The sequence below is a fragment of the Ictidomys tridecemlineatus genome, chromosome 10 (genome assembly GCF_052094955.1).
Source record: "Ictidomys tridecemlineatus isolate mIctTri1 chromosome 10, mIctTri1.hap1, whole genome shotgun sequence".
Classification (NCBI taxonomy): Eukaryota; Metazoa; Chordata; class Mammalia; order Rodentia; family Sciuridae; genus Ictidomys; species Ictidomys tridecemlineatus.
The window spans coordinates 51350639-51459351 of record NC_135486.1 but is presented as its reverse complement, the minus strand read 5'-3'; the positions used below and the strand labels follow the sequence as shown (position 1 = coordinate 51459351).

Sequence of the window (108713 nt, the reverse complement as noted above, 5' to 3'; positions counted from 1 at the left end):
GGCTGGTGCTAGAATCAGGGACAGGGAGGTTAGGAGGATATTTTTATCATTACAGAACAAGATGAAAGCCCAGAAATGGAAGAGAGGTCAGAGAACCTGCAAAGCCTTGTACATTGGGGAGTGCAAAACAGTTCAGGATGCTGAGATCGTGCTGCAAAGGACCCGAGAGCAGGCTTTAAGTTCAACAGCCTTACTTCGCAGATACGGAAATCAGACCTGAGAAGAGGGACACTTGGCTGCGGCCGGCGAGCCGTCCTAGCCACACCACCTTGCCCACCTCGCACGTGTCCTGCCCTCGGAGAGCTCGCAGACCAGTTGCAGAGGTCACTGACTCCCTGGAAACACCCGGTTTCCCCGCCAGGAGACGCCTAGAGCTCAGCGAGCTGCGGAGGGGTTGGCGCCCCAGAGAGCCCTGGCAGGGGCTGTACCGGGCTTAGCCTCGGAAAGGGCTGAAAATGCTGCGACCTCCACTTGGGTTCGAACGGAGACCCATCTGAACTCTCATGGCCTTTTGTAGAGGGGCTCTGTGTAGCCGCAGGCTGCCTGGAGTTGGGGGGCAGGCTCAGGCTGAGCTCCGCGAACTCCCACCCCACCCCACTCCACCCCCACTTCCCTGGGCGGGCCTAAGAGCTCGAGGGGGGAACCCCAAGCAACACCCGGCCGCACACGAACGTCTGCAGATGCTCTCCGCGCGCCACGACCACCCTGTGTTCTGCCCAGTTCCCCACAAAGTGTCCGGGCAGAGGCGACGTCCAGCGCGACTGAAGAAAGTCGGGTGGAGCCCTCCTTGGCCCCTAGGACCTGCAAGCAGGCCAGGGCTGCGAGGGCTGAACAGCGACAGGTGGCCCAGGCTGCGGCGGAGGACAGAGGAGGGGCGCAGAGCCTAGGGCGCAGTTGGTGGCATTGTGGCCCGCGCCGGCGCAGGCGAAAACTCCAAATTGGGCAACCCGTAGACGCAGCTCTGCGCATGTGCAGGAAGCGCCAGAGTTTCACTTTGTAACTTTTAAGTGGTCCGGACGTCGCCCCGCCCGGCCAGGTGGAGCCAGACCACTCCCTCAGGCCGCGTCAGCAGCGCCGCCGTCGCAGGTAAAGTGGGAAGGGGGCTTTGAGGAGGGCGAGGGGGCCCTCCGTGGTTATTGGGACTGCGCGACCGAGGGTCTACACTGAGGTGCCACGCCAACTGTCCACTTCCCGGGCGCGGTTCCCAGTTTCTGCGGCTCCCACCCCCTAGCAGGGGGGCCGATAGCGGGGTGGGTGGGAGAAGAGGATCGGTCTGGGGGACCCTACGACTCATTCCAGCCTGGAATTCCTCCGGACTGCCTGACAGCTTTACCAGACCTCCCTCTCCCGGCTCCAGCTGTTCACCCAGTGGCGGATCCTTTCCTCCTTTCTACCTTTCTCTTTGCAATTTGTTGGCAGCGGGAGCTCTCTCGGATTAATGAGGAGGGCTTTTCTTCATTTCTTTGAGGCAAGCCTGGGAAAGGGCCAGGTGTCCAAGAAATCAGCCCCAAGTGATCACTCCCTGCTGCCCTGGTGGCATCCTGATGAGAGAGGCTAGGGACTTGGGGGGGGGGCGCAAGGAGGGTGGCCAGAGCAAAGAAACCAAATCCTCCAAGGTTCTAGTACCTGATAAGACTGGCTACCTGAGACCCTGGGGTGGCCTCTGTCTTTCAGCCCCAGGTTGTGTCCTCAAAGGCAGGGGCCAAGAGCTTGATGGAGTCAATGGCCTCTCAGCTTCCTTCTAGCCCTAAAGCTTTTTCTCTGACCCACTCCCACTCTGTTGAGGGTTTGGGATTCAGCCATTGGATGGTGGTCACCAATACAAGCCCTGTGGGATCAAAGGCGATGTAGGAGGCATCCTGGGGCTTTTTTGTTGTTAGCTCTGGCAGAGTTGGAGACCACCGCTGACTGGGGATAATGGAAGACAGGTCATCCCTTAGTGGAGAAACACTCCTGCCTCCATTGTCTTCCTCCCTACTTCCTTCCTCTGCCACCTGCCAGATGTCCTCAAATCTTCTGTGCCCTCAAAACAGAAGCTGAGGCCTCCTTTGCTCAGTGTTGGGACAAAAGTCTCTCCTAGCTGTTCATCTGGCTCTAACAGGGAAGACAGGTGGAGACCTGCCACTATGTTTTGCATTCTTTGGAAAGTGACTTAAAATGAAACAAACAGCTTTTGAGTGGTCACTAGGGCCAGGCTCTGGGCTGAGTGCTTTTCAGGCATTGGCTCATGTGTGTGCCTCCCAGCAGCCCTATGAGAGAAACAGCATCACTGCCCGTATTTTAACCAAGGCACAGAGTGGCTAAACATCTAATCTCCATGGTGTTAGGACCCCAGCTCTGGAGACTTCTCATATTTCAGAGGCTGAAATCCTCTTTGTGCTCCAGGGCTGATGTCTGTAGAGGTAAACAGTTGTCCAGGTCCCTGGGCCCTGTTTGGTGGGGCCATAAGAAGTTTGTGTTTGGCCAGGTGAGGTGGTGCTTGCCTGTAATCCCAGCAGCTAGGGAGGCTAAGATAGGAGGATGGCCTGTTCAAAGCCAGCCTCAGCAAAAGGGAGGCCCTAAGCAACTTGGTGAGACCTTGTGTCTAAATAAAAATAGGGCTGGGGAGGTGGCTCAGTGGTCAAGTGCCCCTGAGTTCAATCCTCAGTACCAAAAAAAAAAAAAAAAAAAAAATTTGTGTTTGTATGATTTTGTCTGCACCTGGAAGATCCAAGTTAGCTAATGATAAACTGAAGAGCTAAAGTCATTTGAAGTCTTGCTATCATAACAATATTTAAAGATTTAGTGATGATATAAGGGCTCTGAATTTGCATCCTCTTTGCTTGCAAGAACCAACAATGTTCACACACTTTCTGGGGCCTTCTGCTGGATGAGGAGAGAGGAATAGGGCAGTACACTGGAGTGCTGGCACATGGGGCCCCAATTCTGGGAGGCCTAGTATTCTTCAAAGTTCTGCTACAGGAGGAGGCTGGTCCTTGCTACAAACTCAAGTGGGCAGTGGGTTAGTATTGTGGTTAACTTTGGCAATTTTGAGACCACCTGTTGGACTAAGCCATGTTCACTGACCACAACCAGACTTTTTGGGTGTTTGTGGGCTTAACTTGTCACATGTAGCTCACCTGGATTCTGGGTCTTATCAGTAATTTTTGCCTTTCATAATCTTAGGTGTTGGATAGGAATGAGAGAATAAATGAAGACCTTTCTCAAAGTCATGGATAAGTGCCAAGCATTTGTCTATATGTGTATAACAAATATGAGATGACCAAATACTGTCAGAAGTATGCAGCCAGTTCCAGTTGCTGAGATTTTGTTTGTTTGTGTGTATGTGTTGTGTGTTTCTGGCACTGGGGATTAAACCCTGGAGTCTTCTCGCACCAAGCTACATCCCCAGTTCTCTTTTTATTTTTGATAGCAACTAAGTTGCTGAGGCTGGCCTCAAATTTGTGATCCTCCTGAGTAGTGAACTGATTTTATTTTATTTTTTATGGTGCTGAGGATGGAACCCAGGGCCCCATACCCCCAACCCCACTTTGCTGGGTTGGCTTCCTCCCCATAACTGCCAGCTGTCCTTCCACACCCTTCACAACCTTCTCTTCAGCTGGCAGGAATACCTCGTGATGGGTGTGTTCCCTAGCTGTCCTCTCCGAGCAAGCCTATTTGGGAAAACACAGAGGGGCCTGGCCCACTAAAAGTCAGAGATGGGAGATGTTTCATCAGGGTCTGACTCATGGGTCTAATGGGCAGAGACAGTCTGTGATTGGACTGGAAGCTATGCCCTCACCTTGTTCCTCACCTGGAGCCGGTAGGACAGGACACCTGGATGAGAGAGTCCTGACATCTGGCCTGTCCTGCAGATTACCAGGTTGGCTTACTTGCAGGCTGATCTTCCTCAGGTTTTTTTTTTTTTTTTTTTTGTATCAGGAATTGATTGAACCCAGGGTGCTTAACCATTGAACTACATCCTCAGTGCTTTTTTATTTTGAGGCAGGGTCTTAGGTTGCTTAGGGCCTCGCTAAATTACGGAGGCTGGCTTTGAACTTGTGATCCTCCTTTTTGTCTCAGCCTCCTGAGCAGCTGGGATTACAGACATCCACCACCATGCTTGGCAGTTCTTCAAACTTTGTAATCACTTGAGGTCCTTGTATGGCAAGAGCAAAATGACTTGAAGATGTGACTGGGGCTGTAGGGGAAGAGGAGTCACAGGGACCCTCCTTCCTCTGTTTCTCTAAAGCAGCACTGGCAAGGGTCCCCCACCCCCACCCCCATGCAGCACCACCATAGCAGCCTCCTCTTTCTAGGGTCAATGGTTCCTCTGTGAACATTTTATGAGGAATTTTTCCCTTTCTACTTCACTTTCCAAGCCTTTCTTTTTTATTCTCCTGTGTTCCCTTTTCCTGATTTTAGCACTCTGGGGAACTTGGGGTACAGTACAGCCCTTAAGTTCCCTCATAAGACCCTCATCTTGGGGTCCTACCTTAAGCTGACAGCTACAGTGCTTCTGTGGGGAGAGGACCATTCCGCTGGCCTGGTCACTGCCTCAAGACATTGGACAAGAGGGGAGACGTTGGAGCCACAGGTGCTGCTGGGTGAGAAGAGAGGAATAGGGCAGTGCACTGGAGTGCTGGCACATGGGGCCCCAATTCTGGGAGTTTAGGGGAAATCCAGAGCAGGAGGGCAGAACCAGAAGCTCCAAATGGGTTCAGAGACATCTGAGCAGATATGTGTTTAGGGGAAAAATGGTGAAAGGTTTCTGTCTAGAATTCCTAAACTGGGCCAGGTGTGGTGGCTCACGCCTGTAATCCCAGCAACTCTGGAGGAGGAGACAGGAAGATGGTGAGTTCAAAGCCAGCCTCAGCAACGGCAAGGTGCTAAGCAACTCAGTGAGACCCTGTCTTTAAATTAAAAAATACAAAATAGGGCATGTGGCTCAGTGGTTGAGTGCCCCTGAGTTCAATCTCCAGTACAATAACAACAAAAACTCCCCAAAATAGAACCCCTAAACTGGAAGAGGGCAGCTCTCCTGTGGTACTGTGGTCTTCATTGCTGCAGGAGAGTCTATAAAGGCCCGTGCCCAGGTCTCCCAGGGCGGGCCTCGGGGCGGGTCTTGTGGTCAGGAAAGCCTGGCAGGAAGGGAGTGGCAGGCCCAGGCCTGGTCCACCTGCAGTTTGGGTTGTGTGTATGGGGATGGGGGCTGCCTTTCCCCTGTCTGGAGACAATTTCAGCTGAGAACTCTCTAACAATCCCCCACCTTGGTGTCTGGTAAGTGCGGAGACAGGAAAGAGGGGTGAACATTGGCCTTCAGTGTCCACTGGGGTGTTCTGTTGGGGTAGTGCCCATGGGTGTGGTTCAAAGGAGAGAAGTCAAAAATATTTGCTCCTGGACATAGCTTTTTGTGAGTCTGTTCAGAGCCACAAATTCATGGGTGTGACATGAAAACATCTAATACCTCCAGCCATTGCCAAGTCTCTTACCAGGGTGAGAAAATGACGTGGCTTTCCAGACAATCCCCCCCTTGTCTGGGGCCTGCCATCCACCCATCCTTCCCGCACTTCTAGGGCTGGGGGGGAATGGGTGTGTGTGTGCATGTGTGAGTATGTATGAGAGAGAGAGAGAGTGAGAGAGGGAGGGAGGGAGGGAAGGAGAGAGAGATTGATTATCCCTATCATGGCAATCCCAGGAGTTTGAACTGAGAATCATCCCCCACCACACACCCCACCATGAACACCACAAATACTCCCAGGTAGTCTGAACATGTGGTTTGGGTTCTCCATGCCTTTTTTTTTCTTGTCTCCAAGAGTTTTTTCTTTCTAGCAGGTAGAAAGGCTAGATGTCCTGTGAGAATTCTAACTTAGCTAGATGTGGGGGTGGGAGAAACTCAAGGAAGGGAGGGATGAGCATTTCTTGTTCTTTAGCCACAGGCAGTATGAGCAGGCCAGAACTTGGGTACCAAATACTTGGTCTTTGGTGCCAGGGGACAGACACTGAAGCTTTCCATTCGCTTCACCAGGAATGCCAGGAACCCAGCCTAGAGTGGTATTTGTTTTGGAAAGGCCGAGGCCTCTGTGAGGCCTAGGAGACATGGCCGAGAGGACAGAGCTGAGGGGTCTTTGGAGGTCCTGAGACACTTCCCCCACACACACCCACTAGATCACCCCCTTTGCCTTCCCCCTCTGGCTGCCCTTCCTGCCTTCTGTCTCTCAGTGGATTAACCTGTGGTAGTGTGGCCTAGACAAAAAGAGCTGGTCCCAGTGGCTCAGGAAGCTGAGGCACAAGGATCATGAGTTCAAAGAGAGGCCCTAAGTAACTCAGTGAGACCCTGTCTCTAAGATTAAAAAAAAAGGGGGGGGGCTGGGGATGTGGCTCAGTGATTAAGTGCCTCTGTTTTCAATCCCTGGAACAATCAATCAATTAAAAAAAAAAGAGCTGGGGAGTCAGGAGACTGCGTCAGCCAGCTTCCTAGTCTCAGGGCAGGCCTTCAAATCTTCTGTGCCTCTACTTCCAAGTGTGTCACCTGGGCCCGTCTCTGAGGTGCCAGCTCTGACATTCTGAGAATAGTGGGACTGAAGTCTCATTTGTGGCTCAGATGGGTAGACTGGGGTGTGTCCTTGGCTCTTCCCTTCTTCCCCGTTTGCCTGTCTTTGTACTTTCTTCTTCTCTGCCTTTGTGTCCCTTTCTCCTCTCCCTTGCCTGGATCTCCCGGAGACTCCATAGGAATTATTTTCCCAGCAGTTGTACTTGAAGCTAGTACCTCTTTAGCCACCAGCCACAATAAATTCTGTCCCTCCTTTCTCCCCAGCCCCCCTCCTCTGGGGCATCACCCCGCCAAGTTCCTGGATGAGCTGTCCACTGGGACCATCTGACCCTCCAGGGCTGTTTCTACAATGGGGCTATTCTCTGCAGACTCTGCCAGGCACCAGAGGGCCCAGTGTCCAGCTATCCCTGATTCCTGTTGGCTCCCTGTGCCCCACCAGCCCTGGGAAGCACCCATCTCTGGCTCTGCTAGCATTGCCTGGGAGAACTGTGGGAGAGTCTGCACCCTCACCGCCTGTCTTGTCCTGTTCCCCAGGGACGGCAAGTGCGATGACCACCTCCCCATTCCTGGAGCTGTGGCAGTCCAAGACTGTGTCCATCCGAGAGCAACTGGGCCTTGGGGACCAGCCCAATGACTCCTACTGCTACAACTCAGCCAAAAACAGCACCGTGCTCCAGGGGGTCACTTTTGGAGGCATCCCTACTGTCCTACTCATAGACGTCAGCTGCTTCCTGGTGAGATCCCTCATGAACATGTCCCCTCTCAGTTCCATGTTTAACTAATCCCCCCAGAGCCTTCAGAGAGACTCGGATGAAGTTTCAGATCCTGGTTTGAATCCCAGTTTTCTACTTACCATTACCAGCTCTGTGAGCTTGAGCATGTGACATAGTTTGTCTGGGCCTCAGGTTTCTGATCTGGAATAATTCTTCCCTCAGAGAATTTTGGAGAAGATTGGACGAGGGCATGCACATGTAGAGCACACAGAGCTGCTGTTTTCTTCTGACCCTGATTGTAGAGCTAGGAGCCTAATTTGTCTTCATGGCGCTTGGGAAGGGCGAGTCTCAGGAGGGATGAGAGATGAGAAGAGAAGGTGTGAACTAGAGTAGAGTAGGTGCAATTCCAAGTTCATTAGGGTCACCTGCTGTCCCCTTCTGGGATTCTTCTTTTTCTTTTTTCTTTTTTTTTTCCAATTTTTGATACCAGGGATTAAACTCAGGGGCACTAACCACTGAGCCACATGCATCCTTAGCCCTACTATTTTTGGTACCAAGGATTGAATTCAGGGGTACTAAACCACTGAGCCACATCCCCAACCCTATTTTATATTTTATTTAGAGACAGGGTCTCACTGAGTTGCTTAGTGCTTCATCATTGCTGAGGCTGGCTTTGAACTTGCAATCCTCCTGTCTCAGCCTCCAGAGCGGCTGGGATTATAGGTGTGTGCCATTGCACCTCATTCCTTGTGGGATTCTTATGGCTTTAGAGGATCATAAAGTGATTCTCAGAATCAATCCTCAGCACGAGGCCTTTTTTTTTTTTTGCAGTGCTGGGGATGGAACCCAGGGTCTACCACATGTTAAGCAAGTACTCTACCACTGAGCCAGGCCCCCAGGCCAGCTAGTTAAAATTCATTTGGTTTATCATGCACCTTCTTTTTACAAATGCACGTGGGATACTGGGCCCCTCCTGATGTCATCTCCTAATATCTAACCGAGCCCATTTAGGTGAATGGGGACAGATTGACTAGATACCCTTGGACCACCTAGGCCTGGAAGATAGGTTTGAGGGAGAAAGCTGAGAGGAGAGTTAGGGTATTTAGCGGGCCCCAGTCCCTGGTGGAAGGGGCCCTGAATGGTGGGAGGTGAGGGAAACTTGGTATAAAATATGTTCACTGGAAGGAGAGAGGGACTTCCTCTCTTCCTCTTTTTTTTTTTTTTTTTTTTGTTGTTGTTGATCCTAGGATCAAGGTCTACATTGTTGCACAAGAGGTTTGCTACATTACTTGGTCCTCTTGGCTTTCATGAAAAAGGGCTCTCTAAGTAACAAGTAACCATTTCTTTCTATTTATTTATTTATTTATTTGGTACTGGGGATTGAACCCAGAGCCACTGATACCACCGAGTCACATCCTAAGCCCTTTATTTTTTATTTTGAGACAGGATCTTGCTAAGTTACTTAGGGCCTCACCAAGTTGCTGAGGCTGACCTGGAACTTGTGATCTTCCTCCCTCAGCCTCCTGAGTCACTGGGATTATAGGCATGCACCACCATGTCAGGCCCAAGTAACCGTTTCTTAGAGCTAGGACCCATTTGTAGGTGGAAAGCACTGTCATGCCTACTAGCCTTGGTTGGGAGGGAGGGATAGACAGTTGATGGAGAGCCTGTGGGATTAATGGAAGCAGGTGGCCCTGGATCTTCAGGGTGGGAAGTTTGCCTGAGGTGAGGATTCTGGAGCCTGGGCAGCGGCCCCAATCAGTCTGGGTAGCTTATTGGGAAGAAAGATATTCTATTGGAGCATATTGGGCGGGGTAGTGGTGATGGTGGTGATGGTGATGGTATAGATTTTGTTATTGTTTTAAGACAGAGTCTCACTATGTTGCCCAAGTGATCTTGAACTCCTGAGTAACTGGGTTATAGGCATATGCCACCGTGCCTGGCCTTATGGGAGTGAATTTGTTTGGTGCTGGGAATTGATCAGGGCTTCACATATGCTAAGCACATGCTCTACCACTGAGCCTTATCTCCAGCCCACTCTGGGGGTGAGTTTTTATTGTAGGAAGTTATACAGTGAATGGGGACATATAAGAGTCAGAGGGCCCTGGAAAACATGGATATGTGGGAGATGTCTGTACCATACATACCAAGGTAGAAACAGCTGCAGATAGAGGGCAGGCGCTTGCTGAGTGACTTTCATGTTACAGCATGACTCTCTCATCTTTGGAAGTATATCCCTAACTTCGTGATTCACCTTGAGAAAACACCACAGGAACTCGGGGTTTCTGGGGTTCATTCAGGCCCTTTGGAAAACCTGCCTTTAAAATCTGATCTGGGCTGGGGGTGTGTAGCTCAAAGTAGAATGCTTCCCTAGCAAGTTCAAGGCCTTGGGGTTCGTCCCTGGCACCATCTATACATAAAATAACAATAAAAGAAACAAAAACCCAATTTCTGATTAGCAATAGTGTGCTAATTGACTTGTATCTGCCCACCTCTATGAATCTTGAAGGGAGGGAGCCTGCCTAGGGAAAGTCAGGGACCCATCAAAGACCCTGCCAGGTTCTCTGTACACGTAGGGCGTAAGGAGGTCTAGAATTCTTAGCTGTCTAGAGCCAGCAAAAGTCAAGAGAGTCCTTCAGCAGTCCTCAGTCCTCTCCTTATGCTGCTGTGGGACACATAGGCCTGTTGATTGTCCCAGCTCACTGAGGCTGAGCGTACCCAGAGCTCCAGGGCCTTGTTGGGTTTCTGTCTATGCATTTTCTGTGCCAGTTTCCACATAGATTGCTTTCAGGAGAACCAAACTCCAAGTAGAAACCTGACCATCTCTGGCTCAGCCTGGGGTGGCTTCGTTGCTATGGTTCTGTAATTTTTTTTTTGTACTGGGGATGGAACCCCCGCCCCCACCCCAGGGGCGCTTTATCACTGAGCTACATCCCTAATATTTTATTTTTTATTTTGAGACAGGGTCTCCCTAAGTTGCTTAGAGCCTCACTAAATTGCTCAGGCTGGCCTTGAACCTGCCATCCTCCTACCTCAGCCTCCTGAATTGCTGGGACTGTAGGTATATTCCACTGTGCTCAGCTTGTGGTTCTATAATTTAAAATGAAGCTCTAAATCTGGGCAAGGTGTCATTTGTGCCCCAGCTACTCAGGGGGCTGAGGCAGGATAATTGTTTCAGCCAAGGAATAATCAAGGTCAACCTGGGTGATGTAGGGAGAGCCTATCTCAAAAAATAAATTAAAAAACAAACAAATAAACAAACAAAAAAAGAAGTTCTATGTAAAGTTAGGAAGGAAGCGGGTTCCCAGGGCTGCTGCAAGGCCAGACCTTGTTGTTGAAGCCACTGAAGCAGATCCTGGCTGAGATCAGAGCCTTGTGGCATTAGTACTACCTTGAAGGCAAAGGTTAGGACTGGTGTTCTTGACTGGAAGGGCTCCAGGCTATGTTTGGCATCGGTCTGACAGCCTGGGTGACCTGGGCACAGGTGATGGGAGCTAGTGAAGAAGGCAAACAGAGCATTGGGACACTGAGCTGTGTGACATTGGGGAGCTCTATGCCATCTCTGGGCCAAGATGATTTTCTTCTTATCTTGCTGAGTCTGAGAGGGTGGGCTTTGCTCCTGAATCCATCCAATGTACTTTTACATGGTGTCTTTTCTATTTTAGTGTTTAATATTGGTGTTCTCCATTATAAGAAGAAGATTCTGGGATTATGGCCGCATTGCCCTGGTGTCAGAAACAGACAGGTAAAAAAAGATACATCACCTAGAATATGACCTTGTGTGTATGTGTGTGTGTGTGTGTGTGTGTGTGTGTGTGTGTGTGTGTGTGAGAGAGAGAGAGAGAGAGAGAGAGAGAGAGAGAGAGACTGGAATGGGGCAGGGGGCAGGGCCTACCAGTGATGTTGGTATTAGATTGTGTTCATTGGGCTTATCTGCCAGGCCTGTACAATAAGCTGGGTTCTCTCTACTCATCACCACAGACCCATGAGATCAGCCTTTTGTTACACAATAACTGTGTTCAAGAGAAAATCAAGGGCTGGGGATGTGGCTCAAGCGGTAGCGCGCTTGCCTGGTTCGATCCTCAGCACCACATACCAACAAAGATGTTGTGTCCGCCGAGAACTAAAAAAATAAATATTAAAATTCTTTCTCTCCTCTCTCTCTCTCTCTCTCTTTAAAAAAAAAAAAAAAAGAGAGAAAATCAAGTCCCAGACACCCACTTTATTTTGGGACTTCTTGCTGGGCCATGGCCATGAGCCCTGTTGGCTTCTGCCTATGGAAGAAACCCCAATACTTTTTTTTAAAAGACATTTATTCAGCATCATGATCAGACTATGACATTTAGCAATCAACAGCATGGGGGCCAAAAAATTTTTTTAAAAATCTACATGAAAACCCCGTGTTGGCATGCTCGACACTTTCCATAGAACAGAAACTAAAATAACCTGTGTACGCTCAGTCACAACATAGACCTCAAGGCTCTTTGCCCATACCCATGAATATTGTCTGAACCATGTCTTCTTTGTAGCAGTGAGGGCCTGCCACCATGGTGCTTGGCTGAGTTCACAATCCATCCCTGTCACTTCTTCGGCTCTCCTCTCCTGCTAAGCTTTGTTTCCTGGCCGTATTAAAACCTTCTGCCTCTGCCATAGCTACCTCTGCTGCTGGAACTGCCTTGGCCACCTGGGAAACCCTGATACTTTTAAGGCTTTTGCTGTCCGTGGAGCAAGATGCCTGCTTTCTTTTGTCTTTGAATATTTTTAATGTGCCATCTTCATTATTAGCTTAGGCCCTGGGCTGACCAAGGTGGATCAAAAAGGGCAACAGGGTTGCCAGGGATCTCTGGTCCTCTTTCTGGGTCAGCACTGACTTTGGAGGAGCTCATTAGAAAGCACAGGCTCAGGCTGGGGTTGTGGCTCAGAGAAAGAGCACTTGCCTAGCATGTGTCAAGCACTGGGTTCAAATCTCAGCACTGCATGTAAATAAATAAAAATAAAGGTCCATTGACAACTTAAAAAAATATTGAAACAAACAAACAAACACAGCTCCCCCCACTCAGACCTCAGGCCCCTCCAGTTCCAGCCGGGGCTCTGATGGCTCTTCCATTTAACATGAGGGGTGGTGATGAGTTCTCAGCGGTACACCTGGGTTTCCCAACTCCATCTGGGCTTTGCACATCCCTGAATCTTGGGTAAGATGTGGCAACCAGAAGGGAGTGGGAACTCAGGGACCCACCAGCCACCTGCCCAGAGCCTCTCTTCTGGGCAGCCCCTCTACTCCGCAGCCCCTCTTGACATGTGGTCTTTTGTGTGTGTGTGTGTGGCAGGGGGAGGTCCTCTGGGCTAGGAAGAGGAGTCTCTGTAAATGCATCTTCCTGACAAGAAGATTGTCTCTCCTCTGGCCTTCGTGAAAGCAAGGTGAAGAATTTTGGGGGGCATCTGATACCTTCCAGGCACATTAAGCCCTGAGTGTGGCTGCGCTCTACAGTAGAAGAGAGTGCGAGGGATCAGGAGGCGCTGCCACTTCCAGAGCTGTGTGAGCCTGGTCCAGGCTAATCAAGGTCTCCTTGTGCCTTCTCTTCCCCATGGTGTGGAGGTCAATTGAGACTATCTGTGTCAATGGTTTGAAAATTAAGTTTCATCGTGTTTTAGGCTCTTAAAAGTGGGACAGTGGTCCGGGAGTGGGAGAAAAGCAAAAATTCACCTACTGCTGACACCTCCAATTCACTATGAATGTGGGGTACTCAAAACAAAGGATCTGACTAAAATGCACAATATAAAATAACAGTCCATCTACCTAGAACACACATTTTGACGTTTTCTCAAGTCTGAAATTGAGATGTGTCTTATCAATGATGGTCACAGTTTGATTGGCAACATTGTTTCTTTTTTAGTGGTTCATGAAATAATTATGCAACTGACAACCAGTGATATTTTAGATTTCATAAAATATAGTATTTATTTATTCATTCATTTATTTTTGGGACTAAACCTACTGACTCTCAATGGCTGTAAAAAAAAAAAAAAGACAGGGCAATACCCATTTCACTCTGAAAAATGAAGACAAAGGCAGTACCCATTCCTAGGTATGGAATGAAACTTGTGTTATATGAAATTAATAGCATGGCTCCATGACATAGCTAGGCTTTTTTTGAGGGTGTAGGGGTTGGGGTTCTGGGGGTTGAACTCAGGGATGCTTTGCCACAGAGCCACATCCCCAGTTCTTTTTATTTTTTATTTCAATTGCTTAGGGCCTCACTAAGTTGCTGAGGCTGGCCTTGAACTTGCAATCCTTCTGCTTCAGCCTCCCAAGTTGTTGGCCTTACAGGTGTGCACTGCACCCAGCTCCCTAGCCCCCCCCCCTTTTTTTTTTTTTTTGAAGCAGGGTCTAGCTGAGTTGACCAAGCTAGCCTCCAACTTGTGGTCCTTCTGCCTCAGCCTCTGGAGTCACTGGGATTATAGGTCTATGTCCCTGTGCCTGGCTCTGTAGTTCTTATTTTTCCTCCTCTTCCTCCTGCTCCCCCCCTTTCCTTCCCCCTTCTTCTCTTTCCCATCCCCTTCTCCTCTGCTTCCTCTTCTCCCTCCCCCTCACTCCAGTTACAGGGCCCTGAAAGGTCCTGCATTTCTCCTTTCTGGTATTACCTCCCTGGGTAGAGTGTGCAGTCTGCTGCCTTCTGTGGAGTGTCTGTTTCTCAGGTCCCCTCTCCAGAGTTGAACTCTGATTCTCTGCCATTCTAGGTCACCAGGGTAGGACCAAAGACAGTATTTATTCCCAATTTTATTTGATATTTTAGGAGGTGTCTTACAAACAGGTGGCACTTTAAAGTCCCTTTAGGTGGATGAGTCCTGTGCTGAGCTTGGAGGTTGTGAGCACACAGGGATGGTCTATTGATGCCCTGACCCCATGTTATTAATTTCACATAACAAAGTTTTATGCTGTACCTGGGAATGGGTATTATCCTTGACTGCGTTTTTCAGAGTGAAATGGGAATTATCTTTTCTTTATTTTTCACAACCAGTGAGGGATAGTAGTTTTGGCTTATGGCTTGGCATTACAGTTAATTATTAATTTATCTGCTAGATTGTGAGGGATAGATCTTTAAGATTGGGCAGCAAAATCCTGGATATAATTTTTTTTTTTTACTTTTTATTTTTTAGAATCATATATTTCTCTTTTCCTTTTGTGTCTCTAGTGACTCCAGATTCCAGAGATTGTCATCGACGTCCTCTTCAGGGCAACATGACTTTGAAAATGAGCTGGTTGGTATCCAAAGGATGTTTGGAGTGTGGCTAGGGGTAGGGACCTGCAGTAATGCTTAGTGGGGTGGGGGCAGTTGTAATCCTGGTTCAGTGGCTAACTTCCTATTATGGTTCCTGAGTGGCTGGTGCTGGAGAAAGCTCTTCTCTACATCAACCAAGGCACCTGAATTTGGAAGTACCACAGGGAAGATGGCAGCTGGATGGAGACCTGGCATTGTGAGACTTGATCAACTCTCAGGCAGAAAGGGCAATGGAATCCTCTGGGTTGTCCCAGCACTTCTCTCTCTCTCTCTCTCTCTCTCTCTCTCTCTCTCTCTCTCTCTCTCTTTCTCTCTCTCTCTGGTATTGGGTATTGAATCCAGGGGCACTTAACCAGTGAGCCACATCCCCCAGCATCCCTTTTTTTTTTATATTTTACTTAGAGACAGGGTCTCACTGAGTTGCTTAGCGCCTCACCTTTGCTGAGGCTGGTTTTGAACTCACGATCCTCCTGCCTTAGCCTCCTGAGCCACTGGGATCACAGGTGTGTGCCACTGTGCCCCGCCCAGTACTTGTCTCTTATACTTATGACTTAGTATAACAGTTAATTATTGACTTATCTGCTAGATTGTGAGCCAGATGTAGGTAGGAACCCTGCCTTATTTGTCCTTGTTCCCCTGCACCGGGTACCTGGGAGGTGCTCAGTCATTGTTGAATAAATGGTGAACAAATATTTGTCTTTTCCAGCTGGATAATAGTCCAGTTTTAGGGGGTGTTAAGTTTAAAAGATGTGAAGGACAGTAAAACACACACACACACCCTTTTCTCTCTCTAAATCTCACTCCAGGGGATTGTTCAATTTATTAGGCTTGTTTCCTCTCATTGTCCTACCTCATTAGATCACTCTGAAACGGTCTAATGGAAGCCCATATCACTTTCTCTGCGTCTGCCCTGAGCTTTCATTAGCACTTCTTGTTTTTTTTTTTTTTTCTTTTTCTTTTTTAAAGACAAGGTCTTGCTAAGTTTCCCCAACCTCATACTCTATCCTCCTGCTTCCGCCTCCTGAGAAGCTGGGATTATAGTCCTGAACCACTCTGCCTGTCATTATTGCTCTTGATCCATGTTTTGTTATGTGACCCTGGAGCTTATATGATAACACTAATTGTCAAAATTTGATAGACTTCAGCAAGAATTCCAGGCATGGGGAACATCTTGCAAAGAACATAATCTCAAGGATAATGATTACATCTACCTCCCCCAAGACACAGATGTTGGATGCCAATCCCTGTTCTCTCTGTTTCCAGGGATGCTGCCCCTGGCTGACTGCGATCTTCCGCCTGCAGTGAGTACACTAGAGGGCAGCTGCTGGGGGCAGGTGGCTTTGTTTGGGCTTCTTTGTTCAGGTGTTTGATCAATCAGGAGGAAAAAGCCAAAATGCTTGATCCTGAGAGGTGATCTCTTAGATACTTTTCAGTTCAGGTCCAAAGCAATATGTGGGGACTAAAAATAAAGGTGGCCCTTGAGGCTCCTGAATCAGGGTCACAGGGAGGCCTGTAGTATACAGTTCTGTTGGAGGTACACCGTTCAGGGTTTCCAAACTGCAGTTGGACCCCAAAATTTATTTCTTTATTTATTTTAGTTTTAGGTGAACACAATATCTTTATTTTATTTTTATGTGGTGCTAAGCAGCAAATCCAGTGTCTCATGCATGCTAGGCGAGCACTCTACTACTGAGTCACAACCCCAGCCTCCCCAAGGTTTCTTAAAGTAGCGATGAACTTTTTTTTTTTCCCCCCCAGAATAATCCATGGAATTTCAAAATATTCTAAATAAACCACCTCTCCTCCTGATGCAGGCCAGAGTTCACTGGCATCACATGGCTCTGTCTCCTGCCAGTTTCTCTGGGAACAACTCCCACCAAAGTCAACAATTTATCTCTCATGTGTTAGTCCATTTGAATTGGGCTAGACCTGTGTCATATCGAAAGCCCAGAGAGAGGAACTTACTCAATGCTCTGCAGCCACTATATTTCATCAATTCTATGATGTCCTTTTCTTTCATGTTGCTACATAGCTAACGTTATTTTTTTTCCCCTTAAGCAGGAATTATTCTACTTAATATTTAACATTGTCTAGATGTGGGTAAAAGCTTTGTTAGGCAGGTGTACATATTTTTGAATGAGTGAAAAGTGGAGAAGTAAAATACATTTGGCTCATTTGTTTAAAAGTTTTCTGTTTTAAAAAACTTGGAGCCCATGGAGAGAAATCTAAAGAGAGGTTCTTGGTGATCAAGAACTGGTTTATCACCTCTCATGGAAAAGGAGCTGGGATTACAGGGGCTGGAGAAATCTTTGCTCTGCCACTTGAGTCTAAGAAGCCATCATTGGAAGCTATATATTATTCTGCATAACACTAAAAGCAAGAAAATGCTGCCATTTAAGCTACCATCAACTATAACTGTAGGGCACACCCCATTTCAGTGATGTTAAAATATAGAGGAGGGGTGGCTTATTTAGAAGTGAGAGCATGTAATCATTGCCAAGCTTTGTCCTGGAGATGGAGAGGAAGCAGAAGTCACATTCACATGCATATTTCTAAGTATCCTCTGGTGCTCAGTTGCAGCATTTGGTGATCACTGTCTTTTTGAATCTTACTAGGCTGATGAAGTAGGTAGTGGACAGTTTCCTGTTCTGGGCGGAGGTTCAGGTAGGCCGTAGGATCTGCTCTCAGACAGAGGTGGCTGAACTGGATTTTTTTTTTTTTTTTGTACGGAGAATTGAACTGGGAGTCACTGAACCACTGAGCCACAACCCTAGCCCTATTTTGCATTTTATTTAGAGACAGGGTCTCAATGAGTTGCTTAGTGCCTGGGTGGTTGCTGAGGCTGGCTTTGAACTTGCGATCCTCCTGCCTCAGCCTTTAAGCCACTGGGATTACAGGCGTGCACCACTTCGCCTAGCTTGAACTGGATTTCTGACGGCAAAGCCCACACTGACACCTTTCAGACTGGTTCTTTTATGCTATACTTGCTTCTCTGAGCTCTTCCAGTGCATTGCTTTCCAGGCCTTCTGGAAGGGAGGGTCTTGGGATCCCTTCCTGTCAGGAGAGTGAGAACAAGTGGAGCACCTGCCCCCTTTCCCTCTGCAGCAAGGAATTCTGGCTGTCTGAGCCTAGAATTTTCCAGTTTCCCAGCTGACCCAGAACTTCTTAATGCGGCACTTCAGAGGGTGGAAAATGGTGGAGCAGACTACCACCTCCCTGTCTCTGGGGCCATGGCCAGGGACACAGGGAGGTGGCAGGTGCAGTTGGATGAACATTGGCTCACCTTCTCTGTCACAGGGGAGACAGGAGAAAGGGTGGGACCATGGGCCTGGGCACACTCCAAATCCAAATGTGACCTCCAGCAGCAGAAAGGGTCTGTATGTTCTACATACCTCACACTTGCAAACACAGATGTTTCTGGCACTATGAAGTGGGGCAGCAGCAGTACCTTTGTCCCACTAGTAAGAGAGTAGGTCCTGAAAATTATGACGTAGTTCTACTGTTACAAACTGTGTAGGCCTGAAAGCTATGCAATTTTCTGTACCTTTGTATTCACCTATATTAAAAAAAAAAAGGAGGAATAATAGCAGAGTATCTCACAGGATTGTCATAAGGATTAGATAAGCCAATCCATGCCGGGGCCCAGCTGTTATCACTACTTATTAAGATTCCTTGTGTGTCTTGGCCAGTGATGACCAGATCCTGGAGTGGTGTGGGGAGGATGCCATCCACTACCTGTCTTTCCAGAGGCACATCATCTTCCTGCTGGTGGTGGTCAGCTTCTTGTCCCTGTGTGTCATCCTGCCTGTCAACCTCTCAGGAGACTTGCTAGGTAACACCTCTTCTCATCCTCGTCTGTGTTGGGATGGTGCAGAGGAGTGGCCCTGGGGAAAGGGTTCATTGTGATAGTCCAGGCCCAGGAGTCAGGACTCTGTTCAGATGTGAGACAGCCTTGAGGTGACTTTTGAAAATTTTTCCATATAACTAAAGATCTAGAGGAGAATCTGCTCCAAATGTGGGTTAAAAACTGAGACCCCCTTAATATCAGTTTCTGGATCTATCTAAAAAGAAGGAAAAAAAGACCCAAACATTTATGGAATCAGATCAGGGAATTTTAGAAAGTGTTTTATACTTTCCTGCCCTCACCCAAATCAGGAGGCCACAGTTGAGGATCTGGAAGATGCTTAGTCAAAATCAGTGTGGAATCACATCTCCCCAGCTTCCAAGATGCCATCACGAATCCACCTATAACACCAGCAATTCCCAATCTCAGTTTTGGTGACAGCTTAGGATGTTTCTAATTTTCTCAAAGTATTTCTGTTTTTGTAAATCTCAAAACAAGATGAATTAAAATTCTGGCTTTACCTGCACATTAGATTGAGAAGTTGTCAGGGAGCATTCTGGAGTCAGGCCTTGGTTGGGGTAGCTCTGAAAAGACTAGATGGACATCATCCTAGGACTGGTCCAGGTGTCCTTGCTCCAAACCAAGGCTGGTTATGCCCTTCCTGCTTCCCCAGTGTGAACCGGAAAAAATTATCTGTGCTTCTCCACAGACAAAGATCCTTATAGCTTTGGAAGAACAACAATTGCAAACCTGCAGACTGGGTAAGTATGGACCGGTTGGTATGGGGGTGCTGATGGGTGAAACCGGGGAGGAGCCAGGGTAGGCTGGAGGGAGTCCAGAGCAGCAGGCTATGTCTGGAAGCCTCTTGAAGCTGGGGGTGTGAACACGACGCAGGCAGCTGCTGTTTGCAGGGGGTTTAGGAATCACAGAGGGTCCCGTGGATCTAGAGTTCATTTTTCAGGATAGGGACAGGGACCTCTCTGAAGTATTTATAAGGGTGAAGGGGCATTGGCTACATGGCCTCTGTTGGATGCTCTCTTGTGATGAAACCATTGGCACTCAGCATGATGCCCACTGAGGGTCACCTGGCCTCAGCCCATGCCCCCAACCCTGTTGCCTGGGAGCACAGCCCTGATGGTAGGTGGTGTCCCCCTTAGCAATGACCTTCTTTGGCTGCACACCATCTTTGCTGTCATTTACCTCATCCTCACCGTTGGCTTCATGCGGCACCACACCCAGTCCATCAAGTACAAAGAAGAGAGCCTGGTAAGTGAGGCAGGGGGTCTGGGACATGTGTGAGGAGGGGTGTGGGTGGGAGCCAGAGGGGAACAGCCTCCCAGTTGAGCCATTGGACCATGACAGCAATGAGCTCAGGGAGGAGCCTCTAGAATCTGCCTGGATAATCATACTCTCACTTACATTATCTTTTTGTTGTTGTTGTTGTTTTAATTTCCTGTGGATTGTTTTAAGATTTGGATATTTTGCTAAACAAGATGGTGCACGCCTGTAATCCCCAGCAGCTTGGGAGGCTGAGGCAGGAGGATTGCAAGTTCAAAGCCAGCCTCAGCAATGGCGAGGCTCTAAGCAACTCAGGGAGACCTTCTCTCTAAATAAAATGCAAAATAGGGCTGGGGACGTCGTCCAGGGGTTGAGTGACTCTGAGTTCAATCCCTGGTACCAAAATAAATAAATAAATAAATAAATAAATAAAATAAAAGATTTGGCTATTTTGCCCCAAATCATTCTTTTTTTTTTTTTTTTAAACCGGCAAAGCATAGATTTATTGAAAATGAAAGTGAGAAGTAACACTCTGTAAAGTAGAATAGAATGGGCCAAGAGAGAGTCAATGTCTGGCTATTTTTGTCTTACATGCTGAGCTGTGTGGTGTTCCCCTTCCAGCATGGACCTGATTGAATTCCCTGCTCCATCCACACCCTTGCTAACTCGTTCTTTGATCTTTGGGGTTTGGACTTGTACTTTCTGACGTTGAGTAAAGAAGTTTAGTTTGAGGGACTAGGGGTGTAGCTTAGTGGTACAGTGATTGGCTAGCATGCACAAGGCTCTGGTTCAAGTGCAAAAACCAACCAGAAACAGGAAAAAGAAAAACAGTTTAGGTTGAGGCAGTCCTTCTTTCTGTGACTTGGTCCCAGGCCTGGGTCTTCCTCTGTATTCTGTGTGACCCATTTGAATCACAATCTTCTCTGGGTTCTTTCTCAGTCTCCTGCCCTGCAAAGGAGGCTCAGAGAGTTGCTTTGGAAATGGATTCTTCTGTATCCCAGAAGGGGATGCTGTGTAAATAACATGCTCCAGGGCTTGCCAAGGCCATGAGAAGAGGAAACCCAAGCTGACTAATTTTCTATTGTTTTCTTTCAGGAGGCTTGAATGGGGCACAAACCTGGGCCCACTCAGAACCCGGCTTGCCTCAGTGACTTTTCTTCCTGTCATGTTTTTCTGGCAGGTGAGAAGGACCTTATTCATCACAGGACTCTCCAGAGATACCCAAAAAGAGACAGTGGAGAGCCACTTCCGGTAAGCAGGGCTGAGGGACACAGAAGGGGAGCTGAGTCCCTCCAGGGGACAGCTTAGGATGTTGAGAAGTTGTCAGGGAGCATTCTGGAGTCAAGCAGAGGCCTTGATTGGTGTAGTTCTGAAAAGACTGGATGGTCATCAACCTAGGACTGGTCTAGGTGCTCTGTTCTCTGTATCCCAGGGCTTCCTAAACCAAGGCTGGGAAGCTCTGGGATAGTCCCAGAGGATAGTCCTAGCATAGTACCCTCAGGCAGGTACCTTAGGTGAGCACCTTACATCTTTCACTTGGGTATGCAGGTGAGATCCGAGAAGGACTGGCACTGCCACAAAGGTATTGAATGGCTGCTGTGTGCTGGCTCTGTTTGTGCTATGCAAGGGATGGGGTGGGGTGGCCCATTCTCTGCAAGCAACCATGGCTGCCCCACAGTGATTATAGTGTCCAGAGTGTGGACCAGGGCACAGATGCAAAGAAACATCTTGAGAGTATGTGGGAAAAGAAAATTGTTCACCCTGGAGTCTGAGTGTCTACTTTGCCAAGTAAGAGATATGTAAGCTGAGCTTTTCTGCCAACCACGAACTACAGTCTGTGGCAGAAGGATCTCAGGTGCCTGCATTTGCTGGCTTATCTATTCACTCAGAAGGAGCACTCTGCTGGAACACTCTGCCCAGCTCTGGCTTTCCTTGTAAAACCTCCTTTCCAACAGACCCGGCTGACCCTCAGGTGCAATTCCTGTGGGTGGAGGCAGGAGGATCTGTATAGCTGAAGGCAGGAAAAAGCCCCAGAGCCTCCAAGGGAACAACTGGCAAGGGGGTGGGGTGGCGCAACAGGCCCCCAAGGCTCAGGGCTGGAGGACTTGAAGGTCAAGCTCCCTTACTGAGGTCTTTCCTATCAATTCAGCAGTCACTAATTTATAGCATGCACTAAAAGTGGGCTACAGTTTAACTTTGTGCTTTTTATGAAGAAAGCACTTGCTAAGCAAATTATTACTATAAACAGAATTGTGAAAGGAATATTTCCAATTTATTGAATGAATATTTAATGTTTTTTCAGAAACTGCAAGTATTTTAGAAATAATCACTTCATATAAACTCTCAACACCACAATCATTTTTCTCTATTCCTTGAAACAATTCCCCCAAATTGCCTGCGAGGCAGCTTTTGGAAATAGCAGTTCCACTTCATGTACACACTGAAAGAAGAAAAGAAAGGTCCCCTCATTCCCAAGCAAACATTGTATGACTCACACTTTTTCCTATTTTAGTGAATGCTATTGCAATCCATGTGTGAATTTCCCTTGTAGCAGAGATACTTAAATGGGGCATCTCTTCCTTGAAGCTCTTATTGGGACCTGAAATAGTCCTATTGATTAGTTGAATAATTTCCACATCTATGGGCTGTCCTCTCACTAGTATGTAAGCTTATCAGGATTTTTTTTTTTTTTTTGCCACTACTTAGAAGAGTAGTGGGTGGAGATTGACATGGTCTTGATGTCCCCAAGAGTACAATTGTGTGTATGGTGAGATGACATTGTGTGGTGGCAATGGACATCAACCACTCACAAGTTATGTGACCTTGGGCAAAGCCACTTAGAATCTGTGGGTTTCAGTTTACACATTTGTAAAATGGGGACAAAGGATGAGGATGCAGTTCAGTGGTAGAGTGCTAGCCTAGCATGTGCGAGGCCCTAGGTTGGATCCCCTGTACTGCCAAAAAATAAAATAATGTCAAAAACTCACAGGTTATGATGAGGATTACATATATTAACATATATAATAGTACCTGGCCAATAATAATTGAGTACATATTTTTCTGATTGTTTTTTTTTATATATTTTTTTAGTTTTCGATGGACACAACATCTTTATTTTATTTTTATGTGGTGCTGAGGATCGAACCCAGCGCCTCGCGAGCACACTACCACTTGAGCCACATCCCCAGCCCCTGCTAATTGTTGATATTTGTGTAGACACTTGATTGTTTGGAATGTTTTGCTTTTATTAGACCTGCTGAAGGTCTCTGACCTTCACAAAGTTTATGAACTGACTAGGATTTCAATGATAGCCCAGGATAAATATTACCCTAGGACAAATGATAAATCTCTTCCTTTGGATAGGTAGAAGGAATAATAGATGTGGGATTTGTTTGGTTGTTTGTTTGGTGGTGGGGATGGAACCCAGGGCAAGTTCCACCACTGAGCCACACCCCAGCCCTGATGTATTCAAATTTCCCCATGAGAAGTACCTGCTGATTGAAAGCCAAGTAGATATGAACTTGTCAGTTTTAAGACAGTTACCTTCAGGATATTAAAAAAAAAATGTCTCTCTGGCCAGATGTGGTAGTGCACACCTGTCATCCCAGCTACTTGGGAGGCTGAGGCAGGAGGAACACAAATTTAAGGCCAACCTGGGCAATTTTTTGAGATTCTATCTCCCAAAATATAAAGGGCTGGGGATGAAGGTCAGGGGTAGAATGCTTTCTTAGCATATTTGCAAGGCCTTGGGTTCTAGCCCAGCATCACCAAAAGAAAAAAACAACAACATTTTTTTCAAACTTCAAAATTTCAGATTTCAAAAATTTTCCCCTTTGGGGGAATAAAAGACAAATAGAAAAGAGGTCTCTGCTGGCACAGAAACTAGCAGCCTTTACCATTCTTTCCATTGGTGATTGGGGGCAATTTGTCCTTCCTGATCTGGTCACTCTTCTAATGACTGTCCTTTGCCTTGGCCTGCCCTGGCCACAGGGATGCATATCCCACGTGCGAGGTGGTGGATGTCCAGCTGTGCTACAACGTGGCCAAGCTCATCTACCTGTGCAAGGAGAGGTAAGGGAGGGTTGCTGGAGTGTGCCTTGGTTCCCCTGTCCTGGAGCTTTCTGACCCCTTGTCCCCTGAATGTCCAACTTCTTCCTTGCTAGCCTGGGATCCCTCCACTGAGAAGGGAGAAGGGTGGTCTTTCCCTTTTGTGGTTCACAAAACTCAACTCCCATTCTGTCCTGGTGACAGATGGTGTGCATGGGGCCTTGGTGACAGACTGTGTGCAAGCAACCCCTGTCCATAGAACTGTGAGTCTGAAACTTGTGCCCTGTCTCCAACCCCACTCTCATCTCTACAGAAAGAAGACAGAGAAGAGCCTGACTTATTACACAAATCTGCAAATGAAGACTGGTCGGGCAACCCTCATCAACCCCAAGCCCTGTGGCCAGTTTTGCTGCTGTGAAGTGCAGGGCTGTGAGCGGGTGAGGGCCCCACATCCCTGCCAGGAGCATGGGCACTGACGTGGGGGTGCCCCTGACACCTATCCAGGGCCGCATCACCCCAAGGGGTTGTGTCTTCTGGCAGGAGGATGCCATCTCTTACTACACACGCCTGAAGGACAGGCTGATAGAGAGGATCTCGGCAGAGGAATGCCATGTCCAGGATCAGCCCCTGGGGATGGCCTTTGTCACCTTCCAGGAGAAGTCCATGGCCACCTAGTGAGTAGGAGCCCATCCCGGGCCCTTTCTTAGCTGACTCCCAGGCTCCATCTGGATAACTTGCTTTCTCTTCTGGGTAGAGAGCGTCCTACCATTCCTCCTTCAGGGAGCCCAACCCATGTTTGTGTGACAGCTGACAGGGCTTGGCCTGGGGTGATTCAGCTGACCCCTGTTGGGCTGATGTGGCCTGGTCCACTGCCAGGCTCTCACCAGCTGCTCCAGGGATCCTTCCCTTTGGCTTTGTGTCTAGCATTCTGAGTGGATGCTCCCTCCTTGCAGACATCTGCTCTAGAATCGCAGAGGCTTCTGCACACAGGCCCAATGTGTAGCTGGGAGGGAGGCCCCATGGGGGATACTATGGTATTCACAGCTTTGGGAAGCCTGGAGCTATACACTCATAAAGTGCTCCTATACCTGAGACCTTGGTGTCACCTTGCCTTGGGAACAGCAGGGTGTAGGTTGGGAGTGGGATGAGGAAAGGAGGAGGTCACACCAGTGCCCCTTCCCCTGCCTTCACTGACTCTGGCATGATGACCTTGGATATGGACTCTTGGATGTTACTCACTGGGGTCCCTGCCTCAGACCCAGGGGTGGGAGGAGGCCAGTAGGAAGGGAGACAGGAGTCAAGAGGTGTTGGGTTCTACATGGGAGGCCAAAGGGGGAAAGAGTGGAAATGATGAGGGTGCAGGTGGGTGTCCTGGGAGAGAGTTTAGGATCAGGCAGTGTGTGATGTGGCCTAATGCTGTCAGGCTAGGGGTGAAGGGAAGATATGATCCCTGGGGCTGGCAGCAGGATCGGGTCAGAGCTCCAGCCTCATGGGCAGGTGGAGGGAGTGGCCCTCGGAGGAGCCTTGTGTCGGGGAAGTGCAAACAGCGGGCTAACTTGGTGAGCCTGTTTCCTTGTGTATGAGATGGGACCAGTAATCCTTTGCTGCAGGGTAAGGATTAAAAAAAAAAAAACTTAAAAAAGACATAGTGTGCCAAGCATGACACCTCTTTCACTACAATAAGAGAATGTTAAAGCAAAGACTTGTGCCGTGCGGCTCCCACTTTTCCTTGGCACTGTTTGATGTATGTGGTACCTCAGCTGAGCTGGGCCCTGACTGGTTCTGCATTTCCTGGCAGCATCCTGAAAGACTTCAACGCCTGCAAGTGTCAGGGCCTTCGGTGCAAAGGTGAGCCCCAGCCATCTTCCTACAGCAGAGAACTCTGCATCTCCAACTGGACAGTCACCTTTGCCTCATACCCAGAGGACATCTGCTGGTGAGCTCCCAGGCCAGGGAAGGGGTGGAAGAGAGACCTGGGCTCCTGCTGGCCATCCTGTCACCCAGGGCATAGGTGTGACCTGACATTCAGTGGAGATCTACACATGTCTCGTGTAATTCACTGGGCCCAGGTGCCATGATGTACTCTATGTGGCCCAACTGGGATGGCCACACCTAGTTCTTGCCTCCACTATTTCTCGCTAGCATTCAAACAGTGTCCAGCAAAAAGATAATATGAACTCTATATGTAATTTAAATTTCCTAGTAGGTCTGTTAAAAAAGGAAACCATTTTCAAGTTAATAATATATCTCTCCTAATATATCCAAAATGGTTAACTCTGGCAGATGTAATTATATTTTTTAATTGAGACTTCTTTACATTCTCTTTTACATGCTTAGTCTTAGAAAGCTATTGTATATTTTATGCTTCTAACACTTCTCAGTTGAGACCATATTTCAAGTGCTCATTAACACATGTAGCTTATGGCTACCACATTACACGTACTGCACAGCTGGTGAGCCAAGCTATCCCCAGAGCCATGGAGGAGACTTAAGTATAGTGGATGCTGAGGATGGAGGCCCAGCCTGGCTGCCTGACCAGAGTGGTCTCTGGTACCTGTACAGAAGGGTTCTGGATACCTGTCTCCATTGAATTTAAGTTTAGCCTCTGACAGTTTTGCTCACTGGTTCAAACTTGGGATTGGTTTGTGGGACTGTTCTTGGTGGAAATGAGGGTCCAGAGCAGGCTCCAGCTGTGCCTGTGCCCCTTCTTCTCTGCCTGTTACCTCCTTGCACCCCAACCTATGGTACCATTGGGAAGAATGTGTTGTGAGTCACAGGGCATTGCAGATGTCGAAAAAAGGTCACGCTGGAGCTTTGTTTGGTCCGTTTGGGTGCTCGTGACATCTCTTTAGTAGGTTTTGGTTCCCAGACTCTGGCGAGGAGCCACATCAGCAGTAAATAGTGTTTTACCGTCTGAGCTGGGGAACTGAAACTCGGCCTTCTTGTAGCTGAAGGCCAGTGCAGAGAACTTGACTTTACTCCTGAAGGCCAAGTACTACGCACTCAGCCAGAGCTCCCAGGCTGGTCTCCTGGCATGTCTAAATCTGACCTTCTTACCCACCTAAGCACTGCTGGCACTGTTGGCCTATGCCTGGGAGGTAAGCCTTTGGCCCTGTGTCCCCCCCTCTGCAGGAAGAACCTCTCCATCCAGGGCCTCCGCTGGTGGCTCCAGTGGCTGGGCATCAACTTCACCCTCTTCATAGTGCTGTTTTTCCTGACCACACCCTCCATCATCCTGTCCACCATGGACAAGTTCAATGTCACCAAACCCATCCATGCATTAAATGTGAGTGACTGTGCTGCGAGGCCCATCCAGGAGGGCCAGCAAGAGAAGGGAATCATGGGTGGGGAAGGAATGAAGGTCAAAGGGTTTGGGGGGACTGAACCAGGAGGCCAAGTTACTCAGCTCATGTCTTTTAAACCTGCAAGCAGGGGTTTAAAAGCATGACCATGTTTATTACAGTGTTTTTACAGTTAATATGTCTATGTAGATACATATATTAAGTTAATGGAACCAGTCTAAAAATGCTCAACAGGAGGGATCATTTGAGCTAAATGAGATATATTCAGCCTGATAGAATGTTAAGCATCTAATAAAAATTATAAAGGTTTTGTGGCACAGAGAAGGGACTTATGATAAAAGCAGAATGTCAAATTATCTCTAATCAATGTTTCCAGGGAATATACGGTGATTCGTGTAAATAGTAGACACTATGGAGAAGGGACAGGAAAGAATGGAAAGCACTTTGTTGATTGGGTGGCAGGATCATGGATGATGATTTCTTTATATTTTAGTTTCTCATAATCTCATTTTAAAGTAGTTTATTCTATATAGTTAATGAATGATTTTCAAAATACCTTAGCTGGGGCACAGTGACCCATTCCTGTAATCCCAGTGGCTTGGGAGGCTGAGGCAGGAGGTTCACAAGTTTGAGGCCAGTCTGAGCAACATAGCAAGACCCTGTGTCAAAATAAAAAACAAAAATTTAAGTTTAGGGGGGGATGTGGCTCAATGGTTAAGCACCCCTGGGTTCAATTTCTGATACCAAAACAAAAAGCAAACAAACAAACAACAACAAAAAAAACCCCACCTTAGATGGCCAGATGTGGTGGCACACAGCTGTAATCCCAGCAACCTGGAAGGCTGAGGCAGGATTGCAAATTCGAGGTCAGTCTCAGCAACTTAGTGAGATCATGTTTCAAAAACAAAACAAAACAAAAAGCAAAGATGAATCATTAGAATAACAGCCTGAACACCCTCTAAATAGACATCTATTGAGAAACAATTTTCCCATACTTAACTTTGCTAAAATATCTACCTGGATCTTTTTTTTTTTTTTTCTTTTTTCCAATTCCACTGGGTTAATCGTCCCTGGGTAATGAATTCTGATCCTGAGTGTTTCACCCAGGAGCTGGGGTTGGAATACCTGCCATAGAATGCTCAGGTTGTGATAATGATCCAGCGAGCTGGTGTGTGGTTGGAGCTCTTATCTGATATGTGATAAAAGGCTACCTAGGTATACATCCAGCAGTTTGATTTAGATTTATAGCAGGTAAATGCTTATTTCCTTTGGTAATCTTTTATAGGGACAAGATCTGTTCTTTTGAAGATGGATTTGCTGGGTTGGGTTCTTCTTTGTCTGTTTTACATAAATTGCACTCTTATTTCATCATTTGTGATTCCAGCTTGGGTTTCTTTGAAATACAGTAAGAATTTAGTCTGGTGACAAAGCTCAGTGGTAGAGCAAGTACTTAGCATGGGCAAGGACCTGGTTCTAACCCCAGCACCTAAAAATAGATAAATAAAGCAAAGCAAGGACTTAAAAGATACTTGCAAAGCCATTCCAAGTACAAAACCTCCTAGATTTTATATCTCTTGGTCTTTTACAGTTAATTTACTCTTATCTAATTCAACAGCACTTTTAAGAAATTGCCTTTATAAATCTTTTCAAAATATCCAGCTTAGTTCATTTGTTCATTCTTCCTCTCCCTTTCTTTCATTGGTTGGTTTATTTGTTTTTCAAGGTGCTGGGGATGGAAACCAGGGCCTCACATGGGTGATGGCAAATACTCTGCCATTGAACTACACTCTCAGCCCCAGTTTAGTATTCAAAGAGAATTTCTTCCTATTTTTATGTCCATTTAATCAGTGAAAATAATAAGTCAAGTCATATAATGACAATAACAAGTATAACCAGCATAACAGGATTGGGATCAAACAGCACAGCGTCCTGGTAAACTGCAGTTGGACCAGTGGGAGCTGAGTGGAAAGGCCAACTGGAGAGGGCCCTGCCTTAAGCTTTGGTCTTCCTTAGCATCAGCCATTCATTTTCTATAGGGAACAGAGACGTTGTCCATCAGATAAATGGAGTTCTGTTATGTGTGAAATTGCCTTCTTTGCTATAAAGAGCTATAGAATCATAAGGGGCTATCATTGTTTATTTGATCAATATTTGAGAACTGTCTACCCTGTACCCAGCACAACATTGATTCTGGAGGATGACCAAGACTCTGCCCCAAGAGTCCACTGAGCCACCATGCCCTCAGGTCAGCCCCTGTGGCCCAGAGCCCCTCCAAGTCTCTCTGCTATGGACTTTGTCTTCCAGAACCCGATTGTCAGCCAATTCTTCCCAACACTCCTCCTCTGGTCCTTCTCGGCCCTGCTCCCATCCATTGTCTACTACTCTACGCTGCTGGAGTCTCACTGGACCAAGTGAGTGCAGGAGCCTCAACATCCCCCCACTAAAAAGGACGTCTCTGACACTCCAAGCCAGGGCAGTGGGCACATAGCAGGGCCTTAGTTGGGAGCACCTGGAGCTTTTGGGGGACCATAAATACTCATCTCTGACTTCCTGCAGGTCAGGAGAAAACCGGATCATGATGACCAAGGTCTACATATTCTTGATCTTCATGGTGCTGATTCTGCCCTCCCTGGGCCTCACCAGGTATACACCTCTGCCTCCTGTCCTAAATTCAGAATTAGGGCCACCTCTGGGAAGGCTTGCCCCAAGGAGGATGTGAATAGTTTTGGAGCAGATGCAACTCCCTAACAACTTTTAAGCCTGTGCTGTTTACTTGGGTTCCAGTTGTACTGGTTAATTGATTCTCCTGAAAATATCATCTTCCTTTAAAAAAAAAAAAAGTTTGCACACAGAACTTATTAGGGACTTCTTCTTAGGGAGGGTCTAATCAGAGCTGTGATTATCTTAAGGAGGGAGGGAAGTTTCAAAAAAAACTTTTAAAAAGCCCTAATGACTCACATTGTAGTAAGAGGCATTGTAGAGAACAAAGGTAGATTTTAAGATCTGGCCTGTTTTTAGAGTGGAATAAGATGAAAATATATCATGGTCACACGGAGTGTTAGAACTAAACTCTTAGGGGCTGGGGGTGGGTAGCCCAGTGGTTCAGTTGCAGAGCATGTGTGCGACTCTGGGTTCCATCCCCAACACTACAAAAAAGAAAAGAAATAAACTGAGATTCATTTGTGTTTCAGTCTGGATTTTTTCTTCCGGTGGCTCTTTGACAAAACTTCCTCTGAGACCTCTATCAGATTGGAGTAAGTATCAGACAGATGGAGTTCTGGAACCACCGTCCTGGGTCCAGGTCCACAGGTCCTCAGTCCGGGGCCACAGTGGAAGGGCTGGGGTGGTAGTCAGGCATCTTGCTACCCCCAACGGCAGGGCCTGGGGCATTATAAGTACCCCTGACAGGTGCCTGGTATACACCAGGGGAACTGACCCACTTTGTGCTCCCCTTGCAGAAATGTGGTTAATCTTTTAGGCCAAAACTCAGCAACAGTCATTTCTATTCTTTGATTCTTACTTACTGAGCACAGAGCCGCTCAGGGAAAAGGAACTGCTGGGTCTCTGTGTGCCAGGGAGCAGGGAAGGAGGATAGTAATTAATCACAGCAGCCGGAGAGACTGTCTGGTCTGGGGATTATTTTTGTTGGGAAAATGGGGTTCAATTTATGGCTGATGTGTGTTTTATTAGTTTTATAGTTGACCTATACCACACCCACTGAACAATAATGTTAATCACAAAAGTGCTGTGCTAAATCCTTTATACATCTTTTTCTCATTTAACCTTTGTAACAAGCTGTGAGGTACCTATTGTTATTATCTCCATTTTACAGATGAAGAGACTGAGATGCAGAGATTTTGGTTAACTCATTTAAGGTTACCCAGCTAATTAGAGTTGAGATTTAAGCCCAGCCTCTATTGCATTGTACTTTGGGGCTAAATATAGGCCCAGAGGCCTGGGATTAACTCTTCCAAGGGTATGTTTTCATTGGCCCCTACCTGTGAGGATGGGGCCAATTATTTTAAGTGAGTTTTCCTGGGTAGAGCAATGATTCAAGAGCTGGCAGCCATGCCTGTACCCACCCAGCTCTTGTCTAGGTTGACAGTGACTTCCAGATTGCCAGATTCAACAGCCAGCTCTTAGTTCCCATCTTCTGTGATTTATCAGCAACATCTGACACATTTGATTGAAACTCCCTTCCCTTGAAACGCTATCTTCACTCAGCTCTGGGCCTCTGCTCTCAGCAATCCTGTCCAGTGGCAGCACCTTCCTAGATCCTTCAAATCTCCCTAAGCTAGACATTAGCTACCTGAGGGCTCACACTTGGTTCTCTATCTATAGTCCCCCTCTAGGTGACCTCAGGTGCATCCCTGACTTCAGTGCTGCTGGGGATGTAACTCTGAGGTGAGGCAGAGTGGCTTTCAGCACACACGTGCACACACACTCAGAGAGCAGACACTCCCACGTTAATCACTCTACACTGCACCTGCAGACTCTTCTATCCAAATCCCAATTCCTATCTCAACTCCATCTGATCTCTGCTGGACATGGCAGATTTTAATTTTCCCAAAACCAAATGCTTGACTTTTTATTTCCAAATCTGCCCTCCCACAGTTCCCCGCCCTTCCATAATGTCTTTCTAGTTTCTGCAGCAAAAAACTTGGAGTTCACCTATCTTCTTTCTTTCCCACACCACACCCAGTCTATCTACCTCTAAGATAGATCCAGAATCCCATGACCATATCTCCCTCCTCCCAGCACTGCCCTCATCCAGCACGCAGCTGGGAGGATGACAGTGGTCCCCCACCCTTGTGCTGTTCCTTGGAAATGCCAGGCACACACCTCCTTGGAGGTGGGGCTGTCTGGGGTTCCTTTGCCTGAAACGCCCCCTGCTCAGGCATCTACATGTTTTGTTCTTTCACGTCTCTGCACAGTGTGGGCTCATTAGAGAGGCCTCTCACCACCCTGCTAACATCGTGGACATGAGTCCCCTGGAGCACTTGCCCGGCATACAGTATATTTGGACATTTGTATGTATCCCCCAGACAGCACGTAAATGCAAGGACAGCAGAGTGGAAGGCTGAGTTTCAGTCTCCGCGCCTGGCACATAGATGTGCTCCACAAACACATGCCGAATGAGAGAACGAGGCTGAAGCCCTCCAAGGGGCTCCTGCCTCTCCCACTGGTGGGAAGGAGGCTCCCTGGCTGCCAGCTTACAGACCCCGCTGGGTTCCCCAGGTGCGTCTTCCTGCCAGACCAGGGTGCCTTCTTTGTGAACTACATCATTGCCTCAGCCTTCATCGGCAACGGCATGGAGCTGCTGCGGCTGCCGGGCCTCATCCTCTACACCTTCCGCATGATCATGGCCAAAACAGCCGCTGACCGCCGGAATGTCAAGCAGGTACCATCCCATCTCTGACTCCCTTGCTAGAGCCCTGACCTGGATTTACCTGGCCACCTACTAGTGCTAAGTGCTGGGCCAAAGGCTTCTCAAACCTCATCCAGGGCCAAAGCTGCTTTGGAACCTGGAATGTCACCATTTAGATTCCACTCTAACTCATGAGCTACAGGAGAAAACTTTGGGATTTTTTTTTCCTTTTTGTACTAGGGTTTAAATTTGGGGTGGGGAGTAGGGAGAGCTTTACCACCAAGCTACACCCCCAGACCTTTTTATTTTGAAATGTCTTCCTAAGTTGATGAGGCTGGCCTCAAATTTGTGATCCTCCTGTCTCAGCCTCCCAAGTCACTGGGATTTCAAGTGTGTACTACCACGCCTGGCAAGGATTTTTACATTTTAACCAGTTTGGTCCCATATACGTACATATAAACAACTAAAATCCACTAATTCCTGGGCTGGGGATAGAGCTCCATGATAGAGCTTCTACTTAGCAAGTACAAGGCCCTGTGTTTGATCCCCAGCACCACAGAGAAACTGGATCAGGCTTGGGGAGGGATAGCAAAGACTTCCAGAAGTCTCCTATTTTCCAAGTCCCCCCATCCCAGCTTGTAGGCCCGCTTGGACTGCACTGAGCGGTGTCATGAGCTACTTACCACCTCTTCCTCCCAGAACCAGGCCTTCGAGTATGAGTTTGGAGCCATGTATGCGTGGATGCTGTGCGTCTTCACTGTCATCATGGCCTATAGCATCACCTGCCCCATCATCGTGCCATTTGGTAAGTGGCCCTGGAGCCCGTTCCAGGGTACGTGGGCAGCCGATTCCACCAAGCCTCCCAGGGAAAGTCATCACCAGGACATTGTGGATCCCGGACACAATGGACCTCTTATAGCCACTAGAACCAAAAGCTGCCAAGAAACAACATGGGACACCAAATTTCATTTTATCTTTAAATAAATGCCTTCCACTGGCTTCCCAGCTATGAAATCCCTTAGTATACTTGTCCCGGTGTGAGGTTCTCTGGCTAGCAGACCATATTATTCTTGGTTGATTTTTTTTTTTTTTTACTCCCCTGGGGATGGAACCCAGGGCCTTGGGCATGCAAAGAACCTGCTCTACACAGAGCTACAACCTTATCTCCAAAGTGAGAACTTTGGTTATTACTGCACTATGTTACTTACTGTCAAAGAATTAGCCAAAAGGGATTGGGAGTGTAGTTCATTAGCAGGATGCATGCCTAGCATGTCCAGTGTCCTAGGTTCTATGCCCAGTACTGCAAAACAAACAAAAAACAGAACTTGGCAGGTAGGAAAGGTATCACCCACCTTCTGTGTCCTCCCCTTGGAGTGCGATCTTTGGGCATCTGTAGACTGTGAGGATGCAGGAGGGCATGGGGTGCTGAAGTATGGGGGTTCAGTGTGGGAGGGCCAGGAAGATTGAGGCCAGGAAGACTGAGGCCAGGAAGATTGAGGCCAGGCATCTCCATGTGAAACAGCCTTTCCCAAGATGATTCTAGAATTTCATTGTTCCATGGGGACAGAATCACAGACATTGCCATTCTTTGGGGGTCAGGAGAAAGTGAGGAAAGATGCAGAAAAGGAGAGAAATAGAGAACCAGCAGGTAGGTTGCACATTTTGCCTAATTTCAGGTTTAAGCCATAGATCAGCAGCCTGATCACTTCTCCATGCCAAAAATTGCTATCCTGAGGAGAGGGGCAGAGATGCCCTTGGGGCCTAGCAGGGACTCTAGCTCACAGCCCCACTTCTGCAGGCCTCATCTACATTCTGCTCAAGCATATGGTGGATCGACACAACCTCTACTTCGCCTACCTTCCCGCCAAGCTGGAGAAGAGGATCCACTTTGCTGCAGTGAACCAGGCCTTGGCTGCTCCCATCCTCTGCCTCTTCTGGCTCTTCTTCTTCTCCTTCCTGCGCCTGGGTGAGTGGCCTTTCTGACCTGGGGGCCCAGCCCTTGGCCTCATATTCCTGCATCCCTACAGGCCTATCAGATCCTTTGCTGCTTTAATGGTATCAACTTGGTGTCCAATCAGAATGTGGTGCCCCAGGGGGAGGGTAGGTTGGTTATCCAATTAGAATGTGGTGTTAACAACCCAGGCTCCGAGCTAGCTGAAGCTCGGGTATAACCTCCTGAAGGCCTGGTCAGTTGCCTCAGACCTCCTTAGGGAGAAGACATTCCCTTTATCAATTCTGGTGGCACTGAACTCAAGGGTATGGGAAAACTGGTCTGGATTGCTTGGGTGTTGTGGAGGATTCCAGGTCCTCATGACTTATAAAACAGAGGAGATGGGGCATGCTGGAGGGAAAACGGACCCTTTCAGGAAAAAGAAAAAGAAGACGTGACTCTGCCACAGTCAGGCTGGGAGAGCCTCCATCCTACCTAGCCCAGGGTTGTCTCTCCCAGAGACTGGAGGGAACTGTCCCAGCAAGGACACTGTAAATGGCCATTGACTTGGCCTCCCAGTGCCTGAAATCTGACCAGGGATAATGGTCACCATTCCACAGGTCACTCTGTGTGCTCCTGGCTGTGTGAGAACACCATTCTACCTGCTGGAGTGTGGGGTGGGGTGGGGTTAGGGAGAATTCACACACAATTCCTGCACCAGGTGTGGCCCCTCAACCCCTTCTCCAAGGCTGGCATCTCTGTCCCCAGGTCTGAAGGCCCCTGCCACCCTGTTCGCCTTCCTGGTTGTGCTGCTCACCATCCTGGTCTGCCTGGCCTACACTTGCTTTGGATGCTTCAAGCACTTCAGCCCTCTGAACTACAAGGTACAGGGCCCCCTCCTCTGCTGCCCAGCGAGGATGCTGGAGAAGACCGCGGGTTCCCCTCCACCCCTTCCATATCCACACAGCAACAGCCTTCTCCAGATTGTATTTATTCCTTGGAAAGGCGTGGGTAGTTGGGTGTGATGTGAAGCTTCCCTCCTTTCCCTCATCCCTGCTCCCAGCACCCACACCCCATCCCACTTGGGGCTGGGCTGCTGGGAGCCTGGTGCCAGGGGGTACTGTTATTCTGCATGTTAATAGTCATTTGTTTGGAAGTTGGTTTGGAGGGGCTAGTTCAGGGAGATCAGTTTTGTTTATCATTGTGCGTCTTTGCTGTTATCTGCAGACAGAAGAATCATCAAGTGACAAAGGAAGTGAGACAGAGGCCCACGTGCCCCTACCATTCACAGTAAGCCGTCTTTATCTATCTTTACCCCTGAGTGCTTGTTGCTCTGTCTCACTCTAGTGGTAGAGGTTCCCTTCAGACAGGTTCTGGCTGATGTGCTTTGATCGTCTCTTGTTAGGATAGAAATCCCTTGATCACATGGCAGGCAAGTTTCAGAATTAATGAGAATGGAGAAAGAATCCCTAGTCCCTCTGGATATTTTAACCTGCATATCTGAAGCCACATCAGTCACTGGGAAGATAATTGGTCTTGGTGGATGTTCGCCCATCCCCCTAGGTTCAGTTCTGCGCTCACTTTCCCTCTCTGCATATCTAATGTCTGATGAGTCTGGGGCATAGTGAACGCCATCAGGAGCCCTGTGGTTGGACGAAGCTTTACCACCAGTCATTCACGCACCTGTGTGGTCCTCCACTAGGCACCAAGAGGTGTCAATGTAGTCCCCCCTTGAGTTCAACAAATGGATGATGCACCTGCCTCAGAGTGAGGCATAATGCTCAAAAGATACCAGGACTCTTACTGGGCCAGTTCACCCTGCCTCTGGTCTCCAGTGTCCTCCTCTCAGAGTGGGGCAGGATCCCAAAGCCACAGGATGCCACAGCTGTGACTGCTGGTCATCCTGACATATGTGAGGCCAAGGTGGTGGCTGATCTCATTAGCAGTGTTCTTTCCGGTGTCTGCCTCCTCTATGTCAGGCACTCTTATCAGTGTCTGTCCTTGGACAAGCCCCAGAGGAAAAGGTCTTCAGAGAGATTCATTACCCAGAGACACCTGTGGCTATGCAAGCCAGGCAAGGGATGAGCAGGGCAGTGGGAGGGTGTAAGTGTTTCATTCTCAGCCTAGGTCTGGGGAGGGGTGGGGCAGGACGATATTGGGGGTGGGCTGGAGCCTGGAGTGGGGAGAATGCATAATTTCTACAGACTTGCCTCTGTAGATAGACTTGTTTCCTATATAAAGTGAAAGTTCTCCTAGAATCCATTGCTAGGAAGTTGTTTCTTCTGAGAAATGCAGGAAACTTTTCTGTTGTGCTTCCTTCTATATGATCAGGAGAACTGTGTCATTGGTTGTGTTTTCTGTTTTGCCCTGGCTGCTGGGAAATTCTGCAATTGGCATATTTTGTGCCCTGATGTCCTAAGGTGATGCAGTTATTTCTTTGCATGGGTCCTTCGGCTGGAAGGAGGGGCCCTAGAGGAATGGGTATGGAATCACATGCCTGCCACCACCCAGACACTAACTCCCCTATCTGTTGACAGCCCTATGTGCCCCGGATTCTGAGTGGTTTGGCCTCGGAGAGGACAGCCCTGTCCCCGCAGCAGCAACAGACCTATGGCGCCATCCATAACATCAGCGGGACTCTCCCTGGACAGCACTTAGCCCAGAGCCCTGCGGACAATGTGGTCTCTGCCTACCAGGAGGCCTGAGGGTGGGCAAGCTGAAGAAGACTCAGGTGGAAAAGCAGATTGACTCCAACCCCTACCAAGTTCAGGACTTCTTTCGAGCTGTTTTAAGCCCCACTGTTCTGAAAATATAGAACCAGAAGGGGGAAGGGTTGGGGTGGCCAGGTTAAGAGCCATCAAGTGGGTTCTCTTTTCTTCTGCTCACAGCAGAAGTGTGGGGAACAGCTGTGGCCCCCCACCCTCATTTGCTCACCTGCAATTCTGCACATTTATGTTCCCAGCTGCCTCCTGAGCAAGCTTCCAGCTCTAGCAGTCCCAGTGGTTTATAGCCAAGATCATATGCTGGAATTTTGTTCCTCAGACAAAGATTATGTTGGATGAGAAGGAGAAATTGTCTCTCTGAGTACCCAACACAGCCTGTCCCTCTACAGGCTCATGGACGACTAGTGACCAGAAAGCCTGCAGCGATCACATCTGAGATGAAACCTAGAGGGGAGTCCAGCACCCCACTGGCCCTAGCCAGGCAGCCCTCCAGGCTGCTCCTGAAGTGAGCTGGGGGAGCTGGGGTGGGAGCATCAGTCCTAGCTGCAGCAGGCTCCTGCCAGCTATGCAGGTTTTTATCATGTTGCCAGGGATTCTGTGACTCCGTAAGGGAGAGATGATGAGGATCGGGGGATAGAGGTGAGCCCCTTCTTCAAAAAAGGGGCATCTTCTTCAAGACAAGATTGGGGAGAAAGGCAGAGAAAAGGAGGGTCACTAATAAAGTGCCCGCTGGGCTAGGTTGGTGAGATCTGATCTCAGGGCAAGTGTGTGGGGTTCACTCCAGGGCGGCTCCCTCCAGGCTCAAGATGGGTAAGGGCAGTGCTCAGGTCTTTCTTGGAGCCAAGGGAGGCCAGTGTGGTTAAGTAGAGAGGAGTGGAGGAGGTGTCTGGGCTGGATTCAGGACTGTCTGCTGCCCTTGAGCTGCGACCCCAGCAGGAAGGACTGGCAGCACCTTGTCTTTTTCCTTCCTTCAGGATCTGGGGGCTGGGACCTGTCTGAACTTTTGCCCAGACACCTCCTCCCTTCTGCCTCCAGAGGGCGCCAGAGGCACAAGGGCTTGGCAAAATGCAGCAGAGGCCAGGGGTGCTGCCTAGGGACGTGTGGGTGGGGCAATTTCGGTGCACAAAGGCTTCCTCTAGCCCAGTGGCACTCTGTAGGCACCACCTGCGCTGGCCAACGGTCCCTGCCAGGCCTGGGCTTTCCAGGTCATCTCACACTGAGCCCCTCAGGCACGCCTCTGCTGAGTGACATTGATCCTGAGAGGGGCTAGGGTAGCACCACCTGTCCTTTGGGGCTACCTCCTCCAGGGTAGTCCTGGCCAGTGACCTTGGCCCCCCAATGCTTCTTCTACCTTTATGAGTGAGGAGGGGCAGCAGAGGGCTGCGAGGGGGGCCCTTCTCTGTACAAATGTGGACCCACGGGCTCTCCTCTGAAAGGGGCGCTCCAGGCATGCTGTTTGGTTCCCGCCACTCTTAGAAGTAAAATCATTTATTATGAAAGCCATGTTGTATAGTGGGTATGGATGAGAGTGGAGGGGTAAGCTGGGCTCCCAGAGAGGGCAGGGGACAAAAGCAAGCCCCATCTTCAGAAATGGGGCATCTTCTTCAAGACAAGACTAGGGAGCCAGGGCTGCTTCTGAGGCCACGGTCAGTCCCCACAGGTGTCACTGTTGCTCCACCAGTGTAACAAACTTGCGGATGTCCTGGGCGAGCAGCTTCGGCTCCTCAAAGGCAGCGAAGTGGCCTCCTGCGGCCATGTAGGAATAAGAAATGAGTTTGGGGAACTTGGATTTCAGCCACTTTTCTGGGACATGCAGGATCTCACAAGGGAAGGCAGCAAAGCCGGTGGGCACGAAGACCTTCATCCTAGAAGAACACAAATTCCAAGAGGGGTGAGCCTGTGGTGTGTACTCTCTGGCCCCTAAGGGCATGGGGGGAGGGCTCAGCTAGCCCACATGGAGTCATAAAGAAAGACCTAAGGTTTTAACCACCCTCCCACGATACCCCTCAATTCCAACTAAGGACCCTGTGCTTTCTATGAGGCCACCCAGGCAGGGGCATGGGACAGCCTCTACGGCCTCACATTTGCTTGCCTTTCTCTTTGTTGCCACCTGAGGGTCTGTATATGGGCCAGCATCCTGGGCCAGGGGCTAGGCCCTGAGGGACATCTGGGGGCCAGGCCTGGGGTTCCCTCAGCTACACTTATTTTATGCCACCTCCCCACTTCCCCCTGCTTGAATTAAAAACCAGGCCAACTCCCTGTTCCCAGCCTCAGAGACTCCTACTCCCAGCTCAGCCAGGCTCACCTCTCATGCTTTTGGTTCATGCCCTGACCCAGGTTCTCCTTGTAGAAGCGTTGGGAGGAGACGATAGTCTTTGTCGTCCAGTAGAGCATGATGTTGGTCAGCAGATCATTCAGAGAGAACTTCCTGGGGAAGCAGAACATGAAGGTCCACTCTTGGTGCCAAATGTAGTTGTATAAAAAGCAAAGGACTGCTACATTCAGCTGTAGGCATGAGCCAAGCCCCCTGGCTTCCCCCTCAGATGTCATTTCAAGGTAGGTAACATTATCCCCTGCCACAGGCAGGCTTGGTCCAGGGTCACCAGCTATTGTGAGGACCCTTGATGCAAAGTGCTAATGACAAGGAAGAGTGTGTGTCTAATCCATTGATTGCTCACTCACTCATGTGATGTAGATAGTGTTATTATCTGTTTTACTGCTAGGAGGAGAATCCAGACCCAAGGCAGGATACACATTCCACAGCCCCTGCCCCTGTCCTGCCTGCCTCAGCTCTCCCACAGTGGACTCTGCCAATTCCACTCTCCAGAAAGCCCAGTTCCAAGGATCCAGGGTTCTCTAGGGCAATGAATTTCTCACTTCCCAGAATCCTGAGGGACTTCTGTATTCATTGGGTGCTGTCTGGACTTGGAGCCCCAGGAGGCAGGAAGAGGCCCGACCTCCGAGTCTTCCTCAGGATCCAGCACACAGCTGGCTAGAGGCCATGAACCAGGAGTCAAGAGACCCAGGTTCTGGACACGGCCATATTACCAGAGAGCCCTGGGACTCTGGTGAACTCTTGTTTACCCTTTAGTTTCTCCAGTTTTTCCTCTGACAAAAACAGGATTACCACTACCTAGAAAACACGTGGAAGCATCAGAAGTAAAACCACTCTACAAAATCCAGGTCCATCAATAAGACAGCCCATTCATCTAGATTGTTGGAACTCCCAAGTGAGGGCAGTGAGGATTCACTCGTTGAGCATCAACTGGTGCTAGGTGCTAAGGCTCCAAAGATGCATGGGGCTGGGTGCCTTTCCTGGAGGAGGGGCCTTATGGCCTGGCAGGGAGACTGAGTCATAAGTCATTGACTGTACTGTCCCGTGTCAGAGGTGGGGGTAAGTTTGTGCCAGAGGCGGGTGGGGAATAGGGACAAGTTTTACCCAGGTGGAGGGAGAAGTCAGGGCAGGCTTCTCAGAGGTGACCTCTGCACTGAGCCTCAAGAGGAGAGTAAAATGAGGAGAAGGTGTTCACTCAGATTAGCTTGGCAAGGGCAGCAGGCCGAATGCAGAGGGCAGTCGCAGGGGACTGCCTTTGGGGACTCCTGAATGCCTCCATCTGCTTCCTTGGCCCAACTGCCAGTGACCTCCTCCTGTCTCGGGTCTCATGTCACCCCAAGGTCCTTTCTCCACCTGCCTTCCTTCCATGTTCCTGTCCCCTTTCTCCTCTCATCCCTCCTCAATCCTGCACCCTGAAGCTGCCCCTACTGCCCAGGCCTTGTGGGGAGAGGCCTGTCAACTAGGTTTTGTCCCCCAGGTCTATCTGTCCATCTCTTTCTCTCCCTCCCTCTTTCTTCCCCGCTCGTTGGTAGCCAATAAGGCTTTCCCCCGCATCCTGCGGCCTGTGTTTTCTCTGTGGAGATTCCCCCTGCCTCTACCCACTAACTCCACCACCAACACAGCGGCGGAATAAGCTCCTCGGGCCCAGCCCCACCTGCGCTCCAGATCTGCGGGTTCAGTTACCAAGTGAACATCTCAACCTGGACAGCCTCTGGTAACTGCCTTTCAACCAAGTCCACAGCAAGAAAGAGCTCGGCATCTCTGCTGAGCCCTTCCCCTGATGCCAGCCCCCCTCCTGCCCCCACACTTGTACCCACTCAACACGGTGGCTCCCCTTCTCATCCTCATTCCCCATTGAACAATGGCATCTCCAGGCCCTGGCATGGAGCCAGAAGCCTGGGTCCTCGTGGACTCTTCCCTGTCCCTGTTCCCTCCAAGCCCTGGCTGCCCTCATTCCTCCACTCCCACCCGTCTCCGTCCCTGCTCCTGTGGTTGTTCCCTGAATCACAGAACACTTCCTGGGCCTCCTGCCTGGCCCTCCTGCCTGGCCCTCCGCTGCAGGGCAATGAGTCGATTCATTAGAAGCCAATTCACTCCAAATGGACACTTGGCTGAGTTCACTTGTTTCCCTCAGCCATTTAGATCAGCTTATTATTGAGCTACATCTCAAGTCCTTTTTATTTTCTTTTTTTATTCTGAGATACTTTCTGAGATAATCTTAAATTGCACAGCCTGGCCTCGAACTTTCAGTCCTCTGTCTCAGTCTTCCAAGTAGCTAGGATTACAGGCATGCACCGCCACACCCTGTGTGTGTGTGTGTGTGTGGGGGGGTGCTGGGGATGGAACCCCAGGGCCTTACTCATACTAGGCAAGTATTTATCACTGAGCTACTGCCTCAGCCTGAGTTAATTATATTTTCACTTTCTGAACTGCATTTATTTTAAGGAATATTCAATTTACTTCTACCCTGCTCCTGACTAATGAAGCTGGAAGGAGGAGAGGCTGAGGGCAAAAGAGAGGCATTCAGGAAGGCCTTCATATTAAACAGGAAAACATGAAGAATTTGTGTAACAAGGGGCTTCTTGGGTATAAAGAACATATTAAGACATTTTCATATTCAGGAATATGTTCTCCTTAGTCCTTAATACTTCCTCTCTAAATCCTGATCTCTAGCAGCAACAGCATGGAGCAGGATCGGGGGAATGGATTTAGGGCTGGCTATTTAGGCTTTACTAGCTGCACTGAAATCGTATGCACTTTTTGTTTTGTTTTGTTTTTGGTACCAAGAACTGAATCCAGGGGCACTTAACCATGGAGCCACATCCTTGGCCCTTTTTTATATTTTATTTAGAGACAGGGTTTCACTGAGTTGCTTAGGACCTCACTAAATTGCTGAGGCTGGCTTTGAACTCACAATCATCCTGCCTCAGCCTCTGGAGCTGCTGGGATTATAGGCATGCACCACCGTGCCCAGCAGCATATGCAACTTTGTGGTGCCGGGGATTGAATTCAGGGCTTTGCATATTTGAGCTCTACCACTGAGCTACACCCACTTCCCCTATATGAATATCTTTTTAAATATAATTTTGATGATAAAATAAAAACCAGTCAATGATTGTATAATTAAAACAAACATGTAAACTCTGTGAACTGGCTTTTGCCAAGTGAGCTGAGTGCTTCTGTCTCCCTTTGGTTCTGATCACAGCTTGAAAACTACCGCAACCCCCATTTCCTGTGTTAGTGTTTTTTCTAGAACACAGATCTCATCCTATCAGTCCCCTGCTCAGAGCTTTGGTGTTCCTGTTGCCAGGGCAGATGCTGCAGGAGCTCCCCAGCTCTGGTGGGGCCTACACCTGCTACAGGCCAGGCCCCCTGCCACAGTGGTCCTGATGAAACTCCACCCACCCTTGGGTCCTGCAGAGTGTGAGGTGGGAAAAAGAGATCTCAGGGGGAGGGTTTGCTAAGGCTCCTGGAGGACCTGCTTAGAGGAATGAGCTCCAGGTCTGTCTAATGACTTGCCTGTGGACAAGTCACCCTTTCCAAGTGTACCTTGCATTTTATTGTTTTTCTCGTTACCTAAATTTCATTCCTTCATCCAGTGAACTCCTACTCATTCTTCAAATCCCAGATCAAATATATTTTAGCAGTTACTTCCTCTCTGTCCCCCTTAGACAAAGTGAACCCTCATTTTTCTGATTTCCCACAGTCCTTGGCATATTATCTTTAGAGTTCATTCATCTAACACCTATTTATTGAGCACCTACTAAGCCCAGCATTCTTGTAGGTGCTAGGACTTAGCATGGCAGAGATAGAGCCCCTGCCCCCCAAGGCAGATCCAGTCTCATTCACTCTGTATTCCCCACCACCAGTTCTGGGTCTGGTGCAATGTATGTCACTGAAAGAATAATGAAAGGGTGGGCCCTGGAGAGTGAGTCAGAGCTGACTCTGAAGTGGTAGTCAGGCCAGGAGTGAGGAGTCATGCACTCTAAGGCTGTAGCCACTAAGGCTCCAGGAGACAGGATGCTGCCCCCACCCCTAGTCCTCCTGCAGCCCCCAACCTGATCAGCTTCCACACAGCACACTGTGCCTGGCGCCAGGCTCCCAGGGCTATTCTTGACAATGAAGAAGTGTTCAGTGCCCTCAATTTCCTCATCCCAAGAGGAGGCTGGATGTCCTGCATCCTGTTCCTCACCACCCCACTGTGAGGCTTGGAGCCAGCTGCGAGATGCTTCCTCATCCCCCAAATGGGGACACATTGGTTGCAGGGTTAGGATTTGTGGAGAAGCCAAAGAGAGCTGGAACTTGCTGGAACCCCACATGGAGAAACAGAAATGAGGAGCAAGAGAGTGAGTGGAGTGAGGAAGGTGGCTGCTGGGACCAGGGACCTGATAGGGGGATAAAGGGGACCTCACCTCTCCAGGCCTCCATCTTCCAGGTTTCGGAATTCCGAATTGGTCCAGGTGGAAAACTTCTCTAGAATGTAGGCAGCCAGTCCCACGGGAGAGTCATTCAGAGCACAGCCTGGGCGGGAAGGAGTAAGGGAGGGACTCAGGCCTGGGTACCTGGGCACCAGGGCACTGGCCATCTCGACTGAGCTATAGTGCTGGTCCCACAGAGTGCTATGCATGCCACATCCTTAACCTTGGGCAGCTTCATGGGATAGATTGGGGTCCTACTTCCCATGATCTCATGGGGATTTGTTTGGAATATGTGCACCTTTCTTCAAACTTGGATACCCAAGTGAGAACTATCTTGTAGTGCTGGGGATCAAGCTAGGGTCTTGTGCCTGCTAGATGAATACTATATATTATATATATATATATATATATATATATATATATATATAGCTATGTCCCTAGCCCAGGACACTGTTTTTAAAGAGATAAATTTGGGGGGTTTTGTTTTCTGTTTTTTGAGGATCCATATGCCCTGATATTGAAAAACAAGAAAAAATAACTGAGGGTCTGGGCACGGTGGCACACACCTGTAATCCCAGTGGCTTGGGAGGCTGAGGCAGGATTGTGAGTTCAAAGCCAGTTTCAGCAACTTAGCAAGGCCCTAAGCAACTCAGTGAGACCTGGTCTCTAAATAAAATACAAAAAAGGGCTAGGGATGTGGCTCAGCAGTTGAGTGCCCCTGGGTTCAATTCTCAGTACTCCCCCCACCCCAAAAAAAATTTTAAAAAAGCTGAGGGCACCAGGAGTGGAACTCACACTGGTAGAGTATGTTCTTGGCATGTGCCAGGCCCTGGGTTTGCTCTTTAGCACCAAAAAAAATGCCTGGGATAATACCATAAATAACCCCACAAACATCATATTGAACAAAAGAAGCCAGACTCCCAAGAGACATGTTCTATGGTTCCATTCTTAGGAACTGAGTGAGAACAGGCAAAGCCATACTATCAAGAATGTGGTTGGAAGTCTGGAGGGAGGCCACCCTTGGTGGGGACAGTGCCTGCAAGAGATCATCACCAGTGTCTGGGTGTCGGGGTCATGTGGGGCATATGAGTGTAGTAGCTTGTGAACATTCATCAGCTGAAATGTAGGTGAAGCTTTTCTGAAGGAGAGAGGGAAGGAGGAAGAGTGCTTACAGGTGATTGATTGTCTTCTGTTTTATGTTTTTTTTTGTGGTTTTCAAAATTAAAAAAAAAGATTTTGTAATTATAGATGGACAGCATGCCTTTATTTTATTTATTTGTTTTTTAAGGTGGTGCTAAGGATCAAACCCAATACCTCACATATGCTAGGCAAGCTGTGCCATTATGGAACAGTGAGAATGATGCAAATCATTTTTGTTCATAGAAAAGCAAGTAAATTTTGTCCAGTGGACATTTAATTATCACTCTGAACCCAGGGCCTTGTGTGTGAGAGGCAAGTGCTCTACCGACTGAGCTATCTCCCCAGCCCCTATTGTTGTTTTAACATTTTACTAGTTCCTTTAGAAACTGAGTTAAATACAATTTGGGACACATGTTCATTTTATATTTGCATAAGAATCATAATTTTTTGCTTTTAAGAAAAGTATCCTGTAACAGGGCCCTAGTGGCAGAAATGGTTGCTGGGTCCACCCCTCACTATTAGGGTGAATTTTCCCCCAGAGTGTGGGCCCCCTATACCCTTTTCCAATAGCTCCAGAGCTGCCAAGGCCCCTCTGCTTCTTAGGACAGGACTTAGCCTCAGGGGCAGGGGGTGGGGGGCTTTAAAGCTACTAACCAACATTGAGTGAACCACACAGAGTTTGGAATATCTTGGGAATCTGATGATGATACATAAACTCAGTTCTATGGGGAAATCCAGGTTAAAGGTCTAAAGAGTTCTGAGAAGGGCTGAGGTCATGAGTCAGTGCCAGACTGTTTGCCTAGCATGCCTGAGGCCCTGGGTCCCATCCCTAGCACTGCAAACAAACAAAACACCCAACCCATCCCCCAAACAACAATAACAAAACGAGCTCTTAGTTCCTTATAAGGGGTTTTCATCCTGGGGGTAGTGAGGTCCCCCCATCCCGGTGTGCTCACCCACGGTGTCTGGCTTGGTGGCCTGGATGTGTAGGTAGCCGCTCTCCCTCATGATGTTATAGAAAATCTTGTCCTTCCAAGGAAACATCAACTCCACATCTCTCTCAGTGAAGCCCAAAAATCCTGCGAAACGCTGTCCCAACAAAAGGGTCAGGTTGGAGAGATTTCTTGCAACAAAAGCCATGTTCAAATGCAGGCCTTTTACGTGTCTGAGGGCAGAGAAATGGGCTCAGGTGAGGCTGGGCTAGTATAAGAAAGGCAGAGAGAAAGAAGAGATGGAGGAGGAAGAGACAGCTACAGGGTTGACGTGCCAGGCTCCTGCAGCACCTGGGGTGTCCTCATGAGTTGGAGCAGAGGGGTTGGGGAAGGAAATAGTTCCTAGAGAGTTCTGTTCAGGGCTCCTCCAGAGCGTGGTCCCCAAGAAAGGTCTAATCCCCCACTTTTACCTCCTCTCACTGGCATTCTCTGCCTGGATACCTGGCCCAGAGTCACCAACTTTGTGTTACACCAAATGGCAGGATCCAGGTCAACATGCCCATGTGCCCTGCAGAATGATTACAGAACCTGTCTTCTCTCCCGTGGGCCGACAAGCATCCCTGCCCCTGGCAAGAGGGAACCCCAAGGCTCAGACACTATGCCCAGGCAGGTATGAGCCACCCTCCAGTCCAGATACCTGCCCTGAACAAAGATCCTTTTAGAGGCTGTGCACATGCTCACGCACCTGAATGAGAGCTCACCTGGGCACCAGCTGAGCCATGTTGGTGCAGATCAGGGACCCCCAGTCCCCGCCTTGAATATAGAATTTCTGGAAGCCCAGCCGCAACATCAGCTTATAAAAGATCCTTGCACAGGCCACCGTGTTGAAGCCTGGTTGTGAAGGGGAAAAAAGAATGGAGTCAGAGGAAGGTGACTCCTGGGGTTTGTGAAGTTCTTCAGGCCCACCTCCCCCCAGGCTAAGGTGAGAGCCAAGGGGCAGTCCTCTAGTTCCAGAAGACAGTGTGCCCTATGCCTACTTCTGTGCAGGGGCAGTATGGGCACAGAGGGGCTTGGGACAGCCCCTGTGAGATGTCTCTGGGCCCACCCTTGGTCAGTCTTCTGGACTGGAACAATCTAGGGCCTAGATGTGAACCTGCTCCTGAGAAGAACTCATAGAACACAAGAGTCCAAGCCCTGAGCAGCACTGAACAGTGCTGACCACTGTTCTACCCAGCCTATGGCCCACCACGTCCTGATTCAGATCCTAAGACCTGCTGGCCCTTTAGCGTAAGAAAATGCCTCTTGGACTCCTCTTTTCCCAACCTCTCTGGTCTCCAGCCCACCTCATCCTCCTGGAAGGAGAGCATTCCATGGCCCCCAGCAGCAACCCCTCCCACCCCGTACCCTTCTTGTAGGATGCCTCCGAGAAGCCGTAGCCAGGAATAGAAGGGCAGATGACTTCAAAAATATGCTCATCACTCAGGCCGTGGCTCTTGGGGTCAGTCAGGAGTGGGATGATCTTATAAAACTCGTAGAAGGAGCCAGGCCAGCCGTGCACCATCAGCAAGGTCTTTGGGGTACGACCTGAAGGCAGCTGGGGGGGCTTCACGTGGATGAAGTGGATGTCCAGCCCTGGAGGACGAGGCACAATTATGAGGGAGGGGAGAGGATGGGGAGGCTGAAGTCCCGAGAGTACCCGGGCAGGCTCTGCACCCTCCAGAGCGCAGGCAGTGTGTGCTGCCACCTTTGCGCCCCCACGTCACGTACTGTTCACGCATTTTTTCACACCATGGCCCAGCGAAGCAGATGTCCTCGCTTAGACTTCACAGCCTGCCTGCTTGGGAGGGTAGAGCGGGTCTGTGTGTACCGCTGGGTTCCCAGGCCCCAGAACACTTCCCAGCTTATGGTGGGACTCCATAAATATTTGTTCAATTATTTAAAAATCAGGGGAGAGGGAGAAGATTTGTATTTATTTAACATAGAAAACAGTTCACTGCTAGTTGGTAAAAGTGAATTATCAAGTCACAGTCATTTCATGATCCAATTTTTCCAAACAGTTATATGTATGCATGTATACTCATGAAGATGTTCCTCAACTTGAGTTGAAAATTTTTTGGTGTGTGTGTGTGTGTGGTGTGTGTGTTGATAATGGTACTAGGAATTGAACTCTTTTTATTTTTTTATTTGAGACAGGCCCCTGCTAAATTGTTCAGGCTAACCTTGAAGTTGAGATTCTCCTGCCTCAGCCTTCTACTGAGTAGCTGGGATTATAGGCATGTACCACTCAGCTTAAGCTGAAATTTTTCTAAGTAATGCACTTAAGAATTGGGGATGTGGCTCAGTAGAGCAATTGCCTAGCACATGCAAGGCCCATTTATGTTTCTATCCCCTACACCACAATGAATAAATAAATACTAAATAAAATGCATTGAATATGCATGACCTACTAAACTCCTAGCTTAGCAACACAGTCCACAGTAGAGAATCAGTGGCTTCCTCTCATGTTCGTGGAACAGGCTGGGAGCTATGCCTGTATAGCATATCACTAGCCTGGGAAAAGATCCAAATTCAAAATATGGTTTCTACTGAATGTATATTGCTTCCACACCATTGTAAAAGTTAAAAATCTTAAGTGGAACCATAATAAGTCAAGGACAGTCTGTACTATGAATGTAGGGATTTAAGGGTCGGAGAATAGACTTAAAAAATGTACAAAGTCATTCTTCCTGAGCAGTAGAACCAAGGCTTTGATTTTCTTCATTGTGTTATATGTATTTCTAATTCTTCTACAATGAATACATACTATGTGCATAATTAATACATATCACCAATGCATAATTACCATATGCATTGACATAAACATTTATTATTATTTTTGCCAATTTTAAAACATAATTTTTTAATTTTAAAAAATTGTTATTGTTGCTAGGTGTACACCTGTAATCCCAGTGGCTTGGGAGGCTGTGGCAGGAGGATCAAAGCCAGCCTCAGCAATTTAGCAAAGCCCTAAGCAACTCAGTGAGACCCTGTCTCTAAATAAAATATAAAAAAAGGGATTTTTTTGGGCTCAGTAGTTTTTTATGCCCCTGGCATAATAAAGAAAAAAATTGTTATCGTTTTTCTGTAGTATAATTTATTTATATTTTTTTCTGGGGATGGAACCCAGGGCCTTGAGCATGCTAGGCAATCGCTCTACCACTAACACACACACACACACACACAGACCATGACTTTTTATTTAAGTGGAGAATTTCTTTTTAAGTAGAATGCTGTGAACTTGGAAGGTGGTCCTAGCTAAGAATAGATGAGTACATTACAACCCCCGCCAGAGACACCTTGAGTCTTTATGTCTCCAAGGAGAGCAGCCCTTTTCCTGGAGTGTGGCCCTATGCACCTGAGCATTCATAGCACACACTGCAGAGTGGCTGCCGTGCCAGGGATGCTCGCTACACCTTGAGGGTGGAGACAACAGCACGGTCTAGCTAATGACCTGATCTGTTAATTCATGATACAAACAATACATGGCCACTACAGAAAACTTAGAAAACACAGATAAACCAAATGGGGGGAAATCACATGTAATCCCAGTATCAGAAGAGAATATTATGTTGTCATCCAGACTTTTCTTAAACTTTTTATTTTGGGACAGTTTTAGAATTATTGAAAAAATGCAGAACATAGAATGCCCCCATACCCAGATTTCCCTATTTTTTTTTTTTTTTTTTTTTGGTACTGGGTGTTGAACCAGGGTTGCTTTACCACTGAGCCACATTCCCCAGCTTTTTTCGATTTTTGTTTTTTATTTTGAGACAGAGTCTTGCTAAGTTGCTTAGGGCCTCACTAAGTTGCTGAGGCTGACCTCAAACTTGTGATCCTCCTGCCTCAGTCTCCCAAGCTGTGGGATTCAGTCTTTCCTATTCTTGACATATTACATTAATATGGTAATTTATTTAACATGCCTTATAGTCAATAATGCATTATTAATTGAAGTTCATACTTATCCAGATCTCCTTAGCATTTTAGTTTAGTTTGTTTGTTTGTTTGCAGTGCTGGGGATCAAACCCAAGGGCATTCTTACTACATTCCCAGCCCTTTTTATTTTATCATTATTTTTTTGAGACAGGGTCTCCCTAAGTTGCCAGGACTGGCCTCCAACTTGTGATCTTCCAGCCTCAGTCTTTCAAGTAGCAGGAATTACAGGCATCTGAACATACCCAATTCGGATTTTCTTTGTTAATTTTTTTTTATTTAATGATGGGAATGGAACCCAGAGCTCTACACACTATACATGCTAGGCAAGTGCTCCCCCTAACCCACAAAATTTTACTGTGATAAGAACACAATATATTACTCTCATAACAGATTTTGAAGTATATAACATAGTATTGGGGATTTTTTTGTTATCTTTTTTTTTCTTTCTGTAATACTGGGAATGAAACCCAGGGCCTGGTATGCTAGGCCAGTGCTACCACTAAGCCCCACCCCCCACCCCCTGCCACCCCTACAATACTGTTCATTATAGGTACTATATTGTTAGAGCAGATCTCTAGAACTTATTCATCTGGCATAACTGAAATTTTATCCACACTGATTAGCAATTCCTCATTTCCTCTACTCCCCACCCCTGGCCACCACCTGCCCCTTCCTCTCCTCTTCTGTGCTGCCTGTTTTAGGCATCTCACATAGGTGGGGTCTTGACATATTTGTCCTTCTGTGACTGGCTTATCTAACTTGGCATAATATCCTTGAGGTTCTTCTGTGTAGTCATATTTTGCAGGATTTCCTTCTTTGTTAAGGCTGGATATTATTTGTATATATAGTCAATTAAATATTATTCAGGTTTCCTTAGTTTTAACCTAGTGTCCTCTTTCTATCCCAGTATCCCACCTGGAATCCCACATTACATTTAACTGTCATATCTCCTTAGACCCCTTTTGGTTGTGACAGTTTGAACTTTTAAAAGATTCGTAGCGAACATAACTTTCTTTTAACAAAAATAGAACCCTACATTCATCCTATTTGAGACTTTTTTTTTTCACTTAACAATATATCCTGGGCATCTTTCTGTGTTCCTAAATTTATTCCTGTCCTAAAGTTTATTTTAGTAGGTAATCTTATCCTTTTTGGGACACATTGCATGATGTGAGAATATTTTTAATTCAAATTCTACCACATTATCATTTGAGCTTAAAAATAGGCAAAAAAAAAAAAAAAAAAAAACCCACACACATGCTTGCGTACACATGGGTTCTCCCTGGAAGTGTACATAAGGAAAGCAGAAAGCAGGGGCTGTCTCAGGCTGGGGGCAGGGAGGAAAAAGAGACTTCCTTTTCTCTGTATTCCCTTCTGTACTTCTAAATATAAAAATTTTTTGCATAGTAAAAATTATGACATTTTCATGATGCTGATTTTTTTTTGGTGCTGGGAATGGAACCCAGAGCTATACCTGTACACTAGACAAATGCTCTACTACTGAGCTATACCCCCAGTTCCATGACATTTTAAATTTATTTAATTTTTTTTGCAGTACTATCAGTCAAATCCAGGGCCTCCCATGTACGAGGACGTACTCTGCCACTGAATTACATCCCTGGTCCCTGCCTCCTTTTTAAAACCTTTTGACAGAATCTTGCTAAGTTGTGAAGGCAGTCTTAAATTTCTGATCCTCCTGCTTCAGCCTCCAAGTAGCTGCAATTATAGGAATGTGCCACCCCATCCTGCCCCAACAAGACATTAAAAAAAAAAACTCTGTCTCATCATTCACCCCATGGGCCCCTCTTTTCTTTTGTGGAAGGAAATGCTCTTTCTGGGTTTCCTGCAGGTCTCTGATACCCATGGGATGCTCTATGATAAGGTTGCAGGGTCAGAATCCAGGAGCTGAGCTGAGCTGTGCTCAGGAAGGCAGTGCAAGCTAGGTGGAGGGAGGGGAGGGCTTGGGTGGAGGGCACTGTGCAGAGGGTTCCAGCCCACTGGATAGTGGGTAGGGTAAAGGAAAAGGGACAGGCTAGAAGTCTACAGAGCTGGATTGTGGCCCTTCATTTTTGTCTTGGACAATTCTTTCCTCCTCTCTAGACATGATGGAGTTGAGTTTCCCCAGGAGCAACTGATGCCCAGCAAACCCTCAGGTTGTCTGGGAATAGACAATGTTCTCCCGCCACAGGAGGCCAACACATGGGTTGGATCTGAAAGTTCATCATAGAATTAGAAGGTAAGTGGCAGGAACAGCACAGCCAGTGGGAATGTGGACAGAACACTGGAGTAGAGGTCACAGGTGAAGCTATGAACTGCCAGGAGCACAAGGGTCAGAGAGGACCCTGAAAAGGTCCAGCATCATGGAGAAGAACGCAGCAAACAGAGATTGACACAGGACCTTCCTGAACCAGCCCCAGCCTGGGAAGCCCAGGGAAAGAGATGAGCTGAAGGTTTGCTGGGCCTGAGGACCAAAGCCATCAGCTGGTGCTATGAAGGTGGGGTAAGAAAAACCCAGTCCCAGGGGAAGGACTCCGTCCTGCAAGGACCAGGCCAAAAATAGGCTGCCAGACCTAGGAAGTGTGCCAGAACTGCACAGGGGTTAAGTCACAGTGGGCCACTGTCCATGATGAACTCAATGCCAGGAATTGCCCTCTTCAGAGCCTTGTGCTCTGAGAGAGGTTTTGTCCTGTATATCCCTGGTGTCCTGGGAAACCCTGAGATGGTCTGGGGGGTAAGCCTGCAGCCTCCAGAAAGGAAACAGAGGCCACAGTGATGGTGTTGTTTGTAATCCCAGCCACTGGGGCTCAGTGGAGTTGAGGCAGAGGATCAAGAGTTCCAGGCCAGACTCAACAACTTAGACCTCAGCAAGTTAGCAAGACACTGTCTCAAAATAAAAAGTAAAAAGGACTGGGAGCATAACTCAGTGGTAAAGAGTCCCTTGGTTCAATCCCCGGGAGCAAACACACAAACAAAAGAACACTTAGAAGGGAAACAGCCCTTTACCGCCTCCTGCCTGTAAGTCTTTGCTCTTCCCTTACCCTTGGACCACCTTCCCCACATACAAGGCAAGCTTCTATTCATCTTGGCGGAGGGAGCCCTCTTTCTGGGAAATCTTCCTCACACTTGAAGGAAGTGTGGGCTCTCAAAGGTCCTGAAGCCTCCTCTCTCCTAGCGTCCCTCAACATGCGCTGTAATTACCCCTGAGGAGCCCATGAGCCACAAAGACAGGGACCCTGTCCTCAGTGACTGTGTGTCCCCAGCCCCAGCAGAACGGGATCTGGAAGTTTCCCGTCAGTATCTGCTAGAGGGAAATTGAAGAGCTGAGGGTAACTGAGGGATCCAAGTCAAACTCCAAGAGGCAGAAGGCCAGGATTTGGGACCAAAGATTTATTTTTTATTTTTTTAAAGAGAGAGAGAGAGAGAGAGAGAGAGAGAATTTTTTTTAATATTTATTTTTTAGTTCTTGGCGGACACAACATCTTTGTTTGTATATGGTGCTGAGGATCGAACCTGGGCCGCATGCATGCCAGGCGAGTGCGCTACCGCTTGAGCCACATCCCCAGACCGGCACCAAAGTTTTAAATGATGATCCTTGGAAATTGTATATGACAACCTGTGTATGATTGGACTTGGCCCCCTTGCTAGGCTCATGACAGAAGGCACCAGAATCCTCCAAAGGGCACAGCAGCACTCAATGAGGAGTCCAAATTTGACCAAAAAATAGTAATAATAATAATAATAATTCCAGGACTGGGGTTGTGGCTCAGAGGTAGAGCACTTGTCTAGCATGTGTGAGGCCCTGGGTTCGATCCTCAGCACTACATATGAATAAACAAATAAAGTGAAAAATCTATTGGCAACTAAAAAAGTTAAAATAATAATAATAATAATTCCAAAGCTAGGCATATGCCTATAGTCCCAGCTACTCAGGAGGTTGAGGCAGCAGAATTGTTTGAGCCCACTGTGGGCAACATAGCGAGACCCCATTTCAAAATAGAAATCAGAAAGAAGGCAAAAATCATTCTAGAATTTTGTTATGTGCTGCTGGCTTAGCTCCAGGAAGGGTTCCAGGTCCAAGATCCACTAGGATTCTACTTAGCTCTTCCCTTTCCTGTTCTTCCTCAGACCCAGTCTCCTCATATCAGAGGACAACAGCAGGTGTCTCTAGGCCAGGATTTCCACCCATCCCATCCTGTCATCTTTACACCCACTCTGTGAAATGGGAGCCATCATTTCCCCATCATATAACAATGCCTTTGAGGCTCAGAGGCTCAGACACCAGCCCTAGCTTGAGTTCTCTGGCTCTGGGGGCAGCATTCCCACCACCAGGGTGCGCTCTACCACCTACATTGTGAGTTTCCAATGGTCTTGAGGGTATAGAGAATACTCAGAGATTACTTTGATTTTTTAAAAATTATTCTTCAATTTATTAAGCTTACAAGTTTATAAAACTATTTTTTCAGTAAGCATTTGAGTTATGCTTATGAATTTTGTGCCACATATTTATGAGCAAATGTGAAGTTAGTTACTTTCCAGGGAACTTTGATTAATAGTTTGTTATATTTCTATGCTCCTCCTTTAAATATTGTATAATTTCAATTTTTTTGGTGGAGGAGTTAGGTACTCTATCACTGAACTACATCCCCAGCATTTTTTATCTAATTTGAGACAAGGTCTCACTACGTTGCTCAGTCTGGTCTCAAATTTGTGATGTTCCTGCCTTATCCTTGTGAGTAGCTGGGATTACAGGCATGTACCATCATGCCCAGCTTCAATATTCTTTTCAAAACCTTTAGTTACGCCGGACATGGTGGTACATACCTGTAATCCCAGTCCTCAGGAGACTGAGGCAGGAGGATGACAAATTCAAAGCTATCTCCAGCAACTTAGTGAGACTCTGTCTCAAAACAAAAAATAAAAAAGGCTAGGGGTGTGGTTCAGTTGTTAAGTGCCTCTGGATTTAATCCCCAGTACCAATAAATAAATTAATTAATATAAAAAATAAATAAAAAAGAACTTTAGTTGATCTGATGAAACAATATGTCTTTCACATAGTTTATGTAAAACCTAGAATTTTAATAAATTAAATATTTAAAAAAATTTTTTTCAGTTGTTGATAGACCTCACACATGCTAGGTAAGTGTGCTACTGCTGTGCCCCAGCCCCAGATATTTTTTTAAATATTCTTTTTTTTGGGGGGGGGTGGGGGTGGGTATTAGAGATTGAACCCAGGGGTGCTCTACTACTAAGCTATATTCTCCAGCTCTTTTTTTTCATTTTTATTTTGAGACAAGATCTAGCTAAGTTGCTGAGGCTGTCCTGGAACTTTCAGTCCTCCTGTTTCTGCCTCCCAAGTCACTGACATTACAGGTATGTGACACCACACCCAGCTAATAAATTAAATCTTATCTGTTACTTGCAAAAGCCAAATTCTCTTAAATGTTATAAACATTTAAAATTACAAATATGCACAATTTCCTCAACATCAAAATTAATATTATGGCAACTCACAGAATGACAGAAACTATTTGCAAATATCACATCTGATAAGGGACTATTATGCAGAATATAAAGAGAACTCTTAAAACCAACAACCATCACCACAATGTTTTTGACTCAAAGATGGGCAAGAGGAGCCAGGCATGTGGTGAGAAGCTGTAGTCCCAGGTATTTGGGAGGCTGAGACAAAGTGAATTGCTTGAGTCCAGGAATCTGAGGCCAGCCTAGGCAACATAGTGGGACCCTGTCTCAAACAAACAAAAATGGGCAAATGACTTGAATAGACATTTCCACAAAGATCTACAAATGGCCACTAAGTACATGAAAAGATGCTCAACCACCAATCATTAAGGTAATGCAAATTGAAACCCCTTCATGCCCATTAGGATAGCTACTATTAAAAAAGAAACCAGAGGACTGGAGATATGGCTCAGTGGTAGAATGTTTGCCTAATATGTGCCAGACTCTGGGTTCCATTTCCAGTACCACCAAAAATAAGAAATAAAATAAACCAAAACTTATCAAGTATTGGTGAGGATGCAGAAAGAAACGAGATTTGGAATTCTCATGCACTGTGGGAGGGGAATGGAAAATGGTGCAGTCACTATAGAAAACAGTATGGTGGTTCCTAAAATAAAAAAAAATGAATGTAGAAGTATTATATGATCCAGCAAATATACTTCTGGATGAAAACAGAAAGAATTGAAAGCAGGGTCTTGGAGGAATATCTGCATACCTATGTTCACAGCAGCACTGTTTATAACAGCCAAAGACAGATGCAACCCAAGTGTCCATCAATCAATGAATGGATAAACAAAATGTGTCATATAAGATGCCCTAAAAGCAAAGGAATTCTGACACATGCTGTGACACAGATGCCCGTGGGAATCTCATGCTCAGTGAAATAAGCTAGACACAGAAGGACAAATACTGTATAACCATTTATATGAGGTACTTAGAGAAGTCATATTCATAAAGACAGAAAGAAGTGAGTTGCCAAGGGCTAGGCGAGATGGGCGGGAGGAGTGATTGTTTAATGGGTACTGAGTTTCAATTTGGAGTGATGAAAAAATTTCTGAAGATGAAGGTGATACTGGCATAATAATAAACCCTCATGTCCTTAATACCACTGAACTTGTACCCAATGAGCCAGGCACAGTGGCATATGCCTGTAATCCCAGTGGCTCAGGAGGCTGAGGCAAGAGGATTGAGAGTTCAAAGCCAGCCTCAGCAATCGTGAGGCACTAAGCAACTCAGTGAGACCATGTCTCTAAATAAAATACAAAGATGAGGCTGGTGATGTGGCTTAGTGATTGAGTGCCCCTGAGTTCAATCCCTGGTACCCACCTCCTGAAAAAAATGGTGACAATGATAAATTTCATGTTATGCATATTTTACCACAACTAAAAGTTTAAAAATGTTTTAAGTTAACAAAATGTCTCTAATTTCTTAAATGTTTCTATATTTGATTTTAAGACATTCTTCAGTTAAAAAAATTCTTTGCCAGTAGGAAACTATTACGCATCCCACATGATTCAGGGGTCACATTCCCAAGAAAAATTTGGAAGTGATCTTTTCTTTCTGGAGAATTTGTATGACAATCTGTGACATAATTGGGGCATGAGGTCTAGCATTGCAAACAGACAGGAAAATTTTTCAAAGAACTGACCATCTGAGCATCTTTGAATAGTTGTAATATTGGGGGGTACCAAACTTTAAGAAGGGGCTGAGCTGACTGAGGCCATACCCAGGTCCCAGTCATCCTCTCCCTTCTTCTCAGAGATTGCTACATAGTCAGACTGGACTTTGCATTTCTTTCTTACTTTCTTTGTACAGAGGATTGAACCCAATGGCACTTAACCACTGAGCCACATCCCCAGCCCTTTTTAAATATTTTATTTAGAGACAAGGTCACACTGAGTTGCTTAGGGCCTGGCTAAATTGCGGAGGCTGGCTTTGAACTCTTGATCCTCTTGCCTCAGCTTCCTGAGCTGCTGAGATTACAGATGTGAACCACCATGCCCAGCTGGATTCTGCATTTCTTTGGTTTTTATGTTATTTATATGTTTTTTTCTGTTTATCTCTGAAGATCTAACAGTTCATTGAGAACTGGCGATATTTTTGCACTCTGGTAAGGTCACAGTGACTTATAATTGGATTCAAGGTCTCCCCAGCTTTATTTGACTTGAAACATGAAAGATGGCTGCTCCTGTGACATACATCCCTTCGAGCTGGTGTTCTGGAAACATACCTTCAATCTTAGTCTTGAAGTGAGGGTACTTGTTGAGGAACTCCACCTGCTTCCTCCAATCGAATTCATTCCTCCAGTAGGACAGGATTTTCTTCAGGTAGTTGGAGTTGAAACCATAGTGGAAGCGGCTGTCCTCCAAAGGTGGAGTTAAGCGAAATTTATCAATCCGCTGATGTAAGTCCTGGAGTGAAATGCAGGGCCCCAAGGACAAAGCACAAGAGAAGGTTTGTTTCTACAGGACAAAACCAACCCTGCAACCACACTGCACCAGAGCAGTGGCAAAGAAAAGCTCCCCCTACTTTTAGGCATGTGCGTCTGTCACTGAAGGCTGCAGATTCCCTTTTCATCTTTCTGTACTTTCTTTTTCCTTCTTACCTTTTTGGCAGTGCTGGGGAGAGCACCCAGGGTCTCACTCATGCTAGGCAAGTGCTCTACCACTGAGCTATATCCCCAGCTCTTATTTTCTATGTTTGAAAGATATGAATAATATTCATCTTAAATTTACCAACACTTCTACTTCTATATATCAGGGATTAGCAACATTTTTATTGGTAAAAAAAAAAAAAACAGATAGCATTTTTTTTTTATGTGGGGCTGGAGATTGAACTCAGGACCTTGTGCATATGAGGCAAACTCTCTACTGACTGAGCTACAGCCCTAGCCCCAGAAAGTGAATGTTTTTGACTTTGCAAGATGCAACTATTCCATTTTGTCTCTGTAGTGAGAAAACAGCTACAGGTGATATACGGATGAATAGGTATGGCTCTATTCTAATAAAACTGTATTTATGGGCATTGAAATTTGAATCCATGTAATTTTAAAAAATGTTTTTAATTGTAGGTGGACACAATACCTTTATTTTGTTAATTTATTTTTATGTGGTGCTGAGGATTGAACCCAGTGCCTCACACATGCTAGGCAAGGGCTCTACCACTGAGCCACAAACTCAGCCCATCTATATAATTTTCATGTCACTAAATATCATTCTTTTGATTGTCTCCTCCCAGCCATTTAAAGATGCAAAAACAATTCCTGGCATGGGAGCAGTGCAAAAATAGGTGGCAGACTACATTTGACCCATGGACTATGGCTTGCCAAGTTTTGACATGCAGCATTGAATGCTGTAACTCAATTGAGATAAAAAAAATCACTGACAAGGAGATAGAAGCAAGTCCTTTAGGCATGTATTAGGCTAAAAGGCCAGCAGCCCTGCTGGGGGACGTTCATGATAGTTCATGGATCATCTCAAGTATCACTGTTCCCAGGGCTTCTTCCCAAGTGCTTTGGCTACCCCCACACAGATTTTAAAAACCTCAAGACTCCTTTAGTATATAGAATCCACAAAAGGAGTTATTATCTTCAGAGCTCAGCTTCTGCCCTTACTAGCAAGACCACTGCAAGTTCTATCAAGGAAGCCCCAGTTGGTTTCTCTTGGGTTTAGTCCAGTTTCCATTTTTAAATTCCTTCCTTCTTGAAATTCTCAATGACCTTTTATCAGCACAATCATCCTTACTAATGTTTTGGTTAATATATCTCTGTGAATGTTCCTTTTCTCACCTACTGGGGTAAGCTATTTGAAGAAAGAGTCTCTGGTTTCTTTCAAGCACTCAGCAGAGCATCTGCACAAGTAGGTGCTCAAGTGCCACAGAATGAAGGAAAGAATGAGCAGGGGATGGGCAGACCCATCCTCCTGGCCCTGCTCACAGCTCACTGCACCCTCAGGTGATTCCACTCCACTGATCACTTCCTTCCTGATTCTAGCTCTCGTGGGACGGGGCAGTGATTTTGGAGTTAGACCCAAGTTCAAATCCTTCTGCTTGTTGGCTTGATCACCTGGGACAAATTGCTTTACCTGCCTGAGCTTCATTTCTACAACTGTGAGCAGGGACTGAAGGTGACGGTGGGTGGCTGACCCACATACTAACCAACACTGGCACTGCCTTCTGAGTGCTACAGCGTTTCATGTCTCCACCTGGGACCCAGAAGAAGGGAAAACATCTGCTTTCTGTGACCTTTGATGCACATAACTGGTCCAGCTGGCAGCTTCCTGCCTGGGCACTGTGGGGCCTCGGAGAGGGGAAAGGAGCAGGAGGGAAGGGGCAGAGGGGGGAGCTGGGCATGCCTTTTGTGAGCAACCTGCACCTGCCCTGTGACAGAAGCTAGAAAGAAAAAACTTCCAAGGAGGACTACTCCCCCCACCCTGTCTAAGCCCAACTCATCACAGAGAAACCACAGCAGCGCCCCTACCCTCCCCTTTGCCCAGCCTGACTAGGAAAAGATGCCTTACTTACATTGATCTCCTCGTCTGAAGTTTCCACCTTGAAAGGGCGGATGCTCTCATCCTCCCTGGTTATGGTCTTCACCCCTGGCCCCCACCACCCATCTTCAAATGGCAAAATTTCCTCCCTGTCCCGGGAGATGAACCAGTAGATGATGAAGCCCAGCACTGAGGCAAGGAGAATTTCCAGCCACATGACTCCTGCAAGTCAAAGGAGCAGCCATCAACAAGAGACTGGGAGACTACAATTCTCAACAGGCTTCTCCCACCGCTCCCACCGCCCCCAGCTCTCTTTCCACCCAATCCCTGGTTTTATGTATATTCCTGTGAAAGAAATGTGAAAGTTGCCAGAATCAAAATTACTTGTGTCAACCATGCCAAAAATAAATAAATAAATAAAACTAAGAGATTACGAAGAAACGATTCTTATGCATGATAGCCTGATAGTAGGTATACAAAAGACTCTGCCAAAACCACAATCTTGTCCAGAGGCCACCACAATTGCATACAAAAAGTACTTCTACAAGGACATCTGCCCAGCAGCTCTCTGTACAACCTTGGATAGATACCAGTCTTGTTATTAATCATTGTGGCCAAAGATTGTTTCAAAATAATAGATATGATTCTCCTTGGTTTTGTCTTTAAAACTTACCCTTGCCTCAGCTTCTTTGAATACTCCCGTGGTTTTTTGTTTGTTGGTTTGTTTGTGCTGGGGATTGAACCCAGGGTTTCATGCATGCTAAACACATGCTCTACCATGGAGCTGCATCTCTAGCCCGATTTTTTAAAAATATTTTTTAGTGTTGACGGACCTTTATTTTATTCATTTATTTATATGTGGTGCTGAGAACTGAACTCAGTGCCTTACAAATGTGAGGTAAGCACTCTACCATTGAGCCACAACCCTAGCCCCTCTAGCCCCTGTTTTTCAATTTAGGTTGAAAATCCTAAAAAAGAAAAATATACACATATATATATGTACATGATATATATGTCTATGTATGTATTTTCTATAATATATACACATATACATGTGTATATATTATAGAAAAATTGGAAAACAGTAGAGAAAGAAAAAAAATCACCTATAATTCTACCAACCAATGAAAATCATTGACCACATTGGGAAAACATGAACTTGGCTTGTGCACGGCCCTGAAGGCTGCACTTCTAATGCCTCAAGGCCTCTAAGAGGCCTTCTGAGAAGGCTCTGTTCCTACCTCCTGACTCCCCCTCGGGACAAGGAACTTTCTGGCACAGTGGGCCTGGGAGAAGGGATGGGGCATGAGGCTAAGTGTGGCTCAGCCCTTGGTCTGTCTCTCTGGGAGAGGGGCCTGTTCCATGGTATACAAAGGTTAAAGGGAAAGTCTGAAGTGCTGGAAGATTAAGTTTAGGTGAGAGGATCATGTTAGAAATGCTACTATGGCCACACTCTTGGCTGTGTATGTATGTTTAATGGCGTTATAAAATATAATTTATGTATTATACAGTTTTCCCACTTAAAGTGGGCAATGCAGCAGTTTTGAGATGTGTTCACAGATATGTGCAAATGTCATGAGCCATCCATGGGTTGCTTGTGGGTCACCACGAATCGAAGCCTAGTGAACAGAAACATCTGATGTCTGGGAATGACCAATGGACATTTTCTCTGGTCAATTGCCCAGGGACAATTGTGAATTTCTATCTCACTCTGCCATGTTCCAAATAGCACCTGAGATGGGTGTGACCTGCCCAGATGCCAGTCTACCTGCTGGACTGCAAGACATCACGAAGCCAGCTGAGAACTTGGTGACTGGCAGCCATTCCTGCCCTGGAAACCTTATCCCTGCCTTTGATGTACCCCCTTAAATAAACCACCGGAGCCATCTTTCCTTTGTCTAGTTCCAGCTCTTGTGTGGACTGGATGCATCAGGGGCTCCGCTTTTGTAAATATATTTCTGACTCTTAGTCTTTTGTTCTTCACTAATTATATTTTAGACTTTAGTTTTCAGTAGCTTACAACCTTCTCAGCAAGAAGAACCCCCAATGAGACTCTGGCTATGGCTCCCCCATTATGCAACCATTACCACAGCCAATTTTAGGGCATTTATGTCACTTCAATGAGAAACCCTATACCCTGTAGCTATCACTCCTCTATTGCCTCAGCCACCCCCACCCCAGGGCCCTAAGCAATTACTATTCTTCTTTCTGTCACTATAGATTTACCTATTATGTTTCAAATAAATTCAAGTGTGTCTTAATCCCCATTGATCTGAATCTTGTGCATTTTTTCTCAAAGAGAAATAAAGAAGAACTTCCAATGCCAGGAAGATACCAGCCCAGCACTGTGGTCTGGCTTCTCACCTTCCAACTTCCTGGGGAAGAAGTTCATGGCCTATTCATGTTCAGAGAAACCTGCATGAACATGAACATGGTCCTTTGCCAGAGTAGAGGAGGTTCTATTGGATATAATGTGGTCAGAACCCAATTAGAAGAAAGGCAGGATGCCCCACCTACCACGATGCCCCAGCACCTCCCTGATTCCATCCTGGAAACTCAAGGCAGGAGGAGGACTCTGCTAGGAAACCACAATTTATGTGCCTTTTAGTCACTACATGTTACATGTTCAGGATCCTGCCAGGGGTTTGCAGAGACTTGCTCCTGCCGAGAGTTGCCCCTTTCAGCTGAGAACTTGGCGACTGGCAGCCATTCCTGTCCACAGAGATGCAGCAATGGAACTTCCCTAGAGATCTATCCATGGTGTCAACTTTACTGTCTTCCTTTAGCACAGTAGGAACTAATCTGGAAAACTGGCTATTCCCTACTACCTTTTAGCTCTTTCATATCAGTCCCTTGGAGCCATATGATTCTTCCTTCATACCCATCAACACATAGGTACTAATACATTCAGATTGAATCCCCTCTTTGCCCAGTCTCCTCCTTGGCCAGAGCCCTCATCACTCCATATTTAGAATACCGGGAAAGCTATCAAGAGAGATAACCCAAAACCCTGTATCTTAGCCATCAGTGCACTTTTTAGAAGTCACTCCAATCTTCTTCCTGGAAACCAAACTTGAGTGTTTGACATATCTTCCTCTCTGGAGTATGCAACTCTGAAGTTTTCCTAAAAATCTGTGATGTGCCAGGGTAGTAGATCTTGACCATCCCAGCCTGAGATGTAATGTGGGGTTGTAATAGAACATGTTGGTGCATGTTCTATCCCTAGCTAAGACAGGCCATGGCTTCATCTTTCAATCCCAAGCACCAGCAGTCCCTATCTGTAAGTGCCCTGTATGTGACAGCTGATGAGATGGGTGGCTAGAACCAGCACACCTACAACTAAAACAAGACAAGGGATGGCTAGAGAGGAGTCCTTGATTTTTTTTTTTTTTGCCACAGAATATTTATTTATTTATTTACAGTAGAATTCATTTTGACATATTGTACATAAACGGAGCACAATTTCTCATTCCTCTGGCTGTACCTGGTGCGGAGTCACTCCAGTAAGTATAATCATATATGTATATAGGGTAATAATGTCTGTCACATTCTATGATCCTTCTCATCCCTACAGCCCCACCTCTCCCTCACTCCCCTCTACACAAACCAAAGTTCCTTCTTTCTTCCCTATCCCCCCACCCCATTATGGATCAGCATCTGCTTATCAGAGAAAACATGCGGCTCCCTCTGATTTTAAGGTATTCAGAAAAGAAAACTTGCATAAACTTTTTCCATTTTTTGAGAGACCCTCTGTCCATCCCAGGCAGTTCTCCCCTTTTGAGAATATGGGGAAGCATGTGACACTAGCCTCCATGATATTGAAGGCAGGGTGGGGTTTAGGGGCTGTGGTGCACAGGTGGAACAAGAGGAGGTAGAGAGCAGATACCAGAGCTTTTCCCAGCAGCAGGAGCAGGTGGATATAGTTCTCTGGGCACACGGATCACACCACAATAAACCAAAGTTCTGGAAAGCAGGAACTACATCTGTCCTGGTCACTGTCCCAACTCCTAGCACCCAGCACGATACAGAGAGACATTCTACCAATATTTGAACCAACTTCACAGGCACTGGATGCAAATTAGGCACATTTTGCAGGATGTTATAAGAGAACTGCAAGCAGAATGAACAATAAAGGATCAACCTCCCAAGTGAACTTGACCATCTGCCCTCCTTACCTGACTTCAGCAGCAGGAGGCCCAGGGCACTGTGGTATCTTCCTTCTGGGATATGACTTTCCCTTTTCTGGGCTTTCACCTGTCCCAGTGCTTTCACCTGTCCGCTTGGGCTCTGTTCTCACCCTTTGATCACCTCCTTGGGAAACAGAGCTGTGGAGCTCTGCACACAGTGACACTCTAGAGACTGTGGGAGAGGTAGGGCAGGTTGCCACCCACCACTCCTTTTTAAAATTGCACAGTCCTGATGACTCAGCTAAGCTCATGTGTGCACAGCGAGGTTATCTCACCTGGACTTCAAACAGCAAACTGAACCATGTTGACCCCAGAGACATAGTGTTGAATGATCACTGATTGAGTCCCACCTAAATGGGGGGGATCCAGGACAAAGAAAAGACAATGTAATGGGGCATCCTGCATTGCCCAGGACATTACAGTTGTTCCCCCTTATATATGTTTTGGTTACCCACAGTCACCTGCAGTCTGAAAATATTAAATGAGTATGAAGTGGTTCACAAGTTTTAAATCATGTGCCATCCTGAGTAGCATGATGAAATCTCCCATTGTCTTGCTCCATCCCACCAAGGCATGTATTCACACTGAATGTGCCGCCCATCTTTCAGTCATTTAGACTTCTTAGTTATCAAATTGTGACAGCTGGGCATAGTTGTGCATGCCTATAATCCCAGCGGCTTGGGAGACAGGAGGATCTTGAGTTCAAAGCCAGCCTCAGCAACAGCATGGTGCTAAGCAACTCAGTGAGACCCTGTCCCTAAGTAAAATACAAAATAGGGATGGGGATGTAGCTCAGTGGTTGACTGCCCCTGAGTTCAATCCCCAATACCAAAAACAAAACCAAACAGAAAAACCAAACAAATTGACTGTGACAGTATTGCAGGGCTTGTGTTCAAGAAACCCTTATTTCAACAAGTATAGGGGTACAGGCCAGCAATGCCAGCGACTCAAGAGGCTGAGGCAAGAGGATTACAAGTTCAAGCAACACCAGCCTCCTAAACTTAGTGAGACCCTGTCTCAAAATTAAATAAGAATCAAAGGGGGAAGGGAGAGAATAGAAAGTTCGGTGGATTAGACAAAGGAGAATAAAGGGAAGTGAGGGGGGGGCAAAAATAGGAAAGACAGTGGAATGAATGTGACATAAATTTCCTATGTAGCTATATGAGTATACCACAGTGAATCTCAACATCATGCACATCCACAAGACTGTTAGCTTAATTAGAATAAGATATACTCCATGTTTGTAGAAATATGTCAAAATAGACTGTACTGTCATGTATAACTAAAATAAATAAATAAAAAATTTAAAAAAGAAGAAGAATCAAAGGAGGGATGGGAATGTAGCTCACTGGTAGTGTACCGTTGAGTTCAATCCTCAGATCCTCAGTAACACACACACACACAAAAAAAAAAAAAAAAAAAGAAAAGAAAAAGGAAAAAAATCCTTATTTCATAATGGCACCAAAGCAGGAGTAGAGATGCTGGTAACTTTATTATATTGCTGTGCTACAAATGCTAAATTATATTATTAGTTATTGCTGTTAATCTTTCACTGTCTAATTTATAAACTTTATCATAAGTGTGTACATATAGGAAAAAACAGTATATACAGGGTTCAATACTGTCCGTGGTTTGAGGCATTCATGGAGTAGGGAGCTAGGACTGTATTCCCCTCAGATAAGGGGAGACTGTTGTATAGCTAAGGTCTAGTGAAAAGTAATAGATTTAAAAAAAAATTAAAAGCTCTATCTCTTGCATTCTAATTAAGATAACAAGAATATTAGTACTTTGCTCTGGGACTGTGCCTTAGAGTCACTGATCTTGGATTATAAAACAGGCATAACTGCAGTGTGTTAATTAACCGTCCAGGAACAGCCCCTTTTTTAATAGCAGGTATTGAATGAGCACAAAGAAAGGTGTTCCGGTTAGCCCACAGTAAAATCAGGCATTGTCTGCTGGTGGGATTTCAAAGGATGAGACAAACCATGGTACAAGCAAATTCGCCAAGGAGCCACGACTCATGAAACTCGACTTTCCTTTTCACTCATTTAAGGCAAGAATCAGAGTAGGCAAAGGCCTTGTCCCAAGTCAACTGTGAGGATTAGATTTGTGGCCAAAGAACGCTTTTTCGGTTGTCATTGAACGTGTTGTTCGTCCCCCGTCTCCCCTTTCCTCCCACCCTCGGTTTATTTAACTCTGTGCAGGATCTGGAGCCTTATATAAGCTCTCTGGTAATCCCGTCCCCAGAGCACAGAAGAGCCACGACTGCACCGGAGCTGCGTCCATCTGCTTCAACCTGTCTCCCAGGCCTCAACACCTTTTTCCAACTCAATGAGCCAAGAGAAGGGGTGGAGCTCTGGAGCCCGACCAATCAGAGTCCAGCGCCTACTCTAATCTGCCTAGCTCCGCCCACACGCTCCCCTCCCAGACTGAGCTCCCCCAGATGTCCACAGCCCAAGGCTGGAGCGACTAGGAAGACCAGGTGTCCAGACTAGACCACACTCAGAGTGCAGTTTGGGGTGGGGTCGGTGGAAGCAAACATCGCCCAATATGAAGAGAGGAACTGTTCACAGGGAACTCAAAGCCATTCTGGTTAGCGGTGGGCCTGTGTGGGGGAGGGGTTGCACTAGGCAGATGACAGAGCTCTCCCTTGACTCTCACGGTTTCTCTGATGGCCACCCAGCACATAAAAGGAAGAGAGGGACTGTATCAACTCAGCTCCACCGAGCTGACCAGGAGCTAAGGTCATGCCATAAGCCTCCAGTTTAATCCTCTCACTTCATAGTTCGGAAACTGAGGTGGGAGGGAGGGAGTCATTCTAGGTCAAGTGGCCAGGCAGTAGCACATTTGGAATAAAGGGAGAAAAGAATCACACCATAATCCTTGTGGGGTTGGGGGGTGTCCTCAGCTGAGTACCAGTGTTCTTCATGGATGACTCAACTTTGGGGTGCATCAGAATCACCTAGGGAACTTATTAAACCCAAAGTTTCTGATTTAGGAGGCCTAGGGTGGAGCTGGAGAAGCTCTGGTTTTAACAAGTTCTCAGTGGCCACTGGAGCTATGGTTTAGGGACCACGCTTTGAGACTCCTGCTCTAGATTAGAGTATGAGCCTTAAGAAGACCAAGTTACCTGTCCTGCACACTAGGTATTCCTTGAGCACTGAGCTCACTTCAGGCAGATGCAAGGATCCCACTGACCATTGTTGAATGAATATTTGTGCCTGAGGTGGGAAGACATGGCCTCTGTGCAGGAGCAAGAGAAAAATCATCTCCAGGTAACAGAGAATAGAGAATCCCAGAGCCTCTAGGGAGATGGATCCAATGGTTCTGGATCCACAACCACCATGATACCACCAGAAATGTGAAATAAATGCTATAGCTTCAGGGCTACCTGCTCCTCACCTGCTGGCCAGGACTGTGAAAGACTTAGCAACTCAATCCTCAAATTTTGCCAACTCTCTTTTCTGAGGAGCTTCCAAATAAATCCCCTAACCCTCCCGCACAGCTTGCATGCTGTAATTTAAACTCTCAGCCAGAAACATAGAGCAGCTCTGCTCTGAAGCTTGAAGCCTCATTGGGCAACCTTCTGTCCCCTCAAAACAGACCACTGAAGCCTAGGATCCCCTTCATTTCCCACTTCAAAGTCCTGTTCTTACTCCTTTAGGAGCCAGCAAAATCTCACCCTTTGAGCTGAATGTATTTACATCCTCCTCTGGGTTGTGACCCAGAGGCCTTCTGCTCTGGTGGGCAGAGTCTGAGGGTGATAGAGCTTCCTCTGGTACCACTCTGAGCATTTTCTATTGTTTAACTGATTTCATCTTTAAAACATTCCCAGTTTACAGATGAGAAAACTAAGGCTGAGTCACTTGTTCAAAGTCAAATTGCCAATAAGTGAGGGAGGCTTTCAAATCTAGCCAGCCCGATGCCACAACCCACACTGTACCCTTCCCTAGGCTATCTCTAGTCTTTATGCTCTGTTACTTGGGGAAGGTTTCTCTGTGCAGTGAAACTGTGTGGCAGGGGTGATCCCTTTTCAACCTTAAGTCTTCACTGTATCTTTCTATAAAAAGGTACCTGACAAATCACAGGTATTGAGTACCATGGTAGATAAGTGAAAAAAAGCAAGTGCAGAAAAATGTATAGACTTAACACCATTTGTGTGGAGCAAAGAATACAAACATCCACAGTGAAGATTATCTCTGGAAGTTCACCTGAGACACTGGTAACAATGGCCCCTGCAAAGAAGAAACCGGGCAACAAAGGAGAGGGTAAGAGCAAAATTGCACTGAATAGGGGTCGGGGGGTGCAGCTCAGTGGTAGAGCATATGTCTAGCATGTCAAGCCCTGGGTTGCCTCCCTAGCACTGCAGAGGAGGAAATGTATTAACTTTTGTACCTTGGGAAAACTAGTTTGTTTGTTTGTTTTTTTTTTTTTTTTTGTACTAGGAATTGAACCCAGGGGCACTTAACCACTGAACCACATCCCAGCCCTTTTTATATTTTATTTAGAGTCAGGGTCTCGCTAAGTTGCTTAGGGCCTCATGAAGTTGCTGAGGCTGGCTTTGAACTTGTGATCCTTCTGCTGCGGCCTCCTGAGCCGCCCAGTGGAAAAACAATCTACTCAAGCACAAATAATTCTACATTTTTAAAACATGAAAAGCCATAAGGGTGACAGGGTTTTTCCTGTGAGTCCATTTCCTCAGTGATTCAGATGCTGCACAACACCAGAGCCTCACAGATCATGCTCCAGCAGCCATGCCTGGGACGGCTGCTGCATGACTTTCTTCTGCCCAAGAAGCCTGTGGGACAAAGGTTAATCCAGAAATCCATGGCACCTGATGACCAAAAGCCCAGAAAAAAATGTGTAACTGGGTAAACTAAGCCATCTGGGCGGTTGGGAAACAGTGGCCGCCAGAGAACTAGTATCCATGTGGAGGCCATAATCTCCTGCTTTCACCTCTGCAGATGACAGTGTTTGTGTTTCTATCCTGGACCTCCTTTGAATTTTACACCTGTACACCCACCTGCTAACTTGACTTTCTCAGAGTCTCTAAACCTGCGGTGCATCTGAAATTGCATTGTGCGTTTGTCCCCTAAACTGTGCTTCCTTTCAGGGTTCTCTCTCACAGCAACTGGGACTGTCTTCAAGTGCCAAGCCCAAGACCCAGGAGAGGTCCTTGAAACTCTTCTCCTTCATGCCACCCACATATATCACATATCACCATCAAGTTCCTGCAGCTCTATTTCCAAAATATATCTCGAATTCATCTCTGCCACCACACCCCAATCCAGGTGCCTGTGGCCTCTCCCCTGGACTACTGTAAAGTCCCCTTCCTGGTCCCCTCACCCTTGCTTTGTCCCTCGAACACTCCACTCTGCAGCCAGAGTCATATTTTGGACTTGACCTTGTCACACCCAAGATAAAATCCTTGAAGAGCTCCCCAGTGCCCTTGAGATGAAGCAATACTGGTAAATGACCTTCAAGGCCTGGGCCCAGCCACACCCCTCTGCACCACTGCACCTTCAGTTTTGGGGTTTTTTATTTTTTATAGTTGTAGATGGACAGTGTGCCTTTATTTTATTTTATTTTTTATGTGGTGCTAAGGATCGGACCCAGTGCCTCACACATGCTAGGCAAGCTCTGCCTTTGAGCTACAGCCCCAGCCCAGGGCCTTTAGTTTTTCCCCTCCCTCCTACCACAGGGCTCCTGAAAGGTTGTTCCCTCTCAACCTCCTTAATTTCTACTCAGCCTTCGGATTTCAGACCAAGCATCTCTCCTTCTGGACAATTCTCCTGACCTATTCCAGCATGATGCACCTGTAATTTCTGGCCATTGAAACTGCCACACTTTCTTTGTGACTATGTAACTAATATAGCCTCCCCTACTACACTGAAGTGCCATTGGGGTACTGACCATGTCTGCTTTGGCTCCCCTCTGGATCCCCAGGGCCTGGCATTTTTTGGATGTTCAGTAAATACTTATTGAATGTATATAAAATTTCTTTGGGTAGCAGTGTAGAAAATTATCAGAACTTCTGTACAAAAAGATGGCTGAATTTTCCTTGAAGAGTAATAGCTTGCTTCTCAGTCTATTTTATACAGAAGGATCATAAGATGCAGGAAAAGCTTGAGTGGATAGCATGTGGCAAGTTTTCCCCCAAGAAGACTAGACAGCCAGTGTTGGAGACCCACTGCCAATTTCAGGGTTTGATCTAAAAAGATGAGGATCAGACTCAGCTGCCCTCTGAGGGAGACTCCCCTCCCTCAAGCCCAGGCACGAGTCGGAAAATGCTCCTAAAATCTTAATAAAGTACTAGCTGACCATGACTCAGCACATATGTGGTCTTGGCTAAGCACCTTACAGGGCTGAGGGCCCAATTGTTTTTCCAGAACAAAGGCCAAGAGGGTGCACATAGCCCTGCCACCGCTGAGCAGGGCCAGGATCTGGCTCTATCTACATGTGAGGATTCCTCTCTCTGTAGAGCGGTGTGACATTTTCTGATGGTGACTCAGACTCACAGTAGTGTCAGAACCTTGTGCTCCTCCTGGGAGATGTCTGCTACTTTGGGGTGGGAAACTGTGGGGGCAGAAGGAGTCCAGGAAAATCCATGGCGCCTCATGCCCCTCAGATGCCATGCCAGAAAGGTGGGGCTCGGAGGGTCTACAAAGCTTCCTCCCCCAGGCCCCAAGCCTGTCTCCTCCCAACCCTCCCTGCTCCCCCAGTCTGTCCTCTTCTCCCTGGGGGAAGGAGAGGAACACCCAGTGAAAATAAGGAAACAGATGGCTTCTCCTCCATTCCAGGCTGGCCTGCTAAGGCAACCCAGAACAGGACTGTTTCCACAGCTGACTCCCTGTTAGCAGCTGCCCAAGCCTCGGGCTCCTGGGGACTTCCTGATAGAACAGCCCTGCTGGCTCCAGCTACAAGCTGGCCCAGGAGGGGTGAGGCAAACCCTGTGGGGACTTCCCTGGAACTCTGTAGAACCCAGCCAGGGAACAGCCTCTCCCCTCTCAGCCACTGCCCCTGAACCTTGGTGGCTGGGCCATGGAAATTGTTCTGCACTAGCCAAAGGCCTTGTTTATCTCCATGCAGGACTGGGAGCCAAGCCTGGAGAACAGCTTGGAGCCAGCAAAGGAGAGAAAGTGCAAATAAGTTTGTAGGCAAAACCAAATAAGAGTGAAAGAGAGTAAAAACATTGTGGGGGACAACCTCCTGGGGGAGGGAGGACTCAGGGAAGGGAACATTGCCATCTCCTCTGGAGGGTCTCCCCGAGCCCCTGACTTCTACATGTCAGGAGGGACAGATAGAAGGCACGCAATTTGGTACTGCACAGTGATGAAGATGGGTGGGGCATCAGGAGCCAGCATGGCTGGTGACCAGGTCTTCAGAGCCTGCTCGGAATCCCAGCCCTGCCACTTTCCAGCCATGGTACCCCAAGACAGTGACTCTGCTTCTCCAGGCCTCAGTCTCCATCACCTGGAGTGAAGGGTCTGGCTGGAGGAAGGGGAGGACCACATGGGTGGGCTGGCTGGCCCTGCAGCATCTACAGAGGGGACAGATACTTTCACAGTGTTTAAAGGCCACTCAAACTCATTTATACAACCTAAGATAGAGTCAACCTGGCGGGGAAACAAATTTCATTTATTGGGGGCTAATTAGGATTGTGATCCAGGAAAATAGATTCAAGAGGTCTTGAAAATATGCTTTGGGGTTTTATAAAATAGTGACTGTATTTATAGCTTTAAACCACAGGAGCCTGGAAATTAGAGGATTTGATAGTCAGGAATTAGGATTGGTGCTGTCAGAAGTTAAACTGTTATGTACAAAGTGGTGTGGGCTGGATCTGTGGGTGCCTGGGTAGGGTGTGTCTGTTGTATAGAAGGTCAGCAAAGTTTAACAATGTTTCAAAGATCAATTGGCACTCAGACATGGTCATATCTGTGGCTCAGTTCAAAGGCTTTGTTGCAGATGTGTCTGAGATCTGATTAATAATGGCCTCCCAACTCTGTTTTTAAGGGCCTGAACCAAAACTACTCAATTTTTGTACACAAATTTTTAGTTCTAGATGGACACAGTACCTGTATTTTATTTATTTATTTTTATGTAGTGCTGAGGATCAAATCCAGTGTCTCACATGTATTAGACAAGCGCTCTACCACTAAGCTACTACCCCAGCTCTTCAAACTACTCCATTTAAAAAAAAATTTATTTTTTTGGCTAGAACCCAGGACCTCATGCATGCTAGGCACATTACCTCTGAGCTACACCTAAACTCCATTTTTATTTTCTTCCCCTTGATACCTCCATGCAGGTTTTAAGTCCTATAATGCAAGAAGGGTAAGAGACTCCAACTTGTAAGGTTCATGTGTGAATGCTCTGGAGTTTCATTTGAAGCCCTGTCCCATCTCATACTGCCAATTAAAATAGGAGCTACTCTGTTTTCCACCAGTTTTAAATTACCAGGGGGTGGGGTGGGGAACCAAGTGGAGCAAGTTCATGACCCATCAGGGAAAAGCATTCCTTTCTGTGGACTTTCGATCCTTGGCACTCTCTGAGCAGAGACTCCTATTTCAGTGGATAATAGGAGTGGGCCATCTAATACACCTACTTGATTTCCTTCCCACCATTAGCCACACTCTGCACCTCTCTGTCCTCAGCTGGTTTTTCCTCCGCAATGTGCTTGCTGGTCTGAAAACTTTCTCAATAGCGTGTAACGGGATAGCTCTTGTAACTGGGCCTCATGGAGCAACCTGAGCAGGCTTTCTTGTCTGGAACAGTATTGAGAGTGCTGGCTGTGCTTCATGGCCAGCAGCCCTCAGGGCTAGGGTCAGAGTCCCCAGGAATGCCCTCTGGGTTGTTTTATCCTGGTGGGGGTTAGTTTGAGGGTAGGCTGGTGATGTGCCTCAGTGGTACAGCATTTGCCAAGCATCTACATGGTCCTGGGTTCATTCAACCCCCAGCATCACAATAAAAAACTCTTGAGGCAACTCTGAAATGAAGATGTTCCACTGTGTCCCTGAGAACAGCCTTCCAGAGACAGTCTGGAAAGTCCTGTTCTGTGGGGCACATAAAGGGAAGGGGGCATGTCTGCTTTCCCCTCAATGCTAACTCTGGAAATGGGAAACTCAATGCTATCTGGAAAAATGGGAAAGTAAATGCACTGGGTCCAAAGTGTTTCTCATACTTTCCAAAAGCTCTAAGTCTCTTCAACCCTAATAGAAGCAGGTAGTAACACGTGTGACTGCAAAATCAGCCCCGGTGCAGCCCAGGCTGATCCTCCACAGGGAAAGCCAAGCTCAGCCTGAGCTGCAGAGGACTAACCTCCTCAGCTGGGTGGAGGGCTGGAGGCTGTCCACTCCCAGCCTCTCTGAAGTGTACTACATGGCTCTCTGATGCTCTATGAAGGCACTAGAACCTTCTGCTCCTGGCCATGGCTTCTCACAGCCTTCACAGGTCATGGAGCGGAGCCCAAGGCCCAGCTAAGCCAGATATCCAAGCACATTGCAGGGACACTCGACCCTTCCAGGGCTTCAATATGTGTCTGGACAGCCACCACCTCTGTGAGGAAGACCAGAGAAGCCCTGGACTGTGACACCGGGGTAGGAAGTTGTGACACGGAGTAGGAAGTCCCTTACCTCATTGTTTCGTGTAATACAATTGCCCAGAAGTAAGAGATAGCTTTTTCTATTTTAAAGAAAATTAAAAATGAAGCTCAGAGAGTTTAGGTTGTTTGTTCAAGTTATCCCAGCTAGTAAGTTCCAAAAAGACATTCATATTCTGTCTGTTCATCAACCTTCCCAACTGCTAAATGCAGCAAAAAAAACGCCTGCTTCTGACCTGAATAAGATTCATGGTCCCAGTTTGTAGGTTAGCTAGAGCATTTTCTAGAAAGTCTTTTAACCCCTCATAGAGGAATATTAATATTTTTTTTCCTTAATGTGAGCCCCCTCAATTAGTCATGGGACAACCTAACGTTTGTGGCTTTGCAATGGCTGGATTATGCACTAAACAGGGCTATCCTGCCATTCAACAAAAGGAGAGACACAGGCAGGGGGTGAGTGGGCCTCCAGATCTGGCTGAAGGAATGGTTAGGGCCAGACTGTGAGAGAGTGAACACTGCTCTTTGTAGGGAGAAAGGATGACCCTCCCCCAAGAAAGTAAATAAACCATGATGGCAGAGGAAGCAGTTCTGCTTGAGCCTGATTTCACAATCCGGTTTTTAGTTATATAACCAAGGATAGGACTATACAGCTTTTCCTGGGGTACCCACCAACACCCCCTCAGGAGAGGGTATGGCTGAATTCTAGGCAAAGCTTTGGTTCCCTTTAGGGGGAACTGCTGAGGAACTACTTCCTGTTGCTGCCTCTCCTCTACCACACAGCCCACAGGAGTCTCTGCTAAAGCCCTTAGGCTTGACTGCAGAACCACCCACCAGTGACCTCGGATAGCCAGCTGGGCTGGGCAGTGACCCTCCTGTCTCTCTCTACCCAGAGCCCTTGACCTCTGTCTCAGGCTTGTTGTCCCTCACCCCAACTCAGAGCCAAGGTCTTTATTTGCAGCTGTCCTTAGTGGAACCTGCATAGGTTGTTGGACCACAAAGCCCCTAACCAAACTGACCACTCCCCGCCTACACATTTCCTATCCTTTTGGGCTTCTTAACCACAGAATCATCCCATAATACAGCTGCAAGGAAACCTGCCAATTGCCGGGGCTGACTCCCTCATTTTAACAAGGAGGTCCAGGGAGAGGACCCATTTTAATTATTGAGCTGAGACTTGAGCTGAGTCTTCTTCCTAGGCCCTTCCTCTTTCAACATCACCATCACTCTGTCACTTCTCAAAGGAATGAACTGATTGGTAGGATCTATGACCTTAGCAGAGCTGGGCTTTGAGCACAAGATTCTAGAGGCCCCTCAAATCGCATGCCCTCCACAGCAGTGCTCACTCCAGTCCCGAGTGGCTGTGCTCTGTGCTCTGTCCTCAGCAGCGCTGGCCAGCACATACTGCCCACTCTTATTTTAACACACAGTTGTGCTTCATGCTTTTGAGTCTCTCTGCAGGAGAACTGAGAAATAGTCTGAGGACAGTCTCTATTGTTCACTTATCTGTACCTGGGCCAAGATACCAGGAAAAAAAAGAATCAAGGTGAAAGGTGAGCAGTGACCATGCCTGGGCATGTTTGCTCTTCAATGGATGGGTGAAGAAACACTCACATGGTGACAGAGGAGCTCCCTGTGGGTCCCACTTGCGTGAATGTGGATGTTAGGCAGGAACCTCGCACCACCGGAGGCTTGGGAGAGGCACTCCACTTCCTCCCATTGTCAGGATGCCCTTTCTCTAAAGGTCCCTCTGCCCACAGAGCCCTCACCATGGACATTCCCACATCTGTAAGCCTGCAGCCAGCCTGCTTAAGGCATAGCTGAGAGGCAGTGGGATCACCCAGGGAGCATGGGAGTAGTTTGTTGTGGATGGTATTGGGTTTCACTCTCTTGTGGAGCAGTTATTTTCTGTGGAAGGTCTTCTTTTTCTGGAAAGAGGGGTGCAGTAGTAGCTTGGGGTCCTCACTTACAGGCTGGGCTAGTTTATCCCGTGGGTGATTCAGACCTGATTGGCCCATACACTACAAACCTGGACATAAAATCATCCATGCCAGGCACACACGTGCCTCATGGGTCTTACTCTTCTCTTGGCTTTCTGCAGCCAGCCCAGATCCCTAGCTCCCCAGGTATAATGGAACATAAGGCCCTCTTTTCACCTAACATTCCCTTTCTCTTTAATGCTTTATTTTTTTTTCCATAGCACACTTCATCTTCTAGTATAATTTATATCTTACAATTTTATTTACTGCCCCCACCAAAACAAACAAAAACACTACAGACTCAATGAGGGCACATTCCCTGCTGTGCTCCAATTTCTAAGCATTGTCCACAATTCCCAAGAAAACATGAAATCATCACATGACCTTCCTCAAAGCTGAAATTTGGGAAAGAAAAATTTTGCTGAACACACACAGTTTTGTTTTGTTTGTTGTTGTTTTTCCCCCCTCTCCAACTAAATCAGACCAAGTGGGGCCAGTAAAGGCTCCTCCTTTCTGAAAAAAGCAACCATCATTCCAGAAAACAATGTTACTCTCTGGGGTGGTGTGGTTTCCTGAAACTGTTTATTTTCGCTTTTGCAGAAATCCAAGGAGGCTGCAGAGCAGCACAGAAAAAAAAAAAAAAAAACCAAAAAACATAAATCCTCAAATGTCGTGCTCAACAATTTCCCATAGTACAGGTCATACATTGCAACAGAGGCACTGCCCTGAGGTTATGTGCCAGAAGCTTGGGTACCCCTTCTCTCACATCCACACCTGCTGAGCCCCCAGATCCTTCAGTACAAGCGGGGTGGGTGGGGGTGTTCAGGGGCGGATCTAGGCCTTGTGGAGCCTCAAGTGTAAACAGCGGAGGTGGGGAGTGGGGAGGAGGCGGGGCGAGGCAGAAGTTTAAGCAGGATGGCTTGGAATAAACCTGACCCTGCCAGAGAGGGAGGCCGACAGATGGCTCACAGCCCCTGGCTTCTAGGACACTAGAACTCTTAACCTCCGGCGTCTCCTCTTGCTTGTGCCGCGCGCTGTGCTGCCCTCCCGAGGGAAGTGGAGAGGGGCGGGTGCTGGGCAGCGATGACAATTAGACATCTTTCAATGTGATCAGTATTAGGACTTGAGTGACAAGTTCATTTCACAGTGGAAGCGAGACGCACCCCTGGAAGCAAGGGGACTCGTGTGCATTCCTCTGTCAGCAGCCCTGGGATGCCCACCCTCCGTCCCGGCCCTGGAATTCCTAACCCAAAGTCCCAAACCGGCTGAGGCCTCTTCCCCCGGGATGCGTGCATTTGCGGGCCAGACTCCGGATGGCTGTGTGCGAGGGGCGCCAAGCAAAGCCCTTCGGTTCTGGGAGGTAGCCGGGGGTGGCTGGCCCCAGAAGTATGAAGTGACCTGCAAATCTTATTGCACTCTTGGCGCGAAGGCGCAAGCGGACCGCGATTCCCAGCCCTCCGCCCCCCCCCTCCGTTGCGGTTCCCGCGCGCGCGGACCGGCATCCGCGTGTGCGTCCTAGGAGCGCGGGCCCTGGCTGTCCCGGGAGCTTACGGTCTCGGATTGCGGGCTCCGGAGGCGGCAAGCGTGCGGTCCCTCCGACTCCCCAGCTCCTCCTGGGCCTGTCGGCTGGCCTCCGGCGTACAGTCTCCGCCCAGACCCGGCCTCTGACACAGGGGGGCGTTCCCTAGCCAGGCCTACCCTGGTTCTGTCCCGCCCCGCCGGGTTACCTGAGCGACGCCAGGAAGTCTCACCTCCCCGACCATCCATCTGCGCTTGGGAAAAACTGTCTTCTCAAAGGGGCTGTCCGGGGACCCGATACAGAACTGGAGACAAACGCTTATTTATTTATTTAAACTTTAAGTTGTCGATGGACCGTTATTTTATTTATTTACATGCTAGGTAAGCACTTTCATCTTTCTGGCAATTCATTGTTATTTGTATTTTACAAACGAACTGGTCTTTGATGAATATAAAATCAAGTCTGACTTTCAACACAGTCTGAGAAGCACTAGTCTGACCCACTCTGAGGGCTTGATGGTGAGGACTAATGACACTGCGCGCTGGGAGAGCAACTGGGAGTGAATCAGCTTCCAGACAGAAGGAGGTCGGGGCCCAGACATGGGCTTTGGTTTAATCTCCAGATGGACACTGTTAGAAAACTTGCCCATTCACCTCTCTCAATATCTCTCCTTATCTCCTGAACACCCTGCCAACACCCTCACGTACTCAGAAGTACAGTTGTTTCAACCAGAGATTCTCAAGATCTCATCAGACAAACCAATCCCTTAGGATGCCTTGTACAGGGCCTGTGATCAATTTTAAGCTTTGATCTTCAGCACAAATAACTTCAGAATAAAGCTTACCACCACCACCAGCCACCCACCCTTGGTCCCCAACCTTCCTGCTCATCCTAGCCCAAGAACTCTCCATTTTAAATTAATATAGGCAGTTTGGGGCCATCAAATACATTCAACTCATTCCTACCCACAATCTTTGTCATATGGTGCTTCAGGGCAGGATACCCTCCTCCATCCAAACACGGAATCTCCTGTGCTTTAGTTCCACACCCTCCCACATACGCCTTCTCTTGCACCTGCAGTCTCTGGCATCTCTGTATTCCTTCAAATCTTGCAGTCTGGGAGAATTTCCTTCCAGCCCTCCAAATTGTTCAATTTGGACAGCTCTGCCTCTGGCCATTTCACCGAAGAACTCAAATTTGTTACTCGTAAAACTGAAGTGATGATGAAAATATTCTAAAAGTAGATGCAGGCAATGGATGCATTACCACAACTGTGAATATACTAAAACACAGAATTGTACAAACTAAGAAGGTGAATTTGGGGCTGGGAATGTAGTCATTGGTGGAAAACTTGGCCTACAAAGATCTCTAGCACTGCATAAATAGATAAAGAGAGTGATTTTTTTTCAGGGGGGGGGCACTGGGCATTGAACTCAGGGACACTTGACCACTGATCACATCCCCAGCCCTATTTTTTGTGTTTTATTTAGAAACAGGGTCTCATTGAGTTGCTTAGTGTCTTGCTTTTGCTGAGGCTGGCTTTGAACTTGTAATCCTCCTGCCTCAGCCTCCTATGCTGCTGGGATTACAGATGTGTGCCACTGTGCCCAGCTAAGAGACTGAATTTTATGGTATGTAAATTACATTTCAAGAAAGCTGTTATTTTATTTAAAAACAAAACTGTCATCACATGGCAACCTCACTTCTCACTTCAGTATCCTCATATCCCCCTCCTTGGTTAACCATCCATTTGGCATAGGCTATAAAATTTAAAATAGTTCAAGATATCTCCAAGTTCAACTTACATATTGGCCATTGATAAATAATATTTTATTTAGAGACAGGGTCTCACTGAGTTGCTTAGCAGCTTGCTTTTGCTGAGGCTGGCTTTGAACTCATGATCCTCCTGTCTCAGCCTCCTGAGCTGCTGGAATAACAGGCATGTGCCACCAAGCCAGATAGCCTTCCCCATTTTTGGTGAAAAGCCACTGAAAGGTTTATGGACCAAGAGTAGGTATAGCATGAGCTCTAGAATAAGTTACATTTTTAAACAATCCGAACAAAGACTGTTCCTCCGTATAAACTTCTAGAGAGTTTCCAGGTGCTATAGTTTGGATCCTGAGCATACCCTAAAAGCCTATTAAAGGATTGCTCCCCAGCGTGAGGCTGTTGGGAAGTGGTAGAAACTAGTGAGGTCTTCAGATCTTTGGTGCATGCACTTAAATAGATGTGCCTCAGTGCCTTCTTCCTCTCCTTCAAAGTTTCTGACCATAAGGTGAGCAGTTTTGTTCTATATACAGGCCCACCATTATGTGCCGCCTCAGGTCCAAAGCAGTGGGACAAACTGATCACAAACTGAAACTTCTAAAACTATGAGCCAAAATATATCTTGTGGGGGACAATTTTGGACAAAGATTGTAGATTCACCCCTGATTCACCAAATAGGAAATTATAATTTGTTTATGCAAAAAATGTACAATAAAAATCTAATCATGAAGAAATTAAGAAACATTCTACCAAATAGCTGGCCTGCACTCTTCAAAAATGTCAATGTCACGGGTTGGGGATGTAACTCAGAAGTAGAGTGCTTAGCACACATGAGGTCCTGGGTTCCATCCCCAGCACTGCTGATAAAAGAAAAGTTAGTTGAAAAACTTCCTGACTGAAGGCCAGGTGCAGTGGTACACACCTGTAATATCAGCTACTTCTGAGGCTGAAGCAAGAGGATCACAAGGTCAAGGCCAGCCTAGGCAACTTAGTGAGACCCTGTTTCAAAACAAAATAAAAAGTGCTGAAGATGTAACTCAGTGGCAGAGCACTTGCAGAGCATGTGTGAAGCCCTGGGTTTAATCCTTAGTACCAAAAAAGAAGAAAAAAGAAAGAGACTGAAGCATCATGAAAACTAATAGTGATACTCTTCTACACTGAATCCTGGACCAGAAAAAAATGTTTCTATAAAGAATATTATTGGGGGCTGGGGTTGTGGCTAAGTGGTAGAGCGTTTGCCTAGCACGTGTGAGGCCCTGGGTTTGATCTTCAGCACCACATAAAAATAAACAAATAAAGGTATTGTGTCCAACTGCAACTAAAAAATAAATATCTAAAAAAAAAAAAGAATATTATTTGTCTGGGTGCAGAGGCATACCCTTAGAATCCCAGGTACTCAGGAGGCTGAGGCAGAAGGATCTCAAGTTTGAGGCTAGCCTGGGCAATTTAGCAAGACCCTGCCTTAAATATAAGAAGGGGCCAGGCATAGTGGTGCATGACTGTAATCTCAGTGGCTTGGGAGGCTGAGGCAGGAGGATCTGGAGTTCAAAGCTAGCCTCAACAATTAAGTGAAGCTTGAAGAAACTCAGTGAGAGTTTAGAGACCCTGTCTCTAAATAAAATACAAAAAAGGGCTGGGGATGTGGCTCAGTGGTTAAGTGCCCCTGAGGTCAATCCCTGGTACTAAAAATAAAAATAAATAAAAAGGGATGGAGATGTGGCTCAGTGGTAGATGACCCCTGGATTCATCCCCAATACTGTCATTAAAAAAGAAAAAAAGTGGGCAAGAGCTCAGGGCGAGAGCACTTGCCTAGCATTTGTGAAGCCTGGGTTCAATCCCGAGTACTGCAAAATAAATAAATAAATAAAATTATTGAAACAATTATGAAAATTTTAAGAAGTTCTATAGATTAAACAATATTATTATATTAATTTAAATGTCCTGATTTTGAGTTGTTTCCTACATGAATATTGCCTGATCTTAGAAAATATACACTTAAGTATTTAAGGAGTAATAGGATATCATGACTGAAATTTACTTGGATATGGTTCTGTGTGTTGTGTGTGTGTGTGTGTGTAAGAAGTTTTAAATACTGGCAGATCAAAAATTTATTTATTTTAGTTCCCTAAGGAAAACCCCATGAAAATAATAGGTGGTGGTGGGGATATTATCAATTTTACTAGCAGAAAGTAATTAGGACAAAAGGAGAGATGTCAACACAGTTTTTGGAGATGGATAGAATGATTAATTTAGCATAACAATTAAAGCTAAAAACTTACTATGGCTAAAGCAAGCAGATTCTCATGTTAGACTTGTAGGGATCAGCAAACCACAACTCTTGAGCTAAATTCAACTCACAGGCTATTTTATAAATAAAGTCTTATTGGAACACACTGTGTTCACACTTACATGTTTATATACTGCCTATGGCGCCTTTCAAACTAAAACAGCAGAGATGAGTAGTTGACGCTGAAGCTCAGAATCTTTATTATCTGGCTCTTTGCAGAAAAAGCTTACCAACTTCTGCTTTAGAGCCCTGAAAATTTTTAGAAACTAGAGGTATCAGGAAGCTGTGAAGGCAAGGGGCAGGGAGATGTTGAAAGTGGGAATCTGCCTTAGGCCTTGAGGGTCCCTGCTTATTAATGCTGGGTATTCATTCGAAGAATGCAAGAATCTGATTTGCATTCTGTGACTCCTACCCAGGCCACTTCTTAGTCTTGTATTTGCAGAAAGCAACATTGAAGGTTGGAGCAATGCCACCCTACCCATCTCCTCAGAAAAAGAGTGGATATCTTCTGTAACAGAACTCACTATGTGTGCAGGTATCTATTTGGGGGCCTTTGTTCCTGTGGGACTTGTGGCAAGGGAACTAACAGGAACATGAAGCTTTGGCTACTGCTTTACCATGAATGATAATGTTCTTTGTCTCTGACCTAGGAGTCTCTTATCTTCTGCTGTTATCCATGCAACAGTAACAGGCTAGGCTTATTAGTTTGGACATAAACTAAAATCTCTAGACACTGGTCTTGATAATGGGGATAAAAACAGAAGGATTAAAACAAAAAAAGTCAAACAACCTGATTCAAAAATGGGCAAAGGATAGACATTTGAATAAACATTTTCCAAAGAAGATATACAAATGGTCATTAAACCCATTTAAAAAGAGGCTCAATATCACTAGTCATTAGGGAAATGCAAATGAGAACCATGAGATAACACTTCATACTTGCTAGGATGGCTACTATCAAAACAGTGGAAAATATCAAGTGTAGGTGAGAATGTAAAGAAACTGGAGTCCTTGTGCATTGTTGGTAGGAAGGTAAAAACAGTGCAGCCAATGTGGAAAACAGTAGGACCCTTTTCTCAAAAAATTAAACAGAATTATTAACTGACCTAGAAATTTCACTTCTGGATGCTTACCAAAAGAATTGAAAGCAGGATCTCAAAGATTTAATTTCATATTCAAAGTAGTATTATTTTTTAAATATTTTCTTTAGTTGTATGTGGGCACATATCTTTATTTTTATTCGTTTATTTTTATATGGTGTTGAGGATTGAACCCAGGGCCTCATGAATATGAGGTAAGCGCTCTACTGCCAAGCCACAACTCCAGCCCTAAAGTAGCATTATTAAGCTTAGTTAAAAAGTAAAAGCTACCCAAGTGTTCATTGAGGGATTAATGGATAAACAAAATATGCTATACCAAAACAATGGAATATTATTCAACTTTAAAAAAGAAGAAAATTCTGAAACATGATACAATATGGATGGACCTTGAAGACATTATTCTAAATGCAATAAGCCAGTCACAAAAAAGGTGACTACCAAATGGTTTCATTTATATGAGGTACTTAAAGTTATCAAATGCATATAGAGAGAAAGTAGGGGTCCAAGGAAGGAAGGAATGAGGAGTAATGTCTCATGGATACAGTTTCAATTCTGCAAGATGAAAAGAATTCAAGAAATGGATGGTGATGATGGGTGCACAATATCATGTACTTAATGCCACTGAATATACATTTAAAAAACGGGTAAGATGGAAAAATTTATCTTATATATATTTTACCAGAATTTTTTTTAAAAGAGAATTTTCTTTATTTATTTATTAGTTTTTCGGCAGACACAACATCGTTGTTTGTATGTGGTGCTGAGGATCGAACCCAGCCACACGCATGCCAGGCGAGCGCGCTACCGCTTGAGCCACATCCCCAGCCCTTACCAGAAATTTTAAAATATTGGATAAAAGAGAACAGAAGGATTAATAAGAAGATGTTATATTCCCTGTTCTTTGTCCTTGCCCTAAGCCAAGGACTACCAGTCCTCCTTGTCGGACCAGAGATTTATTTTCTGGAAACTGAACTGAGGAATACAAGGCACATGTAGGACAGGAACAGGGATGATACACCCAGCAGAAAACAGGACAATCAAATAAAGTCTTTGAACTAGGCTTCTTTAGCCTCTTGGGTTCGCAGAACACTGTTCTCTCCAGGTAGTAATCCCCAGGGAAGGAGAAGTATGAATTTCTGAAGTGAATGAGCAGATTCAGAGAATATAACCACAGGTAATGACACTTGGGGTCCCATAACAAAACAGATGTCTTCCTGTCTGACCACCCTCCAACTGAGGTCAACAAGGGTTCCACACAGAACGTTCCAGTGCCTCACTTCTAAATAGTAAAGGATCACTGCACACTTGATAAAAGCCACTAATATGAAAGGCAGAGTCCAAAATAGAGGAAAAAGTGTTCCCAGTCATTCAAAACAAGGCAAAAAGTAGAAAAGTCTTCAAAGAAACAACAAGACATGAGGATATGCATTGCATCTATAAAACAGAGTGGGGAAAGAAACACTTAGAGAATTAGAAAACACTTTTTGAAATAAATTTTAATAGAAAGGCCAGAAAACAGAGTAATTAAGAAAAACACAAATCAAAGAGATGGACAGAGGGAGGAAAAAGGGGCAGGGGAGAAAATCATAAGTTCTATCCTGAAGTCATCAGACTTAATAATGAGTTCTATAAGAGAGAAAGAAGGGAGTTATTAAAGAAATAATCCAAGAATATTTCCCAGACCAAAGGAAAGGATTCTCTAGATTGAGAGGGTGCATTCAAAAGTCAAAAAAGGGCTGAGGATATGGTTCAGTGGTAGAGCACTTGCCCGGCATTCAAGAGGCCATGGTAACACACACATATACACACACACATATACACTCATGTTAAAAAATCCACACCAATTTAAGTTGTGAAATTTTAGAATACTAAAGAAAAAAGAAAAAGAAAAGATCCTAAAAGTATTTAGAGAGACTGACAATAAAAAACCAGGTTAGCACAAAAGACTCAATATCAGAATGACATCAGACTTCTCATCAGCAACAACTGATGTTAAACAATAGTGAAGCAAAGCCTTCTGTGGGAGAGTATTTCCAACAAAGAATTTCATAATGAAGTGTGAGGACAAATTAAAGGCATTTCTACATATGGAAGGACTAAAACATTTTTATATCTCAATGTACTGGAAACTACTAGAAAGAAGATAGGCTCTAGCAAAACAAGAGATTTGGGAAGCTGGGGGATATAATACAGCAAAGGACAATTGTGCAGCAAACTTTGAGGGAAACCTGTCCAGATCAGAAAAGGAAGATAAAGGGCATCAGGGGCAGATCTCTAGGGGGAAGACTGACTTAATTAACTGACAAAGTTAAAATTTTTGGAAAATAATATAAACAGACATTTGTTAGAAATGATGGCATATTGGTGAGAAAACTAAGGAAAGTACATAGAATACTAAAGAAAAAAGATTAACTATAGGAAAAACAAAATTGCTTAAGAAAATTAATGATAGTACACTAGCTTTTAGTGGAAAAAATTTATACAATTATGTAGACATCATTAATTTAGCAAATATTATCATTATTATTATTATATCGAGAGGATGAAGTGGGAGCAGCAGGGGTGGGTATAAGAGAGTTAAGCCCTTATCTGCTATAGGGGAAAATCAATTTATAGTGTGTAAAATTGACCATGAAATAATATACTTAACATGAAAAAATGCATTATAAGTATATTATTTAGTTATACAGTAGGTAAATACCAAAAGTCTCAAAAAATAGAATGGGAAAAATGAGGGTCAAAGGATTATTTTTTTATTCTAAGTCTTGGTTACTTCATATATTTTAAACCATGTGCAAGAATAAAAATAAAATTTAATTTTAAAATACTATTTTCTGAGGCCATCAGTCACCCTCATCTTTGTTGTTTTCTCCTCTAGAATGTCCTGCACCCTTCCAAATCCCAGGTTTCAGGTCAGTGCTACTAACCTGCTCTTTCTTTCTGCTCACGTCAAACTTTTCCTTCATTGTTAATCACCACTGGGTTTCTGTCCTGCATTTTCTCCTTTTTGGAAACATTCCATATGTGCCAATAAATTCCTTACCAGATGACAATTTAAAGATCATTGAGAGCCAGGGGTGTAGGTTAGTAGTAGAGCACATGTCTAGCTTGTGTGAGGCCCTGGGTTCAATCCTTATCACCACAGAAACATAACAGATCAAGGATTATACCAGACTTTAACTTAGATTCTCAAAAGGGTACAGTCATAGCTACTACTTATTATAAAAGTACTATCTACTTCAAAATGAACAGATTGAAAATCCACAGGGAGATTGAAGGGGTACCAAATGGTTGGGATACCAAATGGGCGTTTTACCAAATGTCCTAAGGAACGAGTGTTTTGTAAAAATGTCAGTTGCATAAAATTGTCTCAAATCTGTGTTTGCTCATCATTTCTGTGATCAAGTGTGGTTACCAACTGCCTGTGTTCCTATGGTGCTAACCAATCAACCAAAACACAAATTAAGCAGAATCTATAGTTCCTAGAAACTTACCCATGTAAAAATGGGTTACATAAGTTACACAGACTTATGTAACAAATTGATAATAATCACTCCAAATTGATAATAATTTTGAGATCCCTGACTGTATTATCTTCTCAGAAATTCAAGGACAATGACCAACAATGTAATAGTGTGAATATCAAAGTCAATTGAAGAAAGTGAAGGAGGTAGTTTGTAAACACAGCAGCAAATTGTGGCAATTTGTCACAATAAATAAAGTCCCTCTTGAGCCCCCTATGGACCTGCACTGGGCACTGCATTGACTGTGTCCTAAGAGAATCATGTGCTTGTTCTTGGTTTGCAGAGGATGGGGTATTGTTATTTAAGCTTCATATTTTAATCAGAGTCAATTGTTCAAAGTATCAACTAGCTCTACAAAGTTTTAAAGACAATTCTTAAGGCTAGGGTTGTGGCTTAGTGGTAGAGCGCTTGCCTAGCATGCGTGAGGCAGCACCATATAAAAATAAGCAAATCAAATAAAGACAATTCTTATCTCCCCACCCCCATTCCCTTTTTTGAAAAGCAAAAACCACATTTAACACTTTTAGCTGTTTCTTTTTTTAAAACAACATCCAATGAGTGTCTTTGTACTCTTTTTTATTTTTTAATATTTATTTTTTAGTTGTAGTTGCACACAATACCCTTCATTTTATTTATTTATTTTTATGTGGCATTGAGTATTGTCCAGGGCTTTGCATGTGCTAGTGAGTGCTCTACTGCTGAGCCACAACCCCAGCCCTTTAGCTGATTCTTTTGACATCTCCCTCCATATCTCTAAATAACATGCTTGTAGTGTTTATTTTTGTTTTTTACTTTTTGATTTTTTGCAGTGCTAGGGATTGAACCCAGGGTCTTGCACATGCTAACAAGCATTCTACTGCAAAACAAAAACAAAAACATCGTTTTGTTAAAATCTCATTTTAGGCACTATATATGGAAGGCCTCAACAAATTTGGAGATCAGCTCTTTCTTCAATTGACCTTAATACCTAGATTTCCCATACTCTTCCATGTTCTCAAAATAATTCATTTCAGTCATATGAATATTCAGTGTTATTATAATGAAGGCAATTCAGGACTGAACTACAGTAAACTATGGTTTATTTTTCTTTCTGATATTTTGTTTTCCCTAGAATTAATATTTAAAATTTTTTTCTTGGTTTTCTACATACATTAGTCACTACTTCAACACCAACTTCTTTACCAGTTGTTTAATTTTTCCCTTCATAAAAAATTCATTGACATCTGATTTTCTTCAATTTCACCTTTTCTTTTCTTTTTGGTACTGGGTATTGAACCCAGGGGTGCTTTACCACAGCTGCTACATCCCCAGCTCTTTGATTTTTTATTTTGAGACGGGGTCTCACTAATGTTGTTCAGACTGGCCTCAAACTTGCAATTCTCATGCCTCAGCCTAAATGCTGGGATTACAGAAGTGTGCCACTGCACCCAGCAATCTCATTTCCCTAAAGACTGTGTCTGGAGTCTTCTGACCTGCCTAGTTCTGGTTGGGGTGTGCCCAACCTGACACAGAGCTATATGCTGAACTTTCTCTTGGCATCCTCGAGGATCCCTTCCACTCTCTACCGTTGGTGTCCTGCTTCCTCCCACATTTCTTCGTTCTAGCTTCACTCCTTTATTTTAAAGGAACATATCCTTGAATAACTTCTTTGTAAATTTTTTGAAGTATTATGTGTCCAGACATCCACTGCCCTTTGCCATGGGACCTCTAGCGCCCCCCTGTGGATGCACATAATTCCTGCTGCAGCTGACATCAGGCTTGGCCATGTGAGTTGCTTTCATCAATAGAATATTATGAGATATCCAAGCAGACCCAGAGCTGTTGCAAGTTCTGATCTTTCAGCTTGGATCCTGGAATAACACTGGAGCAGAAGCAGAGCTTTGAGTGGAAAAATAATCTTTTTGTTGACTTAGTGAGATTTGGGGGTTGTTGACTCAGTAAAATTTTAAATGTTTGTAAAATGTTTTTATCCAATGTTTACCATTAATGAATAGTTTGGCTGGATATAAAATACCAAGATAGAAGAAGTTTCCTTCAGAATCTTGAAGGCATTGCTCCACGATCATCTAGTTCCAGTACTTAAATGGCAAAAGGAACTTTGCAGATTAAGATGGGGTGATTATCCTTGGTTGGCACTAAATGTAATTAAAAGGGTCTTGATAAGAGAGACCAAACTAGGAAGAAGACAGTGCAGTGAGAGGGCCAAAGGATGCAGTGAAGAAAGGCGGTGTCATATGAAACACTGAGCCAAGAAATGAGGATGGCTGGAAAACACAAGAATCAGTTCCCCCCCTAAAACTCCAAAAGGAACTACTAGCCCTGTGAACACCTTGATATTAGCCATGTCACACTCATTTCAAATATCCAGCCCCATCAGAGAATAAAACTTGTGCTGTTTTAAATCACTAAATTTGAGGCAACTTATTATTAAATAAATTGAAAAATGGCTGTAATAGGAAACAATTTCCAGAAAGCCAAAACAAGTATTTTTACACAAAGATAAATTATAAGTACCAGGAAAGGAGAAAATGTTTGCAATATATTTAACAAAGGATATTCTGACTACATAAGGAAATAGAACCCAGGGCCTTCCACATGCTAGGCAAGAGGTCTACCACTGAGTTACATCCCCAGCCCAAGAACTGCTATTTTTAAATTTTAGTAAACATATGGAATTACTATTTGCCAAGCACTGTTCTAAATACGTTACAAATATTAATTCATTTAATTCTCATAAACACTCTATGAGATAAATACTATTAGTCTTCCCATCATACATCTGAGGAAATTGAGGCACTTAGGTTAAATAACTTGTCCAAGGTTCCAGGATCCTTGAGACCCAACAGAAAATGCTAAAAGTTTTAAATTCAAATGGGCAACAAATACTTGAAGATATATTGCCATAATACAAACCTTCCAGAAAGTAGATACCAAGATGGAATGAGTGTGAGAGATTTATGGACAGCAAGAAGAAGGGAAGGAGTAGTAGGAGAGGCCCTCAGACCACATGCAGATCTGACACCTTCAAATGAGAGTGGGGAAGGAAGACCCCAAGAGCTTCAAACTGCAGTGCAGCTCTGAGTCTGGGCCAGGTCAAATTGGGCAGGAACAGTCCAGTTCAAGTGCCCCTGCCACAATCAGTTATTGGCTGGGAGCAGCCCAGAAGAAGCATGACCTTAGTATGAGCTACAGTAAATTGCACAGGTATGGCCTGCAGGCTGTTGGCTAAAGGCAGCTGTCACAGCAGGTTCTCCTTCCTTCTTTAAAAAATGAATGGCAGAATGTACAATGTATTAATATATGTGTATACCTATGAGACTGTCACCATAATTAAAACATTAAAATATCCATAACCCCAATAGTTTCAGGTCCCACAATAATACCTCACAGCTCCATTTCCCTTCCCTAAAGAAGCCAGTAATCTGCTGTCACTATACCATAGATTAGTTTGCACTTTTTAGAATTTTGCATAACTTAAATCATTCAGCATATATTCTTTTATGTTTGGCTCCCTTATAAGTATACTTATTTTGAGTTTCGACTACCTTGTCATGTTTAATAAATAGTCCATTACCTTTCATTGCTGAGTAGTATTCCTGGGTATGGATATACTATATTTACCCTCCCCAAAAAATCTCTTCATGAACTTTGAGGTTATCTCCAGTTTGGGGCTATTGCAAATAAACACTACATCCATTCTTTGTATGGACACAAATTTTCTTTGGGATAAATACCTAGGAGTAAAATGGCTGTACCATATGGCAGATTTATGTATAACTTTTTAAAAAAACTTTATTTTTATGTGGTGCTGAGGATCGAACCTAGGGCCTCAAACGTGCTAGGCGGGCACTCTACCACTGAGCTGCAACCCCAGCCTCCATTGTTTTGCAAAGTGGTTGTACAGTTTTATAGTTCCACCAGTGTATGAATATTGTTTGTTTTATATCATTGTCAACACTTGGTATGGTCAATCTTTTTTATTTTAGTCATTCTAAAAGGTGTGCTATACCTTGAGATTTGTATTTGCATTTCTCTAACAACTAATGGTGCTGCATATCTTTCACATGCTTATTTGACATCTGTACGTACATATTCAGTGATTTCTGTTAAAATCTTCTAAGGTATTTTTAATACAGTTGTTTTCTTATTGAGTTTTAAGAAATTCTTTATATAATTCTGGATATGAATAACATTTCAGACATATGCTTCACAAATAATTTGTTCTAATACATGGCTTGTTTCATTCTCTCAGCAGTATTTTTAGGAGAGCAGATGATTTTAATTTTGAAGAAGTCCAGTTTACTAATTCTTTTCCCTTTTAATTTTAAATGTTTGTAAAATGTTTTTATCCAATGTTTACCATTAATGAATAGTATTTCTGGTGCTATACCTAAGTTTTAAGTCTTAAAAAAAATTTTAAATGACATCACCTCTCTGAGCCTCAGTTCCCTTTGCCCCCCAAAATAGACATTAAAAAAACCATTTTTTCAACATTTTCCCCCCTATCTTTCTGTGGTTTTACAATCAGAAAAGAACTCTGATCTTTTTAAGTTAATCTCTGTCCATAATGCAAGGTAGAGATCAAAAAGTTCACTTTTAAAAAACAGATGGATATCTAATTGCTTCAGTACTATTTATTGAATAGACTATCCTCTCCTCCATTCAATTATCTTTGAATCTTTGTTAAAAGCTATTTATATAAGTACTGGTGATGTGGTTCAGTGGTAGAGCACTTGCCTAACTTGCATAAGTCCCTGGGTTCAATCCCCAGCACAATTAAAAAAAATCAGCTATCTATATACATGTGGATCTGTTTGTGGACTCTTATTCTTTTCCACTGATCTATTTGTTTATCTTGATGCTCTCTTGAACAACTGTAGCTTGATAATAAGACTTGAAAAAAGGTAATGTTGGTCTTTCAACTTTAATTTTACTAGCAAAGTTGTTTTAGCTATTCAGAGTCCTTTGCTTTTCCATATGAATTTCAGTCAGCATGTCAATTTGAAAAAAAAAAAAAAGATCTTGCTGAGGATCATGCACGAGGCCCTGGGTTCTAATCCCCAGCAACACACACACACACACACACACACACAATTCCATGAGGCTCCCTCATTCTACAAGTTATAAGCTCTGGTATTCCCAGAAGAAATACATAGTGTAAGGTCTGCAGGGGTCCCACATGGTAAAAAAGAACTCATCAACATCTTATAGCTTTCATTGACAGGTCTTGCATATCTTTTAATATTATTAAAAATGTACTTCTCTTTATTTCAGTGTCCAACTGTTTGTTGATCATATAAATAAAATTGTACATATTGTATATGTTGATATTGTAATTGCAACCTTGAGAGACTCATTAGTTCTAGTAGTTCTTTTTGTGGATCCCATAGTATTCTTTATGTATGCGATCAGTTATCTATCAATATAGACAGTTATTTTCCCTTCCAAAGTAAATGTCTTTTATTTTTCTTGCCTTGTTGCATTGGCTAGTTTCCGTAATATGAAACTATTTCACAAGCACTGAAAACAATGTGTATTCAATTCAGTTGGTTGATGATATTGTTCATTCAATTCTTCTATATCCTTGTTAATTTTTTAGTTGTTAGTACTGTTACTGAAAGGGGTATTGAGGTATTTATTGTACATAAAGAATTTTCTGGTCTTTGTCCATGTTTCCTAGGAGACAATCTTTAAATCTTTATTTAGAATTTCTTGAGTAATAGAAAGTGCCTTTATTACTCATGGTGGGCCCCTGGGACTGACTGAATTTAACCTAATGAGATAACTCAGAATAGGGGCTGGCCATGACAGAAAGATCAGCCATGTAAATTAAAGACTTGGGGTTTTAAACCAAGTGATATCATCCCATCCTCTGAGCAGGAAAAGGGGGGGATGGAGTCTGAATTTAATCACATAGCCAATGATTCAATCATTCGTACATAATGGAACTCTGGGTATCTGAAGCTTGGGTAAGGTTCCTGGTTGATAATCCCATATCAGTGCTTTGGGAGAGTAACTTGAGCTGAGGATATAAAACATTATTATTATGTTCCTGTAACACTGCCACTTACCATCTGGGACCCTTGCAAACCTTACACTATGTATTTCTTCTGGGAATACCAGAGCTTATAACTTGTAGAATGAGGGAGCCTCATTTTTTTTTTTTTTTTTGTGGTACTGGGGATTAGAACCCAGGGCCTTGTGCATGTAAGGCAAGCACTCTGCCAACTGAGCTATATCCCTAGCCCTGAAATTTTTGCTCTTAATCTATAAAGTCTGTGTTAACTCCAGACTAACTTTACAGTGTCAGAATTACATTGGCTTTCAAATGTTATTCTGGAACTTTTTTTTTTTTTTTGTACTGAGGTTGAATTCAGGGGTGCTTAACCACTGAGCTACATTCCCAGACCTTTAATTTTTGAGACAGGATCTTAAAGAAATTGCTTAGGATCTCACTAAATTGCTGAGGTTGGCTTCGAAGTTTGATCCTCCTGCCTCAACCTGAGTCTCTGGGATTATAGGCATGTGCCACCATTCCAAAAAGAGGAGAAAATGTAGTGCTGCTATTGTGGATTTTTGTTTCTTTCAGTCGTCTCAGCTTTGTTCCATGCATTTTGAAGGTGTTTATGTGTGATCACGTTCATGATTATTATGTCTTCTTGGTGATCTGACCTTTTAATAAATATATTCTGTCCTTTTTTCTCCCTGCAAAATTTCTTTACTCTGAGTTTTACTTTGTCTAATATTAATACAGTCATGCTAGTTTTCTTCTGACTAGCATATTTGCATGGTCATCTCTTTTCCTGGAGGTTTAACCTATCTGGTATATTTTTTTTGAAGTAATTTTCTTATACTGAAGATATATTTGGCTCAGTAATTTTTAAAAATCCTTTGTGATCACCTTTGTTTGCTCAGACTATTTGCATTTAATGTAAGTACTGATATATTTGCATTTAGGTCTACCATTGAATTATTTTTGTGTTTGTTTCTTGTTTCCCTTTCAATTAAACACATTTTATCATTCCATTTTATTTCATCTCTGGCTTTTTATTAAACATCTTTTTTGCATAGTTCTTTCCATGGTTGGTTGAGGGATTTGAATATACTTGATTTCAGTCTACTTAAAATAAATTTCACCACTTCCAGTGGAATGCAGGAAAGTATTATATAGTCTCTTTGCCTACCTCCTTTATGTTTTATTTTGAGATCATGTCTTCCTGTGTTACCCAGGGTGACCTTGAACTCCTGGGCTCAAGTGATCCTTCTACCTCAGCCCCACCAGAATAGCTGGGATGAATGTCCTCAACATATTTTAAGAACTCAAGAACTAAATCTATTTTCAACCCAGATAATTACCATTTCTTTTGTTATTCCTTTATTCCAGTTTTTCTGTGTCATTTCCCTTCTGTTGGAAAAACTCCCTGTAATAATTTGTTTTAGGTAATGTCTCCTGATAATGACTTATCTGTTTTCTTTGATCCATATTTGGCTCTATTTAATTTTTATTCCTGAAGGCTGGTTTCACTGGATATAGAAAGAAGCCCGAGTCAACAGTTCCCTCAGCATTTTAGAAATGTGCTACTTCTTTTTTGCCTTCATGATTTCTGCTAAGAAATCCAGTCATTCAGATCATTGATTCCCTATAGGTAATAAGTTATTTTATCTGGATGCTTTCTGTATCACTTTAGTTTTCCCCAGTTTCATTATCATGTATCTGGGTGTGGACAGGAACTTGAGTACAAAGGTTTCTCACAAAATTTGCAAAGTTTCTAGTTAATATTTCTTCAATTTTTTTTCAGCACTACATTTTCTCCTCTTTTTGAAACCCTGACGGTGTAATTTTAGATCTTTTATTACTGTCCCACAGGTCTCCAAAGCTCTTTTCAAAAAAAATAATGTTTTTTTTTTCCCCCAAAATCTTTTTCTCTCTTCAGATTAGGTAAATTGTACTGGTTTATCTTACTTTTCACGGACTTTCCTCCATTCTGAGACCAGTTAGTGAGCTTTAAATTTTGGTTATTGTGTTTTTCAAAATTTCCACTTGGATATTTTTTGTATCTTTTCTTTGCTGAGATTATGTAACTCCCCCCCCACCATCCCACTGGTTTCAAATTTTCATGATTACTTGCTGGAGCACGTGTGTGTGTGTGTGTGTGTGTGTGTGTATTTTTAATTGTAGATGGACACAATATCTTTATTTTGTTTTTATTTATTTATTTATATTTATTTTTATGTGGTGCTGCGGATCGAACCCAGTGCCTCACTCATGCGAGACAAGCGCTCTATCGCTGAGCTACAAACCCAGCCCTTGCTGGAACACTTTTTAAATAGCTGCTTTAATGTCTTTTATCAGATCATTTCAACATCTGTGACATCTCAATGCTTGCATCTATTGTCTTTTCCCATAACAGTTGAGATCTTCCCATTTCCTGGTGTCCTGAGTAATTTTGGATTATATTCCAAGATTTTGAATAATGTTATTAAGCTCTGGATCTTGTTTAAATCCTGTAAAGAATATTGAATTTCAGTTTGATTCTGAAAGCACCCTGGCTAGGTTCCAGCTCAACCTACCTTATATGGGCTGTGATTCCAGAATCAGTTAAACTTTTAAAACTTTGGCAAGGCTATTTGGGCCTATTCCACGTGAATATCTCCCAATTTCTAGCCTGGGATCTGAGTGGTGGTCTTCCTGAGCGCAGCTCTTCAAGTCTTTGGTATACTGCATGAGATAAGACCCATGAGTAGTTTTGGGGGCAGGGTGAACTGAAGAGTTCATAAACAACTTAATGGGATCAATTTTCTGTGGCAGAGTTCCTTCCTCTCTGTAACCTTCCCAATACTTCCTGGTTCCTTTTATTTGTTCTTTGGCAAAAAGACTGAGGCTGTGTACTTTTGCCACTGTGTTTGCGTCCAAGGCCACATGGATGGAGGACAGAGAGGAAAAACAACGGGGACTGGCTTTACTATGTTCCAGACACTGTGCTAAAAATCTTAAAATGGATCATACCATTTAATCCTTTCAGAAACATAACTCTACTGAAGAAGGGGTCCTTGGTCTCAGAGCTGACTCTTGTAGATTCCCACTGCCAATAGTCAACAGTGTCACTACCACTGGACTTTATGTAAGACGGGATGTAAAAAACAGAAAGGAAAATGAAACAAAAGGGTTTCTGCACTCTCTTTGAATATTAGAATTTCCCTTTCTACTCCTTGAGCCAGATCTAGAGAGCTCCTGGCACTCTCTGAATGCTAGTTTCCAATGTGCTGAGTTCAAGATGCAGGACAGCGGGGGGGGGGGGGGGGGGGGGGGGAGATGGAAGACTTGCCACTGTGTCAGTATTACTTCAAATTCTTGTCTTCCCCAATCTACCTGCTACTATTTTCTTTCCAGAGATAGCTTATGCATTAACAGCAGGAGACTTACAGTAGGACACACTTACTCCATCTTTATCTGGAACCAGCCCAACGAGTACTTACCAACTAGTACTTATGAGAAATGTGGACATGGCAGCACATGCCTGTAATCCTAGGTACTCAGGAGGCTGAAGCAGGAAGATCATAAATTTGAAATCAGCCTGTGCAATTTAGCAAGACCCTGTCTCAGAACAAAAATAAAATGGGCAAAGGATCACGGGCAGAGTGCTTGCCTAGCATGTGCGAGGCCCTAGGTTGAACCATCATCACTAAAACAAAACAGAACAAAAAGAGCAAAAATCCTCATGAGAAAACTTAAAGAGCTGGTTACTTATACTCTTTCTTCTCCTCCTCAAAAATAATCATCCTAATAATAATAGTACAGTTTATTGTTCTTTACTGTGTTCTAGACACTGTGCCAAAAATCTTAAAATGGATCATGCCATTTAATCCTCATAAAGACCAATGAGGAAGGTACTGTTGTTAGCTCAATTTCCAGAGAAGAAAGTAAAGACTCAGAGAAGTATCCTGTGTGGAACAGAGTTAGGAGCTAGTGGAGCCAATATTGCAACTTGGGCAGTGTAACTTTAAACCTCTGCTCTTGAACATCTATAAGCTGCAACTAGTCCCTCCCTTTCAGGTGTGTCTCTATAAAGTAGTGTTAAAGTGAAAAATTGTAAATGAGAAGGAAAAAAGCCAAACCCCATCATTGCCCCATTAATTTTGAGGGAAAAGACTGGAAATCTAAAAATCTCTATATTATTTGATGCTACTTTTCTAATTCAGGAGAATAATCCAACCATTAACATACAGTTTTAAAAAGTCATGTAATAAAAAAGTGCTGAGAAAAAGAACAAAAAATGCTTTCAGTATCATTAGAGGCTTACTTTAGACTAAGTGAATACAGTATGCTCTAGTCAAGAAATCAATAATTTTTGAGAAGTTAAAAACTTCAACCAAAACAACATAAATCTATGTAATGCTTTTTATTTACTGACCTCTAAAACAATCCAAAATTCTTATATGGCTAATGGAACCTTCCAAACTAAAATGTTGTTCAACGTGACAAATTACTACAAAAATATATGTATTTTAACATAGTGCCTTCACTTCACCCAAGGAATCAACATAAGAACATTACATTTAGATAGTAAAATCAAATTACAAATATAAATATGAAATAATGTCATATTTCTGGTTTACTAGAAAACATATAACAGCATGACAACATGTTTAACAGCTGAGGTAAGAAAAGAAAATGGGCAGGGGTATCATGGAAGTATGCAAATGTTTAACAATTCATATAATCCTTAGCCCTTCTGAGAAATATTTCTCATGGGAAATATGTAGCAAATATTCTGTAATACAGTGGTTCCAGTCCATTATAGTGATCATTATTCTGATCATGTATTCAAATAACTGCTGTTGTTTTTATCACAGTCATTCATTGCTTAACAAGCTGATACTGATACTATAAATCCCCTATGTAGTTTAATTGGGCACAACGGTGCATGCCTATAATCCCAGTGACTCAGGAGGCTGAGGCAGGAGGACTGCAAGTTCAAAGTCAATCTCAGCAACTGAGCGATGCTCTAAGCAACTTAGTGAGATCCTATCTCAAAATAAAACATAAAAAGAGGACTGGGGATGTGGCTCAGTGGTTAAGCACTCTTGGGTTCAATCCTTATTAGCAAAAAAAAAGGTAGTTTAAATTGGAAAAGCTTAAGGTAAAGAATATGTTATTCTTAACTACTTTTAGATATAACTGAGACTACACTACTGGACATAATCAGCCATACTGTTTTGTATAGTTAATTCCAGTTACTATAAGTTTATTGGTTATTAACAACACAAATTTTATGTTCCAAAAGAAATATAATGATCCAGCACAATGGTTACATTTAATTTTCTCTTAAAGACAGACAAACTAAATTTAAGGAAGAACTGGCTTTTTTTGGTATTCATTTTAAATTACTAATATAAATTTACCAGAGAAATAATTGTATATTTTGGCCAACATCAAATAATCTGCAAAAAGTTTCTGAGACAGATGCATTTCTTATTTAATTTTCAAAGATAAATAATGGCTTTCTAACAGAAAGCATTTATATTCCTAGCTCTCTAAAGTAAACATTAAAAATAAAGTACAAAAAAAGATCTCTCAGCTTTTGAATAGCTCACTTAGTTACATAAAGTATTTTTTGTCAACACTTCCTCAAATTCAAAAGATATTTACTTCCTAAGAACATGACAAAAAGAGTCTTCATTTCAAACCAGTCAGTCCGTTTCCATGGCAACACTGCGGGATTCCTTGGCTACCATAAGTCGCATTAGTTGACTGTGGAATTTCTCAATCTTCTTTACATCTTGAGCTTGATCTGTTCTATACACCAAACACTGTCAGAAATTTTAAAATTATACATTAACTAAGTAAAACCAGATACTGGCACTGTGAAAACAGTAATTAGGAAAAACTCTGAGAGTCCTTCCTACCATTGTTTTGCTCTATTTTCTCTACAGTCAAAGGACAAACTGCACTCAAGTTCACAAGCTTCCAGCAATTACATTCCTTAAAAGAATGGTATTTTTTTTTTGTACAGGGGATTGGACCCAGGGTCACTTTACCACTGAGAAACATTCCACAGCCCTTTTTATTTTTTATTTTGAGATAGAATCTTGCTAGGTTACTTAGGGCCTTGCTAAATTGCTAGGCAGGCATCAAACTAGTGATCCTCCTGTCTCAGCCTTCCAAGTCAGCAGGACTACAGGAATGTACCACCATATCTGGCTTTAGGAATGGCATTTTGAATACCACTTCTGAGGATTCAAAATTATTCAATATCTACTAGAAACTTCTAAAAAATGATCAGTTAGTAATGTATTAAATCCTGTTGTGGGCTGATGAGAAGAATTTAAGGACTTAAATTAGATATTCTCTCCTGGAAAACAGTCACTAATAACTGAGTTACAGTGGGAAAAAAAAGCCAAAAAACAAAAACAAAAAAACTTAGGATCCCGTTCCCTATCTGTGAAATTATGGGTTTAACAATATTTTTCTTCAAAGTCTAGAATTCCCTGCTTCTAGCTGGTGCATAATTAAATCAAATCAACTAAGTCTGTCCAATCTTGATTTTCTAAAGGTATTTATTATAATTTTTAAACCAACCCAAAACCTTAGATATGCTTATAGTTAGTCATAAAACCATTTGTTCTAAAATCTTCAAACATACCAACTTTGAGCTGGCAGCCTTTTCTCATTTTGTAATTAGGTCCATTTTTCTTTAACCCACCTAGAGGTCCACATGAGTTTTATACAACAGGAACTAATGATCCTATAATAAGTCATTAACTTAAATAACTTGGAAATTCAACCTCACCATGCCCAACTGATCTGAATTCATGTAGTCTTTAAAGAACTCACTTAAAAAAAAAATTTAGGGCTGGGGATGTGGCTCAAGTGGTAGTGTGCTCATCTGGCATGCGCGAGGCACTGGGTTCAATCCTCAGCACCACATAAAAATAAAAATAAAGATATTGTGCCCACCTAAAACTAAAAAAAATAAGTTAATTAAAAAAATTACCCACACACTGTACAAATTTGTATGGAAACCTTGTAATAAGGCCATACTAAGGCAGACATGGTACATGCCTACATTAAACCCAGAAACTTGGGAGGCGATAAAGCAAAGGATCCTTAAGTGTGAGGTCAGCCTCAGCAACTTATAAAGCCCTTGTCTCAAAATAAAAAGGACTGGGAATATATAGCTCAATGATAAAACACCCCAGGGTTCAATACCCAGTGCCCAAGAAAGAGAAAATTATAAATCATTTAGGGGATTAGGGGGAAAAAATGATACATACATGTAATCATAAAAAATATCAAAGCTATGTGGTGATAATGATGAATAAAGTTTAAGACCAAGTTTTCTGATGAAATTATTAGCTTTTAAAATTAGTGAAGGCTGTATACAAACTTTTTTTAGTCCCTTCTGGATATTTCTAGATATGGTTTAATTCTTAGTAGTTTTAGGAAATGGAATAAAAAAAATGCCAAATAAATTATTTCTGATATTGCTTAACATGGATCCTTAAATTATGAGGGGCAAAAAAGCTATTACTTGGAGATAAAGACTTTTTTTTTTTTTTTAAAAAATTCACTTCTCCTTATCTATTTCTTTCTTTTCTTTCTTTCTTTCTTTTTTTTTTTTGTGTGTGTGTATGTTGCTGGGGATTGAACCCAGGGTCTTGTGCATGCTAAGCAAGCACTCTACCAACTGAGCTATATCCCCAGCCCTTCTTTTGTATTTCTAAATGTCAGAGTTCTCGGTCAGACTTGAAAAAACTTTTAAACAAGTCCTTGGCAACCTCCAAATTATTCTTGGTGACTTTGATATCCCTCTGGCCAAAACTGAGACCAGAGGGGCACACATACAAAAAAATCACCTTGAGATAAAGCCTTTGTATTAAAATTTATTCTGCATTTCCCCTCCCCGTTTTTAAAACAAGGCATATCTGTTTCTCTTCAGCAGGTATATCTTAACCACTCTGGAATAATCACAATTAAACTTTTTCTCAATGTGGAATGCTCAAGATTCAAGAATACATTTATTTATTCTAACAAGTCACAAGCACTAATGCTAGATACTTTCACATATTTTGTTTGCTTTCCACAGCATCACAATCAGGTAAACAGACTATTATTATGGCATTTTATAGATGAGGAAACTGAGATCCAGAAGGGCAAATTTTTCCAAGGTCAAAATGCTAATAAATGGTTAAGCTAGGATTCAGACCTCTTGAATCATCTCAATTTTTTCTTCCTTTTCCACATTTTTAGTTACTCCACCAGATTCAACTGGTCCTTAGGAAACATGGTAATCATTAAAAGTTCTGACTTCATGCAACCTCATAATGGAACCCCAGACACAAATATGATATATGACCAAAAGTGATTTTTTAGAAGAATTAAACTATTTTTTTAAATGTTTACTGAGTACTCTCTGGATCAAGATAGACTAAGGGTAAGAATACAGGTAAGAATATTACTCATCTACCTCTATTATCTTGAAGCAATAAGTCTATTTTTAAAAAAGTTTTTTAGTTGTTGATGGACCTTTATTTTATTCATTTATTTATGTGTGGTGCTGAGAATTGAACCCAGTGTCTCACATACATGAGGCAAATTCTCTACTACTGAGCCACAACCCCAGCCCAGCAACAAGTCTGTTAAAAAGATAATTGTGATACAGCACAAGAGAAATCAAAAAGAAATGAAACAATCCTCATGAGTCTGGTTTTGAAAGATGATCCGTCTTCCCACATTGGGAATGGGGGTGGGATTCAATATTGCAAAGGAAGAAACAAAATGTTCAAAAGCAGAGGCCTAACCACAGTATGTTAAAGGAGCTCATAGAAAACAGAGAATAGGGGAATATGAAATTGAAGAAAGAAAGATTGTGGCAGCAATAAACAGTGAACAAAAAAAGAAAGGATATAGTTGGAAGTCTATTCTAACAGGCCAGACAAGAGATAAAATCGTAAACATAAAGAGAGTAAGTGCAAAGATGGAGAGTCTGTGACAGGAAAAATGAGGAAGGAGCTCTTGAATCAGTAACTCCAAATGCCTAGCAAAGTGTATGTGATTTATGAGGAGATCAAAACAGGTTTCAAATAAACAATGAGTGGACAGGAGAATGAGGGAAATGATGCCAAGATTTCTGACCAGGTGGATGGCAATGCAACTCAAGTAGGAAGAGAAGGAGCCAGACAGAAAAGAGCTGATAAGCTCCACTCTGGAGGGACTTACTTTAAATAGTATTTGAGGCAAAGATACTTAAGAGTTAAATCAGGACATCAGAAGAAAAATGGGAACTAAATACGCAAACTTGCAAGGAGACACAGATATAAGCAATACTGGACTCAACTGAAGGATTTGCTCCAGATGCCATAATATGAAAAAGACAACAAAGGAGAGAATTCTAGGGAAACAAATATTTATGGAGACACAGCAAAGAAACAATTATCAAAGAATGAGACAGAAACAAAGAAAGCTAAGATAAAATTTAGCTACATGTGTCAAAATAATAATTTCCATGAGAGAGCAGTCTTTGTTTCAAAATGAGCAAGGATCAAACAAAATATAAAGTGATGAGACTACTGGGTTTGAAAAAAAGATGCTGCTCATGAGCTTTCACCAAGAGCAGTGTGAGTGGTACAAACCAGATGACAGAGGGCCAAGGAAGGAATGGGATGTGAGGAAGTAAGAAGAGTGAGCACATCAAGAAAGAAGAGAGATACAATAACAAAGTCTATAACTTGTGTTCAAATACATTGTTTACTACTACTTGTTTTATTTTTTGTGGTGCTGTGGACTGAACCCAGGGCCTCATGCAGGTGAGGCAAGTGCTCTAGTACGGACCTATATACCCAGCCCCATTGTTTATTTCTCTCACAAACAAAAATGAAACCTTTCCTCTCCTATATTCAATTTTGGTCTCTATGTTTCTTTTGCTTAAGGTCCAGAGGAAGCAACTGTTAAGCCACACCTGACAAGCTGCAATGATGAGGCAAGTAAAATTATTTCTTGAATGTCTATAAAAGTAGCTTCTAGAATGAGGCTCATCATTTTGGAATAAAAGGCAAAAGAAGCATCCTAATGGGTAATCTGCATAAATTCTATATATAATTAATTTCAAGTGATCAACTAAAAAAAATCTGAAAGTATGCAACAAATAAAAATGTATACTTACAACTAAATCATCTGTTACTTTAATACACAGACTCCCATCAGAATGCCTATATTTGAGAACGACACGTGCCTGAAATAAAAACACATATTTAGAAATAGTAAAGACAGATGTCATTTCTCTAAATAATTTAGTCTTCAGGTAGGCTGAAAGGATCCTTTTAGAATAAACACCCAAAACATCTAAAGGCATCTTTATTATAGTTTTGTCATTACTGAAATTATAAAGTTTCAAAAAAAGAAGTCATTTTAGTTCATTCCTTGTGCTACACTTTAAATACTTAAATTAAAAAAAAAGGTGGGAGGGCTGGGGCTGTAGCTTAGTGGTAGAGCGCTTGCCTTGCACATGTGAGGCATTGGGTTCAATCCTCAACACCACTTAAAAATAAATAAAGATATTTTTTAAAAACTTGGATATTATAATTGCAGCCAGTCTAAAGAAAACTCCCAAAGCATATTCATACTCAGGGAATGTCTGAGAGACTATAAGATAGTTTGGCTTTTTTTTCCCAGTGAGAATATATGCCAGCACACCTAGTCATGGAAAAATAACAGGAAAAGGAAAACAAATAAGCAGAAATGGCTGGTTAATAAGTCCAATTATAGTGCTGGAGATATAGCTCAGTGGTAGAGCACTTGCCTAGCATGCCTGAAGCCCTAGGTTTAATCCCCACCACCACAAAAATAAAAACAAACAAAAAGCTCAAATTCATTTTTCAGGGAAACAGTGCTTCTATCTCTGGACAGAGTTTCTATCCTTCCATGGCTGTCAGAAGGCAGATTCAAAAAGAAGTCTCTTAGCAACAACTTTTCCAAAAACTTACACTGATGTTGTTCAGTATTCTAGTTAAGTAGCCAAGATATTGTTCAGATATTAGAATATAAGACAATATCCAGTAACTTCCAGATTCTGTGAACTTTTTTTTTTGTTCTTTTACTGATGGATGCAAGCAAGCATAATCAGCAGTTTTTTTTTTTTTTTTTTTTTTTTGGCTATACAATACCAGTAACTCTTGCTTAGCTAGCTGTTTCAAAAACTGCTAAGAATTTATAAGCCAAAACAGGAATATAGTTTTAAAATGCTTACAATGTAGCACAAAAAGTGTCAAAACAATTCTGGAAACTAAAAAGGGCTAATAATACAGCTATAACCTACAACTTTTCCCATTATGCTCTCTGTACTCCTGGGATTGCAAAAAAAAAAAAAAAAAGTTACATCTCTTGGAGATGTGTCTTGATAAGGGAAAAGGAACTCACCCACATTTAAGTAGAGAGAAATAATAACCAGAATGTTTGTGAAACATTTACTGAACTATTAAACCGTTTTACTTATTTTTAAAAATTTAATTTTAAAAACAAAAGAAACCAAAATTTAAAAATATACTAAGCATGACAACTATATAAAGTTTTAACTCTCAGTTAAGAGAATACTCACTGGTTTCACTAGAAGAAATGAGAGTTAAAGGGCATATGGTTCTGTAAGATAGGGTTCCGTTTTGTAGCTTAAGGGGCACCTGAGCCACTGTGTCACGCATGTGCCAGGAAAGGAGAGGAAAAAAGTCAAGATATTTGCCCTCTTAGGAACTTTGAATTCAACCAACCAAAATAACCAAAACATAAAACAGAATTAATTAAGCCTATAAAGGCATACATAGGTAAACTACTAAAAAGAGAAAACAATTTACACTGGGAGAAGGGAAAGAGTCACTTCTTTTAGGTGACTCTTTCCTTAGTTTAGATATGAGATGCCTCCCAAAAAGCTCACTTAATGCAGGAACATTCAGAGGTGAAATAATTAGGTTATGAGAACTATTACCTAATAAGGAAATTAGTCCATTTACTGGATTAATAATTTCAATGGATTACTGGGTGGTAACTGTAGACAGGTGGGATGAGGCTGGAGTAAGGAGGTCACTGGGTGTACACCTTGGAAATTATATTTTGTCCCTGGCTTCTCACTCTCTACTCTGCTTCCAGGCTGCCCTGAGCTAAGCAGCTTTTTTCACCACACCTTTCTTCTGTCTCACTTCAGGCCCAAAGCAATGGAGTCAACAAACCATGGACGGAGATCTCTGCATCAGCAAGTCAAAATAAACCTTTCCTTGTCTAATTTGTTCTTGTCAGGTATTTTGGTCAGAGTGACAAAAAGTTGACTAAAAGAAAAATGCATTTTTCCCACCTCTAAGAAAGAAGGTTGGAGAAAGGATAAGTATTCTGAATAATGATCTGATGAATTCGGTAGTTTCACTGAGTCTATAGTTGAAGATGGTGGAAATGGGGGTAAACAATGCCTGGCTGGAAAGAGGGTCAGACAGAGACTGAGAGTTGGGGCTTTATTCATTAATCAATGAAATTTTTAAAGCAGGGAACAATTCAATTTTTGTTTTTTAGACAGCTGTAGCAAGTGTGAAGGAGAGACTAAAAAGGATAGACAGAGTAACTAAGAAGTTATTATACAGTCTATCAGTAAAACCATTTTCAATTAGAGCTATGTTGTGAGTGGTAAAAGAGGACAGATACAATCATCAACCTAAATATGCTGGTATGAGAGGACAGAGATTTTGGAAAATAGACTCCAGAGTCCTGAAAAAGAAATTTTCTTTCTTTCTTTTTCTTTTAGTACCAGGAATTGAACCCAGAAGCACTTAACCACTGAGCCACATCCTCAACCCTTTTTTTTTAAAATTTACTTTTTTTGTGGTGCTGGGGATTGAACTCAGGACCTTATGCATGCGAGTCAAGCACTCTACCAACTGAGCTATATCCCTAGTCCTTTTTATTTTTTGAGACAGTCTCCTTAAGTTGCTGAGGCTGACTTTGAACTTGTGATTCTCTTGCCTCAGCATTCTAAGTCACTGGGATAACAGGGGTGTGCCACTGCACCTGGCCAAAATTTTTTCTTTATCCCTGGTAAAAGCAGAATGGACTTGGAGTTCAGAGCCTAAATCTGTATTTCAGCTTAATCTCTTAGATATTAGGCAAACAATTTATAGAATCTAAGACTGTTTATTTATCCACCTCAATGGGTTGCTACCATGGTTTGGATCTTGAATGTTTCCCCAGAAGCTCATGTTGTGGGCAATGCAGCAATGATGATTCATGAGAGCTCTGACCTCATCAGTAGACTCATCTATTTGATGGATTAATAATCTGAATGGCCTTCTAGGTGCTAACTATATGTGGGAAGGGCACAGCTAGAGGAAGTGGGTCACTGGGAGCATGATCTTAGGGGCTATATCTGTCCCTGGCCTCTTCTCTGTTTCCTGGTTGCCCTGAGCTAAGAAGCTCTCTTCCACCATACCATTGGCATGATCTTCTGCCTCACTCAGAGAAATGGCATCGGCCTACCATGGACCTCTGAACCCATGAGTCCAAAATAAACTTTCCCTCTTCTAAATTGCTTTTGTTAAGTATTATGGACACGAATGACTCAAAGCTAACTAACACAGTTGCTGCAGTTGTTCAAATAAATTATACATACACATTCCAATTATACATTCTGCTGTTTTTGTTTTTTCTTTTGAACCCCAGGCTTCATGCTTACCAGGCAAGCACTCGCCACTAAACCACATCTCTAGCCCTAAACTATACATATATGAAAGATGCCTGTTACATAGAATGCACTCAATAAAACTCTTTTCATCCTCTTTTCAACCTCTCCATCCACAAATTAGTTAAAAGGCAGTAGAAAGCCATCCTGAGGATGCAGAAGTTTTAGGCCACTGAAATTATTCAGCTGGGTGAAGAACTGAAAGGTTTTCCCTCTTGTCTAGTCTAGAAATGCTTTTGTTCACAGTGATGTTCTCCAATTACTATTTTAATTTTCATTTGCCCTATAACTACTGCCACATTCTTGAAATACAGCCTCTTTTGAGGTGACTCTGTATATTCTTTACTGTCTTTACAAATATTTTTTGAAAATATTTGAATATTTTGATTCAAAATATTTGAATATTTATATATTCAAATATAAAAATATTTGAATATATAAATCTGTGGGTGCTTTTGGACAAAAATCTCATACTATCTCATGGTATATAGATTGACTGAAGAAACAAATGACCCTGTAACCAGGGGAAAGGAAAACCACCAAATGGAACAGTCAGCACTCACTAGTGTCAAGTAAGTACTTGATTTCAAAAATATCTAATTCACTTTATTATTTATTATATCACTTTATGAAGAACCTTAATATTTTACAAATGAAACTAATAAAGTATTGTTATATTAGTTTAAAAATGGCACTGAAAATGTTTTAGTAATTTGGTTATTTAGGTCTTTCCATGGGTCTAATACTATTTTTAATTATAGTATCAACACATTTTGCTGCCCCATTTAAATGATGCTCAATATAAACAACATGTGGCGCGGGAGTTACAGGTTACCAGCCCAAAATATACCTTTAAAACACAGTCGATATTATTTACTGATCAATGAAAATATCAGTAAAATCTGAGCTCCGTTTCTTGAGAGTAACCGCTTTTCTTTTTCTTTCTTCTCCAAAGGATATATTCACATTTATCCATAGTACCTTCCAAAAATACCAGCTCCTTAAGGGATAGGCTGCATCTTCCCTTTGTGTTTCCCACAGAAGTAAATCTGGCATGGTGAGGTGGGGAATGAAACCTTTTGCAAACATTTATGCCTAAGTGCGTTTTCCTGGAACAGGGTGCAAACATTCTCAAAATTTAGGCCACGGACCCTCAAAACATTAAGAACCCCCTTTGGGCAGGGACATATCTCTTCCAAACAGATTTCTTTAAAGAAAGCCTGGGCTGTCAAAAGAATTAACATCCCTGTTTTATATATCCGAGGAACATTTATTTACATCTTGGTGGTAGGGGAAACCGGCACCAAGACACCTAACGGACAGGAATCCGGAGCTGCAGAGGGAGGAGCCCTGGCCTTAGAGACACGTAAAGCCATCAAAGCCATAGAGGAAGTTCAGGGACTGGAAGCGTCTGTACTGACGGTTACGAATGAAACGATCCTAACTGATGATCAGGACCTCACTGGGCCACTCGAGTTGGGGATAGAGAGAGGACAGCAGGTACAATTAGATTTGGCGGGGTCCAACTCGGCTCCCTCCCACCACCTCCTGGAAATACTAAAGAAACCCCTGAGCTCGAGCGGACGGCAGGGAAGACATCCTGATCCCGGGTCGGGACCCGAGGGCAGAGGCCCCACTATTTACCTTCATAGGGTCAGCGAGGTAGAGCTTTTCGGCCGCACGGCTAAACTCCTCCCAGGTCTGGTACTGCGGCATCGTGGCCTGGGATGGAATGGGAATGAGAAGCAAGCCTAAAGGGCCGGAGGCGGCCCTGCCTGGCCCACCTACCTACCTACAACCTGCGGTAGCCGACCAACGTAGGAGTCCCAGATGCTCAAAGATGGTGGTGCCTCCTCGCACCAACGCCTTGCTCCGTTGGATAGCTCCGACCGCGCTCGTCCAATGGGCAAGAGGGATGTTACAAGGGAGGGGGCGGAGGCCCCAGCGTGTAGCCCAAGGAAGTCAAGAGCAGGCCGACGGATGGCGTTTGCCACAGCGCCTCCTGCAGGAGTGGAGGGGCAGCGTCTCTCCGGTTGCCCCCTGGGTTGGACTGCAATAATGAAGTCCAGGTTTCTTTAACAAAGATTGTGATAGGAGCGGAGATATAAGCATGAAATGACAAGGTCCAGCCATCACACACATAGTCTGGTGAAGGAAGGGAGACACATAACAGGAGCGAAACCAAAAACTTTTTATGGTAAATATTTATTTAGGGCCAGTGCAGCGAGCCCAAAAGAATAGTTATTTGGGGCTGGGGAATAAGCTCACAGAGGCTGACACAAGTTGAACTGGCAGGCAAGGAAGAGGCCCATTGTAGATCTGCAGTGAACTATTAATAATATAAAAGGTGTTTAGGGGACGTGAGAAGAGTAGAAAGGAGAGGAGCCATATCATTGAATATGCTAGGATATGAAATTTGAATTTTGTCCATCAGGCCATTGGTGCCATAGAAGGGTACCTTTTACAAATAAAGTTTATTGAGGTATATTTTACATATAATAAAACGCACCAATTTTAAGTGTACAGTTTCATGCATTTTGACAAATGTATATACCCATTGGGTATATACCCACATACCTAAATACCACAATCAAGATATAGAACATTTTTCATCTCCAGAAATTTCCCTCATGCTTCCTTATATTCAGTTCTCAAACTTTCACTCCTATTCCTATGGATATGCTTTAAACATATATTTTTTTTAAATTCTTTTGGTACTGGGGATTGAACCCAGGGGCACTTCACCACTGAGCTATATCCCCAGCCCTTTTTATTTATTTATTTTTATTTTGAGAAAGGATCTTTCTAAGTTGTTGAGAGCCTTGCTAAGTCCTGAGGCTGGCTTAGAACTTGCAGTCATCTTTCTCAGGCTCTGGAGTCACTGGGATTACAGGTGTGTGCCATCCTATCCAGCACAGATATACTTTCTGCTACTATAGATTAGTACTTTTTGTCCTTTGAAAGGCTTTAAACAGATCCCACCCCCCTTATTTTTATTAATTTTCTTCCTCTTTCTCCTTCTTCTCTTCTTCCTACCCCGTTCCTATCTTGCTATATTACCCAGGCTAACACTCAAGCATTCTTCCTGCTTCTGACCATATTTGCATTTTACAGGGCTGCAGCTGCATGTTAAGACTGATTGAAAGCTGCATGCACTTGTGCAGGCCTGTAATCACAGTGGCTCGAGAGATTGAGGAAGGAGGATCGAGAGTTCAAAGCCAGCTT

At 44.4% G+C, this 108713-nt stretch overlaps 3 protein-coding genes and 1 long non-coding RNA gene across 5 annotated transcripts; 1 reads left to right on the top strand and 3 right to left on the bottom strand.

The window, feature by feature from the left end:
* Positions 1-399: 399 nt before the first annotated feature.
* On the top strand, positions 400-38516 carry Tmem63a (transmembrane protein 63A). The gene is made up of 23 exons (XM_005326530.5): positions 400-1086; positions 7067-7266; positions 10911-10990; positions 14439-14505; positions 15789-15826; positions 18215-18357; positions 19079-19130; positions 19527-19635; positions 20828-20898; positions 23638-23718; positions 24008-24131; positions 24235-24368; positions 25493-25630; positions 26827-26980; positions 29301-29407; positions 29553-29639; positions 30188-30250; positions 32235-32397; positions 33064-33169; positions 34163-34330; positions 35063-35178; positions 35522-35584; positions 36832-38516. The coding sequence occupies exons 2-23, from the start codon at positions 7081-7083 to the stop codon at positions 36997-36999; spliced, it is 2418 nt and encodes an 805-aa protein (XP_005326587.1). The 5' UTR covers positions 400-1086; positions 7067-7080; the 3' UTR covers positions 37000-38516.
* LOC144367250 (uncharacterized) lies at positions 21898-27929 on the bottom strand. Its single transcript, XR_013426580.1, has 3 exons — positions 27786-27929; positions 27553-27655; positions 21898-22087 (listed from the first exon to the last, which is right to left on the bottom strand). It is a non-coding gene; the product is annotated as an uncharacterized LOC144367250 (long non-coding RNA).
* Ephx1 (epoxide hydrolase 1) lies at positions 38490-60038 on the bottom strand. The gene is made up of 8 exons (XM_040278101.2): positions 59856-60038; positions 57565-57745; positions 47247-47474; positions 46604-46733; positions 45867-46075; positions 43765-43873; positions 39323-39445; positions 38490-38882 (listed from the first exon to the last, which is right to left on the bottom strand). The coding sequence occupies exons 1-8, from the start codon at positions 60036-60038 to the stop codon at positions 38681-38683; spliced, it is 1365 nt and encodes a 454-aa protein (XP_040134035.2). The 3' UTR covers positions 38490-38680.
* On the bottom strand, positions 59955-107430 carry Srp9 (signal recognition particle 9). Of its 2 annotated transcripts, none has more exons than XM_078022912.1 (4): positions 107133-107364; positions 101943-102011; positions 64284-64358; positions 59955-60043 (listed from the first exon to the last, which is right to left on the bottom strand). In XM_078022912.1, exons 1-3 carry the CDS (start codon positions 107202-107204, stop codon positions 64341-64343), a joined length of 159 nt encoding a protein of 52 aa, XP_077879038.1. In that variant the 5' UTR covers positions 107205-107364; the 3' UTR covers positions 59955-60043; positions 64284-64340. The 2 variants fall into 2 exon arrangements, with proteins under 2 accessions (XP_077879038.1, XP_021582841.1); XM_021727166.3 differs by lacking the exons at positions 59955-60043; positions 64284-64358 and adding an exon at positions 96165-97590 and having other exon boundaries at positions 107133-107210; positions 107281-107430.
* Between the last annotated feature and the right edge of the window lie 1283 nt (positions 107431-108713).

Excerpts from the sequence above, each read along its gene's own strand:
- Ephx1 (XM_040278101.2), bottom strand. The coding sequence starts at position 60,038 with ATGTGGCTGGAAATTCTCCTTGCCTCAGTGCTGGGCTTCATCATCTAC. Across the intron at positions 46,734-47,246 it reads GGAGGCATCCTACAAGAAGG|GCTTCAACACGGTGGCCTGT; the intron begins GTACGGGGTGGG and ends CTTCACAACCAG. Across the intron at positions 39,446-43,764 it reads GAAGATGGAGGCCTGGAGAG|GAAGTTCTCTCTGAATGATC; the intron begins GTGAGGTCCCCT and ends CTGCTTCCCCAG.
- Tmem63a (XM_005326530.5), top strand. The coding sequence starts at position 7,081 with ATGACCACCTCCCCATTCCTGGAGCTGTGGCAGTCCAAGACTGTGTCC. Across the intron at positions 25,631-26,826 it reads TACCCAGAGGACATCTGCTG|GAAGAACCTCTCCATCCAGG; the intron begins GTGAGCTCCCAG and ends CCCCCTCTGCAG. Across the intron at positions 35,585-36,831 it reads ACGTGCCCCTACCATTCACA|CCCTATGTGCCCCGGATTCT; the intron begins GTAAGCCGTCTT and ends ATCTGTTGACAG.
- Srp9 (XM_021727166.3), bottom strand. The coding sequence starts at position 107,204 with ATGCCGCAGTACCAGACCTGGGAGGAGTTTAGCCGTGCGGCCGAAAAG. Across the intron at positions 102,012-107,132 it reads ACCTCGCTGACCCTATGAAG|GCACGTGTCGTTCTCAAATA; the intron begins GTAAATAGTGGG and ends TTTTTATTTCAG. Across the intron at positions 97,591-101,942 it reads AAGTAACAGATGATTTAGTT|TGTTTGGTGTATAGAACAGA; the intron begins GTAAGTATACAT and ends AATTTCTGACAG.